This window comes from Lissotriton vulgaris, unplaced genomic scaffold, assembly GCF_964263255.1.
Source record: "Lissotriton vulgaris unplaced genomic scaffold, aLisVul1.2 SCAFFOLD_3764, whole genome shotgun sequence".
Classification (NCBI taxonomy): domain Eukaryota; kingdom Metazoa; phylum Chordata; class Amphibia; order Caudata; family Salamandridae; genus Lissotriton; species Lissotriton vulgaris.
In genome coordinates, this window is record NW_028242426.1 from 31,444 (window position 1) to 175,622 (window position 144,179).

At 46.6% G+C, this 144,179-nt stretch overlaps 1 long non-coding RNA gene and 1 pseudogene across 1 annotated transcript; both read left to right on the top strand.

Annotated features, from left to right (window-relative positions):
- Positions 1–20,002: 20,002 nt before the first annotated feature.
- LOC147668965 (uncharacterized) lies at positions 20,003–87,368 on the top strand. The gene is made up of 4 exons (XR_015303769.1): positions 20,003–20,082; positions 58,033–58,094; positions 76,306–76,362; positions 87,260–87,368. It is a non-coding gene; the product is annotated as an uncharacterized LOC147668965 (long non-coding RNA).
- LOC147668966 (hexokinase-1 pseudogene) lies at positions 37,056–38,557 on the top strand (annotated as a pseudogene).
- Positions 87,369–144,179: the final 56,811 nt, after the last annotated feature.

The window sequence follows — 144,179 nt, forward strand, 5'->3', positions numbered from 1 at the left end:
CGGCCGGATATCGGCTTCCTTTGCCTTGCGCAGAGGTACTAGACAGGGTTGTCCGCTGTCGCCGCTCCTTTTCGCTCTAGCACTCGAGCCGCTCGCTGCCCGGATACGCACCCACCCCGATATCTGTGGGATCAAGTGGTCACCGGGCTTTGAGGATCGAGTCTCATTGTACGCGGACGATATCCTGCTCTATCTTACTTCCCCCTGTCGGTCCTTGATTGTGGCTTTTGACGTGTTGAGCACTTTTGGTGGGTACTCGGGCCTAGTTATTAACTGGTCGAAATCCTACCTCTATGTGCTCAGTGGAGAAACCCCACGTCTTCCTAGGGTTTGCGCTATACAGGTCTCGCAGCAGGGATTTAAGTACCTGGGTATCTATATATCAACGGATGCCCGGGCACGATACACCAACAACTTGCTTCCCCCTCTTGCGCGCCTCAGGCGCGATGTGGAGGGCTGGAAAAGATTGCCGCTGTCCCTGCTGGGCCGAGCGGCATTGTTCAAGATGATGTCCCTGCCGAGATTTTTGTACGCGCTCCAGAACACGCAAGACCCAGTTCCTTCCAAATATTTCAAGGAAATTGAAGGCCTACAGCGGACCCTTTTGTGGGAGGGTAGGCCGCGTATAGCTGTAGTCAAACTGACTATCCCATGGTACGATGGCGGTATTGCTTTGCCTGACATCCGCCGGTACTACTGGGCCTCCCAGTTGGCTGCTCTTAATCACAGCTTTTATGGACCGGCGGAGAGTCCGGGATACACCATGGACCGTTGGCTCTTGAATGATGGGATGTACTACAGAGCGCTGTATTCTAGATCTCTGGATGGAAAGATGACTGGTCCCACCAAGATCGCTGTGCACATTTGGAGGGCCATTACGAAAGCACTGGGGTGGAAGGGTAAACTAACTATGGCCACTCCACTTTATGACTCCGACTTGCTGGGTAGGCTGTGGCACTCGAAGGGGTTTGACCGGTGGGACCTCATTGGTATTTCCAAGGTGGCAGATGTGATGGCCAGAGGGGAAATTAAATCTTTTGAGGCTCTGACTGAATTCCAACTGGGTGCCACGGAGTACTTCAGATATGCACAATTGAGACATGCCCTCACGTCTGCCCTGCCTGTTGGTGAGAAGGTCCCCGAATCATCCCCGCTGGAAGACAGGGTGCCGGACGGCCATATGCCCGATAGTGCCATTTCCCTGACCTATAAAAAGTTGATAAATGTTCGGACGGACTTGTTGTTGAATGTGAGAGATCAGTGGGTGCGTGATGGGATTGAGTTGGATGATGAGGATTGGCAGTGTGCAGTGTCTTCCCCCAAGGAAGTGGCAATTTCGGCTAGGCTGCGCTTAGTCCAACTGAAGATACTCCACCGAGTTTATGTAACTGGCCCCAGACTGATCCACATGGGGCTTTCCGTGGATGGTCTCTGTAGGCGAGGGTGCGGTGCACTGGCCACCTTCATGCATACCATCTGGGAATGTCAGGTCATTGCTTCCTATTGGGAACAGGTGCATGTGGTTATGCGTGAGGTGACTGGTGTGGATTTGACTGCGGATGCTCGACGCTGCTTGTTGAACGTGTGGGGTCCGACTGACTACACTAATGCTCAAACCCGCTGGGCCACGTTAGGGTACATGGTGGCCAAGCGAGACATTGCTCAGAAATGGGGTGCTCCGACGCCCCCCACTGTGGGACTGTGGAAAACTAATATGGACTGGTGCATGCTCCGTGAGAAAACTGTGTACGTAGCTAGGGGTAAGCCCAAGAGGTGGGGGGTTGTCTGGGGTGCGTGGAATGAATACAGAGGTGATATTTGTGTGCCCCCCGACACGGGTCCGTTGGAGGTTCGTCTCTCTCCCTAGCCCTTCCTTCCGCCCAACTTTTTCTTTAAATGAAATCCTGGTTCCTTCCCCAATCCCCCCCCCCCTTTTGTATGCTTCTCCAGCGTAGTTAGTGCAGAGTGCTAATTGGTCCCAGTCGCCCCCTGGAATCGTGCATTGCCGCTCCTATGTTGTACCTTGCCATTTCCTTTTTCCTTTTTCCCCTTTATTTTTTCTTTCTCGTTCTTTCTTGTTGTTATCTTAGGTTTCCTTTTTATAATATAAAATTAAACCTGATTTGCTCCTCGAATTGATTTGTGCGCACCTCTTCTCCGCTTTTTGTATTGCTGCCTAGCCTCAGGGATGTAAGGCTGAATAGCTGTGTGCTTTGAATTTTCAATAAAGGTTTTCCCAAAAAAAAAAAAATGTCCTGGGTTCTTTGCATAGTAACCGGTTGTTCCTCTATCTCAGTATTCAGTATCCGGCTGTGTTTAGTACAGCCGGACGACTGGTTCTGTCTTCCTTTCAGTCCTCTGAATGTGTGCTTTACCCACAGGGGTTGAGACTTAGCCTATGTGGGTTATTTGCTGGCTAGTGGGTAACTCCCTTAGCCTTGGTACGCTCCTATGGAGTCTTCCTCATGGACATCCTTCTGGGGGTCAGGTTGTCCTATTTTTCTGCTGCGATCCTAACGTTCGCATCGCTCTATTGCACTTCGGTTGCAAGTGGCTTGAGTTGTCTGCAGTACCTCTAGGCCTCGGTATGGGTTCCTTACCTTGCAGCATCTGCCTCGCCTGCCTTGACGAGGTCTTTTTTTCAGCGTTGCAGTGATCCTTTTGTCTATGATGGCTGCTCTTCTTTCGACTGCGACTGTCTCTTGGGGCCCTTGTTCAGATCAGTTGAGGCGCAGTTCTTTCACGTCTGACACCTTGTCCTCGTTTTGCGCCAGGGAAGAACAAGCAGCACGCTTATTAGTATTGGCAAAAACTTGGAGTGCACCCTGGTATGCCTGCTATCACTGGGTGTTTGCATTGTTGCTTCTATGGTCAGCCCTTACTGGGCTTGTCTTTGAAGGTAGCAGATTTACCATGTACGTCTCTGCTGTGCTTTGTCTTCTGACGCCCATGTCTTCGTTTTCTTGCCACTTTCCCAACAAGAGTTTTTTCCACATTCTCTGCTGCTTCCACACAGGTATGTTCCTTACTTCTGCTTTGAGTTCATACTGTCACACTCTCAAGGTGAGTGTTTTCTTCAGTATACTCGCTTCTTGGGTCTCTGAACCATTGGGTTGGTCCTGACTGTCTCCACTATCGTGTCGGGCTCATCTGTCTTACGGAGGACCGTTGCTTTTTTCGGGCGAGGGGCTGATGTCGCTTGCGGGCCTGGATATTGTCCTATCCAGTTCTGCTTCCACATAACTGTTGGTCCTTTTCGCGTGCACTAGTCTTTTATGTGTTACGCTTCAGTTTTGAGCGACTTTCTTCTTCTCATATATCTGCTCTGTGCTCTTACTCCTCGATGAGCCCTACTCTTTTTAATCTATACGTAACTCCCCTTGCACAAATAATAAGGAACTGTGGCTTCACTCCAATATCCTACGCTGACGATACCCAAATCGTGGTCTCAATAAATAAAGACGTAGAGAACACAGCAGAACAATTTCAAATCTGCATGGTACAAATCAGCCAATGGATGAGAACAAACTGTCTAAAACTAAACGGGGACAAAAGTGAGGTCATGATAGTAGGAGGGTACACAAAAATATGGTCCCACTCATGGTGGCCAAAAGAACTAGGAGGATGTCCCGAACCATCAGAAAAGGTGAAAAACCTGGGAATTACTCTAGACTCCAATCTTTCCTTCGATGCCCAAGAGAACAAACTGGCATCATCACTGTGGTACATCCTAAAAATGATTAAGAAAATCCTACCCTACCTACCACATGACTCACGCAAGACAGTGGTGACAGCATTAGCCTTGTCCAGACTGGACTACGGGAACGGCCTATATGCTGGAGCGAGGAAGAAAATCCAACGTCTGCAGAATGCGGCAGCCAGGCTGATACTAGGGATACCAAAATTTGAAAGAATCAGCCATAAACTTATAAATCTACACTGGCTACCAATCGAAAAGAGGATACAATTCAAAACATTATGCTTAGCATATAAAGCAATCAATGGAACTGGATCACAATTTCTAAAAACCCATCTAAAACTATACGAGCCAAACAGACCTCTTAGATCCAGCCAAAAGAAAACAATCACGGTCCCAAGATTCAAGAGAGCAAACTGGGGCGGAAGAAGTTTCCTTGTACACACGGCAAGAATCTGGAACCAACTACCGCTAGACATAAAAAACAGTCCATCATTGAAATCATTCAGAAAGGAAGTTAAAACGTGGCTTTTCCCAGCATATCCCTAATCAACATCTTCAAGAGTCAGAGATATATCACAGCGCCAAGACGCCCTTGGGCATTCGCGCGCTCTACAAATGGATAAATCAAATCAAATCAAACACAGCACAATCATGCAGGCAATATCCCTTCATAGGGTGTCCGTGGTCCTTGACCCGGTAGGCTCATACTGTGAGCTCTTTTGTGGGTGTCCAGCGTGTCTGGTGCACCTTTGTGCCGGTTACCTTCTTGCTATTGCGTCTCTCGCATCTAGGCTGCTCACAGTACCCCACAGGACCGTCTTTCCTATACTTCATGTGGTTCCAGCTTCCACACTGTTTGCTTATGTGTCTTCCGTTCTTCCACTAGACTATCGTTCTTGCTGTAGACCTGTTTTGGGAGTGTCTGCTGTTTGCCGTCCGCCCTTTTACAGGTTTTGTCACTGACCGACTATATACTGGTGTATCTTCTATACTAGTACTACTGGTACTTTCTGGCCATGGATTGGCATCCTGACAATGCTGTGCCATGTATTTTGCCTGCTGCAGATTTCAACAGTGCTTCTTTCCACTGACGTGCATACTGACCGGTATGCGCTGACTCTGTCATACCAGTTGCCATCTCTCTGAGTTTTAATTGCAGTCAGCACGCTGGATCTTGCGGATCTAACAGAGCCTAGGTTCAGTTCCACTTCTTTGCAAAGTCATGACCTGTTCTTTTCACACCAACATTTCTAGTATGTTTTCTTTCTCCCACCTGGTATACAACCGAGAGTTTTCATTCTATTCTTGGACGACTTGTGGTGCCTTTGCCTCCCCATGTGTTCCGCTCTTTTCTGAGCTTCATGGTCTGGTGAGGCTGCGCTGGCTTGCGGTCCCCACTGTGTTTCGTCCCTTTTTTGACGGCTACGTTCCCTGGGGAACTTCATAGGGTTCAGTCGCCTCCACTATGGGTATGGCTTTAGTATCTGTTCTAAGTTAAGGAATCTGCGGCTAGAACGAGTTACTTACCTTCAGTAACAATGTATCTGGTAGAGACACAGTCTAGCCGCAGATTCCTTAACGCCTGCCCGTCCTCCCCGTTCTACGAGGACCTTTTCAGGATGGGTTTTCTATACTCGCTTCCCTCCGTGTGGCTTCACCTTTCTATAGGGTGACATTTTCACTTCACTGCTACACAAAATGTTCCTTCTGTTTTCATTGCTGTACTCCGCCCATATTTTCCTGATTTGGCGGTATGCTCATATGTCATGTGTCCTTTCCAACCCTGTGCCTGGATTGTATGGTATAGGATCTATTCATGTTTCCCCCCTCCGCCCCCACCTCCCCTTATCCGTCTCCTTGGGGTCTCTTACCACCTCTGCCACTCATTGGTTCAAGTCTATGGGCTCTGCCACATTCTATTGGTCGCTTATTGGGGTTCCGACGTCTCTTTCTGGTGACGTATTGTGGTGAAATTGTCCTTGTTCCCATGTTCTGGACTTGTTCTCCTTCACCGTTATGCTTAATAGTTGCAGACTTTCTGTCATCTGCCTTGCTGTTTTTTCACATCTTCATCTGCCTCCACAGGTGGTTTGGCCTTCATTCTGTGGGGTTGCTTCTCAGAGCGGTGCTCTGCTCTTTCCTTTAGTTATCTTTCAAAATACTGGGCCTGGCACTGTCCTTTATGGCTCTATTTTACTTCATTTTCGCACACTGTTCCCATATTTGCACAGTTTTTGGTGTTGACTCGCGTTGTGGCGTGGAAAAGTTTCTCCAACGAAAACTAATGTCAGCGCGCCGGGAGGGGCAAATATGGCTCCGCTGACGTCACTTCCATGGACAACGTCAGGGCGGAGCCGTGCAGCTCCACCCCCGGCGCGCAGAGGTGCTGCTGCTGAAAGTTTTCCGGATCCAGTCGGACGCCTGGGGATATTCTAATTTAAGTAATCTGCGGCTAGACTGTGTCTCTACCAGATACATTGTTACCGAAGGTAAGTAACTCGTTCTTATGTGCTGCAGAAATACTTTACATATTGCCTCTAAGTTAAGCCTGACTGCTTTTGTGCCAAGCTAGCAGAAGGTTAAGCACAGGTAAATTTAGTGGTTCACCCTGAAAGAAATTGTGGATGTTGCTTGAGCAGAATCCCCTCCAACGGCTCAACCAACAACATAAATTCTTACCAATGGCATCACATTTTCTCAAACCCTGAGAAAAACTAAATTCATTCTTCTTTGAAGAAACCAAGAACTTTAAGTCTACAAAGAATGACTAAACGAATTAAGGTATTATAGCTTCGACCCCATCTAAAAGATTAATAGCCAGATTCATTATAGTGCCGTTTTGCGAGTCCTTAATAGCTATTATTAAGGAATCGCTATTAAGGACTTGCAAAACGGGATTCATGTAGGAATCGCTAAATAAAATGCGATTCCTACACATTCCTTATTTGCGATTAGCCCATAGGAATGAATGGGGAGATATTCCTTATTTGCGATTAGCAATTTGCTAATCGCAAATAAGGATGCAATTTCAAGGGTGCCAGGGGTGTCCAAAGGACACCCTGTAGCACCCCTGAAATGTGAATTTACACTGATGTTGTGCACACACATGTCAAAAGGACATGTGTGTGTGTAACATGCAACTTAGAAAAATGCGTTTAAATGCATTTTTCTAAGTTTTTCGCTATTTACCACGAGGTTTGACTTCGTGGTAAATAGCGCTCCTAAATTGCGAATTCGCAATTTTTAAATGTTTCATGAATAGCATTTAAGGAATCTCTATTAGAGATTCCTTAAATGCTAATCCTCGCAAATTTGCGAATTCTTTATTAGCGATTTTTGCATTTGGGATGATGAATCCCAAATGCAAAAATTGCACTCGCAAAGGGCCAGATTCTGAGAATCTGGCCCTTTGGGAGCGCAATTAAGCTTGATGAATCTGGCCGTTGGTGAAGGGTGTTGGCTTCTGCATAGAGCAGTCAATAGCTATGTAATCACAAATCCGACCACACTATAAAATCTACTAGAGCAACTCTACTCTTCTTTAAAAGAAAAACCTCCAACCTTGCCTGCTATAAACAGACTTCCGACTAGTGGAACAAGCCCCATTCATCTCCTAAATCGATTATAGAATTTCACCCTCTGGGTAGTTTATTAAATGCACAAACTCAGCTCTCACTACTATCCTACATTATACTGTTGGACTGGTGTTTAGAAGAAGAACATCCTACCCCTACAGTCCTGTTCTGAAGGAAGTACATTGAGCCTAGAATCAACTTCAAACAGACCTGCTTAACGTACTAATCTGTACACTTTATCAGAATATAAATGGTACATTCTAAAAATCCCCAGTTGAAGCAACAACTCCTTCACTTTTTCCCTTTACCTCCTGGTTGGCTCTTCTACTCGTTTCTGTTTTCTCTTCTCTCTTCTGCCTTGCCACACCTCTACACTCCTATAATCCACTATCTCCATCCTTCTACTGCCTAACTATACTTCCTTGCTGTCCTGGCCTCTTCTCTTAGCTATTGCCACCCTTTCCACACCTCCTTTTTTGCCACAACCTTTTTTCGCTGTACCTCTTGTCCACGTCATCCACCAATTTGTCCTGAATGATTCATATTGTATGTTACAGAGACCCTATTCATCTCTTCAGTGTTGTCTAGAAACCCCTCATCACAGCCTGTCTGTTTTCATTCTGTTTCTATAAATTCATATGATTGTAGAGTTATTTAATCGTATTGTCCATTTCCATAGTTCTGTTTCAGAATAAGGCACACTGACATCACCCCACAGAGTGTGCTATAGAAAAATGCAAAAAATAGAAATCTCAAAGCTTGAGCTCTGTAAAATAATTATGATGCTATGTAAGCCAAATGGCCTTTCATCCACTACAGTATAATGATCCGGGAACTGCTCAAGCTGCACGGTAGCAGAGTGTCCAAAACAGTCAAAATGAATGGCCTGAGTATTGTCCAATAATTGTATAATCTGCACAGGTCAGATCTGGGTTGCTGAAATACCTTGAGGAGTAAATGAGATGGCTTTTAGGATTCTTGGCAACAGAGGGGACTTTGCAGGCAGTAACTGTTGTAATACCTTGGCAGCTACAGCTTTGATTCCTGCAATAATGCTTCCTAACGTCCATATGGCTACATTACATAGTTTTCATTTCAGATGCATGCTGTGAGCACCTGTGCTATAAGTGCCATTGGTCCTCATCTACGACAGTATGTAAAGAGATTTCTAATATTGGATATCCGCTCCAGTTAAGTCACTGAAATGGCATTTTATAACTCTGGCTCCCAAAGCAGGTGCTTGGGACATGTAATTCTAAATAAAGTCACATATACTTTTTAGGCTCTGAATATCTTCTGTCTGCAACGATTGAAGTGGGTCATCCATCTGCCCTCTTTTGATTGAGGTGTGGGCTGAGAGTAGCAGCGCCTGGTTCAGCACAAGTTAGTCTCTGTAAGTCTAGATCTTAAATACAACCTAGCAAGGATGTATGTGTCCTTGTAAACTCGCAATGTTATATGAAGTCTCCTCATCCACTTTTCTTGTCTGTTTTGAGCTTTCGTTCTACTTGTTCTTCCATGAATGTACACTGGGTGTCCTGGGATCTCTTTAGCAAGAGTTTAGCAAGTCTAACTTGCTGTTTATACTTTGTTGGTAGCTAATACCATCCAACACCACTGCTTTAGGTAGTTTAACATCCTAAAATGACTACATCTGCAATCAGATTTGACCCAGCTTCCCCAGTTTCTGAGGTTATGAAATATTGAATATGGCTTACGTTAGTTCAACATAGCTGCCAGTTTTCGGAACCCTGCTTCCGAATGTCTGTTTACCATTTACAGAGTTGACTAAATGGTACATCCTGGACCAATATACGTATCTGAATTACATCCATGTAGCCATACTGATTGGTGGATAATCTCGAATCTTAAGATATAGATTCCTCTCTGAGAGCACTTGACTTAGCATGCATAAGTAAGGTAGGCTTCATTTAACAATGATAGTCTGTTTAAAGACAAGACAAAAATAGTGCCTTGTCTCTATTTTTTTTTTATAAACTTTATTTTTCATTTTACATGTTATAGCAACAAAAAAAACACACACTGGCATCAGATCATTGTATGCAGGCAAATCTATGACATCATTAATGGCACATAGGACAACAGTTAGCATCAGGGAGGGAAAGATTCAATGGGGAAAGAAAAAATAATTTGCAAACATAGCATCGTGAGGAAGGAACCTGGCATGACACTGAGTCTCACTGCGGACATTACTGGGGCCGACCCTCTCGCTCCCCGTCGGGCCCAGACCCAATGGCTAGGTCTAACCCACTCTCCTCACTGTCAGTTGTATCCTATGGGGAGGGCTCCCCTTCTGTTAACCCAGAACTACACATAACCCGCCAAGCCATTAGGTTGTCTTGTAGCTTCTCATCCCTTCGAGTGAGGCCTTGCCTCTAGTTAGCAGACATTGCTGATCAGACTTGGAATTGCTGAACTACTTTGCATCATTACTATGGTATTAGGTGAGAAGTGTTGAGTGTATTCCCGCTTTAGAATGACGTGTTGTCACAAAGAATGGGAACTATTGTTCACACAATTTCACATTTTTCTAACCGCCACAGTTAATCTAATTCTAAATACATGTCTCATCCCTTGCCGATTAATAGGGCGTTAATGAGGTGTTTGCTACATGTAACGTTTTTACCACTGGTGTCTAAAATGGTACTATTTTAAGTTGTCTATCATGACTTGCTACAAATTCCTAGTAGTAACACCCATCATACGGTTGGTGGACTACACTGGTAAAAGATGATATTTGTATTTAATATTAGAACGTTTAAATATATTGTTCAGTTTCTATCGCTGATGTAGTCAATTGATGATGAAACCGGTGTTGGCTAGAACAGAACATTATTGCAACTGAGTAAAAGAATACGTGGAATGTGCAGAGTGACTGGTAATTACATTAGTGTTTACTTGTAATCCTGGGTGTATGTGATTTAACAGAGTAAAAAAGAAAAATCCTTGTCTGTGTAGCAACAGTTTTGACAGAGATGTACGTTAAAGTCACCCAAACAAAAAGACTGGACTATAGTCTTCTGTAAGATGAGGATGCCTCTCAAGAAGACATCGAAAAGAGCTGAAAAGAACTGTCTGCAGTGAATTGTGCACTATTGGCATTGTTAAAGAAAATGACAAGGAGTCTGCATGAACTAGAAAATGAAAAATGAACCGCAAGTAAATTGGGTGAGCCAGTATCCAGTTGTTTCAATTTAAACTAGGGCCTACTAAGAGCAAGAGTCCACCCTTGGCCCTCCCCAACTGAGAGCTGAACGCTGGTACAGAAAAGCCACAGTAGCCATCTAGAAAAAAGTTGTCATTAACTCCCCAAGTTTCTTGCAAGCAAATAATATTCAAACATTTTAGAAATGACAACCAACAAGAGTCATCCATTTTGCCCACAATGCCTGCGATATTCCAACTCAAAATGTCAAGGGTAAAAAGATGTCCATTCTTAGTGATCATGTCCCTCAAACTTATAGTCACATGATCTGTGGAAGGGGAAAGATACAGGCAATTGTTAGCATTGAAGTTACTCAAGGGTTCAAAGATGTGACTGCGAGGGTCATTCAAATATTCCTTACTAGGTTAAGGAGCATTGCGATAAGGTGATGAGACAGGGCAGTCGTCAGAAATGTTGGGCTGTAGATGCCTGTAGAAAAAACCGAAAGGAAGAGGTGCTATGCCAGAAAAGGTTTCGCTGCTAAGATGAAAGTTCACTTAAAAGATTACTGACAAAGGGAGCGTTGCTAGAACTAACTACTATACAGTCACCAACCAGCGTTTTAGGACTCTTACCCACCCAGGAGACCCGTCTGACCATATTGATGCAATTAAATAAGAGGCAAACATCACATTTGTCCTTTGAACCAATAGCAACCTTATTCCTCAATCGAGTGTAGTTCTCCTTCATTCCGGCCTTCAATTTTGATACTGTTAAAGGGCTCCTAAAATGACACACTAGCAGCTATTGCCATTTCTTCTTCAACAGTAGTAATCTCTCCTGTAATTACCCCTACTGCAGAGGATAAGAATGTCAAGATATTGAATCCTTTAGAGAACTGCCACTGTTCATTGAGAACAGGTTAAGATTTGCTCTTACTCATGTTGTAATTGATTGGCTGCAACAAAGCCAAAGGGCGTGACCTAGTCTGGTCTCAATCAGGCAGAGATGGGCCTGCTGTTGGCCCGGTCTTCATCTGGGCTTTAGCCCGGGTGCACCCTTCGCTGTGGGACTCCAGCTGGTGCTATTTAGTGCATTTGATGAAGTCCGTCTGTGAAAGAGGCTCTGGTAGGGAGTCCTGGGCCCACCAGCAGTCTCTGTGTCTCCCGCACATAGGCATCCGCAGAAATGTTTCCAGGGGGGGCAACATTTTAACTTCATCACCATCCTCCGACATGATTGACCACAAGTATTAAATACATTTAAAAAAATCTAATAAGAAAAAGTGCCTAAATAAACAAAGAAATCCATAGGGGGAAGAGAAAAATCTTGTGAGGCGCCACATCAGACAACCTGGCAAGTAATAAAACAGAGGGAAAACTAAAAATGACTGGTAAAAAACCAAAACATTCTAAATCAGGTTGATGCGGTTTTAGAGCATGGGTACTCACAAACTTTCTCTCAGGGGCCAAATTTACAGTGTAGTTTGTGGCTGAGGGCCGCACTGGTGGGGGCGGGGTCAGGGAGGGAGGGGGTGGGGCTAGAGCAACAAAAAAACTATGACCATGAGGTTGAACACAGGTCCCTGCAGCGGACGCCTTGATCTGCTGAGCCAACAGACCCGGCATACACACATCTTTCTTTCTCTCTTTCTCTCTCTCTCTCTCTCTCTCTCTCTCTCTCTCTCTCTCTCTCTCTCTCTCTCTCTCTCTCTCTCTCTCTCTCTCTGTCTCCCTCCCTCTCTCTCTGTCTCCCTCCCTCTCTCTCTCTGTCTCCCTCCTTCTCTCTCTGTCTCCCTCCCTCTCTCTCTGTCTCCTTCCCTCTCTCTCTGTCTCCCTCCCTCTCTCTCTCTCTCTCTCTCTCTCCCTCTCTCTCCCTCTCTCTCTGTCTCCCTCCCTCTCCCTCTCTCTGTCTCCCTCTGTCTCACACACACTGTCTATCTCTCTCACCCTCCCTCTCTCTCCCCCTCCCTCTCTCTCTCCCTCTCCCTCTCCCTCTCTCTCTCCCTCTCCCTCTCCCTCTCTCTCTCTCTCCCTCTGTCTCTCTGCCTCTGTCTCTCTCCCTCTCTCTCACTCCATCCCTCCCTCTCTCTCCCTCCCTCTCTATCCCTCCGTCTCTCTCCCTCCATCCTCTCTCTCCCCATCCCTCTCTCCCCATCCCTCTCTCCATCCATCTCTCTGTCTCCCTCACTCTCTCTCCCTCTACCTCCCTCCGTCTCTCTCCCTCCATCTCCCTCTTTCTCCCTCCCTCCCCCTCTCCCTCCCTCCCTCTCTATCCCTCCCTCCCTCTCTATCCCTCCCTCTCTACCCCTCCCTCTCTACCCTTCCCATCCCTCTCTATCCCTCCCTTTCTCTCCCTCCCTCTCTCTCCCTCCTTCTGTCTGTCTCCCTCCCTCTGTCTGTCTCCCTCCCTCTGTCTGTCGCCCTCCCTCTGTCTGTCGCCCTCCCTCTGTCTGTCTCCCTCCCTCTGTCTGTCTGTCGACCTCCCTCTGTCTGTCTGTCTCACCCTCCCTCTGTCTGTCTCACTCCCTCTGTCTCCCTCACTCTGTCTCCCTCCCTCTCTCTGTCTCAGTCTCACTCCCTTTGTCTCACTCCCTTTGTCTCACGCCCTCTATCTGTCTGTGGCCCTCTGTCTGTCTGTGGCCCTCTGTCTGTCTGTCGCCCTCTGTCTGTCTGTCGCCCTCTGTCTGTCTGTCGCCCTCTGTCTGTCTGTCGCCCTCTGTCTCCCTCCCTCTGTCTCCCTGTCTCTCCCTCTGTCTCACTCCCTCTGTCTCCCTCCCTCTGTGTCCCTCCCTCTCTACCCCTCCCTCTGTGTCCCTCCCTCTCTATCCCTCCCTTTCTCTCCCTCCCTCTCTCTCCCTCCTTCTGTCTCTCTCCCTCCCTCTGTCTGTCTGTCTCCCTCCGTCTGTCTCCCTCCCTCTGTCTGTCGACCTCCCTCCCTCTGTCTGTCGACCTCCCTCTGTCTGTCTGTCGCCCTCCCTCTGGCTGTCGCCCTCCCTCTGTCTATCGCCCTCCCTCTGTCTGTCGCCCTCCCTCTGTCTGTCACCCTCCCTCTGTCTGTCACCCTCCCTCTGTCTGTCTCCCTCCCTCTGTCTGTCTCCCTCCCTCTGTCTGTCTCCCTTTCTCCGTCTCCCTCCCTCTGTCTCCCTCCCTCTCTTTGTCTCACACCCTTTGTCTCCCTCCCTCTGTCTCCCTCCCTCGATCTCCCTCCCTCTGTCTCCCTCCCTCTGTCTCCCTCCCTCTGTCACCCTCCCTCTGTCTCCCTCTCTCTGTCTCCCTCTCTCTGTCTCCCTCTCTCTGTCTCCCTCGCTCTGTCTCCCTCGCTCTGTCTCCCTCGCTCTGTCTCCCTCGCTCTGTCTCCCTCGCTCTGTCTCCATCGCTCTGTCTTCCTCGCTCTGTCTTCCTCGCTCTGTCTTCCTCTCTCTGTCTTTCCCTCTCTCTCTGTCTCCCTCCCTCTGTCTGTCTCCCTCCCTCTGCCTGTCTCTCTCCCGGTCTGTCTCCCTCCCTCTATCGCCCCCCTCCCTCTGTCTGTTGCCCTCTGTCTCTCTCCCTCTGTCCCCAGCCCTATCTGTCCCCCGCCCTATCTGTCTCCCTCTCTCTCTGTCTCCCTCTGTCTGTCTCTGTCCCCGTCCCTCAGTCTCCCTCCCTCAGTCTCCCTCCCTCAGTCTCCCTCCCTCAGTCTCCCTCCCTCAGTTTTCGTCCCTCAGTCTCCGTCCCTCTGTCCCCCTCCGTCTCTGTCTCCCTCTCTCTCGGTCTCCCTCTCTCTCGGTCTCTCTCTCTCTCTCGGTCTCCCTCTCTTTCCCTCTCTCTCGGTCTCTCTACCTCTGTCTGTCTCTGTCTGTCTCCCACCCTGTATCTCCCTCTATCTGTCTCCCTGTCTGTCTGTCTCCCTTCCCTATGTCGCCCCCTTCCCTCTCGTGCCCCCTTCCCTCTGTCTGTCTCCTTCTGTCTGTCGCCCTCTGTCTCCCTGCCTCATTGTGCTTATCTATAATAATGTCCCCACTCGCCTCTTTCACTATCTTCTCTCATCAATTATTTCTCACTCTTTCCTCTCCGTTTGTCTCTACTCCCCACTCCGTCTCTTATTTTTCCTTTTGGCTCTGTCTCTCTTTTATCTCTCCTCTGCTCTTACGTCTCCCTTACATTTTTCCACTACAACATTGTCAAAATCGAATTTTCATTTTTTTCCATTTTAAGTCATATTGTTCTTTAAATGTAGTTATTTCAGTCCTTAGTGGTTTTTTCCGTAGTATTTCCACTCTTAGCTGTATTAGCACTCTCCCCATTGCACAAATTCATAACAATGAAACTTTCAATTTCAATCCAGTCTGTCACTTCACAGTTTTTAAACTAAGAATGTTGGCACTAACCACGCTCCCCAAACGACGCCCCCACCCACGCCCCTTAGCTTTGTATCTGATCGTTGTGGCCTGCTGTGAGGGACTAAAGCTCACGGCCCCTGCTAATTGTGCTGCTTGAAAGCATCAGCTGCTCCCCAAGAACTCAACGTCATCTCCTGAGGCCTGGGATGGGGGGAGATGCTCCATGCTGTATCTCCTCTGCCGGCCCATTGTCATACTGCCCATGACAATGGAACGGCTGCCTCTGTGACCTGCTGGGACTCGCACTCGGGCTGTACTGTAGCAGTCTTTCAGGTGTCGCCCCAGCAGGAAAGTCGGCCCAGGTATGTGGGCCCATCCTCTAGAAGCGCCCCCTCTTGCCCCCCCCCTCCCCCCGCGGACGCCCATGCTCCCGCACTGCAGGATTTAGGATGGCACTATGTAGCAAGTTTGAGGACCCGCCGCTCCTGTGAAAGGGGCTCTAATTGATGAAGTCCCGGGAAAAACAGCAGTCGCTGAGTCTCCTACCCTGCAGGATTCCGACTAGCACTTTGTAGTGCATTCAATTAAGTCCCACCTGTGAAAGGAGCTCTGGTAAATAAAGTCTCTGGCCCACCAGCAGTCGCTGTGTCTCCCTTTTTGTCACCTAAAAACAGTATCTGTGGTTTTGTTAATAATAATGCACCCACGCATAATGGTATTCCTGACATAAATGTGTGTAGAATTTTAAGCATAAGCCTTAGACGTAGAGGGAATATGCCCTGAACCTGAGTTTTCGTAGTTGTAATAAAACCTGAATGTTCATAGTTACTATGGATCTTTTCTTATCATCAAGTTTTCTCTCTTTTATAAAGAAAATTGCCTGGACAATATTTTTTATTAGATCTGGAATAAGACTTTTTGATTTTAATAAAATTATATTCATTATATACATATTTGGGCTTTCTGCCAGCCCTCATCATCCTTTTGTCTGTTGTTGTGTCATTCACATATTTTTTCCGTGTACTACAGCATACAGCATAGAGTAGTGCATCAGCCCACTTCAGCAATTTGATAACTTCACTGTGAGTGATAGTAGTCTGCCCTTTCACAAGGATTACATCCACATACAAAGTAGTTCCCTTCAGTACCAGGGGCTACTTTTTAATTTTGGTGAAAACTCAGTAGGTCCCCCAACAATAACATGTCACAACAGCCAGCAAAATGAACGTCTACAAAGCCCAAAAGTCTGGCAGCCATAGCCAGACTCATTGGTTTTGCCAATGCTTGTTTTGGTCAGTATTTAATTAAAATATATATATAACTAGTATGAATACTTAATTACCGGGGCTTTCATCCAGCACTCTTGATCCATTTGTCTACCCACCTTAGCATATAGAATGTGACTGAGGCAGCATTCTATTCTTTCAAAATGTGCATATTTACACATTTGCACATTTACATTCTTTCTTACAACAACCATTCACAAAATATAAATATTGCCTAAGCCTAAAGGGCAGCTGCCATCACCAGATTTATTGCTTATTTAAAATATATATATATATATATGTGTGTGTGTGTGTGTGTATATACATACATATATATACAGGAGGCTTTTGGATGAGTAAATAGGAGTTTTGGAGGGGAGGACTCAACCCATCAGGGGTATAGTGCTATATGAATGCAAATCTTTCTTCCCCTTTTATCTCTCCGCTATCCTTCTCACTCCAAGTAACTGACTAATATCCACCACTGAAATTACTTCATATTTCACCATATTAATTCACCACTAATCCTTTGTAGGCTTCCTGAATAGCGTGCGTCAACATGCGCTATAAAATATAAACCTTTGTCCTCCTCTATCCTTCTGCTATCATTCCAAATCCAATTAACTGACTAAGCTATCCACCACTTAAAATGTACTTGCATGTTTCACTATACTAATTCAACACTAATCCTCTATGGGTCCCGGAGTAGCATGCTACTCGCCGAAAAAGCACGTTGACGCCTCGTCAGGGGTAGTAAGCGCTATATAAATGTAATTACAATACAATACAATATATACATATATATATATATATGTGTGTGTGTATATATATATATATGTATATATACACACACACACTCATACTTGCATTGTCTTTCAGTCAGCCATATGTTGATGTGTTGGTCAGCACAGCAACAACATTAGGTAACCTTATTACACTTAGTAAGTGATAACTTTTGTTTGGGAGCAGGTAGAAATATCCTGTTTGGTGTCTAATTAATTGAAATTTAAAACCCTATTTACTGTTAATGTCTGATTTTAAGTCATAATTCTGAAAATGCAACTTTTAAAAAGTTGGCATTTTCTTGTCCAGGACATTTGGTGCCTGTTTCCTGGTTCACATGACTAGATGTAGTTGGCATTTGGCCTTTGTTTATTCCTCCCAGACAGTATCACAAAGGGGGATGGCATGTTGGCAGGATGGGTCATCCTGACCAGGTGGGAGGGGCGGAGCCGTCACCTATCTCATTTGCACTTCAAAGGGGCTGCCTCAGCACACACACAAAGAACTTCACACAGCTTTTGTGAATCCAGACCCCTGGGACCAGGGCGAGGAGAGAAGAAAACCCAGAACCAGATATGGGGAGGAAGTTAATCCCATTTCAAAGCAGGCACTGGTATAAAATTTGGAGCCTATGCTGGCATCAGTTGAGTTTCTCCTGTGAAATTATGTAGTTTTGAGGTTTGCACACTGGACTTTAAGAAGGTAACTTTTTCAGCTGAATTTACCTGGTCCCTGTATCCAACTTGCACACCACTTCGGTCAGCCTGAACGTATGACTTTGTCCCGGTCTAGTGCGACCAGATACCCTCAGTAAGCACTTTCTTCTTCTTCATGTTATTCATACTTAAACCTTTGAAGTTATATATCTTTTATTCTATCAATTGGATTTTTTTATTTTGTCTCAAATAATTTATTAAATTATACTCTATTTTTCTAAATTGTTTTGGGATTTTTCTTGTGTTGTGGTTTCACTTTATTACTGTTTGTGTTAAGCACAGGTTATGGTAGCGACAAGGATTGTGGCTGTTGCTTGAGAAGAGCTTCACAACCCCTTCCCCCCCAAACAGCAAACCGATTTTCACAACCACTAAACCAATCAGTGTGTGTCTTCAGCCTTGCTGAAGTGTGCTCACAAGTGGTATTGCTCATGCACTTATCTTTAACACATTACGCAAAGCATTATATATATATATATATATATATATATATATATATTCTGCGTAGGGAAGTAAAACAATTACGTTAATTGTGCTCATATAGTTTTAGTCACATTTTTTTAAAGTATTTTAGTAGAATATTTCGGAGTTAACCTCGGCAGCAAATATCTTTGAGGGTGTCTCTGGTTTTCCTCTCGCGCAACAATGTAGCCGTTTCTAAATCTTTTATTTTGTGTTCTTCGCCAAATTATCAACGCATGGGAGTTTATGTATAGGAAACTATAATCGAAACAGACAAAGCATGTCTGAAGTCAACTTTAAAAACGTTGTCTGGGCTTCCCATTAAGGACAAGTGAAACATGTCGGCAGATGTAACGGATAAAAAATTAAACAAAAAATGAGCGTAGGAAATAATGAGGTGGAAAGAAAAAGGCTTTATAATAAGCAGTGCAATCGGAGTGGATATTTTTTGTGGGTGTGCGGATTCCAGATCATTGTTGCTCTGAGTAACGATGGTGGGGTTTGTTATGTTAAAAAGGGTGAAAGGCTGCCAGACAGTGCCAGAGGTCAAAGGATTAGCGTGTGACAATAAGCATTGGGCAGGAAAATGCTAAACTAGGGCTAATTTTTCTTGCTCCCACCTGTGCTTTCTGTCAAATAAAAGCCGTGCGGTGGTGACACAGTGAGAATCACAGAGACAGAGGTTAATGGGTAACACCGGGTCCCTTGTCCAAAGCATCGAAGCGTGCACTGTGTCCCGCAGCCCAGTCGTAGTTGACTAGGCCCACAAGGTACCCAGACCACGGGGGCAAATTTGAGACCGGACCACTTATTTCCTTGTGTTTGAACAGCTTTAAACTATTACTTCAATCCAGCGTGTACAGTGCATGCATATATTTAAAAACCTATTTTACTAGAAGAGACGATTACCATTCTTCCATCAGCCTGATGGCTATTTATTGTATTTTCGAGCGAGAGAACCCTTGCTCCACCTAAAGCATTCATTCTAGGTTTATTTTTTTTATGAGTTTACAACTTTCATAAACGCTAATACTGTGTTTGCTGGCCGTGCAATGTTTTGAATCTGTGATTGGGCTGTTTTTAATTGGGATCATTCACTGATGAAAGGCGGCGCTAAATTTGGAACATTATAAATTCGTTAGAGAAATGTGCTCGCTGTAAATTGCAGGAAATGTGAAGCAGATTTGTACCTGTTTGTTAATTAAAATAAAAGTGTTCTACATTGTGTGGCATCATCTCCAATATCTGGAAAGACAGCGTCTATCTGCTATTGTGACTATGTTTACTGATGTATAGATTTCAAGAGTTTTAAAACTATTATGTTACTATCTTTTGGTAAACTAAAGAAATATATGTTATCAATGCAGAGAAATAGATGTTAAGAGCCTGCAGCAGTTTCTGTGTGGGAATGAATGCCCTTTGCACGTTCCACACTTATTTTTTTAAATAATCTTTGAAATGTTTAAATTTAATAAGAAGTACATTGCATCTCAGTTTACCCTCCATTACCTTTATCATTCCTTTTTTTTAAAATAAAATTGTTATTGTGTTCTTTAAAATGAAGATGAGAACTTTGGATTTGAGACATTTTTTGCAAACAATATCATGGAATTTAACGTGATCTTGAGATATATTCAGTTAGGGAGAAATCTAATTCAAACGTTTCATTCCCTTAATTTGGGAAAAATGCTAATTACTAATGGCTATGCACTGCTGGCCCCAGTATTTAAATATGATACAAAAAAAGAGTGAAAGGCATCATTTCGGTGGATGGTAAGTTTTTCTAGTCTTTGTCACAATGTGCATAATGAGATGAATTAAAAGTTAGGGTGGGCATATGTTCTCGAGGGAAAGTGGAAAATAAAGAAAGTGTCTGTCAATTCTGTTAGTTCACAGTGGTGGCCTGACAGAAAGAAACACATTTTGCGATTCTTAGTTACAGATAAAAAGAAAGGTCAAAGTTCACAGAGCTAGTTTATCGCTAAAGGTTCTCATGGATTTTTGTTTTCCCTCAGGTTTTCTGGGTTCATTGTTTAAATGGCCTCTTCCACTCAGTGATTCTGTTTTGGTTTCCATTAAAAGCCCTCCAGCATGGTAAGTAGCAAAGAAACAAAATATAGGACAAATGCATTGACCCTTTCGGCAAATTAGGAATCATTAGCTGTCCGGAATGCGCTGCATGTTGTTTTGTCGCATGGCTTTCTCTTCATAGGTTCCCAAGACCAACAGACCCCTCCGGCGAGGCCGGATTCCAAGCACGGATTTCAAAATGAGGTGAAATTGTACCGGGATCCCACTTGCAGGATCACCCTCGTTTTTTCTCTGTCCACCTCTGCTCTGTCTTTTCTGCGTAAAAATAAGTCTGCTTTTCTGGGAGTTAATTCTCGGCACGCAAATAGTGCCTTGATTGGACTGGTATGATTTTTGTGGGTTTTGGTTTGGGGCTGGTTTGAGGCACAAGCATGTTTCTCCTGGCTCTACAGTCAGGGGTCCTTTTTCTGTGGGGGGCGGTGGGGCATGGTCGAACTCGGCCACCATCTCCTCTAGATGCTGTTATTATCAATCTCAGTGTAACGTCGATTATCTTTGCCAGAGTGAAATTTGAAACTGTGATGTTTGTCGTCCCACTAATGTACAATGATGTTGCCTGTTCATTTTAACACTTTCTTTGAATATGGGAAGGAAAACACCTACGGCCTTTCGCTCCTCTTTGTGGTATGAAGAGTGTCCATGTTTAGAGGCTGGCTCATGCCTTTACCCCTGGACCATCACGTTGAGCCTATAAAGAATTCCTAGTGCGGGATCAACATGCACTCTGCACATCTCGAGCTGCATTGTGGTGCAACCCCCTTTACAGAACGCAGCAAGGCTTTTGCTTTAGGATGGAGACTTGTGGTTTGATTCAGATGCAGTGTGCTGTGGGACATTGCCATGTTCTCCTAGTGCTGGTTTGTTTTATCACCGCTTGGAATTACCAGACAGCTGTGCTCACATCCAAATCTGCACCATTGCTCTCCGCCACCACACGTTTATGCCTTCCACAGGAGTACAAGCCTCTCTCACAGATAAGTCCTTTGATTGCTCATCGATTTGGTGAAGAACCTGATTTTGCCCTAAAGCGTTCTAAGGACAGTGGAGCCAGGGTCTTCACCTTAGGGTCTTTTGACCCCTGCTAAGCAGTACACACATTAGTTCCGAAAATTCAGTGGCTACACCAGGTGGCTAGCATGTAGACAGCAAAAGTCGCCCCAGTTACTGCAGCAGTAACCCCAGTTCTTTAAAGGTTGGGGTTGTCGATCTGGAAGGCAAGGCACAAGCTAACTGTGCAACCAGTCCTCCTAGTCCCCTCCCACAGTGGCATTAGCCCCCATATTTTGTGACTGAAAAGTGCTCTGTATGGTAATGACTCCTGCCCTGAGTGCCCAACGGTAATGTTGTCTGGTGTAGTGTAGTGTGTGTTAGAGATAGCGGGACACCTCTGATCCCTGACATACTCTTTAGAATAGTGATATAAGTGTTTGGGTGTGGTTAGGAAACTTAATGATGTAGTTAGTTCAGTTAATGGTTACACTATGAAGAATAAAAATGTGTAATACCGAGCTCCATGTGTGGCTTGATCATTTACATGTGCCCGGGCTGAGGAGGACGCTACATCTAGAGCCCTAATGCCGATTATTTTTCTCATAGGCGAACACAGATTATGCGTGTTCAGCGCGTCATAGGCCTAACAGATTATGTTCTTGTTGGACCAGGAGGAACAGGACCTTTTTAACCTGCCTCACTAGAGTGACGCTTATAGGCTCACTCACCTTTGTAAAAGTTCAGCTGCTGTGTGCTTAACTAACCATGGTCTACATCATAGTGCACGAGTAGTGACTGCTTTGGTTGTATGTGTGCCTGGGAAGGGTACATTACAGGGATAGAGTAGTACTGTGTAGTACATGTGTGATTAGTGCATGTGCTGAGTGTACGTATGCCTGTGAGGAATACATGACATGAAAGATGTGGCGCTGTGCAGTGCATGTGCAATGAAAGCATGTGCTGGGTGTTGTGTTCTTGCATGAAGTATAATACATGAAGGATGAAGTGTTGTGCAGCTCGCACATGGTAGTGTGTGTGCTGGTAGTGCTGTGTGTGTAAATAGCACAATAACCACAAACTGAGAGACAGGGAAGTGAGGCTACTCTAGCTTCCCTCAAATACATTTAAACTCACCTAAAGTGATGGTCTGAAGTATGCTGTAAAAGAAAAGCAAAAACCGAGCAAGTGTTCACTTTGTCTTTCAATATACTAGATGTGCTTACAAGAGGGTCAAAGTGGGATATAGAAAATGTTAGGGGAAAATCATTAGATTTTTTAAAAATGCCCTCACTCACTATGTAGTGGCATGCTTCATCATAGGGTCGCTGTCAACACCCAGGTACAGACCAGCACACTGGATGAAGCGCTCATTTTTTTTTGGGGGGGGGGGGGGGTGCGGGAGTGAGGGAGGGTAGAAACAAGAATGAAAGACATGTTTTTCAAGTGAGGGATCCCTAATGCAGAAAGAAATACAGATTAAAACTGTCTAAGAGGGTACCTTATATACTCATTTATTAATGGTCCCCCTTGACGGTATTAAAAATTAAGTGTTGGGTGTATAGGAGGAGTTACCGTTCCTGTACCCCATCTGCTGTAAATAACGCACCCTGGTTGGACATAGAAAACCCTCCGTGCTGAACTGTGCACGCAGACTGAGTGTGTGTGTGTGTGTACACACTCGTGTAGTGAACATGTGTGTACTTGTAACACTACAATGCATGGAGGTACACATGCAGGACAGTAAGTGTGCTGTAAATGTACACTTAGGCAGTGTGCCTGCAATGGTAGATTACATGGAGGACCTAGGATCCAGTTGGGAAGCCCAGGCCTGCCTGGTGAGGACATGAGGAGAAGAATCCCCTCCCAGACAGATTTGTGTATTGCTACATTCCTGTGAGCTACATAGGACACACATTAGAGTGAAAAGGAAGAGACGCCCTTTACACTTGAAAAGACTGCTCTTTTATTCAGTGAGAGATCACAAGGAAGTGGCCTGGACACATCTTAGAAAGAGAGATGGGACTGATAAGGGAATCATAGGCTGGGTGTCTGGGATTAACCTTTTGATGCACATACCACTGAGGTTGACATCCAAGTGTGAACTTTAGTCACTCCAATGAGTGGTGCTGTGGGACAATCAGCTTAAGAGTCTTGTCTGCTGTGACAGACATCTTTCATGAGGTAAGACGAAAGAGAGAAATGTCCACTTCAAAAGGAGCAGAATCTCAACATAAAACTACAAAGACTCAGACCTGAAATACCATTTGGATTCTGGAAAAAGACTATAATAAGGGGAGGTTGAATACCCCCAAATTTGTCATCTGCTAAACTATCAGATGGGCTGTGTGAGAAGGGGAAGCTCTGCCAGATTTCTGCCTGTGACCAGGACTAGGGACAAAGGCCTGCTAGTCTCCCTGCTGGGTGAGAGGACTTCACTCAGGACACCAAGATCACCTGCCCTGGAACCTGAAATACCTTTGTCTGCCTTCTTCCCAAGACCAGTGTGCCTTGGTTAGGGAGAGGAGTGCTTTAGAGGGAGGGCAGTCCAGTGGGGAAACCTGCTCAAAGATTCCCCAAGCAAGGAGTGAGGCTGTGCACCAATCAGGCCGTTTCTTGTGTGCAGTATTGGCTGTGCAACCCTCGTATGCCTGGAGAGGGCTGACTTTTTCCGAGCCGTATCGGAAGCGCTTTGCGGGAAGCACCAGACTGTAACACACCACCGCGGTGTACCTATATGCCAGAGGCAATTATTGGTGATCTGATTTCGGGCCAAGAGCGTGCGACTTGTGACTGCTGAAATCGGGAACCCCGTATACCAGGAGGGACCGCTGTAGTGAGGGCAATCGCATATGGAAGGTCTGCACCCTGATTGTGAGGACCACAACAACCCTGTTTGCCAGTAGGGGCTGCTGGAGCACTTTGGCCGGGGTTCGGGATGTCACCTGGACCAAAGGACTCTACTGTGACCAACAGGTCGAGCCCGCACACTGTGATCTGCTCCTGACCGATTTCCTGAGGATCACCAAGACAACGCAAAGGAAGTTGTACACTTGTTTGAGCTCCGACAGGGAACCAGAGGATCACACCAGCACCCCCTCTGGGAGGGGAAAGAGCAACTTACCTTTGTGTCTTCTGAGCGGGAGCTACTCCGATCCCTAGAACAAACCTACAGCGCTGCTTGACAGAGAGAGACTGCGCCATTGATGCTGCCTCGCCCATCGTGAGCGGCCCGACTTCACCATGGAGGATCCGGACTCGTGAGCACCGGAGGAGAGGGTATTAGCTGCACCGCTGAACACTGCCGTACTGCTGGAGTGGTAAAACTGGTACTGGGCCTTTGGGGCCCCTTGGGGACTTGCTGCCAATGGTGCTGCTGCACCATAGACACTTTTAGGTAATAGCTAAAGAGTCAAAGGGAGAACTCTTGAATCCGGCCGAATCGTTTGCATTCCCAGGATGTGGCCACCAGTGAATGGGGAATAACTCTGTACACGTTACATGAACGGGGCGTCACAGGAATATGCCTGACAACTACTAGAGCCCAGAGCTCAAAGGGGTTGTGTTATTCTGAATGTGATATACTTTTGCATGTGTAGAGTCAGTCAGTCAGTCATAAATTGTTTATTTCAGAAAATATTTTCCATAAAACATGCATCCAACAATAAGTACATACAACATTAAAAACGTCAAACGTTTAAAAATCATAAAACCCAAATAAACATGGCAATCACTTAATAGAATAACAACAACTAAATATTAAAACTCAATCTTTTCTTTACAGCACTCCTATAGACAAATGTGTTCTGTTATTAGCATCTGTAAAACCATTAGTGCAGGTATTGCCTGGAAAAAAATCATACCTTTAAGAAGAGGAATTATACATTTGTGTCGAAGGCCACAATAAAAACCACAGAAAACAAGATAGTGAATGGTGTCTTGTCGTGAAAGGTTGTCACATTGACTAGGGGGGAGATTCTCCATCCGTAACCACACGTTACGAAACACGAGCAGTTGATGTATCATCCCTGAACGAAATCTAGTTAGGAGGTAATGATGAAAGCAGTTATTGACAAAAATTAAATAGGGCTCGACAGGAAAGATTGTTTTGCGCAGTACCAATCCCCTTACCGATCCTTCGTGCAATTGTAAAGCCTCCCTGTCAGATTTTCTATGGCCGAGGAAATTTCCCTTGGTCCACGTTATATCAGATTTTATGTTCGATTCAAAGGCTGTAATCTCCTCAGGCTGCCCAAGAGATTGAAAACCCTTTTGCACATACTTCAGCCAAGCAATATTTTTCCCATAATTCAAAGAGAGACAACCCCTCAAAAATATCCAGTTCAACTCGAGTTTTGGATTAACCCATATCGCCAGCCATTTTAAAAGAGGTCGAAAGCCAATTAGATCTACTGTGTAACCCTTCCCTGCATCCTCATGGAATATGAAAGAGAATATACCACTTGGCAAAGCCAACAAATGTTTAAAAATTTTCAACTACTGGAAGCTGAGAATAATCAACATATCCACACAATTCGCTACCGTATAATACAGCAGACCTACATTTGCATCAAAGTTCTTTAATAGGGTGTGAAAAGCTTTGTTCCCAAGTCTGGCAGCAAAATCAAAAATTGCGCCCACTGTCCTTCGAAAAGAGAGACTGTTTGACAAAAATCAAATTATGCCAGGTTCCCTTCTGATCAAACAAAACCCCAAGATATGTTAACAAGGGGACCCTTTTGTTTTGCACTCCCATTATAGTGTGTCTTCTACTCTCCGTAGTACTTGAGCTAATGACCATAACATGTGACTACCCCAAATTAGTAGAGGGTTCAAGGGAGTCCATACATTTTACAAATGAATCTAAAAGTCGTGAAAGACACAAAGCCCTCCTTACTAGAATGACGTATTATCTGCATACAGGAGAACTGTAATCAGTCTCTTACCCATTCGGGGGTAGATCTAGGGCCTCCTGTAATAAATGTTCCTTGAGACGATGAATATATGATGAAAATAAAAAAGGGGCCAAAATACAGCCCTGTTTGACTCACCGAGGGCAGTGGTGGTGGGTGATTTTAGAAGGGAGGGGGGCGGACGGGACACACAAACACACACACACACACACACATACATACTCCCAACTATGCATTCACACACACACATCCATTCTCAGCACTCATTACCAAATATTCAAACATGCACACACTCACACACTCAACATTTAATGTAAAAAAATCACACTTACCTGCTGCTTTGCCTGGGATGTTCTAAGGGCAGCCAATGTGGCAAGGCAACAGTCCCTATGTGGTCACAGAGTGGGATGGGGTCGGTGAGACTGCTGGCCCCCACCCCACTCTGTGACAAAGTGTCACTGATTGACACTCGACCCTAGGCACTTCAGGGCTTAAAACTGAAGCAGACAGGTTTGAGGCTGTCAGTAACGCTACCCCTCGTCAATGAGGGGGAGGGCCTCAAGGACCTTTTCTGAGCTGAGGAGGTCATCCCCATAGGAGCTGTGACTTCCTCAGCCCTGGAAAATTCCACTCAGGCAGCCAGGTGGAGAAGTGTGGCTCAATTGTTAGAGCGGCAGACCCTGTTGCAGAGGTCTAGCCCGGGACCAGGGTTCAATTCCCCGACTCGGCGGGGCTTGGGCTCAAAATTCCACAGACCTGATATTTCTTGCCTCAGTGCCTATTCCAATCATGGAGTCCCACTCTGCAACTCTGGGCAATAGCTTGCTTAATCTCCATAACGGCCCCCACAACGCTAAGGATGCCTGGCCTCCACCTTGGGGGTGCCCAGGAGTGGACGCCTCACAGGGAAAGCCAGGATGGGTTCCACAGCGGTATTCGTACAAGCGCCTTGAGACCCTTGTAGTGCGCTATACAAGTATCAATTTACATTTTTTTACATTTACAGGAGCCCTCACATTTAGTGCATGTCCAGCTGTCTGACCTGAAAATGAACAGTGTCTGTCAGGCTGACATTTGCTGAGCCTGATAGACACTGTTCTTGAGGGGCAAAAGGTGAGGGGGCGTGGCCCCTTAATCCCAATGGACTGGGCGCGGCTGCCCGAGTGATGGCAAATTATTCTGTACGGTCTCCATACCTAACACAAGTAGACATATTCATATGCTGATTAGCCAGAAAATGAAGAAGCTCATTGTCAAATCCCAAGGAGATCATCAAAGGCCAGAGTTTGCTTCTTTTAACACAGTCAGATGCGGAAGAGGGATCTTTAAATGCTGTATGGATGGATGTATGGATGCTCCCCTGCTTAGCCACTGTAAACTTGATGATAATTAAGTAAAGGTTCAGGGCCTGATCAGTTGTGCTTTCCCCTGTCTGAAGCCATATTGAATATCAAAAATAATCCCATTCTGCTCCGACCACTCCTGCAATCAAGCTGAAATGACGTACGCCACTATTTTGACTGTGGAATCCAATATTGATCTGTAACATTTTGGGTCTGTCTTATCTCCCTTTTTGAAAATCATGATAATCACAGAACAGATCCATGACAAGGGAACCCCGGTTTTGACTACAGCATTCAAGAGCATAGGAAGCAGGGGTGCCCACAGATTAACGTTCAGCTTAAATATATCAATGGGAACCCCATCAGGTCCAGGTGCCTTATTACTGCAAATCCTTGACTTCCTCTGGTTCAAACCAAAGATTAGGATAATACCAGACAGTGGAGGTCTCCTCCCTCACTCTGACAGAGACCATAGGTCCATATATACCTCTAAAATAAGTCACCCACAGGTCTGGAGCTATAAATTCATGGATGGCTGGTGAGTCATTACTGAAAAAAATAAAAAGGATGATTGGCAATTTCCCAGAACGTTTGATAAAAACTTGGTTAAAGATCCGTGCATTCCTTCCTTCCAATGGTTATCTGGTCATACGTGAAGTCAGGGTGCTGGTGGGGTATCACCTCTGAATGATAATTGTTTAGTATTGATAGGTGAACACCGTTCCTTTTCTCGGGCAGGGTCTCCCCCCTGCACCACTACTGTTCCCAATGAGGATTTCCCCTTAATCTTATTCTGTTTTTCCTCAGAACTTTTATATTATTGTTTAGCATATGTCACATCAACGAATTTATACATATCTTCAAAATATTCCTTCAGATAATTTCATTGTTATTATTCATTTATTCAAGAGCTCATTCATGGTGTACAATTACAGTATTCCTCTCGTATTACACCTGTCCCCTTAGTCTCCAAAGCATTTTCTACCTTAGTTGGTCCTTCAACAGGGGGGGTAGTTTCCCTTCTAGATTGAGACGAGGTACACCGGACAGGTTTTCCAGCATGTTTGTAAATCCGCCTACATTCTTTCACTTTAGATGCCACTCTAGGCTTAGAATGAAGGGCCCAAACCAAATCATAAGCCATCAAACAGCCCTAGTCAAACCAACCAGAGGAAGCCCACCTGCCACTATTCCCTGATGAGTGAGCATAACGCTTACTCTAGAATAATTATTAGAAAAACAGCCACCCAGTATTTCTCTTGGAGATCTACGGATAGACAAACCTTAAAATCCACATTATCCATTTGTAACCGACTCAATTAGTAAAAGAGTACAGGCAGATCCTCTTCCAGCTTATGCTTCTCCCTTGAGCAACTAGCAACACATCATTATCCTTTGAAAATGAGTGGTGAATAGAGGGTCCTGCAACATCCCAATATATGGAAACCTTAATCGAATTATGACTAGTCTAAGCTAGTCTAAAAATATTGTACTTTGAAAGGAAAGGGCTGAACTAAGCCAAGAGGAGAACATAATCAATTATAGTATCCACCCCCCTTCCAATGTATGACGGTCCAAAGGAGATATAAAGGTCTTTCCCAAGACAACCCACAGCCAAATAATAAATTAAAATCACACATAACATTATTCAACAGATCTCCCGTGGAGTATGCTTGAAGTATAAGAAGTGCTACTCCACCTTGCTAAGTATCCCACTCACAGTTTTTAACACGCAAGTGCAAGTTGAAATCACCCACAATGACCACTGGAATAAACACACTGAACTCTCCTTTCAGCCGATCTAAACAAGTCTGTTGGCCAACCAACTGTGTTGAGGTCTCTAGTGATGCGTTAGTGTTATGAAAATTCAACAGAAGGACTCTATTAGCATTAGAAAGCAAAAGCTTTAATTTTCTTACCCTCTTGCATCCTCCCTGTCGACTACGCCAGGAGGCACATGCCCGTTCTGCAGTGAGTGGAAATTGAAGTTCAAGTAGGCCCAGTACCTAAGTAATCTAACGGCATCCAGATTTCGCTAGAGGCCAATCATGTTGTGCAGCAATGGCTGCTCAAAACCAATTGGTCCAGCAGCAGGCCCTTCCCCACCCAGAGATGATTTGGCTGACAAACGTGTCACTATTAGGTTGGGAAGGTCATCTGGTAGAGAGGTGAAGATCAGAAGACTCTTTTCTTTAATGGAAAACTGGCTCCAAATCAATCAGTTGGAGTTGTGGGCCATTTGTCTTGTGCTGAAAGCCTTCCTGCCATCCTTCAAGGGGCGGCATCCTTGAATTTCACAGCGGATGAGCTAAGCAGGCGGCACCTGGCAAATTGCATCTACATCATGAGGTGGAGCAAGGCATCTTCCGATTGTCCGGAAAATCCTGGCTCGATTTTTTTCACCTCTGTCAAGAACACTCAGGATCAATGTTTTTATGTGTTGAAGATTCCAGGAGAACGCTCACCAGGAGATGAGTTCCATCTGGAATGGAACATAGGACTCCTGTACACCATCCTGCCTCTCCTTCCCCAAATTCTGAACAAGATCAGCAGAACCCCAGCTCAATCTTTTCACCACAGCTGAGGGCACTCAATGTCAGCACTTATGTGAGTTGGAGCTTCCTGAGCAGCTCTGGTGGGAAGTGCCTTCCATCTAGAATGGAGCTCAGGAATCCTGTATACTTTCAGCTACTGCCGCTACATCCCCAAATTCTGAAGATCAGGAACGACTGGGCCCAAGTCATCCAGCAGACTGGGCCAGGAGAGCGTGGTATCCGGCACTCCTGGGCATAAGCATCTGTTCTCCGATCAAGCTGCCGCTTCGGGAGGATCTTTTGCTAAAGCGGCATGGCAGGGTGTTGCACTTGGGTCTGCAGACTATGCATCTCCATATTCTGAGGTTTAGCAGTAACAGCTGACCTCCTTCGGCCTTCACCCTGAGGTCACTGATGTCATCTTGGCATTAAGGTGTTCCTCTACAATTCATTGAACACCAGTTGTTGGGACAAGTTTGTCGATTGGTATGGCACCTTATAAATCGACCAATTACAGACAAATTTATCCAAAGTTTTCATTTTATTGTCTGTTCTAAGGACTTTCTTTAGGCATGTTAAGGTGTACTGATCGACGCTTTCCACTTTTTTGCTGCTGCTGGATCAGCTTTTGTTATTCCAATCACCAGTTATAATGAGATTTATGAAAGATTTGCAACATTTGTTTCCACCAAAACCTTTAATGATGCCTCAGCAGGACTTAAACTTAGTCTAGAACTTCAAGGGGACAATCATCTTTTTGTAGGGTTCTCTGGAGAAAAGAAGAGCAAGTCAGTGCAAAAACAGACCATCACTTGATGGATTGCTCTCTGTATAAAGATCTGCCCTGTACTGGCAAGGAAGCATCCCTTTGGAAGCTTGCCGGCTCATTCCAACAGGGGCAAAGCTGCTACCACTGCATTAGCATGAGGCGTGCCTTTCCTGGACACTAGTTAGACAGCTACGTGGGCGTTGGTACACATGTTCACGAAACACTACTAAATCAACAGTCTGGTCCATCAAGAGGGACACTTTTCCTGCTTTGTCCTACAGAACATTTTGTTCTGAGCTAGTTCACAGTCCCACCTCCGTGGTGGGTACTGCTGGGGTATCTATTTACAAGGATAGGAATCTGTGGTTTGAAGCTTCATCAAAACAACAAGTTACTTACCTTTTTGTGACAATCTTTCTGGTGCACTCTCTTATCAATCTGCTGCTTCTTCACCACTCCTCTCACCTCCCTCTGTTAGCTGGACTCTTTTCTATTTAAAAAGGTCCCAATCCACTAATTCACATTCTGGTCTTACTTCTGTGGACAGCCTAGAAATAACTGACATCAGCCTATGTGGGCTGCGCTTATATGTGGGTTCGCTCGTCATTTCTGGAGTGGAACAATGTTGGTGTAAAGTCGCACAACACCACCTATCAGTGCGCCTGCGAACAACTCTAGAAGGTTCCGGATTCAGTCTGACGCTTGGGGAATGTTCATAAGGTGAGGAATTTGCAGTTAGAGTATCTACTATATGGATTGTTACAGAAGGTAAATAACTTGTTCATCTGACAGATAAATAAACAAAAGTGAAGCGAGCAATGATATCAATTTCTGCTCTTGCACATTGTTATCTGTGAGTTCTTGAGATTTTAGTTTCTATATCCTCTACAGACTATGCAGCAACAAACTTTCTCTACAAATCAGGGACTTTAGGCCCATTTAATTCCATGTTACAGTCAAGGTGTCCATCTTAATCCTAGCCGCATTCCCAACCAAAATCAACATTGCAAGTGAACATCTGCTCTTATAAAAGAGTTCAATCCCAAGAACAAATGGAGTATTGTCTATTCTTAGCCAGAAAAACTATAGTATAATGCATTGGTCACGGACTGCAGGACCTCCCTACTATTTATTGGACTTGTGATGGGCTCTTTTTTGGAATTTAGAGACAAATGAAATTGAAACACTATCAAACCAGAGGTAAGCACAGAAAAAACATCTTGCTTATACCATTAGCCCCTGGAGCATGCCCTGAAATACATTTCTGTTACTCCAGCTATGATATCAGCTGTTGACACTGGTTCCTTTATATTGGCACCCTCGGCCATTAGAAATTTGCTTAATATCTCCGTCTGCCTCAAATGAAAAAATTACCAGCCCTGAACCTTGAACCAGACTCCCAACACCTATTTCAAGTGTATTCAGAAGATCAAGGGTGCTTGGATGCTAGTTTCACATAAGGCAAGATCATTTACTTCCTTGTATGAATTCTTATCCTGGGCTGTCCATTGACCAGCAGAATGCTGGTGAGTTAGGCACTCAGTAAGTTAGACTTTCTGGAGGGCCCTTGGAATTTCCGTTTCCTGGGTGCTCCCACCCTTGTTGAGCAGACTCATAAGCTGTTATCAAAGAGCAGTAGAGGCTCTTGAGGGTGTAATGAACACTGAATAAAGGGTACAGGCACACCTTGTTAGAAACAGTGCACTCTGTTGTAGTTCCGTTGGCACAGGGGTCATACTGAGAAGGCAGTCTCTGAGAATCTAACGGATTCCCAGATGGGGTCCATACACAACTTTTGAATATGAACTTGATTGGCCAAGGAATGTGGAGAAAGTGGATAATTCACTCAAACCCTATCCAACAACAGGGTCCCTGGGGCTGTGAATATCCCAGCCAATGTAATAGACTATGCAACTATCTCAACCTCCACCTCAGCAGTACAGTTGTCTTTACTGAGTAAGAGAGTCTGCAGGGAAAGACTATTGCAGTCCCCATCTCTGTTTATTTGGAAATATCGTTTGTAAATATTTACTTTGTAAGTAGTTATAATATAGTCTTTAACAATACATCGCTCCTTGCTGGATATAGGTCCTCTTAGTAAAAGTTGATGCCTTCAGCATATTGGAACTAAAGAAATCTACATGTGAAATGTTAGTGGTGGGAAGAAAACTTTAGGCCTCTATTGTAAAAGTTGCCAATAAAAACCCAGGATTCATATAGATGGAGGTCAATGTGACTGGGGTAGTTGTGCTTTGCTCTGCAAATAAAGATGCCTGGAATTACCTTATGTTGGTACTTTCTGCCCTCTGTCAGTCAAACAAAACAATTTAAGAACTCTTCCATACTTTCATAGAAAGGCAAGGACGAAGTATTTGTTCACTGCCCCTACTTGACTTGGTTCACTTATTGAGAATGATTATGGAGTTATTTAGGGGTATAGCACTCACTGGTATAGTTTCCATTTAGGCTTTTATCGTATTCTAGGAAATAGGAAAAATCTTAGTAGAACTCTTAGTCAAACAGATGCAATACCTTTTTAGTGCATTGCACCTTCAGAAATTCAGTGGGTAAATATCTTGACCCAAGAATCTGTAGAATAATGTAGCAGTGCCATGTTTGTTTTTGTCTGCAATTTCTAAATATCATATGATGAGCAATGTTAAAAGTGTCCCACATCAATGTCATCACAGTACGAGAAAACGTGTTTAGTTCAGTATCACCAAAAAAGACATCACCATAAGAGGATCAGCCTCCTTTGCCTCCTACTCATAATAATCCATTGAATCTGTCTCCAACAATTTTATTGTAACTCATTGCCACGGTTGTCTCATTATTGTAAATTGCTCCTCCCTTCTGCTGTCATACATAAAAAATGCTCTCTCTCATATCTTTACTTTTCTAATCTGCATCAGGGCAATCCGTGTACGATCCAAATGTGTTTCAGGACCCAGCACAGAAACATTTGTCCTTCCTTTCTTCTTTGTTTTTGTTTGTGCCATACCGTTGCTTTCCAGCACTGATTCCAGCTTGGTCAGTCATTATATATTTAATATCAAAATTAAGTCAATAGGTCTGGCCTTGGCAGGCTAGTTCAATGGTTAATTATTTTTCTTTTTTTATTGCAAAAATGTTCTACAAAACGAAAACATTTGGCCACCTAAACATGGCCATCATATGTTGGTTTTAACTAATTTCAATTAAAAAAAAACATTCACTGATGTGGCCATTTTACCAGTGATTTCTAACTTTTGACGGGAAAGTTCAGAGTGGGAAAAATGCTAATTTTACTCCCAGAGAAGGTCCCTCGTTGGCCGGATACTTTTTGTTCCTTACCGAGTGGAGATTTCGACCTTCGGACCTAGTCCCTTTTTTGGAGTTAAAATTCTTCCAGCGGGGCAAGGCTGCATGCTGAATTGAAATATTCAGAAGGTGAAGAAGTTCCTGGTTTGCTATTAGAGGTACTGCCTGGAGTTCAAGAAGGACAACTTCCTCAAGACCTCATCCAGCGGCTATCCAACGACGTGGAGCTCTCTTAGGCCACAGCCTGCTTCCTTGCCCCACTGAGGAGTTTTTACTTCCTTCCCATAGACTAAGTCCAAAGGAAAAACTTTTCATCGCGATGAACCAAGTACCTGACTCGCACTCCATCGTTGTCGGACTTCAGCCTTACCATTTTGCCGGTCAAACGCAACCTGATGAACCTGGTTTGGGCTTAATACTTTTTGGTGCTGTTTTGAACCTAAAACTGTAAAAAATCATAAATCTGGTTCAATTTATTGGATTTTTGTTGTTTTGGTGTCATTGCCTTTATTAAAATATTATCCATTTCTCTTTAGTTTGGGATTGTTCTTGTGTTGGAATTTTTCTTTTTTTGTGTTTTCACTTTATTACTGTTAAATACTGTTTTTGTTGTTGTTTAAGAACTGAATAACTACTATACACACTGCCTCTAAGTTAAGCCTTACTGCTTTTGACTGATTCCAGCAACAGCAGATCCAATCCCTGTTCCCCTCTGTGGACTCTACCACTTCCAAATACTTCTTACTCCTCACCTTAACAACATCCTCTTCTGGTGGGAGGGAGGATCTGCTGTTTTGACACATATTGGGAGGCGATTATGACAGATGACAAGGCCATACAGCTAGCAGACTTCCTTTAGAGCATGCTCTCTGGCTCATGCCTCGATCTGAGAAGCAGAAGTCCTAGCCTTGCTGGACAAGGAGGCATAAAGGTGGTGCCTGTGAAGAAGATGACCACAGTGCCTTACAGTCTTTACTTCTTATTTCCCAAGAATGACAGAGGCCTAAGGCGTATCTTGCGTCACTGATCTCTGAACTTATTCATTTGCCAAGACAATTTGAAGATGCTGTCCTTGGTCTGGGTCCAGTTAGCCTTGAACTTGGGAAATTGGTTAGCATGCCTGGACCTTCTGGACTATACTTTCCTCGTCCAATTCTGTCTTTCCACGACTGCCTTTTTGAGGTTCACATGGGGAACCAGCACTATCAGTTAGTAGTCCCACCATTCAGACTGATGACCACCCCATGCGTCTTTACAAAAGTGCTGGCAGTCGTGGCCGCTTCACTGTGACAGTAGTCCTAGGTGCTAAGGACCATCTCTAGCAGAATATTACTTGACTCTAACACCTGGACTTTACAAGCGCGATAACCACCCTGCATCCGTATTGCACTGGGTGCTGCTATTACCACATTATTGTTCACATTTTATCTGCCCTAGTCACATCCATTTTCTTTCTTGCGCCACTTGTAGCTCTTGACTTATGCACCGATTACAGATATGTTGCTTGCCTTGGTCGGCCCAGCACCTGTCACATATAACCATGTCCTTTGGTTTCTTCATGTCTTCTTCTGTGATTATCTCTCCCTGATGGGTTTTGACTTATCGGTTGGGAGTCATGTATGCACTTAGTAACAATTCCCACAGGGTGGACAAAAGGTTCTCTCACTCGATACCTTTCCATGACAGCTAATTCCTTGTTTCTTTTTTCTTTTTTCTTCCTCTTTTCTTTAGCTCCTGCTGACTTTCATCATTGGTATTCTTTCACTGGCACATTCATTCATGTCCTGATGATGATCCCATGATTGTTTAGGGATATAAACTTTGTCGGCCACAGTACCTAGACTCAATTTCTAATTGTTGATATTGTACACTTGACCATTGGTACTTCAGAATTGTGACCATAACCATTGTATTCTAATTTTGCCACACCTGTAATGCTGAGTTTATGAAATAAAAATTGACTACCCTGACTGCCTGCTTTTTCCCACACTATTCTTAGATTTTTTATGCCTAATACATATGTATGAATCATCCATTGGACAACAAATATAGGTTTCATTGTATTCCTATCTATATATGAATAGTTTATTTTCGTGTTTGAGGGACTCCTGTTCCTTTATAAATACATATACCTCTGGTAGCTCTTTACCCATGGGTTTCCCTCGTTGTGTATAAACATGATTATTGTGTGGGGCAGTTTGAGTGCCTTTGATGAGCCCTTAGAATTTTTGGACAACACCTTTTTTGTTCCTCCACAAATTTGTTTATTTCAGCCATTGGTCATGCTTTGGGTCTTGGTGTGCTCAGGAACACGTTGATACACTCAAGGCACACTTGTAATTCTTTGTGGTTAATACTTTTGGCCTGGTAGAGCCTTGTCTTGGGCTCACTGTCCATTTGTTTCGTTTTTCTTACTGTGCAGTGCCAGCCTTTTTTCTTTTTTAATTCATCTGTTGTGATGCTGTTTCTGGAGAAATTAAACATTTATTTCTACTTTCTCTGTTTATCATACTCCAGTGGAACCGTAGTTTGATTCTGTCCTTTTTAATAAGCTTGTTATTTCATGTAGGCCAATCAGTAATCCTACCAATATTTTTCCGTTTCTCTACATCCAATAATGGTGTAAGAGGGACTGCATCCTGTGGTGTTCTCCTCATATAAATAAATGAAGACTCATAGGAATGAAGTAAGCAGGTAAGGTTTAATGAACCTCATCCACAAACAGCCAACATTCAGCTGTCAGATAAGAGAATCAAATGATACCATTCTAAAGAGAACATACTTTAAGGAACATTGCGCAACTATATTCTACATTCTGATTCCATGCTTGTCATGTATTACTTAACAACAATATCACACATCTTCCTCCTTAACAATAAAAATACAGAAAACAAACCAAAAACTAAACAAGTAAAAATACATCAATGTACTAAATGACATAAAAACAATGTATAAGACGTCGCGACAGGCGCCACAGTGGGCTTTTGGGAGATGTGATCCGCTCCAGCCGTTCCCCTCACGGCAAGCGGCAGACAGAGCGCTGATGATGGCCGTTTCCCTCACGGCAGATCGGAGAATGAAGCAGTGGCTCACGGCCGTTCCCCCTCACGGCACAAACAGCTGCGCTTTTTGATCACATTGTACACTGCATCTCCGATTTCCTGGATTATATGGGAATAAAAGGCGCCCGACTTCCGCTTGGATTTACCTTTTCCTTTCCTTGCAAGCAGACAAGTTTAGATGCTGGTATACTTCTCAATTGGACAAAAGGCTTTAAAGCAACAGACTGTGAAGGAGAAGATGTGGTTTATATGCTAAGAGAAGGAATCAAAAGGAGAGAGGAGTTTGACCTGGATGTCGTGGCTGTGGTGAATGACACAGTTGGTACAATGATGACTTGCGCATATGAAGACCCAAACTGTGAAGTTGGCCTTATTGTTGGAACTGGCAGCAACGCTTGCTACATGGAAGAAACGAGAAACATAGAAATGGTGGAGGGAGATCAAGGACGAATGTGTGTTAACATGGAATGGGGAGCATTTGGAGACAATGGATGCTTAGACGACATCAGAACAGTTTATGACAAAGCCGTTGATGAATTGTCACTGAATTCTGGTAAACAGAGGTATGAGAAAATGATCAGTGGAATGTACTTAGGAGAAATCGTCCGCAACATTTTAATTGACTTTACGAAAAGGGGTTTTCTTTTCAGAGGTCAAATTTCGGAAGCGTTGAAAACAAGGAGCATTTTTTAAACCAAATTTCTTTCACAGATTGAAAGTGACCGGTTAGCCTTGCTTCAAGTGCGAGCAATCCTCCAACAGTTGGGTTTGGACAGTACCTGTGATGACAGTATCATTGTAAAGGAGGTCTGCGGTGCGGCTTCGAGGAGAGCAGCTCAGGTTTGTGGGGCTGGAATGGCTGCTGTTGTCGATAAGATTCGTGAAAATCGAGGATTGGAACACCTAGACATCACAGTTGGAGTTGATGGAACATTCTATAAACTTCATCCGCATTTTTCAGGAATAATGCACGAGACTGTGAAAGCACTTGCTCCAAAATGCAACGTGACATTCCTTCTCTCAGAAGATGGCAGTGGGATAGGAGCAGCCCTCATCACAGCTGTTGGGTGTAGACTTTGCGAAGCCGAGCAAAACACCATCTGAAGAACTATTTGTTGTTCCCTTTCTCAACATTTTCTCATTGAGTAATAACATACTGTGCTAAGGTGGTTCAATTGAAAATATGCTGTTGAATTCAAAATTGATAACTAACAGCGTACAGAATTTGAGTACTAAAGATGAAGAATTATATTACTGGCATTTACCATACCCATATACCTTCTGGTTGATTTTCCAGCTAACTGCTGTCCTCTTACTCCCACGCTTGTTCACGGTAGACAACAGTGTAATGCAGATGCCGTACAATGCAATTCTGGCAGTTTCCTGCAAATCATAACTCAGAAGACTTAGGCAGATATTTGCACATCCAAAAGTTTAGCAACTTACACGTGTTCAATCGAGGATGCACCAGTGGTTAAAACACGCTCCATTTGTAGGCCACTCAACTATGTTTATAATATTTAATTATCAGAATACATTATTTACGAGAGTGACAAATAATGAAATGAAAAAAATTTGATATTTGCTGCCTCTCTGATTTTTATGTGATATTTATTTTAAGTGGAGGCATTTTAGTGTTTAAACATGAAATTAAAATAAAGAGAACTAATGCAAGTTTGACAAAGAACCAATCCAGTCAGTGTTTTACCGTAACACCTGTGTTCATATCATAAATTGTTGTGCTGAGCTTCTATTTTTATGCATTTTGCACTACCCAACGTGCAAGCATATAACTTGAAATTTCTCTTGAGTTAATGCATAAACTGCAGATCCCATTGCGTTAAGCAATTACTGTTCACTCCCGACTTGTGTTATGTGCTGAGACTTCTTATTTTTTTTAAACAATTCATCTTCTCATCAAAGCAGTTCTTTGTGAGTACTCGTTCATAAAAAATAGAAACAGACAGAGTTTGATTTTGTCACAGTTCCTATTTGTGCACTGACTACTCTCGCTTGAGTTGTACGTTAATGCTGTTCATACATAGTTTGCAGTAATTTAAGGTCCTCCCTCTCCCGCCAAAATCCTGATAAGTCTTGCATTCTTTCTCATATTTGAATGGAGTTGTTTTGAAACTACGTGCACGATTTGTCTCGGCGATAGGATTTTGTATATTGAACTTCAATAGGTTAGATGTCATTATGCAATATTTTCAAATGTGATTAGACATTATGCGATAACACATTATGTGTGTTATAAATGTCAGCTTTACCATTCAGCCTTTAGAATGCACCCAAGACTGATTTTGTGTTGATGGAAACTGCTTTTTGGACATAGTTAGAAGCGTGCTATTGTCATAAGTGAAATTTGTGAAAATATTAAATTTCCCCTAACTGGTAAAAAAAAACCAAAAAAAAAAACCAATGTATAATCAAACATAAGCTTTCATATACACAGGGAGTCTGCGTATTCTTTGACTTCTTTCTCGAATACTATTAGGAAGTCTGGAAGAACCTGTGGAAGAATATAAATTACTAGACAACTTAGAATGAGAATCAACCTCTCTACAACTGTCATCTGGTAAAGGAATGTTAGAATTTACAACCACAATATGACTTTTATTCCAAATTCTCCCATCTCTAGTTTCAGCAGCATGTATGACGGGACCCCCTCAACAAGGTTAATTGTGGCCAAGGAACAGAGGGGAAAGGAAAAACATCACTGTGGAAGAATTGTTCCTTCAATGGCCATACACTTCAAATATTAGTATACATCCTACTTATTAAAACTTGGCGACAAAGTTATTCTAGACAATTTTTATTTCAACATCTTTTATTTTCATTTTATATGATTTCTTATTATTAGATTTGTAAAAAATTATTTCATCATGAATACATTTTTTTTGGAATATTTTTTCTTAATACATGTAAACAATTATCACAATCTAGTTTCGACAGCATTCTTGAAGATTTTTACAACCAGTCTGACATCAGTATATTTGGACCATGGTCGACAACCAACGGGAGCGTTGATCTTAATAAGATCACCTATTCTCACTTCTTGAAACTGAGCACATTTCTTATCATCAAAATATGTCTTTCTATTCATTTACGTATCCAACTCTCCCTTTCTCCATTCTCCTATGTGATTGTCCTCTAAACCTTTGTTTAACTTCATTCACCCAGGACACAATTTAGAATTGGGAATTCTTCCCTTGAATAGTTCAAAAAGGAGATCCCCCAGTGGTACAATGTAGAGACATGCGATAAGATGTAATTCTGTCTTGTAGCGCATCTTTCCAATTCAAACCATTGACTCTAGCAAGTTGTATGCATTCTTTGAGAGTCTCGTTGACTCTCTCTACTGCTCCATTAGTTTCTGGGTCATAGATTGCAATTTTTTGTGAGAAATACCACATTTATCTAAGAAACATTCAAATACACTCGAACAAAACTGAGTACCATTATCCGAGATAATGCTGTTGGGAAAACTCTCTCTCTTAAAAATTTGATTACAGCTTCTGAAGAAATATCCCTAACAGCCTGAACCTCAATCCACCTTGAATATAGGTCTTAAACAACAATAAGATAGGAGTGTCTCATACACCATGAAGAGGACCAAGAATGTCAATAGCAATTTCATACCAAGGATTATTAGGCATCTTCCTACAAACCATTGGCAACTGTTTGATCTTAAGAATTTTATCCCTGGCACAACATTCTACACACTCTTTAACCATTCTCTCAATCTCTAAATCCATGCAAGGCCACCATAATTGTCATCTCAGCAACTCTCTTGTCTTAACAATTCCTAGATGACCATTATGGGCAAGACTTAGGAGTTTGCCCTAATACTCACAGGAGGTACCAATTTCATACCGCGAGCAAGCATACCGTCCACAACAGAGAGTTCTTCACCAACAAGAGACCAAGACTTATCTAGACGTTTGTTATCCTCCAACAATTCCATAACTCTCTTTATTTCATCATCTTTATCTAATTCAGACTTCCAATCATTCTCACTAATTGCACCATCAGTAATTTCACATACATTAATAACTTCCTCCTCTTCTTGGCATCCCTCATCTTCAAGACACTCGTTAACATCAACTAGTCTTGAAAGGCAATCTGCTGATTTATTGATGGCACCAGGAATATATTCAACATCAAAATTGAATTCTTGTAAAGAAATTATCAATTTCCTAATTCTAGATGAGATGGCATCAAGTCTTTTTTTTCGAACATACCTCCCTTAGAGGCTTATGGTCTGACAACACACTAATCTTTGTTCCCCAAATGAGATTTCTGAATTTCTTCAAAGCCCAAAATATAGCCAATGACTCCTTTTCTATAACTGAGTAGTTGAGTTCAGATCCTCTAAGGCACCTAGAAGCACAAGCAATTAAGGACACGTTTCCATTTTTCTTTTGAAGTAAGATTGCACCTAGGTGCTTATCAATTGCATCTGTAAAAATATATGTGGGATCACCAGGAACAAACACATGAAGAAAGGGAGCTTTTCTTAACTCCTCCTTGATATAGACAAACTCTCTCATGCACTCAGAAGACCATTGAAAGGCTACATTTTTCACAGTAAGTCTTCTCAAACTGAGTTTTATCTGAGTAATCCGGAATTAATTTACTATAAAACTCAACCATGCCTAAAAAGGAGTGAAGTTAATTTTTATTAACTGGTTCAGAGATTTTGGTAATGAAATCTACTAATTCTTTTTTGGGAAATGCACCTAATCCAGTTATGTGATAGCCAAGATAATTCACTTCTTCTACTCCAAACTTACACTTGTCCTTTCTAAGTGACAAACCAGACTCTCTAAGTCGCTCCAAAACCGCACAGACACGTGTATTTTGCTCACGCATGGAATTTCCATATATTAACAAATCATCTTGATAGCACTTGACACCCAAGAGCCCCTTAAGAACCCTCGTCATGATACACTGAAACACAGAGGCAGCGGAAATAAGCCCAAAAGACGTTCTACGAAACTTAAATGTGCCCATGGGAGTCACAAATGCTGTCAACTTTTGTGAGGATTCATCTAGCTCTACCTGGTGATAGGTGGAGGCCAAATCAAGAGTAGTAAAATACTTTGCACCAACTAACGTTCCAACCATTCCATTAATGTTCGACAAGGGAAATTTGTCTACAGTGGCCTCCTAGTTCAATGAGCGCAAGTCAATACAGAGGCGTAATTCAATGGGAGCCAACCACTCTGTGGCCTTCACAGGTTCAATAACTCCCATGTCTACAAGTTTCTCAATTTCTTTTCATACACCAGCTTGTTCATTTAAGGGAATTCTCACTTTCGCAACAACCGGCACAGCACCTTCTCTTAATCTCATAGATGTTTATATCCTTTGAGACAACTAAGACTATCTCTAAAAACATCCGGAAATTGATCTGCAAACATGGAGGATAAATTGTCTACTTCTTGCACTTGGACTTGAGATGAAGCATTAGGATTTAGCCGTACACCAAGTAAACGTTGATGAGGCCACCCTAGAAGTGATTCACCACATTTAGCTACATATATTTTCCCTGTAATCATGGGACCACACAACTCAATTGTAGCAAGAAAATATCCCAACATTTTAATTGGAATGCCTCCATAACCCAAAGGTAAAAGACCACTTTTCACAAGTTTGATTTTGTTATGAAAATGTTGATGAAAAACTTGTTCTCCTATCATTGTCAGATGTGAACATGAATCAAATTTGAAATTGATTTGAACATCATCAATCCCCGCCAAATAAGATGGATGTTCTTCTATTTTCCCATCAATCTGAAACGTGACTGCTTCACCTGTGGTTATGATTGTCTTTTTGTTGTGAAATCACCTTTATTAGCTGTGCTTTTGCAACATTTTGCAAAATGCCCCTTGCTACCACATGTGTTGCATGTCACTCTTAAGGCAGGACAGAATGAAGCATTAGCTAAATGCCCAAAACGATCACACCTAAAACAAACAGGTCTACCTCCTTCAGTAGAGATATTAGCAGAAGTAGGCATATAATTTCTTTTGTCACAGTTCACTGTGTTATCCTTCTTAACTTGACAAACAATTTCCTCAACTTTAGTTTCTACTTTAACTTCAGATGTGGTAAATGTATCCTTCTCACCTTTAAGTTCATCTCCACATTTCATCATATGTTCTACTTGTTTTGCTATAGATAACACTTCTTCTAAAGGAGGTTCGTCCTTTAACCATAGTTTCTTTCTGATATTGTCATGAGCACATTTTAAAACAAACTGATCCCTAATTCTCTCCTCCACTGCTTGCCCAAATTTGCACAATGAATCTTATTTCCTCAGTGCTGATACAAATTCCTCAACTGACTCGTCCTTTCTTTGTTCTCGTAGACCAAGATGGTATCTTTCCATCATGGTACTTAACCTTGAAAGGGAATGACGATCAAGTTGTAGAATACATATTCATTAAGATTTCTTTGTTCAGCAGCACTAAGTTCAGGTAAATGCTCTAAAACGTCTTGTCCTTCACCCCCAAGGCAAAGTAGCAATAAAGAATGTTTACGTTCAGCACTTAAATTAGTACCACATACTCTGGCATAATTTACAAACATTTTCTTCCATTTTTGCCATTTCACATTCGGTTCACCTGGACTTGTTAAAAAGAAAGGAGGTTGAGTTACCTACTGCATTATGACCACAAGGTAATAAATAAAGCCTTCAGTCACCAGTTATTTACTTTTTATTAATGCAAGATGATATAAACTAAATATAATCTCTATAATCTTATTGAAAGGTGAAACTTGAACAGAAGATACTTTCTCTTCCTAAAATATGCACCATGAGATTTTGTCAAAATTGAAATATATAGTAAATATTATTAATTTTTTCTAAAGTACATCATTTTTTTTAAATATATCAAGCTAAATATATACTCTAGAAAACAAGAATATCATCAATAAAACTATTTCTGTCATAACATAGAAAAATTCACCCTTGTAGGTTATACAAGATGTCTACAAATAGAAATGGTCATTAGTTCCAAGCAAACACCGTCATTTTCCTTTTAAATCTTGAAGCAATCACAAACTCTCCTAAAATGAAGGCTCCTACAATATAACTCAGCAAGTCATTGATAGATGCTGTTAGTGTCTCGAAGGCATGAATGCGTCTTTACCCAGCAGGCGAGTAAGATAAACACAGCTTCACTCTTTAACTCAACGCTCCTGAAACTCTCGTATTGTTGCTAAGCAACGCGTTAATTCTTTGAAGACGCGCAAGCACTTTGAAGATAACAATGCGAGAATTCCTCAGACTCACACGTCACTGGAACGCATGAATCCACACATCTTTGAAACGCACACCAGCACGTTAACGTGCGCACCAACTCCCACGTCACTGGAACGCACAAATCTTCACATCAAAGAAATGCAGGCCAATACACTGTTGCGATACAGTCAATCTGAAAGAGACACGTTAGTGATAGATTCCTTACCTTAGAATATCCCCAGGCGTCAGACTGGATCCGGAATTTTTTGCGTAGCAGTACCCTTGCGCGTCGGTAGGCGTCGTCTGCGGCTCCGCGTCCGTCGTCGACGTCGTGGGCGCCGTGATGGCGTCTTCGGAGTACATGGACGCCACCTCCGCGTGCTGACGTCAGTTCTTCTTTTTTCCGCGCCAGCAAGCGCAGATCTGGAAAAAGCAGTAACCCTTAGTCAATTTTTGACTAACTTTTTGGATCATTGTTGATCATTTTTCGAAGTCATACATATAGCCATAGGGATGCCTGGATTCAAGCACTGCGAGGATTGCGACCGCACGATGTCGGTCACGGATCCTCACCACCTGTGCCTAACTTGTCTAGGCGTCGACCACGACGACAAGGCCTGCTCCGACTGCCGGGCCCTCTCTTCGAAAGCCAGGCGACTCGAACTCCGGCAGTCGGCCCCGCGCCGCGAGCGGTCCCGGTCCTATGGGAGGTCGAGGGACAGGTCGCGGGGTCGGAGCCACCACAGCTCCGAGAGTCGGCACCACTCCTCCGGGTCGAAGTCGTCGTCGGGTAAGAAACACAGGAAGTCGGAGAGGCGTCATCGCTCTTCTGACTCCCCCCGACGCTCGCGCGACGAGGCCGGGGGTTCGGGTGACACCACCCACGCGGCCCCGTCGGAGCCGCGGGCGTCGCGTCCAGCCCCACACCCTCCGGTCCCTGGGCGAGACGCGACGCCGGAGGAGATCGAGCGCTTCCTCATGGCCATGAGGTCCCTCTCCTCTGACGGGTTCCGCTGGGCCTTCGGGCCCATCTGGGGCCCCTAGCGGGTTGGGGGCTTTGGCCATCACGCCGTCCGATGCTTCGGCCCCGACGCCGCCGACGCCTTCGGACCCGGCGCCGCAGGGCCCCACGGTCCCGACGCCGCCGGCGCCTTCGAGCCCGGCGCCTTGCAGGGCCCAACGGTCCCGCCGACGCATTCGGGCCCGGCGCTACGGGACCCCACTGGAACGGCTTCGGGATTTGGGTCGTCGCCGGTGGACCTTACGACTCCCCCGGCGTCGGTCCGTCAGGTGTCACCTCCGGCGCCGTCCCCGATGCCTCTTCTGCTCCGGTTCCGACGTCGGAACGGCGCCGCTGGGCGCCGCTTTCGACAGCGCTTGGGAAGTTTTACTTCAATGAACCGGCCCCATTGGTTGACAACCCTGAATTTCAGGAGATGGGTGATGAGGAGTATTGGGAGGGGTCTGAGGACCCTCTGACCCGAGAGTGTCAGCCTCTAGAGGACTGGACAGGTGACCTTGGGGATGCCAGTGGTCTGGACACCTCTCCGGACACTGGTTTTGTCTCGCCTCCTACTGTGGCTTCGGAGGAGGTGGCAACATACGGTGTGGTGTTGATGAGGGCTGCCAATGCCTTGAGCCTTGAGCTCCCCGTCGCGGCCGTGAGGACTAACCTCCTCACTGAGGTACTTAAACCGCAGTCATGCCCCTCGGAGCCTCTGCTGCCGTTTAATGAGGCCTTGACCGACGTTCTTTTGGGCACTTGGTCCAGGCCCGCTACGGGTTCGCCCGTAGATAGGAACGTGGCCAGACGCCACCGCCCAGCCCCGGGCGACCCAGTTTTCCTGTCCACCCAGCCCACCCCAGCGAGCCTGGTCATCCAGGCATCCACTTCCCAGACCGCATTCCCGTCGGCTCCGCCGGACAGGTAATCCAAGAGGTACGAGATGTACGGTAAAAAGGTCTTCTCCTCCCTTAGTCTGGGACTGCGGTCTTCCAACACTGCTTGCCTCTCGGGCCGCTACACCCACTCTCTGTGGGATACGGTTGCGGAAGTGCTGCCAGATTGTCCGTTGGAGGTACGGGCCAAACTCGGCCAAGCCCTTGTGGAGGGCCGGGATGCAGCCAAATATTCTATCCGGTGTGGGCTGGATACCACCGGCTCACTAGGTAGAGCGATGGCAACGACGGTGGCGATTAGACGCCACGCCTGGTTGAGGTCCGCCAACTTTTCGGCTGATGTCCAAAACACATTGATGGACATGCCGTTTGATGGCCGTCGCCTTTTTGGCGACAAGGCAGTCCATGCACTTTAAGGACTCCAGGGCTACGGCCAAGTCCTTGGGCCTCTCGGCCCCGCGCCAGCAAACGGGTGCCTTTTGCTCCTTTCGTGGCCATGGAAGGGGCGCCCCCACACGTGCTGCCAGCCACAGACTACCATCCAGCGCGGTGGCGGCCGTGGAGATCGCTGTGGAGGCGGTCGGTGACAACGCCGAGGCCAGTCCACACCCTCCCCCACAGCTTCCGCCTCTAAACCCTCCTAGTCCGTGCTTCTCGGCCCATGTGATGCCAGTGGTGGGCAGGGTTCGCCATCACCACTCTCACTGGCGCACTGTCACTTCGGACTGGTGGGTGCTGCAGATCGTCCGGAGGGGCTACTCCCTCCCCTTCGAGACGACCCCTCAAGCCATGCCACCGCAACACCACCGCGTATCGGGGGATCATTTGCGGCGTCTGCAGGAGGAAGTTTCGGCCCTCTTGGCCAAGGGGGCCATCGAGCGCGTTCCTGGACCAGAAGTAGGACGTGGTTGCTACTCCCACTACTTTCTGGTGCCCAAGAAGGGCAAACGGGGCCTACGCCCTATCTTGGACCTACGGAACGTCAACGGCTTCCTCCAGAAGGAGAAGTTCAAGATGCTGACTCTGGCTCAGGTCTTAGCTGCCCTGGACCCAGGAGACTGGATGGTACCATTGGACTTGCAGGACGCTTATTTCCACATCCCCATCCTGCCGGCCCACCGGCGTTACCTACGGTTCACGGTAGGCCATGAGCGCTTTCAGTTTACCGTGCTCCCCTTCGGCCTTACCAGCGCCCCACGGGTGTTCACGAAAGTGATGGCGGTGGTTGCAGCTCATCTGCGCAGGTTAGGGGTTTCAGTCTTCCCCTACCTCGACGACTGGTTGTTGAAGGCGGGCTCGCCCCAGACAGTCGTCAGCCACCTCCAGACGACGGCAGACCTCTTGCACCAGCTGGGGTTCTCCATCAATGTGCCGAAGTCACACCTGTGCCCCTCTCAGAAGCTCCTTTTCATCTGAGCGGTTCTCGACTCGGCGCAGTTTCGGGTTTACCCACCCGAACAGCGGGTTCGGGATATACAGGCTCTCATTCCAATCTTTCAGCCTTTATCCCGAGTCTCGGTCAGGTTGACGCTGCGGCTTCTGGGGCTTATGGCTTCCTGCATCTTTCTGGTGCATCACGTCCGTTGGCGGATGCGGGCTCTGCAGTGGGACCTGAAGTTTCAGTTGGCCCAGCATCAGGGCAACCTGTCCGACCATGTCCTGATCTCGGAGGGCACTGCGAGACAGCTGCAGTGGTGGCTCACGGACCGCGATTGGGCAGATCCCTCTCCCTTCCCCAAGCAGAGCACGTAGTTGTGACGGACGCGTCCCTCCAGGGCTGGGGAGGCCACATGGGAGAGGGGGAGATCAGAGGCCTCTGGTCTCCGGCAGAGTCCCGACTCCATATTAACCTTTTGGAGCTACGGGCGATTTGTCTAGCACTGAAGGTATTCCTCCCCTCTGTCCGGGGGAGCGTAGTGCAGGTGTTCACGGACAACACCACCGCCATGTGGTACTGCAACAAACAGGGCGGGGTGGGGCCGTGGACCCTCTGCCAAGAGGCTCTGCGCCTCTGGCAATGGCTGGAACATCTGAAAGAAACAGGTTAGTATTAGATTCCTTACCTTAGAATATCCCCAGGCGTCAGTCTGGATCCGGAAACTTTTGCGTAGCAGTACCCCTGCGCGTCAGTAGGCGTCGTCTGCAGGCGTCCCCTGCGGCTCCGCGTCCGTCGTCGGCGTCGTGCGCCGTGATGACGTCGCTGGAGTATATAGACGCTGCCTCCGCGCGCTGACGTCAGTTCTTCTTTTTTCCGCGCCAGTTAGCGCAGATCCGAAGAGCAGTACTCTGGTCTTTTGACCACGTTTTTTGATCCTTTTTGATCTTTGAACGTTCTACGGGCCGGTAGGATGCCCGGTTTCAAGAACTGTGACAACTGTGACCGGACGATGTCGGTCACGGATCATCACCGACTCTATCTCCGGTGTCTGGGCCCCGACCACGACGTGGACGCCTGCGTCGACTGCCGGGCCTTGACGAATAAAGCTAGGCGGGAGCGGTCCCGCAAGTTGCTCGAGGTCCGGGTGTCAGCCCCGCGTCGAGAGCGGTCCCGGTCCGGCCGGAGGTCAAGGGAGCGATCGAGGGAGCGGTCGCGGAGCCGTCACGGGCGCTCCGGGAGTCGTCACCATTCATCTGGTTCCTCAGGTAGGAAGCACAAGAAGTCGGGGCGTCGTCATCGTACCCCCGACTCCCCCCGACGCTCGCACGACGCGGCCGGGGGTTCGGGTGGCCCCACCCCCGCGGCTCCGCGTGAGTCGCCGACGCGGCCTGCTCCATACCCTGCGGTCCCTGGGCAGGGCGCGTCGCCCGAGGAGATTGAAGCGTTCCTCGTGGCCATGAGGGCTCTTTCTCCTCCGGCGGGTTCCGCGGCGCCTTCGGGCCCTGTGAATCCGTCCAGGGGCCCCACCGGCTCGGGTGACCCTGCCTCGACGCCGTCGGGTGCTCCGGCCCCGGCGCCGCAGGGGCCCTCGGGGTCGACGCTGGCTGGTCAACCGGCCTCTCTGGCGCCGATTCCATCGGGGCAACCCCTGGCGCCGCCCCCACGCGGCGTCGGTTCCCCGGCGCCGGCTCCGGGCGGCGCCGTCCCCAATCCCTCTCCGAATCCGGACGCGGAGTCGGACCGGCGTCGCTCGACGCCGGGCTCGACGCCGATGGGGCCTGCGAACCCCGAGGAGCCGGTCTGCATTGTTGATTCCGAGTATGGTGAGGATGTAGAATACGGAGAGGGTTGGGAGGGGTCTGAGGACCCTCTGACACGCGAGTGTCAGTACGACATGGACTGGACGGGTGACTTGGGTGACGCCAGTGGTCTGGATGACTCCCCCCAACCCTGGCTTTGTCTCGCCTCCTACCGTGGCTACGGAGGAGGGGGCAGCTTATTCTGGGGTGTTGATGAGGGCTGCCAAGGCCTTACACCTTGAGCTCCCCGTCGCGGCCGTGAGGACTAACATCCTCACTGAGGTACTCAAACCGCAGTCATGCCCACAGGAGCCACTGCTGCCGTTCAACGAGGCCTTAACTGACGTTCTTTTGGGCACGTGGTCCAGGCCCGCTTCATGTTCGCCTGTTGATAGGAACGTGGCCAGACGCCACCGTCCGTGTTCGGACGACCCCAAGTTTCTGTCCACCCACCCCACCCCTGAGAGTCTGGTGATCCAGGCCTCAACCTCCCAGACCGCATTCCCGTCGGCCCCGCCCGACAGGGAGTCAAAGAGGTACGACCAGTATGGCAAGAAGGTCTTCTCATCCCTGAGTTTGGGACTGCGGTCTTGCAACACTGCGTGCCTCTTGGGCTGCTACACCCACTCTCTGTGGGATACGGTCGCGGACCTGCTGCCTGAATGCCCGCCGGAGGTACGGGCTAAGCTCGGCAAGGCTATGATTGAAGGCCGAGACGCAGCAAGATATTCCATCAGGTGTGGTCTTGATACGACCGACTCGCTGGGCAGGGCGATGTCAACGACGGTGGCGATTCGTCGCCACGCCTGTCTGAGATCCGCCAACTTCTCGGCTGATGTCCAGAATGCCTTAATGGACATGCCGTTTGATGGCAGTCGCCTGTTTGGCGACAAAGCGGACCACGCGCTGGAGCGCTTCAAGGACTCCAGGGTCACGGCCAAGTCCTTAGGTCTCTCGACCCAGCGCCAGCAAACGGGTTCGTTTCGCTCCTTTCGTGGCCAAGGAAGGGGCGGTCCCACACGTGCTGCCAGCCACTCGCCGCAACAGACTTATCAACGCGGTGGCGGCCGTGGAAACCGCCGTGGTGGCGGTTGGGGACAGCGGCGAGGTCAGGCCACACCTCCCCCCGCAGCATCTGCCACTAAATCCTCCTAGTCCATGCTTTCAGGCCCATGTGACGCCGGTGGGAGGCAGGGTTCGCCATCACCTCTCCCACTGGCGCACAATAACGTTGGACAGGTGGGTGCTGCAGCTCGTCCGAAGGGGCTACTCCCTCCCCTTTGAGACAACTCCTCCAGCCATGCCACCGCAGAACCACCGTGTGTTGGGGGACCACTTGGCACTTCTGAGGGAGGAAGTTACGGCCCTCTTGGCCAAGGGGGCCATTGAGCGCGTTCCTGGGCCAGAAGTAGGACGTGGTTGCTATTCCCACTACTTTCTGGTACACAAGAAGGACAAGGGGGGCCTACGTCCTATCTTGGATCTAAGGAACGTCAACGGCTTCCTCCGGAAGGAGAAGTTCAAGATGTTGACTTTAGCTCAGGTCTTGGCTGCTCTAGACCCGCAAGACTGGATGGTAGCGTTGGACTTGCAGGATGCGTATTTTCACATCCCCGTCCTGCCGGCCCACCGGCGTTACCTGCGGTTCACGGTAGGCCTCGAGCATTTTCAGTTTATCGTGCTCCCCTTCGGCCTTACCAGAGCCCCACGGGTGTTCACCAAGGTGATGGCGGTGGTCGCAGCTCATCTGCGCAGATTGGGGGTCTCAGTCTTCCCCTATCTAGACAACTGGTTGTTGAAGGCGGGCTCGCCCCAGACAGTCGTCCACCACCTTCAGATGACGGCAGACCTCCTGCACGAGCTGGGGTTCTCCATCAATGTGCCGAAATCACACCTGTGTCCCTCTCAAAAGCTCCTTTTCATCGGAGCGGTTCTCGACTCGGCGCAGTTTCGGGTCTATCCTCCGGAACGGCGAGTCCAGGATATACAGGCTTTGATTCCCATCTTTCAGCCGTTATCCCGGGTTTCTGTCAGGTTGACGCTGCGGCTGCTGGGGCTGATGGCTTCCTGCATCCTTCTGGTGCATCACGCCCGGTGGCGGATGCGGGCTCTGTTGTGGGACCTGAAGTTTCAGTGGGCCCAGCATCAGGACAATCTGTCCGACCATGTCTTGATCTCAGAGGGCACTGCAAGACAACTGCAGTGGTGGCTTACGGACCGCGATTGGGTCAGAGGCAGGTCCCTCTCCCTTCCCCAACCGGAGCACGTTGTTGTGACGGACGCGTCCCTCCAGGGCTGGGGAGGCCACCTGGGAGAGGCAGAGATCAGAGGCATCTGGTCTCCGGCGGAGTCCCGGCTCCATATAAACCTGTTGGAGCTCCGGGCGATTCGTTTGCCACTGAAAGCATTCCTCCCCTTTGTCAACGGGAGTGTAGTGCAGGTGTTCACGGACAACACCACCGCCATGTGGTACTGCAACAGCAGGGCGGGGTGGGGTCGTGGACCCTTTGCCAGGAGGCTCTTCGCCTCTGGCAATGGCTGGAACGTCAGGGCGTGACTCTGACGGTTCAACATCTGGCAGGTTCTCTGAACGCCATGGCGGACGAACTCAGCCGTCAGTGCTTGATGGATCACGAATGGCGTCTGAACTCGGACGTGGCGCAAGGCCTCTTTCGGCAATGGGGAGAGCCTTGGTTAGATCTATTCGCCACAGAAGAGAACGCGCAATGTCATCAGTTCTGCGCGTTGGAGTTTCCAAGACGGCACTCGCGCGAGTGGAGTTGCGGTCTGTTATACGCCTTTCCGCCTATACCACTTCTGCCCAGAGTGCTGAAGAAGATCAGGCGCGACCGGGCCCAAGTCATCCTTGTGGCTCCGGACTGGGCTCGAAGGTACTGGTATCCCGAGCTACTCAGCATGTCAGTCGGTCCCCCGATCCGCCTGCCCCTTCAGGAGGACCTTCTGTCGCAGCAGCAGGGGACGGTCCTCCACCCGAACCTGTCCAGCCTCCACCTCCATGCGTGGAGATTGAGCGGCGACAGTTGAGGCCATTTGACTTGCCTCCTGAAGTCTGTGATGTGATTCTGGCAGCCAGGCGTTCCTCCACAAAATCGGTATACGCCTGTCGGTGGAACAAGTTTGTGGCATGGTGCACAGCAAAGGCTGTGGATCCTCTTTCTGCCCCTCTTTCTGAGGTTCTTCTCTTCCTTCTTTCTCTTGCCCAGCAGGGCTCTGCTCTGGGCACTATCAAGGGCTACCTTTCTGCCCTTTCGGCCTTTCTAAGGCTGCCTGATCAACCCTCTTTGTTCAAGTCCCCCATTGTAACTAGATTCTTGAAGGGCATCACACACATGTATCCACCTGTTCCGTTTGTGATGCCTCAGTGGGACTTGAACCTGGTTCTAACCTTCTTGATGTGTGCTCCCTTTGAGCCCCTTCATTCTTGTCCTCTCCGTCTCCTGACTTTAAAGACGGCTTTCCTGGTTGCCATCACCTCTGCCAGGAGAGTGAGTGAGCTCCAGGCTCTTTCTGTCAAACCTCCTTTCCTGTCCATTCATCCTGACAAGGTGGTTTTGAGAACTAGACCTTCTTTCCTGCCCAAAGTTGTCTCTGCTTTTCACATTGGGCAGTCTATCACCCTCCCTTCCTTCTTCCCGCCTCCGCATCCTTCAAAGGATGAAGAGCAGCTCCATCGTCTGGACCCAAAACGTGCGCTTTCATTTTATATGGATCGCACACGCCAGTTCCGGGTGGATGACCAACTGTTTGTTGGCTACGTGGGTGCGAAGAAGGGACGGGCGGTACATAAACGGACCATCTCTCGGTGGGTCGTTCTGTGCATCAAAGCGTGCTACTCTTTGGCTCGGAAGGAGCCTCCTGTTGGGCTGAGGGCCCGTTCCACTCGGGCCACGGTGGCTACTACTGCCCTGGGCCGGGGAGTCCCCTTGCAGGACATTTGCCAGGCGGCTACGTGGGCCTCACTGCACACTTTTGCGAGGCACTACTGCCTGGACAGTCAAGTCCGGAGGGATGGCTTCTTTGGCCGTTCTGTCCTCCAGGACTTTCTGGTGTAGGATTGTATTGGTTCGCAGACCCACCACCGGGGTTGGTATTGCTGGGGTATCTATTCTAAGGTAAGGAATCTAATACTAACCTGTTTCTTTCAGATGAACAAGTTACTTACCTTCGGTAACGATATATCTGTAAGAAACAGTATTTAGTATTAGATTCCTTACCGCCCCACCCATCCTCCCCGTTCTGCGAACTGATACCTAGGGTTAAGGACATCCCTTTCAGGGCCCTAGTTTCAAATGGCACCAGTGTTGGTTCTCCCATGGCTCTGCGTGTTCTGGCGCGGAAAAGCTGTGTGCACGAACTGACGTCAGCGCGCGGAGGCGGCGTCTATATACTCCAGCGACGTCATCACGGCGCACGACGCCGACGACGGACGCGGAGCCGCAGGGGACGCCTGCAGACGACGCCTACGGACGCGCAGGGGTACTGCTACGCAAAAGTTTCCGGATCCAGACTGACGCCTGGGGATATTCTAAGGTAAGGAATCTAATACTAACTACTGTTTCTTACAGATATATCGTTACCGAAGGTAAGTAACTTGTTCATCAGGGCGTGACCCTGGTGGTTCAACACCTGGCAGGTTCTCTGAACGCCAGGGCGGACGAACTCAGCCGCCGGTGCATGATGGATCACGAATGGCGTCTGAACTCGGACGTGGCGCAAGGTCTCTTTCTGCAGTGGGGAAGAGCCTTGGTTAGATCTGTTTGTCACCGAAGAGAACGCGCAGTGTCATCAGTTCTGCGTGTTAGAATTTCCAAGGCGGCACTCGCTCGGAGACGCTTTTCGTCGCGAGTGGAGTTGCGGTCTGTTGTACGCCTTTCCGCCTATACCACTTCTGCCCAGAGTGCTGAAGAAGATCAGGCGTGACCGGGCACAAGTCATCCTTGTGGCTCCGGACTGGGCACGAAGGTACTGGTATCCCGAGCTACTCAGTATGTCAGTCGATCCCCCGGTTTGTCTGCCTCTTCAGGAGGACCTTCTGTCGCAGCAGCAGGAGACGGTCCTCCACCCGAACCTGTCCAGTCTCCACCTCCATGCTTGGAGATTCAGCGGCGACAGTTGAGGCCATTTGACTTGCCTCCTGAAGTCTGTAACATCATTCTGGCAGCCAGGCGTCCCTCCACAAAGTCGGTATATGCCTGCAGGTGGAACAGATTTGTGGCATGGTGCACAGCAAAGGCTGTGGATCCTCTCTCTGCCCCTCTTTCTGAGGTTCTTCTCTTTCTTCTTTCTCTTGCCCAGCAGGGCTCTGCTCTGGGCACTATCAAGGGCTACCTTTCTGCTCTTTCAGCCTTTTTGAGGCTGCCTGATCAACCTTCTTTGTTCAAGTCCCCTCTTATTAACCGATTCTTGAAAGGCATCACGCACACGTTCCCTCCTGTGCTTTGTGATGCCTCAGTGGGACTTGAACTTGGTTCTTACTTTTCTGATGTGCGCTCCCTTTGAGCCACTTCACAACTGTCCTCTTCGCCTTCTTACTTTGAAGACTGCCTTCCTGGTAGCCATCACCTCTGCCAGGAGAGTGAGTGAGCTCCAGGCTCTATCCTGTAAACCTCCTTTCCTTTCGGTCCATCCGGACAAGGTTGTGTTGCGGAAAAGGCCCTCTTTCCTGCCCAAGGTAGTCACAGCCTTCCACATCGGGCAGTCCATCACCTTGCCCACCTTCTTTCTGCCTAGAGAGGAAGAGAGGCTCCACCGTCTGGACCCAAAACGTGCGCTCTCGTTTTATCTAGATCGCACATGCCAGTTCCGGGTGGATGACCAACTCTTTATTGGTTACGTGGGCGCTAAGAAGGGAAAACCGTTGCACAAGCGGACCATTTCGCGGTGGATCATCTTGTGTATTTAGGCGTGTTACTCCTTGGCTAAGAAGGAACCCCCTGTTGGGCTGAGGGCTCATTCCACTCGGGCCACAGCGACTACAACTGCCTTGGGCGGAGGAGTGCCCTTGCAGGACATTTGCCAGGCGGCTACGTGGGCCTCGCTGCACACGTTTGCAAGACACTATTGCCTTGACAGCCAAGTCCGAAGGGATGGCTTCTTTGGCCGTTCCGTCCTCCAGGACTTTCTGGTGTGATTATTGGTTTGCAGACCCACCACCGGGGTTGGTATTGCTGGGGTATCTATTCTAAGGTAAGGAATCTATCACTAACGTGTCTCTTTCAGATGCACAAGTTATTACTTGTGTAACGATATATCTGCAAGAGACATTAGTTAGTGATAGATTCCTTACCGACCCACCCATCCTCCCCGTTCTGCGAACCGATATCTAGGGTTAAGGTCATCCCCTTTCAGGGCCCTAGTTTCAAGGCACCAGTGTTAGTTTATAGCATAGCTCTGCGTTTCGGGCGCGGAAAAGCTGTGTCTAAGAACTGACGTCAGCACGCGGAGGCGGCGTCTAAGTACTCCGACGACGTCATCACGGCGCCCACGACGCCGACGACGGACACGGAGCCGCAGACGACGCCTACCGACGCGCAAGGGTACTGCTACGCAAAAAATTCCGGATCCAGTCTGACGCCTGGGGATATTCTAAGGTAAGGAATCTATCACTAACTAATGTCTCTTACAGATATATCGTTACACAAGTAGTAACTTGTGCATCTTCACCAATCTTCACCAAAGTACTGCAACGCTTGCGCAAATTAAAACTAATGCCACCCTCCGTCCTCCTCACCGCATATCGAGCGAAGGTACTGATCAAAAGTTCACCTCCCTTCGCAAGAAACAGCCGCTGTGAAGTCAACGCTTCCCTTCTGATTTTTAAACAGCCGCTGGAGGAGACGTTTCTTGGGGTTTGACTCTGCTTGTCTTGAGGTCATCTGCCCGAACTTCGCCAAAGAAATGTGGTGTTAACATATAAATAAATGAAGACTCACAGGAATGAAGTAAACGGGTAAGGTTTAATGAACCTCATCCACAAACAGCCAACATCCAACTGTCAGATAAGAGAATCAAATGATACCATTCTAAAGAGAACATTCTTCAAGGAACATTGCGCAACTATATTCTACATTCTGATTCCATGCTTGTCGTGTATTACTTAACAACAATATCACACATCCCTTTGACCCTAATTGGATTCTGAGCTTCTACAATGACAGAACTTGCTAACGAACAGCTCCTCCTGGGCAAGTCCATCTAGAAGAGGATGATTTCCCACTCTTTTGTCCTCTGCATTACGTTGTGCTATGGTCTTGCCAAGAACGAGCCACCTGCAGGCATTAGAGTGAATTCCACCAGCGAGAAAGCTTTCTCCAAGGGAGTTCCATTACTGAACATCTGTTGGGCTGCAGCTTGGGTTTCAGTCCCTCCCCTTTACAGATCACTACTGCCTTTATTGTAAGACTCGTGGGGTTGGTCTTTTTGAAAGTGCTTTGCTGAAAAATATTTTTGTATAATCCTTTCTTCAGACTCCTGAGAGGGAACTGAGGGAGGATTAATTCACAAGAAGAGGAATCTGTAGGTAAAATTATTTATCATAAAAAGGTAACTGATCTTTAACAATTTTTTGGGGAAATACCCTAATATCCAAATATTCCTTACCGCCCGCCCAACCCCTTTATCTGAGGAGTGATCTTATGGATGTCATTCACAAGGTCCCAATTTATTTCTTTTGTGTGAGCTGCTATATTTCAGTCAATTTGTAATGATTCTCTTGGCCACTTAGGACATTACATCAGACACACAAAAGGTGGTAGGTGGAATGCTTACAGTTTGTCTAGCTACTGGTAAATGCCCAGGGTAGCATCCCAACCCATTGTTTTTTTGGCCACCATACCACCTCACATGAAACTCAGCCATATGCAAATCAGCCTTAGCCCTGCTCCAAAAAGAACAGTCCAGTTCGAATTGCCATGCCAGACTTATTGCAAGCCTTCATCCCATCACCTTTTGTGTGTTTGATCTCACGCCCTAAGTGTGCTAGGGAATTCTCAGACCTGGGCCCCTTGCTCACTGTGCCACAGAAACCAAGCTAAAACTGGCTGAAGAGGCCCAATCATGATGAAACGGTCTTGGGTTGCTTGTGTTCCGGTTCAGGGAGGACTTGACTTGGCAGTTCAGGCTGGACTGTTCCTATGGGAGCAGGACCAAGACTGATTTGCATATGTTGGGTCTAATCTGAGGTGGCATAATGGGCAAAAGAACAATGATTTAGAATGCCACCATTCGTGGTTGCTAGTGGTTAGACTTATTGCAAGCATTCCGCCAATCACTTTTTTGTGTACTTGATTGATACCTGAGATAAGTAACTTATTTATTTGACTGGAGTTGAGTCTGTCTTTGAAGCCATGAATTGTGGTTTGTGAACGTGAAACTTTCATGAAATCAATCAACTGTCAACCTGTTCCATAAATGTCTGTATTTCCAGATACTTCTTGAATGGCCTTAGGTTCACAAATTACCTGCATGGCAATCTGCTTCACTCCCTACATTATTTTTTCTCTATAGGGTTATGTGTTTGCTTCTACGCATGCTGCTGTTGGTTCATCTCGGGTGGCACAACAGGCATGTTTCTCTTAGTTTCCTCCCACCGAGTATGATAATTGCATGAGCCTATTACAAGTACTGATGTTACCCATTGTGCTGGTGAAGTTTGTAAAACATATTGTAAGCTATGCCTTTTCTTTGTTTCTATACAGATACTGTGTTTGGCAATGGCAAAGCGTCGGACTACCTCCTGTTAGGAAACATTGTATATACTGTAAGTTTCTAAGCATTGTACTTTTTTTTTACTGCAATACTGTGTTTCGAACTGCACACCTGTTTTTAGTTACCTATATTTATGTTTAAGAATAGCTTTGTCATTGAGTCTGGCATACACAGTTTTAGCAGGTGCAATGAGGGCGCTAGTAAGACGGGCTTAGCTTTGGCGCGGCTTTGGCGCGCATACGGCGCGTCCGCTGCGCCAGCCCGCTGCGCCGTCTGGTCCCTACACACATTTTATAGGTGGGAGGAGGGTGGGAGGCCGGCGCGACTAGAGCGCAGCCCCAGCCCACACCAAAGATGGCGCCCGCCGCCGCCTCAACCGAAAAGTAAAACGGCTGGGCGAGGCTGTCACAGAAGGTATGTAGAGTGGGTAGGGGTGTTAGAGTGCCTGTACTCAATTCCCACTTAGCTTAATGATTAAAAAGCCCCCCAGAATAAAATGCACATCAAAGTTAAAAACACGATCTAAAAACAGAATAAGCAGCACAAGATAGCAGAAGCTCTGAAGAATGCTCGTAAAGTAGCTCGCAGCCCTAGTCCTCCCGCTAGGGAGAGCTCTAACAGGCAGCGAGCAACAGGAAGAGCCCTGCTAAGTAGTCTGGGAGGGCGGGAGGCTGGCGCGACTAGAGCGCAGCCCCAGCCCACACCAAAGATGGCGCCTGCCGCCGCCTCAACCGAAAAGTAAAACGGCTGGGCGAGGCTGTCACAGAAGGTATGTAGAATGGGTAGGGCAACATGGTTAAATGGGCCCTCAGGTCACACAGCATATACAATTGTGTGAGTTTAGCTATTTAACAACTGAGGGCTCGATTCTGATGCGGGTTGGAAAGCTTCCCGACCGAATCGTTTTGGAAATGGTTTCCGACCCACTCGGATCGGGAGAGTCCGACCGACGGAGTACGATGCATCTGGATGCTTCCCGATACGATTTAGTTGGACTCCCATTGACTTCAATGGGGAGCATATGTTCCTAACTGCATCATAATTGGGCCCTCAGTTGGGAAGACATGTTCCCGATACGATTTGGAAGGAGTAAATGCAGTTAGGAGGCCTTCCTAACCGCATCAGAATCAGGCCCTTAGTCTGTGTTCAGGACATCTCAATGTCTATTCTAGTGACATGATTCATGATTAGCTTGATCATTGATTGTTGTAACAAGCATACAGTGTGTTTAGAAAAATTATAATAGTTTGATTTTACATACACTTAGGGGGTCATTAGGATGGAGGATTTTCCGCATCCTCCGGGCCGGCGGACGTCACCGCCGGCCTGGAGGATGCGGAAAATCCTCTGCGGACCCACCAAGAACCACCGCCACATTAGAATGGCTGGTGGGTCCTGGTTTCCGTCCGCAGCTTTTTCTCCGCGGTTGGCTTACAACTGCGGCGGAAAAGCACTAATATGGTGACGGTGTCTCTCAGACACCGTCAGCCAGATTAGGATGTGCATGGAAACATGCTTTTCCGCGGCGGCTTTTCCGCCGTGGAAAAGCATGTGTAACTTCATTGCGGGGGCCCGTTGCGGGCCCCCTAGGTGAAGGGGGGTGGGGGGAGCATAGGTACCCCCCTGCATTTGTATGCAGTAAGCGGCAGGCACCGCGCGGTGCCTGCCACTTTCTACATACAAATGCAATGCGTGCGTTTTTAACATTCCTGCGGGTGCAGCTTGAAGCTCCACCCGCAGCAATGTTAAAAATAGAGGATGTGACCGCAGGATGTGACCGCAACACTTTCGGTCACATCCTAATTGCACAGGAGGGAACTCCGCATGCCATGCGGAGGTTCCCTCCTGCTCTGGGGTCGCGGACGGACGCAAGTCCTTCCGCGATCCTAATGACCCCCTAAATATGTTTGCTATGTATTTAGAGCACACCACCAGTCACAACAGTGTGATTTTACATGTGCTAAATATATTTGACATGTATATAGTAGGGTTGTGCGAAGTTCACCTAATTTGACTTTGCCTAATATGAAATTTTGGGAACATTACACATAATTGTGTGAAATACAAAACTGGCTTTAGTATGTAATGCGTCTTTGCATCTACTGTGGATGTGAGATGTACTTCAGGCAGAAAAAATAGTGCAACAAAAGAAAAGCACCGCAAATAACAGCTGCTCACACCCTTTCACTCGCCTTCTTCCCATTCATGCAAGGGAATTTTTTATGTGAATGGCACATATATACGTGATGTGGTGCAACAGTGTAAATTCAGGAATTTCGCGTCACAAGAGAAATGTGGAAAACCGAAATTATGCTAATTATTCCAGCAGAATAACAATGTCACCCTGGCCTAGTACATAGCACGCATAACAAACTGAATTGCCTTGTGTGGATATATTTATTAGACGGTTGGTAACTGGGACTACATACCGTTACAACCTAGAGAGGGTCAGGCATAAAACAGGACTCACAGTAAGTTCTTGAAGGTCTGCACAGCAGTGCTCCTCTTGCCACCCGACACTTTAGACTCATGAAGCACACACAGGGCAAAGTGCAGTTGCATCGCACTGCTTTGAGTGAATGTCTTTATATCACCTAGTAATGGCCCATTAACCCCTAATACAAAGTGATGCAACAAAAACTTTTGTGCATTTCATAATGTTGGTGATTGTGGCTGTTTATAATTAGCAAGTATCTGCAGCAGACAGGTGTGGAGTAGAGAGTATTCCTGTAAATATATTTAGTTAAAACATCACGAGGGTGGTTATTTAATATTTTCTAAACTTTGTGAATATAGAATTCAAATCTTTTATAAGGAAACAAGCATGATAGAAAAGCCAGACTGCCTACCAAAAAACAAAAATATGCTTATAGAAATATAATACTGCAATAAAAATCATAATTAGCCCAAGTTGCCCCAAAAGATATGTATTACTGGTCAACTGGAATTTACACCATGACACTGAAGAAGAATTTTACGGCCACATGCATCAAAGTTAGCATTTGTGATTTCTTATTTGCGAAAATTAGGGAATCGCAATTAAGAAATCGCAAATTGCTATGCATCAAAAAATCGCATTTTTATTTGCGATTTCTAAAAATTCCTTAATTGCGATTCACAATTTGCGAATCGCAATTAAGGAATCCCTTCCCATTGATTCCTATGGGCCAAGAGGCCCATAGGAATGAATGGGAAGGCATTCACAAATTGCGATTAGCATTTTGCGAATCGCAATTTGTGAATGCATTTCCAAGGGTGCAGAGGGGGGTCCAAAGGACCCCCCCCCCCCTGCACCTCTGAAATGTAACTTTAAGGGCAAGTTCACACACACATTTCCCAAGGACATGTGTGTGTGTGTGTTTAACATTAAACTTTCAAAAATGCATTTTTGTGTATTTTTGAAAGTTTTCGCAAATTAGCATGAAGGTCAACTTCATGCTAATTTACCCCTTCCTATTTGCGAATTCGCAAATTAAAAATGTTCATGCATTGCATTTAAGAAATCTCAAATTGCGATTTCTTAAATGGAATCGCAATTTTAGAAATCGCAACATGGTTGCGATTCCTAAAATTGCGAAAAGCATGATGCATCCCAAATTTGAGAATTGCATTCGCAAACGGCCGAAAATTGCGATTCGCACCGTTGCGAATGCAATTCTCAATGATGCATGTGGGCATTAGTACTTTAATTCACATTTTTTATTTTCTAGCTTAATTTTCATATATATGTTAAGGCTGTTAGTTTCAACATTAAATACATGAGAAACAAATGCATTCAAACCTTATCAAGCTAAGGGACATACATTGCTATTTGAAGCTTTTAAAAATGAAGGAAACCATCAGTGTATCAATCTGCATTTCTTTTGATAATGTATAGTGGGGGGGAAAGCAGCATCTTTCTGCTCTGGATTCAGGAGTTTAAATGGTGCATTCACTGGCTTAGGCAGGTAGCTGAGTTCTCCTACCTCTGGCATGGATATAGCTTGCGACATTGCAGCCCTTGACATTGGTACAGTCATAGTCACACGCTGTCGCGTTGCAGCCACATGCTTTCTGTTCCGTTCCTATGCAAACAGGTGCACACCGTTTAGTTCCTCTCATACCACACACCTCTATTATCTCAGAGAGAACATGTAGCACGTTCTGGACACTGGCAGCTGTATTTCTTCCATTGGTATACCAGTGGAGAGGGGAAGGCGAGGCACTCTTTTTCATAAATCTGAGATTCATCGGTGAGGCGATAAGCGGCCGGTGCTAAATGATTCCTGCCTAAACGCGTGACTTGTGTCATTTCAATGTTCTTGCAAAATTGGCTAAAACACAATTGAAAACAAGGCCTTGCTTAAATTCAACCAAAGTGAAAACATAAATATATCCCTTTAGACAATGGAGATCCAGTGAAAAAATATTAAGCTTTATTAAGCTACCCTGCACCTTTTCTATTCAGAGTAAATATTACTTGGCGAGCTAATATATGGCTGGTGGTCTGACGCCAGCAGTCACAAGAAGCCTGCCAGGGGTTGCAGCTACGACCCCTGGTGACTTCTAAATGGCATCCATGATAAAAAGGCCACTGGTGCATTAGAACGCATGTGCACACTTTGGACTATCTTTTGTTACAAAGAAAAGCAAAACGAATTCCAAGATGGCCGCCCATGCATGTGCCTGGTGACAAAATATCCAGTTTAACCCTTTCCATGCGGCCGCGATTCCCCTGGTGTGCTGTAAACAGCACGAACAGGGGCGGGCCGTGACGAACCCCAGCCGTCATCAGCACACGAGCACCGCAGTGCATGACGGCTGGGGTTCGTCATCAGCATGGAAGGGGTTAATACAAAAACAGTCCTCATTCCTCATGTAAAATTACAGTATTTTTTTGTTGAAAAGTGTAATTCACATACAAGACCCCCTCTATCAATAGTTCTCCAGTGGTGCATGGTGGAGACATTACCACAGAAGTCATCACAAGGGCTGTTGTCTGTTGATAAGAGGAAGGTGCACCAAGGATGAAGTCAGTCATCAAATTAGTCCAGCAGTTTCCTTTATTGTAGAAACATTCTTAAAAATTGGTCATCAGCCAACGCATTTTGTTCCCTTGAGAGAACTTCATCAGGCCTTAAAGTATATTATGAAAAATAATGCCTTTTCACTTAAATGTTCCTTTAGAGAAAGTAGCCTCTCAGACTTAAACCCACAGTACACAATCTCCTGACGAATCAGGTGGGAGTTTATTTCTCCAATCGCAAACGTTGTAAATATATATATATATATATAAAGAGATCTCCCACAGTCAGGGTCAATAGTATCCCGGTTAGTCTCCTTGATCAGGAAGGTCTGTATATCCCTCAGCTCCAAGTTCGAAAAACAAAACAAATTCTAAGATGGCCGCCCATGCATGTGCCTGGTGACAAAATATTCAGTTTAATACAAAAACCGCCATTATTCCTCATGCAAACGTGTGTAGTGTTTTTTTTTCTTTTTCAAATGCCTAATTTACATACAAGACCCCCTCTACTATATCCATAGTTCTCGAGTAGTGCGTGGTGGAGAGGCTGGAGACGTTTCCACAGAAGACATCACAAGGGCTGCTGTCTTCTCTGCTTGGCAGTACAAAATGCACTCTGAGCATTAAGCGGCATTGTGACGTGTGTACTCCGCCCGTCCTCAGCTGGAGTCGGTCCTTGCCAAGTATCCTGGCCCTCTCTAGCACTCCCAAATGCCCACTCGGCTCACGGTGCGTCTTTCCTCGGGCCACCCACGCCGAATCACCACCGTGCTGTTGTGATCCTAGTGTGAGGAGGGAAGGTGCTTGAGACTGACAAAATAACCCCAGCACCACATGTCGGAGCGCTCAAGGCACTTTCAGAATTACATGATGTCTCTGATAAAGAACTGGTTTACGGGTGGAACGTGTGTTATTCGATGCTATTCTTGTTGACACCTTACGTGAACCGTGCCTTATATCAGGTACGCAAGTGCTCATCACGTGTGTGACTGACGCCAGTTCCTCCTACGTGCTTTCAACTGCCAAGCCCTCCACGCAGCACTCCAGGGAGCACAGTGTGTCTCAACAATGGGCCTCTGTCCGCAGCCACGTGGGCGGTGGAAGCATCCGCCGTGTGACAACAACGCAGATTAACGGAAATATCTTCATAGATAACTAAAGTCCCCGAGGGAGGTGAACAGCTGGGCTTTAATGCAATTGCCTCAGGTTCACAAAGTGTAAAACATGGACAACAGAAATGCGCCGTCTATCGATAGACTTGTGTTTACAAAACATTTACTCGAAGGGTTTCTTTTTTAAATATAGAAAATTAGTTTATATCTTAATGTATGATATTAATTTTAAATACTTTTAAATGTATACATTAAAATGGTGAGCAAAAATGTTCTCTGTACTTTGTGCATCCATAGATTTTAAACCATTGTTTCCACGACAACTTTTGGGACCACCATTTTGTTCGTCCAAATCGGTACTTTTTGCCAGAACCCGCTCGCCTAAATAACTGTTAGAAGTATGGGTCGATTAAATAGAAAATTTCGTCATCAAATGTAAATGTTTGCCAGGAAAGCACTCTTGTATCCACAAAACCTAAGCGAAAAGCACCCGTGGCACATTATCAATGCCTGAGACATAGCACAAGCTTTGCAGCATAGTAGTAACAGTCCACTCGGTGACAGAGTGTTTTTTGCCACCTGTCCACGCCACTGAAAGAAGACAAAATCACAGCATCCCATGCCCTGAGACAGCGAGAGGCAGCTTTTTAGCGATGCACCTTGCAGAACAATTGCTGCTCCGGGACTGCGGCAGAGCCTCGACCCGGAAGCAGAATTCTATCCGAGAGGGCCCGAGTGACACTCGAAAAGGATATGCTCATGGATTGCGGTTTGTTTATTTATTTTGTCAAGAGAAAAAAGAGAAGCGAAGTGGAGAGCCGGGCTTCAGGGACAAAACATGCCTTCCCTAAATCCCAGAGCTCCCTTCACAATCCACATTTGAGCTCCCTTGGGGAACAGATGTGATGTCACCCCTGAAAGACGCCCTTCAGGGGACCTAAAATGCCACCTGGGTTACCAGCAGTGCTTTAAATGGGAAGAAATAAGTGCAGGTACTCATTAAAATGCGCTAGAGGTGTAGTGAGTGGGCGGGGCTAAGGGCAGGACATAATGGTACTTAACGACTTTTATAATTGTTGCAGCACACACCAAAACACATGATAAATGTGGTTATATAAACAAAGCAGGTTAACTCATTACACAAAATGAAAGTGAAATGCAATAATATGTTTACGTTTACTTTTCTTGCAATAGTTGCACCTTCTTAATGCCATACTGTTAATTGCTGTTGTTTAGCACAATACTATATATTTTTGAGCAAGTGAGTAGGAAGAAACTGAAAATACCCCCACTTCGAACCAAAGCTCTTATGGCACCAAGCAAATCATCATGACTCTCCCCAGAAGATATCTCTTGTCTCTTCCATCGATCTATCCATTCATCCTTTCATCCAACCATTTACCTGCTGATGTTCACCATTTACCATTTACATTCTGTTGTCTATTCAGTTTTTCATCCATCATTCAGTTGATTTTCACCATTCCGTCTGTCCACCCTTCATATCCAAACCTATCCATCCCTCCTTAAACCTATCCATTAATCTTTTCACTCATCCATCTCTTTATACATCTTTTCACTCACCCATCAATCCTTTCGCTCATCAATCCATCAACACTTTCACTCCATTATACCATCCGCCCTTTCATTCCATCCACCCTTTCACTCAATTCCTCCTTTCACTCATCCATCATCCACCCTTTCATCCATCTCTACCTTTCATTCATCCATCCAATATTTAACGTATCCACCCATCGTCGGCTCTTATATCCAATCATCCACCCTCTTTCACCCATCCATTCAATCATCCATCCATTCATCTGCACATCCACCCTTGCTCACTCATTCACCCATCCACTCACTCACTCACCAACCCTCCCTACTTCGTTATTTATGAACCTTTGTCGCCGAGCAGACATGTACACACAAAGGGTCACCCATTTTCTTTAAAATACCTCCTGAGAGTGTCTTGATTCTTTCTCTCTCATTTTTTTCTTACAAAAAACAGGCTTACAAATGCAGGCAAACAGACAAACATACGCAGACACACAAAAGATTTTGGTATGTTAAAAGCCATGTTATACTCTTCAGTATGGCTTTTTGCCAGGATTCCTGTGTTTACGCAAATGCAGAGGATAGTGTGAATGTGTTGACAGCACAGGGCCACAATGGACCCCAGAGCTGCCAAGGTTTCAGATTGCTATGTGTGACATTTTCATATTTTCATTGTAATTATGAGTGACATTTCAACGATGTGAGTGACACTTTTTCACTAGCAAAATGAGAGAATCATATAAATATTAAAAAATTACACATTTGAGTCGATCTGCTGTTTCAGTTTGCATGTGTGACATTTTCATAGATTCAGTGGATTTACGAGAGTCAGGCAACAACTAGATGTGTAACACTTAGAGGGGCACATTCTTGCGAGCATAACCATTGTATGAAGTCAATGGAAGTAGACAAATATCAGAAATCGCACTCATTTGAGCAACAAGGAAGTCAAACTCGGCAGCAGGTGCTTTTGAAGCTATTATTTAATTTCAATAAAAATGAGCACCCTCCACCCCAACCTCAGTTTCAGGTGCGGCCAAACCACATATAATAAAGGGATCTCTGTGACAAAAACAGCAACTCACTGAGCTATCCACATACAATACAGTACAATACAATATGCCTTTTTGAAGGCGCATTAACCATCTAGGCTACTTATTGGTCAGAGTCCACTTCTCGACAGCGGCAACAATAATCCCATGAGTTATCTCTGACTTAGCAAGTCTAACTGTGCTGATAAAATAAAGGGTGCTGCTTTGTAGTGTCACTGTCAAGCAGGGATGTTAAACCCTTTGCACTACTAATAAATCAGCAAAACTGCTAGTTTAGACAAAACGTAGCGCATATTCAGCACACACAGACAACTCTATTGTGCCCATTTGCAAGGACCTATGCCGTGCTGGAGCCCTAATCATTTTTGTAACAAACAGTTTAAATGTCAGCAGCTGGAGAATATTAAATGATCTCTTTACTGCTGTCTGAACGATCCACCGAGGAGCTGCTGCATGGCACCGCGGGGATCGCTAGCCTGTCTCTTCTTCAGAGAGTCAGACAGCGAGCCCTGCTGCAGTGTCTCTGCCTCTGCCACCTGCTCCCACTATGAGACTCACGATGGGGTGGTGAGTCTGGGCAGAAGTCGGGTTCTACTGGGCACAGCAATAACAGGAAGAGGTGAGCAGGTGATTGATTCTCAAACACCAGCTTCCTCCTTCAACTCCAGGCAGCAGGGGAATTTCATGGGTGCACTGGGGCCCGGCTGGCAGGCAGGAAATGAAACATCCTGCCACAGTATTGGCATATAAGAAGCAGACCGGCCAATGGAGGCATTTGGCGTTAGGAAGGTAGGCGCCTCAATGCAGAAAACAGATTAGCGCTCCAGGTTCCTCTTCGATCGCATTGTCTGGGCATTAACACTCACATCAAGAGAAAGGACGTGTGAGATTCCGCCACCCTTTTGTCTCCTAACATTTATGTTCAAAGTGTTACCCTGCGCTGACTTACTTTTCACTTGTCACTACCTGAAGTGCGGCGCTTTGAAAATCACACGGCACACTAGCAGGTAAAATGAGTCCCGACCCACCTTTTTCAAGCACAGCATGACGGCGAGCACCAGACATTTTCCAAAATAGCCCTGCTGAATAGCTCAGCTGGGGCTCTGATGGGTGGGAGGGGGCTGCAGAAGCGGCGCCTCGGCTGGCTGTCAGTGACATGTCCCACTCAGGCTCACCAGCACAGCCACGAGCCTACCTTTTTATGAGTACCGGTACTCTCCTTTTGAAGAAGAGAAGTGCCGGTACTCAAAGTGATACATTTAGGAAGTGCCGGTACTCAGTACCGGTGAGTACCGGCCCATTTAAAGCACTGGTTACCAGGCATCATTTTTGCTCAATCAAAAACACGAACCGGAGTGGAGAACCGAACTTCCTCCTGGCACAAGCATGCCTCTCCCTGGCATTCACTCACCATGTGCATTGGACTTACACTGGGGAGGCAGATGGTGAATGTTATGCCCCCCTTCTGCTCCCCTCGGGGTACCTGAAATGTCCTTCAGCACCAGGATCATTTTTGGTCAAGCAAAAAAAAAAAAAAACAGAACCGGAGTTCGTACAATTTGCCTCTGCGAGGAGTCATACTCAGTGCCTCGGGAGCTCTCCTCCCATTTTTACATTCCCTGATTGATGATCTAGTTTGTTTGCCCGGAGCTCCCGACCCTGAAAGGACCATTTCTGGGTCGGAGAGAGAGATGGGTGATCTCATTGGTTGAAACACAGGAGCAGGGAAAGTCTGGTTTCCTTTGGCCCTCTGGTAGAGTTGTCGCCGCCCAATGCCAGGTGGTTCACCCCACCTTTTGCATGGTGGTCCAGGGGTTGGCTTTCTAGTCCGAGACCATGGCCTGCTGCTGTCCCGAGTAGGGATCCACTTGCGAGAGGGAGAGGCACATTTGAAGAAGGAAGAGTTTCTTCTTTGCAGTGACTCGTCTTCCATATTCTCATGTGCCCGGAATGTAGAGCTATTCTTCCCGGGTGGCACCATGCTCCCGCAAAGACGTGAAAGACGTGCTTGTTGACACGGAAGGTGTTGTCTCTCAGGCATCATCCATTGCAAAGAGCACCCGGTTACTGCAGAATCCCTCCGCTGCAGCCCACCCGATGTCCCTGATGCGCGTACCTGTTGTTTCACTGATCCTGGGCGCCAGGATAGGATCTTCGGCTCCACAGATGTAGTTCAGTGTTCATGAAGGTCGCTTCCTTCACACTAGATGGATTAAACAAGATTTGTTTGGATCATCCTTTGTAACACAAGTGTTGACATGTATGGAGGGCAGTTGAGAGGTGATTGTAATAGTTTTCATACTTAAGAAATTTACGATAGAATAATATAATAGCCCCATAGACTCTCGTTCTGACTGGACCACAGATGCTTGTTTCCGGTCCAGGGAAGACATGGCTTGGCAGTTCGGGCTGGACTGTTCCCATGAGGCACAGGGTCAGATTGATTTGCATATGGCCATATCTGAACTGGGGTGGCGGAGTGAGCTAAAGAATGATGATGGATTAAACCCAGATCAGTTGACTGGGGGGGAGTGCTTGCAATGTTCAACACTCCTTCCATCATCCCCTTTGGTTTTGCTTTGTTCGCCCTAAGTTGGCAGGGTTTGCCTAGACGTGGGTCCCTTGCTCACTTTGCCACTGGATTCAAGCTAGCCTGGCTGATGACTGCTGATTAGCCAGAAACCGGTCCCAGGATGCTTGTTTCTGGTCCAGGGAAGACATGGCTTGGCAGTTCGGGCTGGCTGGTCCCGTGAGGCACAGGGTCAGACTGATTTGCATATGGCCATTTCTGAACTGGGTTGGCGGAGTGAGCTAAAGAATGATGATGGATTAAACCCAGATCAGTTGACTGGGGGTGAGTGCTTGCAATGTTCAACACTCCGTCCATCATCCCCTTTGGTTTTGCCTTGGGCCACGATTGCGTCATCTGTGTTTCGGCACCAGGAAATGTCTACGGCCGCAGTTAAAAATTCTGGCGTGCAGGTAGGTTGCAGTATTCTGAGTGGGGGCTATGAGCAGGCCCTTAAAAGTTATTGTATTACTGCGTCCAGTTCCTGCAGTAATTCCTCAATATCTTGCCTTTGAATTTCACTAGTGTTCAGTTGCCAAAATGTTAGGATGGGAAACACCGGGAGTGCAGTTTTCAGACAATTTTTGTAATTCTGATACTGCTAGAAAAACACTTTACCGACCAAATCAGGGTTTACTCGGCCCTTAAAATGAGAGCTATAGTGCTATGCTGTAGTTTGGGTGGTTTGTGAAATTGTGTATTTTTTCTGACACTGTAAGCGTGATGTGTAACTCATGAAAACTGCACGTTTTTACATATGGTACCCGACGAGGGTTAACTATGCAAAAATCAGGATCAATGTAGTGCTTTTCATCATGAGAGTTCCATTTTCTCTATCTGTTCAACCGTAAGTATTGTTACATTACAATTACAACAGTTGACTTTCCAGTTTCTGTCAGATGCACAGTGAAAGTGGCTAGCTCAGTGTATGTGCACACATCCAGTTTCGGGATTTTGCTCAAACCAACTCTAATGCAGGAGAAAGCTTTAAAACTGGTTTAAGTTTTGGGACGGAGAAAGGTCTCATGTATGGTTATGGAAAGTGCACCCCTGATTTGAGCATCATAACAAGCTGTATTTTTTGTTACCCACTATTTCAGAACACACAACAATCATACAAGTGTGTTGAAATAATTTCTGTGTCATAGATTGAGAACCAGAGCAGGTCTGGAGGAGTTTGCCACGTGCAGCCTTCGTTCGTAGCATCACTGTTGCCAGCTTGCCATACTGTAGATGACTGATGAAGTTGACAAGGATACTGTATGTAGTGGCAAGATAGGATTTTTTTCCTGTGCTTGCCTTGGAGAGTGGCCTTCTGGTCTCACCCTTTTTACGTTTGTCTGACAGTCCCCCTCAACTGAGTCTTTCTGATGCTGCATCTTCCAGCAAATCTCTCACCTTATGCATACTCCTTCCAGGGTTCACAATAGTCAGGAATGCTTTTTACAATCAGTGACTTCCCAGTGCCTTCAGGTGGTTTCACATGGTTACAGTCCATGCTCCACTTTTGGACATGACATCTCTGGAATATATTAGGTGCCCATCAGCATGCTGGCATCATTTCTGTTTTTCCATGGCTCATCATCATGGTGCTAAGCCCTTTCTCAGTGTTTCAGCGACTAGGTGAAATATCTTCTCAAATAGACTTCAGGACTTGCAGACACAGTCACATAAAGATGTCCCTTTGGATCCCCATGACTACTGTATGTGGTGTCTGGAGTCGGGACACACCACTAGGGCCTGTGACACTCTTGCACCTCCGTACACGCGAATACCTTCAGAGAGTGAGAGGTAAAGTCATATTTGACAAAGGTATGTAAAGATTCCCAAGTGGACTCCCTCTGCTAGAGATATGTCACCTTCCAGGAAATGCTCTCCTAAGAGATATTTCCACAAGAAGCACAAAAGGAGTCATAGAAGGAGATCCTCTTCTTCCTTACTCAAGTGGTTTTGTTCTCAGGACCGTTTGGAGTCTCAATGAAGTTTGCCAACGCTGGACTCTTCTTCAAAGTCAGACAAACCTCCGGCACTCACAGAGTTAAGACTAGAGGTTCCCGGTCCTTTTGTTGACCCTGTTGTAGAACCAAGAAAAGCCCACCTCAAGGAGGAGTGGGGGCTTGGCGGTGCGGGAATTACCCGAGTCTACTCTTACCCTCCTTATTTAATAAAGTGGACCCGGAAACCTTCGTCTGCAGAGAGACCCACCTTTATTTCAATAGCCCGGGCTATGGAACAGAGTCCCAAGCTAGTCAGAGACAAAACCCAGGAGGCTGCTGCTTTACTCCACAGCGAATTAGCCTTATATACATTTTTATTCCACTCTTTTGGCATTCAGTTCCTTGTTCAATCAGGGCGGTGTTTGTAGTTGATGACCTGATCAAGGCAGTGTTTGTAGTTGATGACCTGATCAAGGCTCGGCATTCAAACCATTCTTCAATCAGCTTGATCAAGACTCGGCATTCAGACCATTGTTCAATCAGCTTGATCAAGGCTCGGTCAGTCAGACCATTGTTCAATCAGCTTCATCAAGGCTTGGTCAGTCAGACCATTGTCCAGATGACCTGATCACGTTGTCAAGGATGTTTACCAAGCAGGAAGCAGAAGATGAAAAACAAGCTTGTTTACACAGGGCGTAGGTGTCTCATGGCTTTCTGGCTTTCTGTTGATGAATTGGTTAATTGCAAAGAACAAAGGGCTTGGGTATGTGATAGTCTTTTTTAGCGTCAGCAGTAATGGAGGCTGTAGGCAGGGTTTTGTCACGAGATGGCAAGAAATGGAGGAATGTAAGGAAATTAATATGACCTAGTAAAAACGTATTTTCTTCAGACCCTTCTTTTGCCATTGAGTGGCAAAACATGTTCTTAGGAAATGTCTATCTGCATTAGGTCACCAATTTCTTGTTGAAGCATTATTCTCACGTTGGTGTCACATGTACTGACCGGGGAACTTTTAAGGGCCAGTGTACACATAGCACAAAGCCTAGGCAAGCACTTGATACACAGGCAGCATGAGATGATGACTGCTGTTCCTAAGGCAAATAAAATGAGGATGCCCCATTCCCATCTGGAAAGGAGGCCCCAAATCCAGCCCATGAGGGACAGGCCGTTTTGTTGTTGATGAATCTCAGAAGAAAGTTTATGCAGACGTTGGATAGCTTGATAGACTGATGGAGCGTTATCAGGTATGTAAATGCAGCAGTTGGAGAAGATTAGTTTACATACACCACCACGGTCAGCAAGGATGATGTCAAGTACCATTCGATGTTGTAGTGTCATCAGGCGGTCCGCTTGAAGCTCTGCGCTGATGTTGCCCAATGCCTCTGCTGTTTCATTAATGGTTGCCTCCACCACTCGGGTAAGGTGTTGTATGTTTCGGCTGTTGACCATAGGACCCAAGAATGGCAGGAAACCTTTGAAGAAGTCCCCGGCCTCCTGTCCTGCAGTGTCATCTGCCTCAATTACTCCCCTAGGCATATGATGATGGAGGTGGGGATTGGTCAAGTGATGTGTCCCAACAGCAGTAAAGGTAGGGGGAAGAAGAAAGGTCAAATAACACACACCTGACCAATTTCCTGAAGCCAGGTATAAGCAGACTAATGCAAGCACAAAGGGTATGGGGTAATAGAGGACCTAGTAAAAACATATTTTCTTCACTGTGCAGGCTGATTCTTTCCGGCTAGTAATAATTGCTCTTTTCAGAACAGCCCCACCATTTCTAAACCACTGCCCATTGGAAAAATCAATTCCTCCTGGTTTGGCGATTCTTGTAGCTCCAACCTTTATTTTTCCCACCTTTGCAACTTCTCAGGCTTTGCCCTAGACACCCAAGGCATGGTCAAGCCTGACTATGGTATTCTCTGTGCTCTATGGTTGGGGTATTCCCCACCATTTCCCAAGCCTGGTTTTGGGCCATACATCTGGGATCTTAAGCTTATGCTGCCAGGAAGGGCTACTTTAGACCTATTTCAAGGGAGAGAGTTGGCCACCTACTTAGGAAGAGTCCTTGAGGTGCCCTTGCACAAACAAGATGCTGCTCAGAAGGAGAAGGCTGTGAAGGAGCTAACTTGGGATGAGCTGAAGATGCTGCTGCATCAGGGAAGGACTTGCATCGACCTGCGATGGTGAAACCAAGGGATCCCAAAGTGACACCACGGTGTCAGCAGAACCTATTTCCCTGTGGATAAATGAAACTGTGGAACTCTTGTCCTGTGAGTTCTGTTCCCAAAAAGCCATGCTGGAATAAGGAAAACTGACTGCAGTCTATGGTTCCTCTGAAAGAGAACTAGAAGTGTTGGAGAAGAATCACATTGACTAACAGGGTTGCTCCATGACTCTCCGATATCACCTGGAGTGGGCATCTAGCTACCTTGGCTGGTTGGTTTTGCGTTTGGGTACAAGCTTAAGCGTCTCTACCAGAATGAGCCTTACTGAAGGAAAGTAATATATTCAATAGGGTACATGCAAGGTTACACTTGCATAATAAAACAGTGCGCAAGACTATAGTATTACTATGATCTAAGTACAGGATATGCAATATTTCATTGGACTCCTTTTTCCATCATTTTTTAAAGGTTCATCTTCACATTTGTGGATGTAATTTTGTCTTGAAATTTTTTAAAACTCTGAGCTGTTGTCGATAGACAAATTTGACCATTCCTTAAACATCTTGCATTTAGTATCTATTTGCAGTGGTCTTCTGAAAGGAGCTACTTGCCTTGCTCTTCAGAAGTTTGTGTTTCATTTCAGAGCAACCATCTGTCAAGGTACCACTGGTATGCTTTGCATTAGCACGAGGGAGAAAAGTTTGGCTCCTATTGATAAATCTCTGGACTCTGCCTACCAAGTTTATGCTTTATACCTTAAGTGGAAGACGACGGGGTTGCCATCATCCTTGAGAACTATGGAAGTACACCAAATCTATCGGGCAAAGGGTATGAAGACAGAAAGGCACTGTGTGACCTGACCAATGACAGCTGGAGTAACAGTGGCAAGGACTTTCTTGTCTTAGAGAACGGCCCTGTGCTTTTTTAATGTAGTATGTTGGTTGGCTTGTTACCTCTGTGCAGTTTTGTGAGACAGTGCAGGTGGTGGTCCCTCCAGTATGTGTTAGTTTCCGGACAGCTAAGCAGCTTCTTGGAACTAGAACTGACATATTGTAATCAGTAGCTGGATCCTTAGGTTCTTCTTTACCAAAGTCCTCCATGGTATCCTTCTTGTGGTCTTCTGGAGGACGTCCAGGCTAACTTACTAGACCTGGCTTGATGTTTTCTGTTTATTTGATACAATAGCTGAGTTGGTAATGGAGATTTACAGGCAGGGGCATTTTCCTTTTCACCATTGCCTGTGGGCTCCTCTTGAGGGTTTGCTGTGTAGGAGGCAGATGTTATCAGGTTTTTGTTTAGGGTGTAGGCCATACCGAATATGTTATTCTCTTGTGCAGTTACGTAGCTATCACTCTTTCCCTTATTTTGATGAAGAGACTAATATTTTGAAAAATCTTTAGGGAAGCTTCTTTGTCCTCTATTTTTTGGCCTAAACTTTCATATCACCACTCTTTGTTAACTGGACGACTATGTGGTTTATTTGGGATTGGTATCTCATGTCCTAATTGGCACCCAAGTAGACTGATTCTTCATGTTTTGAAGTAACTAGGACCTGGAGGAGTAATGTTTACTGGTCAACTCGGCCTCTGAAAGATACTAGGCTGTTGTTTGCCTCTTGTGAAGTGTCTGCGACATTCTTGAGCTATCCTCGTTTGACCTTGTTATCACTTCTCCTGGCCTAGGTGGACAGAGACTGTGCCTATGTTATGTTATCCTGATTTATTGAGCGCACAGCTGCCCCAGCCTACAGTCTACTACATAATTCATTTTGCACTGTCTGCATATAAGTTTGTTCTGCCAGCTGCCTACACATCCTCTAGTGACATTCGCTTGCAACAGGTCATGTTGTCTGTGTGGGCTGTCTGCTGGTGCCGTGCTGTATTTCATTGTTTTGGGTGTACGTGCCAGTGTATTGAGGCTTAACTAGGATGCCTCTTTATTTAGTTTCTAATGTTGCATTGGGTTGCTACTTCTGTTATCTCAGCTTCTGCTTTACTTCTAAGAGGTCACCATCATAAGGAGTGTGGTTTTTCATGTTATGCCCACGTGCTTGTTCAGGTCCTGCCACGTGTGATAGTTGTGATCATTTGTTCAATACTGTTGCTATTACTTTGGTTTTTGCCCACCTCTGTTGGCCATTGCTTTGGTATTGATTGAAGAGGTGAGGAAACTGCAGGTAGAAGTTTCCAACTTATTGCCTTTCTTTATGATCTTTTTGGTGGATACTCAATCTGCCTGTAGATTTCTCAACAATCCTCCCACTCAGTTCTGAGGAGTAATTATAAACATTTGTTAATATGATGTTTTTTTAGTCCTGGACTGCTCATTTGTGTTGAATTAGTCAGACTTGTCACCCCGTCTAAGGGCATTTGGGAAAGGAAAGAAAAAATTATGGCTCTGCAAGTTCGTGTCCTGGGGGGCGCAGCAGTAGAGTCTGAGAACTGGTGACACCTGTCAGTGTGTGCACGTTATTGCATATTTTTTATGACCAGTCTGACATCTGGGGGGAGAGTGAAGAGAGGTGGAGGGGAATCTATAGGTAGAGTATCAACCAGAAAGATTGTTACTGAAGGTAAGTAATTTTTTGTGGAAATTATTTGATGTTTATCAGCACAATAGCTAAAATCCTTGCTTGTCAGGTTTAGATACATTCATACCGGGTCTCTTGGGAGCAGTGGCAGCCAATACCCATACCAGGGCTGTGATGCATTTTATTGTGTCTCTGGAACTGAACACGTTAGAACAACCAATTATGGGCCTTTCCGGAAAATTTAGGGTGGATTTGATTGTGATATCTGCATTTTGATTCATGGCTTATTTATCGTTTTGTCTGCTCATGAGAGATATAACATCATATAATTTTCTTTTACAGTTTGTGGTGATTACAGTATGCTTGAAAGCAGGACTTGAGACATCCTATTGGACTTTGGTATGAACTTATTATTTCTTGTTTTATTCATTAAGGCAAACTTAAAATGTTGTAAAAATATATATTTGGCTTTACTTAAATGAATGGGGATTCTGGTTGTTGCATGAGATTGGGTAAGGGGAGTGCCTTCACACTTTCCTTGAACTAAGTGAACAACACTTGTGTCCTCTTTGCCCACAGCCTTAACATGATTGCCCAACTGGTCTCCACTGTTGGCGTATTAAGGGTTGATAGGTCAGGACATTTGGGGCCCGATGTAGGTAATTCCGATTTACCTTCTCTTAAATACCGAATCATACCGATTCGGTATTTAAGAGTAGCTAAATTGGAAGGAGGCCGATGTAGGTAATTTTAATTTAACAATAACCGATTCTGTAAGATTCGGTAAATACAGAATCGGTATTTCCCATTGATTCCTATGGGCCTTGAAGCCCATAGGAATCAATGGGAAATACCGAATCCTGCAAGGGGGAACGGGGTGTCACTTTGACACCCTGTAGCACCCCAATTCCAGGCTTGTGTGCCATGTGGCACACATACATGCCCTAAGGGCATGTCTGTATGTCGCATGGCGCAGGTGTACATGCACAGATGTGCATGTACACCTGAATTCGGTATTTTACCACCCAATAGGATTGGGAGGTAAATACCGACTCCTAAAGGGCCTGTGGCACTCTTTGAAGTGCCAGCTACATCTGGAATTACCGATTCGGTAAATATACATATTCGGTAAAATTCGGGCCCCCTACATCTCAAAAACCAATTACCGGTCGGTAACGGCCGAAATCGGCCGTTACCGACCGGTAATTGGCGACCTACATCTGGCCCTTGATGTCTTAATATTTTACTGTAAACTGATACCATCTAAATCGGGAGACTGAGTTAAATCTCAAATTAAGAAATGAAATAAAATATGCGATTTATTATTTTGCATCTCTAAAGATTTGGAATACCCAATATGTGGCCCACACATACAAATGGAAAAAATATAATATTCTCCACATAATAAGCAACCTCTGCTAAACAGGCAATTATTTTCGTGATTACTTTCAGAATGTTACCTTGCAAAAAAAACAAGATCCGAATTTGAAATCAATACTCCTTCCATAAATTCCTCATCTTGATCCCTTCCTAGTCCTAAAGCTCGATCAATATCACCAGGTGATGCTGTAAAGGCGTCAGCTGCAGGACCAGGAGACATCAACTTTAAGTAATGAACAGGCCTACTAGGGCACCACACAGTGACATGACTTAATACTTTACTCATAGATGCTACGCCTATTTATGCATTTTTTGTAATTTCATAGCGTCGATCCTCTAAAGCTTTATGGGGGTATATGCCCAGCTCAAACTGCAAACCGGAGATATTCAGTACAGGCTTCCATTTGTCATAGCCCTGTTGACTCAGTCCCAAGCATGATGAAACATCTTTATCTCATGCATGCTTACTTATACAAAAGCAATAAGACAATTGGAGCAAAAATTCATAATGCCCACACATAATGATTTGTCCTAGTCAAAACCTTAATCCAAATCTTCGATGAGGAGTCACACTACTAGAGCTCCTCACCACAAGCGACATCAACACAAGAAGCATAAATCAGCATTAATCCTCTCACCACAGTAAACAAAGGAAGCAAGGTTTGCACCAGCCATTGGATTCTTCCTCCTCATAGCTTGGCCTCTGATCTGTTTAATTCCTAGCTTCATCCTTTTGAGGTTACTCTGGCAACATTCCTGAACTTATGGAGGGAGTGATTAACACCAGTGCCATTGGCTCCAGTGACATTGATATGAGGTAGAGGCGGTGGACCGTTTTTGTTCATGTTGCATGAGGCACATGATCTTACAGACTACTTAAAAGAGAATAGTGAGTTACCTTTTAAAGGGGAACAAGGAAAGTCAATTGCCAGATTTGCAGTTCTTTTTAGTCCGCCTCTTCTACCCTCCGGTTTCCAAATGTCTACGCACCTGGGCAAGATGAGGATAATAGTGGTGTAGGAAATCATTACAGTATGAGTTAAGCTAAGCAGTTTGAACCAGTTTTATTTGAGCCTGTTGCACATGATTAGCTCCTGAATGCCTCGCTTCATCAGATTTAATGATGTCTCTGCCTGAGCGTTTACCGGACTATAGAACTTTCCAAGTAATCTGTGTTAAAGAATCTAGGCAGAAATTTTGCAAACATGTAGAGGTAATACCATGAGGCAGTCTTATGGATGTCCTCGTAGAAAATACACTGTTGCAGCACTCCGCATTCTAAAATCGCAATTGTGCTATCTGTTGGACATTTGTTAACTATTTTATATATATTCATATATATATATATATATATATATATATATATATATATATATTACGGGTAAAAAACTAAGGTTAAAGTAATGTTATAGTTAGGTGAAACGTTCATTAACAACAACGTTTTAAACTCTAAAAACTACTGTAATTCACCAGTTATAGTTATCTCAAGAAACTATAACTTGTGTCCTCAGGTAACTATAGCTCCCACCCCTGCCATGCACAGTTCTCTCATCAATCATTTCGCTGCAAATGTCACAGTGATATTATCAATGAAGTCATAGAAGATGTCATGATTTATGTAATATTTGGGGTATTTACCGGTACATGCTGAGGGCGCGAGTTATAGTTACTTTAGGGCACAAGTTGTAGTTACTTGAAATAACTATACCTGTAACTGGTGAATTTTTGTGCTTATTAGAGTTTAGAACATTACATTGTTACTGTAGAAAGCTGCCTCTGTATATACTATACCAAAATGAGATATAGTGTGCACAGAGTCCAGTGGAACCCCAAAGGTAGGCAGAGATAAAAGTAGATAGCACCATACTCTCTACTTGTGGTAGTGTGGGTGAGCAGTAAGGCTTTATCATAGGGTAGTGTTAAGCATTTGTTGTACACACTTAATTAGCAAATCATGTCACACACTCAAAGACTGAACTCAGACCAATTTTGTTTTTATAAAAATATTCTTAAGTTATTTTATTTCTATAACCAAGCCTGGCTTATGTAAGTGAAATAAATGCTTTGCAAAATCTTATGCAGTGTTTACAGTAGAATGCAGGTTCAAATGCAGTTTGATTGAAATACAGGTAAGTCAAAATATCGAAATTATTGTACAGATTACTTTTCAGTTACTTTTTAGATGATTTTTTTAAGCTACTTTTTCCACTCCGTGTGATATGCCTAGATATCACACTGGGACATTTCCTAGAGAAAAGGTAAGTAAAAACAGTTGTAGTTTTTCAGAGTTCAATAAAAATCAACTCTACGCAAATTTTTTCGTAGTCAATGTATTCCTTTAGAGAGAAATTAAGTGATCGATTACCAGGTGAGTACTCGGTCTTTGGGGTTGAGTTTCTGGGATTAGAACAAGGGTTGCCCTATGGTCAAGAATGCACTCACTCTCAAAACATCTTCAGCGGTACTAGGGCGGCCGGGTGCAGAGGGTTGGGGCCCAATGTTATCCAAAGGGGAACAGGCGGCATCCGGTTGGTGGCTGCTTACGAGCAGGCCAAAGGGTTGTGGGCGCAAAGCTCCTGGTGTTAGACTCAAGGCAAAAGGGGATCCGAGTTAGCACCCAAAGTACACCCACAGTAGCGCAGAGACGGCTGGGTGCAGGGTGCTGTTTTTGGCATTGGGTGCCCTATTGGTTTCAATGGGGATTCTCCGGTTTCAACAAAGACTGAAGTCTCGGGGACGAATATCTTCTGGAGGTGACCACCGGTTGGAGCGGTAAGTTGGGATGCCTTGGGATGCTAGGACACCGTCAGTTGAGCCCCCCAAGGCCTTGGGACTTCGGGTGCATGGGTGTCTTTAGGCGTTGGGTTTTCTTACCAGCTCTGGTCTTACCAGCTCCGGTCACGATCGGGGGGATCCTCCAGAAAGAGGCTGCAGGCTTCGCAGGGAGATTCGAGGCAGGTCAGAGATCACCAGATCTCAGGTCATGATCTCCGGGTAGACCTCCTCGTGGTGGTGGGCCACTCGAACTCGGGCCATGGGTGACGGGTGCAGGCGGGAGCCAGAGTCTGTGGTTGAACATATCCGGTGTTCAGGGGAGACAGTCATTTCTGTGGAAGGCAGTGCAGGTCCTTGGGGTTCTTGAGGTTGCTGGCTGCAGGACACACTGGGATTTCGCTTCTGCAGATTGGAGGTGGGGACAGGCTGGTAGGGCTGGGGCCAAGTCAGTGGGCATCCTCCTCTTCTTCGTTTCCGCACGGCTCTTTGTCCTTCTTCTTTTCTTCTTGTTCGGTTCTTGTCTGAGGAGGCAAGGTTCGGGGTGGCCCCTAAATGCTAAATTTATGGGCGTTACAGGTAGGTAAAGGTTGGGAACAATGGGTCCCCTCCTTGGGGTGAGTACACCCCCTATTAAGCCAGCCTCCAGTGGGAGGGGTGAATAGGCCTAACTCTGGTTGGATCTGCAAGATAACGGGCACTAAGAGTTGTGCTTCACCTCGCCTCCCCCTCCTGAGGGGTGGGGTTGGCAAAGGTGGGCACACCTCCCTTCCTCACTTGGTTTTCTTGCCAATTCTCAGTCCCACTGTGGGGGTCAGAACTGATGGGGGCTAGTGGCTGGAAGCAGCAATGCGCCTGGGGAAGCTCACAAAGGCAGCAAGCCTTTGAAGCCTCCCCTTCGTGGACACTGCCCATCCTGAGGAGGAGGCTTGGCACGTCGTCCCAGGATGTGCATTGTTTGGGACCCCTGAGAGCAGCAGGCTCGCGACCTAGGGGTCCAGAAACATGTCTGGTGGTGGCAGCTCAGCTCCCACTGGAAACTAGTGTTAGGTTGTTTTTCAGGGGGAACACCTAATAAGGCCCTCTGTGTGCATTTTCCATTAAATCCCACCCTGGCATCTGTGGGTTTAATGTGCTGAGAAGCTTGATACCAAACATCTCAGTTTTCAGTAAAGCCATTGTGGTACTGTGGAGTTCGTAATGACAAACTCCCAGCACCATATACTCTTAATGGCATTACTGCATTTTCAATTCTAAGAATTGACTTGGACACTGTAGCAGTACAGGGCTCATGCACCTGTACCATCACCACTGATATAGTGCACCCAACTAAAGGGGTGGCTGATCTATGCCAGTGCAGTGGGTTAGAGTCATGGCACACAGGGATGTGTTTAATCCTGGGTTAGGGAGCACTCCGTTCAACGTATTTTTCCTAAATTTTTCAAAATGGTGCTGCGGTTACAGGGTTTGTCAGTCCCTTGGTAAGAAAGGCTTGTTTATGTTGGGTATGCTGGCCCAACGAACCGTGCACTATCCACTTGGTGCTATGCACCTAAACTTATTTCATTTTTTCAACAAATAATAAACCTTATATGTTCTCAGTTACTTGTATTTATTTTGAATTCTTTTATCTCTTTTACTCATGTGTATATTACCACATAGTGTTGCATTTCAACAACTTATATTTTGTTCACAGTCACAATAACAATAACATTACATTTCATGTTATGCTTTACAATGCCATATGTTATACATTTTTTGAAAGTGCCCAATGCATTTCGGCACTACCAAGGTGCCTTCATCAGGGGCGAGCCTGTAAAAAATAAACAAAATAACCATGTAATTGCAAATATTGGTTGCCCATGGGTGTTGTTCTGTGTGTACTTTGAATGTTGTCATACCTGTGTGCGTTGTGCTCAATTCTCAAACCTGTGTGGAAAAATGTACTATTTTAAACCTACTGCCAAGCAATTTCCATACAATTAATCCATGATATATGGATCAAGTCAAGGTTCCAAAGATTAGCTTACCACAAATGTTGTGCGTTCAAAGCTCTCTAAACGACAAACAAGAAACATGTTCAGTGACCTTCTCACTGCTACAAAGCAACTGCGTATATCTCAAACTGCCCCTGTGTATTAATCAGCATACCTGTTTTTCCAGCACTGTGACGTTCTGCAAGACATAATAACAAACCACATATCCAGTATTATAGCTACGAACTAATTGATTGCTAGTTATGTCTCATCATCTTTCGCTTTCCGCTCCCGCATACCTGTTAAATCCGACTGTTCTGCGTTCACTGTAGGAAGTAAACAAACAGATCCACTATCAGTGTCAAAACTAACTATGAAAGGCTAAATCACAACTATGTCTCTAGCGGTATGGCCGAGGTCCGTTCTTACCTAATTTCCAAAACATCCACTCTGTTTCGAAATGACCTGCTATTCTTTCCGAGAAAGTATCAGCCGCTACCGGCGTTACCGCGTCTCCTATCAATTCTCCCGCGAGTCTCCTGAATATATTCAGTGAAATCAATCATAGAGCAGCATTGAGACAAACCATAGGGGTATTAGACATGATGAATTATAATTAATGTTGTAAATTATAATCAAGAAATGCGATTACAATACAACTGCACCTGTTAAGCATTTTTTTGTGAAGTTGAATACATTGATTTACGCATATGTTGTCATACCTTATAACACACAGGGTTTAATGATATTCGTTGACTATGACCAAAAATTCCTGTACTACAATACATAAATCGTGGTGTGAACACATTGACTCGACACTACATATATCAGCCACAAACAGGTTTTGAGCACGAAACGTAGTTTAAGTGAACAGAGTTATAGAACAAGATACCCATTGAAAGATGGCGTCCGTACATCGTTGGTTTGTAGCTTCGTAGTCCGTTGTTTGTGTTAGTAACCCCAGGAGACTCGCGGGAGAATTGATACGAGACGCGGTAACACCGGTAGCGGCTGATACTTTCTCGGAAAGAATAGCAGGTCATTTCGAAACGGAGTGGATGTTTTGGAAATTAGATAAGAACGGACCTCGGCAATACCGCTAGAGACATAGTTGTGATTTAGCCTTTTATAGTTAGTTTTGACACTGATAGTGGATCTGTTTGTTTACTTCCTACAGTGAACGCAGAACAGTCGGATTTAACAGGTATGCGGGAGCAGAAAGCGAAAGATGATGAGACATAACTAGCAGTCAATTAGTTCGTAGCTATAATACTGGATATGTGGTTTGTTATTATGTCTTGCAGAGCATCACAGTGCTGGAAAAACAGGTATGCCGATTAATACACAGGGGCAGTTTGAGATATACGCAGTTGCTTTGTAGCAGTGAGAAGGTCACTGAACATGTTTCTTGTTTGTCGTTTAGGGAGCTTTGAACGCACAATATTTGTGGTAAGCTAATCTTTGGAACCTTGACTTGATCCATATATCATGGATTAATTGTATGGAAATTGCTTGGCAGTAGGTTTAAAATAGTACATTTTTCCACACAGGTTTGAGAATTGAGCACAACGCACACAGGTATGACAACATTCAAAGTACACACAGAACAACACCCATGGGCAACCAATATTTGCAATTACATGGTTATTTTGTTTATTTTTTACAGGCTCGCCCCTGATGAAGGCACCTTGGTAGTGCCGAAATGCATTGGGCACTTTCAAAAAATGTATAACATATGGCATTGTAAAGCATAACATGAAATGTAATGTTATTGTTATTGTGACTGAGAACAAAATATAAGTTGTTGAAATGCAACACTATGTGGTAATATACACATGAGTAAAAGAGATAAAAGAATTCAAAATAAATACAAGTAACTGAGAACATATAAGGTTTATTATTTGTTGAAAAAATGAAATAAGTTTAGGTGCATAGCACCAAGTGGATAGTGCACGGTTCGTTGGGCCAGCATACCCAACATATACAAGCCTTACACAGGGATGTGTGCCATGTCGACTCTTTTACTTTGTTCTGCACCAAAACACACAGCCTGCAAAGGCAGTGGTACCATTTACAAGGGACTGACCTGTGGCCAAAGAGTGGCAATTGGATTTTGTTTGCAATGCAGTTTAGGGAAAGAACATAGGCCCTGGGTACCTGTTTAGCAGGAACCCATGACACACTCAGCCACAGCACATCAGCAGTTCAGCAACAAGTGGGGCAATCATGCACTTTCTTACAGTTACTGAACATTTCACCTAATTATAACGCTACTTTAACCTCTGTTTTATTCAGTGAAATCAAGTTTTTTTTTTATCGTACAGTAATATTTAATTACCATATGTAAACCTAACGCCCCTCAGCACACAGCCTTTGGCTGTGCGCGGCAGGGGTTTGGCTGCAGGACTTGGCCTGTGGCCAGGCCCCGAAACTAACCCCACGCATGGAGCCAACCCCACACTGTGCAGGGCCTTCAGTTCTGTATGGCAGGGGGTTGGGCACAGGGCCTGGCAGCAGCCAACCCCACAATGCGTACAGCCTTCGGCCATGCCCTGTGGGGGGCGGACCACAAGGCCTGTAGTCAAACCCCTGAAAGGCAGCCAACCCTACACGGCGCAGGCAGGGCCATTGCCATGCACGGTGTGGGATTAGGCTCAGGACCTGGTCCTGGGAGCCCCATCCTACAGGGCTTTTATTTTTTTTAAGGGGAGGGGTGCGTGGCGCCCTCCCAGATCCTATTACGGCCTTATTAGGGCCTGAAAATCCGTTCCCTGGAGACACTACTTAAAACAATGGGGATGGGGCTGCCTGGTCCCCATCCCGAGTCCTATTAGGTCCTGAGGACCCCATCCCCCAGGGCTGTTTTTTGTACCATAGAGTAGGGGAGGGGACCGCTTGTTCTTCCTCCTTGAGCCTTGTTAGGCCCTGAGGACCTCAATCCCACAGCCGTTTTTTTTAACTAAAAGAGAGGTGGGCCATATAGCCTTCCTCCTTGAGCCTTGTTAGGATTTGGGATCCCATCCTTCAGGGCCATTTATTTTAATAAAAGGGGAGGAGTGGGCACATGGCTCCCTCCCTGAACCTTGTTAGGCCCTAGGAACCCATCCCCAGGGGCCACTACTAACGGTTAAGAGAAGGGGGTCACATGGTTGCCTTCCCTGAACCATTATCGTCCCCGGTGGCCCTATGCCCCAGGGCTCACACTTCTTATGGTTGGATGCCCTTGTGCCCACCCTTAGGAAGAATCCTTGAGGACAGCCACTGGAGCCCCAATGGCCCCAGCCGGCTCCCCGCAGGCAGCAGGAGCCAGTATTGCTCCCGCCCAGAGGGAGCCACTTCTATTGCTACTTCCTCCATGCGAGAGCAATTTTTTGATCTGTTTCAAACAGATCGAACGTCTGCTCCCAACCCGACAAGCATTTTCACCCCCACACCACCACCACTGGGAGCAGACTTTGTTTTTGCTGCTGTGTGTCGGGAATTTTGAAAATGCTCCCATGGAGCAAGAGTACACACAGATTTCCCTGTCCACGCTGGTAATGGCTGTGAAACCGCTATGTTCCGGGGGTGGACTTCCCACGACATAGCTTGTGAACTGGTCCCGGGGGATGGGGTTCCAGGGCAATGAAAGGCTATGGGAGGTAGGCCATGCAGTACCCCTCCCTTTTAATAAGTTTCCCTGCCCCTGGGGATGGGGTCTCCAAAGTCTTTAGAGGCTTTAGGAGGCGGTCCCCCTCCCCTTAAAAAATATGCCGGCCCCCCAGGGATGGGCCTCGGGCCGCAAGTGGCCCGATGCCCATCGGTTGCTTCCCCCTTCCACTCAAAAAGACATCGGGACCCATAGCATGGGGTTTACGGGGCCAAAATGACTCAGGGAGTGGGGGCCACATACCCCCTACCCCTGAAAAGACCTTGGCCCCAGGAGATGGGGTCCCTGGTGATGAAATTGGCCTGGGGAGGTGGTCGGCGTACCCCCTCCCCTAAATAATATATTGGACCCCGGACCGAAATTTGCCTGAAGAGGGGAGCCATGCACATCCCCCTCCCCCAAAAAGAAACCCCTCATCTCCCCCCAACCCCCTCCCCACCTCTCCCGGGACATGGCCACCCAGTGTTTTTAAAGAACGCAGGAATGCAATGGTGTTATTTTATGTCATTAGTTGGGTCATAAATTATGTCATGGAACATGTCATAAGTGATGCAATATGTGAGGTCATAAGCAGTGCATAGTGGAAGTTCAAGTTATTGTTGGCGCTGCTAACTATAAATGGTGAACTTCTGCGTTTTTCTTTATTTCAGTGTTGTCAGTGGCAAATTCACCTAACTATAACATTACTTTAAACTTTGTTTTTTCAGTGAATTTCTAAGATTTCGTGTTTTAGTGTTTTCAGTGAATTTCCAGGTTTTTTAACTCAAAGTAATACTTAGATGCCATTCGTAAATGTAACCCTGCCACCCCTAGGTTGCAGACAGTCAATAAAACTCTGTGCAGGGCCTTTGGCCTTACACAGTGAGGAATAGCTATAGGGCCTAGCCCCAGGGACCCCCTATCCTAAAGGGACGTTTTAAAAAAAAATTTATTAAAAAGAAAGGGTAGCTGCACCATGCCACTCCAGTTTGGACCCAGACATATGAAATCATTCTTGACCCTTCTCCCCATGGGAACAGTCCAACCCGAACTGTCAGGCCAGGTCCTCCCTGGACCGGCAACAAGCATCATCGGACCTGTTTTGGGGTATCAGCCCTGAACAGCCAGGCTAGTCTGGTGGAGAGTGGGGGTTCCAACATGCCCACTGCTTACACCTACCTACAGGCAAGCCAACCAACCAAGTTCGCTATAAAATACCAAAGCAAATAAAAACGAGCGTAGTGTACTCCTCTGATGGCTTCAGAGTAGGGTGGTAAATGCATAAAACAGCTTCCCTCAATTCGTGACGGAAAAAAATGAAAGAAATGATTTTGCAGAGAGAGAAATAAAGAGACCGTGATATGACTAGACGGGGAGGGGGAAGCTGGAGATTCTTTGAGTCTGTACATGAAGAACTAGATACATTTGATTTGAATACACTTGTTCACATTTGATAAAATCCAACCTAATTGTTTACCTTTCTATGTGTAGTCATATCTTAAAAATTAATAACTTTCATTTGCACATTTTTTTTCAACAGTTCAGCCATATAGCTATATGGGGCAGCATTGTATTGTGGATAGTGTTTTTCGGCTTCTACTCTACTTTGTGGCCTGCTATTCCCTTGGCACCTGATATGTCTGGAGAGGTAGGTCGTTTATTGCAATTATGGAACTAACCTGAAGTGCACCTGTTGATTAATTACTTATGGTCTAATGCGGAATATTGTCAAAATAATTAAAAGTGCCTTTTACATGCATCAATGGAAATAAACGTGTTTTCCGATTTGTGTTCTGCAATTGGGTTTGATGCAACTTCTGATTGTTTTGCTTTACTTTGCTGTCTGAGTTCATGCTGTCTACTTGCTTGATTAAGTTGGTTATCTCCACCACACTTTAGACAGGCTACATTAGGTATTTCCAGCTGGTGCCGTCAACACACTCATCATATAAGCAGTACTGATCATCTAATCAAAATTCCTATCGTAATGCATTTCCCAGTCCGGGAAAACATGTACTGTGCATTACATTCCTCATTATTAACCACGGAATCCTCAAAAGCCAAATTGGCACAAACCCTGATATGGTCGTCAGTATTTTACATTTGCACTTCGGAAACCATTTACCAATCTTGCCTCTAAAATCTCACTGAGCAAAAATATAAAATACATTCCTCCAAGAGGTTACCAGAGGAATTTCCACTTTAAAATGGGCAAACTGAAACTTGGATCGGGCTTAGAGATTTTGTGTCAGTGTTTTGTTTTGTTTTAAAAATTTACCAACCATTTAAAAAATAATAGCCCAAGTCAAGTTCATGGTTTTGTAAGCTTGTGGCAACTGCACTCAATATTGCTGTTTTTTTGTGGGCATACTCTGGTCTTCCGCAATACAATTTATAATATGAAGCAAAATATTTATAGTCCATCAGGACCCACCAAGTCAGGCTCCCCCCCACATTTCCGAACCCAAGAACTTCATCTGCGGAGTACCTTAAGGATCAGCACTGAGCCCGACCCTCTTCAGCATCTACATGATTCCACTTTTCCATGTCATAAGATCCCATGGAATGAACTTTGGGCCAGATGTACAAAGCATTTTACCATTCGCTGTGACCAGTAAAATGCATTTTGCCAAGTACAGAAGGTGACTCAGTAACTTGTTACCGAATCGCATTTTGCTTTTGCGATTCAGTGTTAGGAAGGGGAGCGTTTAGGGCGTTCTATCCTAATACCGAATAGCTCTGGTATGTATGAATGTTTTGCGCCCGGGAATGCAGTCACAAAACATTCACAGTTACCACCAACTTCAAGTTGGTGGTAACCCATTCGCAACTGTGAAGGGGTCCCCAAGGAGCCCCCTTCCTCTTTTTGAATGTGGGCGCCAACAGTTTTTTAAGAGCAGGCAGTGATCCCAAGGTCTACTGCCTACTCTTAAAAAATGAAAAGGTAGCTTTTCATTTTTATTTTTTAAATGCATCCCATTTTCCTTTCAAGAAAATGGGCACCATTACTAAAAAATTACTTTTTTTATAAATCAATCAGAAACTTGGTGGTCTGCTGACCCCAGCACTCCACCATCCCTGTGATTGTAGCCATTCACAATGGATCGCAAATTGCGACCTGCTTCATGACTATTGATGAGGCAGGTCCATTTGTGACCCACTGCGAATCGCTAACAGTGTCGAAAACATTGTTGTTAATCCCATTTTGTGATTCCCTAATAGTGAATCGCTAAAATTCGGTATTAGGAAATTGCAAATACATAATTTCATTTATCTGGCCCATTGCCTCCTACGCAGGCAATACCCAGCTTCGTTCTCTTCCTCAGCGACAACAACTACACCAGCAGGACCAGCTTCACTACTTGCGTGTCAAACTTAGCAAACTGGATGAACCAGAACTGCCTTAAACTCAAAACAAACAAAACAGAGGTCCTGATCTTCAGGAACTGGAGATCTCAATGGGACTCCTCCTGGCGGCCAACAGACCTGGAAGCCACGCCCACCCTGCCGACTACATCAAAAACCTCTGCATCATCTTTTCTACAGACTCATGATCACCAAACAAGTAAACACGGTTACCGCCTCCTGCTTCTTCCTCCTACATATGCTCCACAAAATATTCCAATAGCTCCCCACTGACACCAGACACACGGTCACCAAAGCGCTAATCACCAGCAGACTGGATTACGGCAACACACTCTACGCCGACATTACGAATCAACTCATACAAAGAATCCAGACCACCCTCAATGCCGCCACCAAACTCATCCTCAACATCTCCAGCAGTGCACACATCAAGCCCCACCTCAGAAAGCTACACTGGGTACCAGTCAATAATGGATGCCAATTTAAACTGCTCACCCACGCATACAAAGCTCTCTACAACGTCCGACCTGCCTACCTCAACTTCCACCAACCCATCAGGCAATTGCGCTCAGCCACACTCCACCTCTCCCAAATACCCTGCACCCACAGGAGCATATCAGGGGGACGCTCCTTCTATTTCCCTGCCAGATACTCAAATGAATTATCACACCATGTCAGGACCTCCTCATCCCTACTAGAGTTCCACAAGAAGCTGAAGCCCTGGCTATTTAACGAGGAGCCTGATCGGCATACTCATCTGCTCCAACACCTAGATACCCCTCAGGTGTAAGCACGCTATGCCTCTTTCTCATGGGCATGGGGTTACAGTCATTTAGTCACAAACAATAAGTAGCTACTACTAGGTGAGGCCTACACTTTGAGCTTTTGTGTCTTTCTACTCATTGCATGTTCACTTGCAGACAATCATATGCATGTGTTCTCTTCAATTAAAGCAAGTGCTGAAGATTTTCCCTTTTCTTTTATTGTTACTATTGACTGTGAGGGGGGTCATCCAACTTGAATTAAGACAAACAGCTTTGATCTGGTTGCCCCATATGTACCTATTGAGCACAGAATGCATTGGCCTACATACTGCTATAACTACACAAGTGACTTCAGCATTAGACACTCTGCAATGTTTACAGTTGCTAAGCGCTCCTAGTGTAAAGCCTTTGGAGGGAGGCCCAGAGCTTTCTTTCAGCAAAAAACACCAGTATTTTTGACTAAACATCTTTCTGATGGATACTTACTTGTAACCGCTGATTCCTCACCTTTAGAATATCCCCAATTGCCAGACTGGATGTGAAGATTTTTTAGGATATCTCCTGAGCACCAGTAGGTGAGTTGTGCAGCTCCACATCGAATCCACTCTGCCCTAGAAGTGATGACTGGAAACGCTTACAGGTGCCACTCATGTAGATGGATCATGAGCTAGCTCCTTCTTTTTTCTCATCACTTGAGGGTTTTTTCTCCAGAGTATTTTTACAGTGTGCAAGGTAATAAGTCCCTTCAAAAAACTATAAAAGAGAAGGAGACACTCTATCAGTTGGACCCCAAAAGAGTACTTGGCTTTTACATCGGTCTCACCAAAGCCCATCTGGTGTACAATCAACTCTTTGTGGGGTTCTCTGGGGCACAAAAAGGCAAAGCATTGCAGCAATGCACTTTGACAAGATGGATAGTTTTCTGATATAACATCTGCTAAATGATGGCTATAAATCAGGCTCTAGGAGGGGTGAGGGCCAATTCTTCCAGGTTCAAGGGTGGTATCACTGTGTTAGCACATGGAGTGCGAATTCCTGGATATCTATCAGGCTGCAATGTGAGCATCAGTGCACACATTCACGAAGCACTACTGCCTTGACTGCCAGGACAGATGGGCAGGGCATTTTGGTCATTTGGCCGGGAAGGACCTTTTGGTCTAAATCATTACACAGATCTACCACCGGGGGAAGTACAGCTTTGGTATCTATTGTAAAGGTGAGATATCTGTTGGTATTACATTTTCTTGTAAAACACTCTGAAGATTATTTACCACACTCCCTTCTCCCTGTTATGTGGAATGGACTCTTTTCCATAAAATATAGGTCTCAGATTCGACATCTGCACACTGGTACCTCAGATTGTTTGTGTTCCACATCCAGTTTGGGGTCTGGGGAATATTCTGAATGTGAGGAATCTGCACATAGAGATCCCCAAGAAAGAGCTTTACCAAAGGTAAGTAACTTGTTTTTTTCAGCCATTATGCACCAGTCCATGCTGTGGCGCCAGTCTTCAATTTTTCGGGTGTTGGTGTGACAACCCTATGTTTTTTACATGGGTTCTCTTTGCTGCAATCAGACCCTGATTGTTAAAGGCAATTTTATATCTAGTAACATCATTGGTATCCCAGATATTCAGCAAGTTAGTAGGGGCATCTAGTTCTAGGTGAAACCCCACAGTTGCTCCTAGTTCCACTCATACAAACTTCCAATATGCCTTTATAATTGGGCACCTCCTTAGTGTGTTTGAAGATGCTCTTCATCCTACAACCCCTCAAGCATTGATCACTGGTGGACTTGCCAAACTGTTTTATCTGGGCCCTTGTGTAGTATATATTGTATTAATCAGACACCAATGCTTTGAGTGAATACATGAATGCGTCTTCCCATAAGCTGTAATTGACATTGCCTGCATCCTTTCACATCTTTTGTTCAAGTGCTCCACGTCTATTAGTGTGTTGACCATCAAAGTGACATGTGTAATATCGCCTTCTTTTTCATTCTGACTTTTATCAGTTTGTTCTCCAAAGGTGACTTCTCTGTTACCTCCTGTTTTTCTGTACAAGAGTTAAATGCATTCATAAGCTGCAGGTATTTGAATGTCTTTGAATGGTGTAACGCATCGTCAGTCTGTACCTGCAAAAAATTGGCTTACTACATCTGCCAACGTCAGTATCCCAATGATATTCGACCTATTTAACCACATTAAAGCATTCTGCACTTGTAGTCTTGTACCCAACCAAAGTGGGGCTTTTGGTGCCAGCTTCTCTTTTCAGATCATTTTCTCAGTAAGTTTGATTGAGGTATCGACCACTATTTTTCTAGTGGTGGCATATTACTTACTGGTTGCCTATATGGAGCACCTGTATACTCTTTTCACACCAAATGAAGATCTCTTGAATCTGAAAGCTGGTTCATTTTGATAGTTGAAGACCTCTTAATACTTCTGACGTTGTTGAGTTCTGTGCCACCTTCGAACATACTCTTTTGCAAAGGTGTTAGCGTTGTGCAGTGAGTGCCATTATTTCACAACAACTTTCTCACCAACTCATCCGATTTCTTAACCACATCCATGCTGGTGACGGAACCACTCCGTCACCAGCCTCGGACGTGCTGTGCTGGTGAAGGAGTGATTCCGTCACGGCCCGGCCGCCGCGCCTGCGCTGCAGTGATTTCGCGCCTGCGCGGCGCGTTCTATTGAGCGGGCGAGGCCATGATGGAACCACTCCATCACAAGCACAGCGCGCCCGAGGCTCGTGATGGAGTGGTTCCGTCTCGAGCATGGAGGCGCCGCGCGGCCTCCCCTCCCCCCTAGCGCTGCAGCGGAATTACCTCCGCAGCCAAGGGGTTAAAGAATTAATCTGGAACCGCTATAGTGTGTGTTTTGTAATATATAGAGAAACCTTGCAACCGTAATCATTTTTAAAGGTCTTCCTCTAATAGCGTTAGTAGCAGCTTACTTCAGTGTTGCATGTCAACTCTGGAGCAGTGGGTCCAGGTTATGTAAGTAAAATGTCTGGAAGTCTGTTGAAATCCAGAGCCCCAAATAATTGAAATACGTACATCTAATCATAAGTAACATGGTTAGATCCAGCCCCTTCCCTCATTTGTCTGTCAGCCGGAACAGAAACAATTTTGTCCAGCTAATAATAAATCCTTGTTGGACCTGGCCCTTTTTGCATAAGTATCCACAAACTTTTTGCCTTCTTCCTCCTATTTTTTCTGACCTGTTGTTGTTTTGTTGTTGACTTTAGGCCGCTGGGCACTTTACCACTGCTAATCAGTGCTAAAGTGCTTATGCTCTCTGTCTAAATTGTATTGGTGTTTGGTTAATCCATGATTGACCTATTTGATTTAATAGTAAGTCCTTAGTAAGGTGCATCAGAGATGCCCAGGGCCTGTAAATTAAATACTACTAGTGGGCCTGCTGCACTAATTGTGTCACCCACATGAGTAGCCCTGCAAACAATTCTCAGACCTGCCACTGCTGTGTCTGTGTGGGCAGTTTAAAACTGTCATTTCAAGCTGAAAAGTGCACCCATGTGCCAGGCCCAACCCTTTCCTTTTACTACATGTAAGTCACCTCTATGGTAGGCCCAAGTCCGCCCCATGTGTAGGGTGCAGTGTATTTAAAGGGTAGGACACGTACTGGTGTGTTTTAAATGTCCTTATAGCCAAATACTGCTAATTCTGTTTTTCACTTTTGAAATGACAATCTCTCCTATAGGGTAACATGGTGATTACCTTGAAATATCCCTTTGGGAGCTGATAGAGATTTGAAGTTTGGGGTCTCTGAACTCTTAATTAAAAGTCATCTTTTGGTGAAGTTGGTTTTTAAATTGTGTTTTTAAAATTTGACACTTTTAGAAAGAGGGTATTTTCTTGCGTAACCATTCTGTGGAATACACATCTCGGTTGGATGACGGTTGGAATCTTGTGCAGTCCCTCCAGACAGTCACACAAAGGGGGATGAGGTGTGCCTTGCATATTTTGATGAGCCATCACCAAGCTGATGCATCTTCTTCTAGAGTGGTGGAAGGAGTTGTCACTGACACCTGAATAGGGCTGTGCCTGTCCTCACACAAAGCTGTCCCTTTCCTTCTGTAGTGTGTCTGGAGCCAGGCCGGGAAAAGGCAGGATCATGTGAACTACAAAGACTTTCCTTTGAAGTTTGCCTGTCACTCTGCCTGTTGCTTTGTTGTGCTAGCCTGCTGCTTGCTGCTTCTGTCCTGAGAGTAAATGGACTGGACTTTTTTTTGCTTTCTACATCCTGCTTCCAAGGTTCTCCAAGAGCTTGTGCTTGCTTGCCTCCTTTTAAGAAGTCTCAGAGCCTTCAAAAACTTCACCTAGTAGTGCCTGGGCTCTTCTGCTGAGAGTCTTGACTTGCAAAGTGGTGCCAAATCCAGTTCCTGGGCCCGTGGAGGTGTAACCTGGTAATCTTAAGGGTAAAATCCACGCATCCACTCCCAACGCCTGTTTTCTCGATGCTTTACTCCAAAATATCAACGCATTGCCACTGTCTGCACTGGAGCGTGGTTCACGCTGGAAGCATCGACCATGGCTTTTACCGCAGGACCCAGCTCGCCATTGCAGCACATCAGAAAAAATCGCTGCAGCATGAATCTTGAGCACTGTGCCACTCACGTCTGTAGCAGCTGCTCCGACTCTGACACGGCACCTGCTCAAGGCTGAAGAATTGGCGCAGCGTCTGCATAGACTCAGCATTTCTGGATTTTCCACACATCGTCCCTTGATGCCAACTCCTCATCAACACTGCACTGCAGTAAGGAACAAAGGCCGAGTGTCCAGAAACCGATGCATCCCTTCAAGTAAGGAACCAACGCATCACCTCCCCTGCCAGTAAGGAACTGATGCATGACCTCGCCTGCCTAGCATTAAGGAACTGATGGATCACCTCCCCTGCCAGTAAGGAACAGATGCATCACCTCCCCTGTGTAGTAAGGGGCCGACGCATCGCTTTGCTTTTCCGGCCCCACACCTTCCCTGCACCTTAAATCCTCTTTGATTTTTAATGTATCTTAGGTACTTTGTGCTCAAATGAATGCATCCATTGATTTCTATGGACTAAACTTGCTTAATCTTTAAAAAGTGATATTTTGACTTGTGTATGTTGGATTTTTGTTAATTTGGTCTTGTTTTAATCAGATAAATATTGACAATTTGTATAACTTGTGTGAATTTCTTTGTAGTGTTTCACTGTGTTACTGTGTGTTTGAGTTCAAATGCTTTACACATTGCCTCTGAGATAAACCTGACTGCCCGTGCCAACCTACCAAGGGGGTGAGCAGGTTTTATATTAGTTGTGTGACTCCCTTACCCTGACTAGAGCGAGGGTCCCTACTTGAACAGGGTGCAAACCACTGCCAATTAGAGACCCACATTTCTAACAATCCCATATATCTGCAATATGTGCAAAAAACAGTATTCAGTCGGTGTAATGCATTACATGAATCTGATAAATACAGCAGTATATTTTCAGTTTATAATGATATGGGTTCGCCCCATTCCTAAATCTACTTCCAACCCAAAGGCAGGGCATCTCTATGCCCCCATTGCGCTAGTTGTTCAATTACAAATGCAAATAGCATGGGGGATAGTGAACAACCCTCCCAAGTTCCCCCGTACTATTTGAAAGGTCAGGAACTGTGAGCCAATAACTTTTACTTTTGCAATCGGGTCAGCTTACAGTAATCTAATTCACTATAGTAAGTATGGCCCAAATAATTTTTTATATCGAAAAGAAGATGAAATGCTGTTCTTCAACTGTTCCAGCAAGGAACAGGTTGTTATAAAGTGTATGAATGCTAAGTCCAGTCAAAAGTGTCAGCATAAATCCAGAGTGGTCTTGATGAATCAGTGTATGCATAATTTGCGATGACCTATTTACAAGAATTTCGGCTAATATTTTAGTATCACTTTTCAATAGCGAAAACAGTTGGTAGGAGTAGTATTCTTCCCTCGGTTAACCGTATGGCAATTCACACATACATCAGCAGTATGCCTTTCTACTTACTTTCCATATCTATGTATAGCATAGGTTACACAGTTGGGTCAGCCAATTTTTGTGAAAGTCCTAGTCGGGGTTGGATTGGGATCGAAAACTGGTCCGGGCACCCTAAAAAAAGTGGGCCACATTTGCAGATAGCGTCTTTTCTCAAAGAACTGCTTCAGTGTTTTAAGTGTTATAAAAAGGAGGAGGAGGAGGGGTTCTATAAAAGAGGCATTTTGTTCTTAACTTCACTGAGATCAAAACAAATACAAATGTTGCCAGGGCTCTGTGCATATTAGTTCACATTGATGGACCACACCTTAATATAAGTGAGGCCACTTCTGCTCAGGCCCCCTGCCCCTACTCAATCTGTGTACATCATCGGGCCGGCCTAGTGAGAGACTGGGAATGACAACTCTGACTGGGTATCCTGTCCTCTAGACAGGATACCCAATCCCCCACTGGGCTTTTGGCGGCCTCTGAATGACACAGACACAGCCCAGATCGTCTACCACGCTGGCCAAAAATGCATTCCACAGCTGCAGCTCAAATACTGGCTCGCCCACTGCCCAAGTGCCTGCCATACCAAGTCCTCCCTGGTACCAGTATCCTATTCAGCTCGGGTGTTTTACCTGATTGCCACTGCAACAGCCCAGTTTTAACGTAAGTTTCCTTGTTACGTACTTCCCTCCTCTACCTGCTGCATATGTTCTGAACACAGCTTCAAAAACTAACAATCCTACACAAATTCGACCGCATTATCAATCCCAGAGGTAAGACTCACCTTATAGATTTTGTGAAAATATGTAGGGAAGACATTGACTATTTCTTTATCGCCCATTCCCTAACCCATATATCTTTTTTTTCTCTGCTTTGTGTCTCACAACTCGTTCCTCCGAACAGCCGCACTATCATGCTCCCTGCCACGTGAGAGAGCCTTGTCGGGCCAACTTTTCCTATGTTCTTCACTCCATAGGTGCATTAATCTAGTAAAGTTATTTTTAGATCCTGGTATGTTAATGCCTTCCAGCATACATATTTCTATTTAGGGCCTCCAATCTGTTTTTTTACTCTCTGTCTTTTACCATCTTGATGGATATCAGAAAGCCTTGTAAAACCATCCTTTATGCTTTCCATAGTGTTACAGCCCAAGGCATGGACCCGGGGTTATTTTTAAAGTATTTCACTGCAGCCATCTACAAAGCTGCTACAATTTTTTTAAAATATGAGCTGTCATGTATCCATCCTCCAGTTCCTTATCTTCCTCCATCTAATGTTCACTGCTATCACCAGTGCCAAGTGAGACGATATTCCCAGCACTAAGTAGAAGGTGTGATGGAATTTGATTGTGCCAGTGTGGTCGAAAATAGTCTAGTCTTGAGTATGTGCTCCATATAGAATGAGTAAGCCCTCTTGGTACTGCGAAGGCCCTGGCGTATGACATGGAGACTGATGGTATGTCCATTGATTCTTCAATAATTACATTAGAGTCCCAACCAAGTATCAATGTGCCTAGGAGAACTCTAAAATATGGGCATCCAGAGCCTGAAAAACAATGGACTGAAAACCTGGCTGAGCTGATCACCCCTTAGTTGAATTAATATTCTTAGTACCATTGAACCCCTGATTTTAATGCACACGAAGAATAAACCTTTCTAACTTACGGTATTTTAGATGCCCATGTTCGTTGTGAGGTATTTTTCCTGGGTGCCCAAGTTTCAAGACTCACTGCGCTGCTTTATTGTGGACAGAATGGCACTCTCATCTCGCACTTTGAATAGATACTAGAGCATGGGTACTCACAAACTTTCTCTCGGGGGCCAAATTTACACTGTGGTTTGTGTCCGAGGGCCGCACGAGTGCGGGGTGGGGTCGTGGGGAAGGGGGCGGGGCTAGAGCAACAAAACAAAACTGACCATGAGGTTGATCACTGGTCCCTGCAGCGGACACCTTCGTCCACTGAGCCACCAGACCCGGCATACACACATCTCTCTCGCTCTCTTTCTCTCTCTGTCTCCCTCCCTCTCTAACGCTCCCTTACTCTGTCCCCCTCCCTCTGTCTCCTTTTCCCTCTCTCACTCCCTCACTCTGTCACTCCCTTTCCCTCCCTTCCTTTCTCTCCCTCCCTTTCCCTCTCTCACTCCCTCACTCTGTCTCCTTTTCCCTCTCTCACTCCCTCACTCTGTCTCCCTTTCCCTCCCTCACTCCCTCACTCTGTCACTCCCTTTCTCTCCCTCCTTTCCCTCCATCCCTTACCCTCCCTCCCTTTCCCTCTCACTCCCTCACTCTGTTTCCCTTTCCCTCCCTCGCTCTGTCTCCCTTTCCCTCCCTTACTCCCTCACTCTTTCACTCCATTTCCCTCCCTAACTCTGTCTCCCTTTCCCTCCCTCACTCCCTCACTCTGTCTCCCTTTCCCTCTCTCACTCCCTCACCCGGTCTCCCTTTCCCTCCCTCACTGTCACTCCCTTTCCCTCCCTCCCCCTCCCTTCCTCCCTCCGTTTCCCTCCTACCCTTTCCCTCTCTCACTCCTTCACTCTGTCTCTCTTTCCCTACCTCACTCCCTCTGTCACTCCCTCTCTTTCCCTCCATCCCTTACCCTCCCTCCCTTTCCCTGCATCCATTTCCCTCTCACTCCCTCACTCTGTTTCGCTTTCCCTCCCTCGCTCTGTCTCCCTTTCCCTCCCTTACTCCCTCTCTCTGTCACTCCATTTCCCTCCGTCACTCTGTCTCCCTTTCCCTCCCTTACTCCCTCACTCTGTCTCCCTTTCCCTCCCTCACTCCCTCACCCTTTCCCTCTCACTCCCTCACTCGGTCTCCCTTTCCCTCCCTCACTCCCTCACTCCCTTTCCCTTCCTCCCTCCCTTTCCCTCCTACCCTTTCCCTCTCTCACTCCCTCACCAGATCTCACTTTCCCTCCCTCACTCCCTCACTGTCACTCCCTTTCCCTCCCTCACCCTCCCATTCCCTTCCTCCCTCCCTCCCTTTCCCTACTTCCCTCTCTCACTCCTTCACTCTGTCTCTCTTTCCCTACCTCACTCCCTCACTCTGTCACTCCCTCCCTTTCCCTCCATCCCTTACCCTCCCTCCCTTTCCCTGCATCCATTTCCCTCTCACTCCCTCACTCTGTTTCACTTTCCCTCCCTCGCTCTGTCTCCCTTTCCCTCCCTTACTCCCTCTCTCTGTCACTCCATTTCCCTCCCTCACTCTGTCTCCCTTTCCCTCCCTTACTCCCTCACTCTGTCTCCCTTTCCCTCCCTCACTCCCTCACTCTGTCTCCCTTTCCCTCTCACTCCCTCACCCGGTCTCCCTTTCCCTCCCTCACTCCCTCACTGTCACTCCCTTTCCCTTCCTCCCTCCCATTCCCTCCTACCCTTTCCCTCTCTCACTCCCTCACCAGATCTCCCTTTCCCTCGCTCACTCCCTCACTGTCACTCCCTTTCCCTCCCTCACCCTCCCCTTCCCTTCCTCCCTCCCTCCCTCTCCCTACTTCCCTCTCTTACTCCCTCACCCGGTCTCCCTTTCCTTCCTCACTTTGTCTCCCTTTCTTTCCCTCTCCCTCTGTCATCTCACCCTGCCTCTGTGTCAGCCCGGGCTGAGACAGCTTCGGAGCGCAAACACACACACATAGCTGCACCGAGCGCATTAACAGGTCTTTAAAAGACCATTAGAATGTTAATGAGGCTGTGTTGTTCACCTCTTAGCGCCCCTGCAGCTCCACTCTATGGCAGGAAACGCCCGGCCGGCCCCCGCAGAGCAGCAGAGTCTCTGAGTCGCGCTGCTGTAACTTAGTTTGCAGACACTCTTTAAAAAAAAAATGAAAACACTGGTATGATATGTACAAGGTCCGCGGGCCGCCAGGGAAGGCTTGCCGGGCCGCCACTGGCCCGCGGGCCGTACTATGAGTACCCCTGTACTAGAGCATCACTCCCACATCACTCAGTTCCATGTTCCACACCAAAAGAGAATTAAGGTTGTGCTATCAAAGCATTACATAATAAACATTTTATGCATTGAACTAGGGACTATAACTTGCTCCTCTGTGCAGGTGCAATCATCTTTTGAGTGATCAATATAGTTATTTAGCAGAATTGCTAAAAGACCACAACCAACTTTTAATGACCTCTCGAATTGCTAAATTTTTCTATAACAAAGGAGTAGGGGCAATGTTCAGCCCAAACATTCAAACACTGCTACTAAAGAATCAAAGGTTACATTCTCATATAAATGGGAAAAGTTCATTTTCATTTCTAAGGACTCCATAACAAAAATTCTGAAAACCTGTAGCCTTTCTATCAGATGAACATCCCATATTGTCGTCCCTAGCTAAATCTTTAGTACTGCAAATATCACCACTGTGGCTGCTCGCTTTAGGCAGGTACATTCCTGGAATGTTTGTAAAAAGGCCAGGACAGGTATTTGCTAAAGACGGCTCCTGCCAGTATAATTCAGCTCAATAACTTCAAAACAGTAACAGTTGTAACAAGCATTTACAATGCAATAGGTCTTGCAGCATTAAAGTTTGAGTTACTGGAATTGTAAATGACAATGCTTTGCATTAATTTTTTATTTTTATTTGCAATTGGTATATAAACATTGTTTGTGAATGGTTAGCTGTTGCTTATGCTAAGCAAAGTTGGAAGTAATATAGAGTGCTAGTCTTACTTGTTATAAGCATGCTGATTTAAAGCGCTCTGATACCTGTGGGTAAAGTTTGCGGTATATAAAACTGAAAACTAATAAACAAGCTCTCAATTGACAAGGTCGGGGTATAGTGCCCACCAAGCGCCTCTCTGGTTTAAACAAGCATCAGCATACAAATAGAAGACGCTGACCAGTACGGGGTTGTTTGCTCTCCCCCACGCCCCAGTGACACACTCAGGAGTGACCCCTCAGTAATGACACACCCAGTCGTGATACATCCAGGAGTGATAACCTCAGGAGAGAAACACAGGACTGACAAACTTAAGAGTGACACGCCCAGGAGTGACAAACTCTGGAGTGTAAGTACAGGGGCCCCTGTCCCTGCAGGCTGGACTCATTAAGATGTGACCTAACGGTTAGAGCGTACGACCTCGAAGCTGGGTAACCAGGATCGAGTCGCTGCTGCTCAACCTCTTGTGATTCTGGGCAAATCACTTCATCTCCCAGCGTCATGGATGTGCCCGTCTGGAACAGCTGGTGCTCGTGTAAAGCGCCCCGATACCTCCGGGTCGAGTTCGAGCTATATAAAACTGCAGAAAATCAAGAAATAAGATGCAATGCACTCTGACCAGAAGGATGCAATTTGCGTTGGGAATTTGACAATTCCGGGTTTAACCAAGAATTTACCATCACGACAGGAAGGTGAGGCAGTTACAGTGGCAAGGCAGATTTGTGGCACCACACATTTGGCCTTAAAACACTTTCTGACGTGTAATTAGAAACGCATAAAAACCCATTTCTTACTGCTCAGCGATTTCACAATTAGTTTCCCGGGTAACTGTTATGGCAGCTAATGCCCTTTCGAAGACGGACTTCAGCCAGTCGGCCTCAGAGATCATTTATTAGCCCTTGTTCTCGAGGCAGGTCTCATGCAGTGTTTTAAGCGACTTAGAATTATGGGAAACTCTGCATTAGTTTCCAAAGAAATAGCAATTTTTTAAGGCAGTAGCATGAAGAACCGCTAACGTCAAATGGCAGTGTTTTAGTAAAGTCCGCCTTGCCAAAGGACTCTCTCAATGCTCAGCTGACTTTGTTAACCCTAGTGTTACCATTTCATGAACTTTATTTACCCCGCCAATTTAACTGCAGATTTGTGACATGAAAAATCGTAAAGCCCTTCGGTGTGGATCTCGGTTTGGTGGATAGCAAAAGGAATGTGGTAATAATTAATTTTATACTTCTGGTGTTCTCAATGCCGGGGTTCGATGAAAAACACTCCTAAATTCCGTCTGGTGCTGTCATTTAAGTTGGTATGAGCACACAAGTCCAGGGTTTCAGACAAGTATGCAATGAAAACATCTAGATGTCATTTGCATTACTACACAGCAGGGGGCTGCACCAACTTCAATTCTGAGCAGAAACCAACTCACCTCCTACTTACTCTATAATGTGAGCAATGAACAGAAAAACAGTCTTAAATTAGAGCGCATCCGCCGATTCTATGGGGCTGGTGCACAGTTCACCCATTAGTGCTGAATGTCGATATGACATCAAATGTGCACAAGAGACACGGAGTACACAGAAGAGACAGCCCGGTGTGTGCAGCTGTCCTTCATTCAGCCAGCCTCCAGAGTCAGGGCAGGGCTGTCTGCAGATGCCACTCACTCGGCTGTCCCCGCACCCCTCCCTCCCTCCTCGCCGTGATCTCACAGCTCACGCCATGTGGGAAGAGCCGGTACATCCCAGCCGCCACGCAGATTATTGGATTGTGAGCGCCGAAGGTTTGCGCGAGGCTGGCAGAGGATGCCCTTGAGGGAGGGAGTCCCACGGGCTGGCATCCTGCAAAGCCCGGTACCCTTTACAATCACAGGAAGTTTTCAAAGCTATTGTGAGACTTATTTTTAACAGCGCTAGCAATACTAAACTAACCAATGCTTAAGGGCAGGCAGTGAGAGGCCGGTTCTGCGAAGGAGGCACAACAGGTCCCACGCCGGCTCTGACCAGAAATCCTGGTCAACCCCATGCCACTTCAATAACCTTGAAGCCATATCTAAAACTAGCGTGATCTTGAGAAGGGAATCCCCCCTCTCACAGTTAGATACACGTTAGGGTGTGTAGACACATAGCCTGCACTACACATCCCCTAATTTTAACTACACACACTTTTATCAGTCCTGAAGAAAGCCAGATTACAGATAAGGCACTGGCTGAAACATGTTGACACATTAAAGGACGTAGGAGGTCGTAACCCGCCTCTAACGTCCTACTGCCTTATTTTTAACCGCTGGCGGAGGCCCATTTAATAAAGTGTTCTTACCCTTTGGGTACTGGGACCCCCACCAAGCCGTTTTAAACTCACTTACCTAACACCCTTCACCGCACACACAGTGACATACCTGCTCCGCTGTAGTCAGGCGTCGTAGCACACCCGGGACACGCTAGGTGTCACTGGGTGGGCCCGATGATGAAGCATGCCACCAACTAGGTTGGTGGGTGAGGGCTTTCATAAGACACCTAACAGGTGCCATCTCCTTCTGACAAAACAATACTGAGTCACTATTATGATTATAATATAATATCATACCAACCCCATTCCAGCTAGTCCTTTTTTGATTAATTAAGTGAGAGGCTGTTACCAGGCAGCTCGGTAAAAAGACGGCACGGGTTTTCTAAATGTACGGTAATGGCTTCGCAGAGGAGGTCCGCAAGGTTTGGAAACAAGAGCAAGAAGACACAATTTAAAACAAGCCTCACATCGTGACCCCCGGGATCTTCATTGCGGCGGCCGTGGTGCATGGAGCTCCCTGGATCGCCGGCCATGAAACTGAAAGCGTGGTGGGAGCGCACGAGACGCCGTCGCCGTGAGCGTGCACATCGGCTGCTCCGAGTCTGAATTGCAGACTGACTCACGCACGCAACCAAATCCCGTTTACAATCCTGCGCACGTGAACAGCTCTTGTCTCTCCAATTGACAATGCTGCGCGCGTGGCCAGCTCTGGTCTCCACTCGTTGTCGGCTGACCCGACGGCTATAGTCTTGCGGCGAGAGCGCGCTTCGCGCTTTCGCCTGGGCGAGACCTAAAAATGCCAAGACAGTTCTTTGCTAAGGACAGCTCATGAATGTATAATTCAGCTCAATAACTTCAAAACAGTAACAGTACTCCAATTCATGGGCAAAATAGAAAACGTTGTGAGCATTTAACTGAGAAACACATGGACAGAAACAACCTCCTTGATGCCAATCAGTCCGGCTTCAGGACAGGTTTTAGATTTGAGTGTGTAACACTAATGCTATTTGTTTATGCCTATAAAATCATGTACTGAGGAGAGGCATGCAGCCTAGTGTTTCTTGACCTCACAGTAGCCTTTCATGGCTACTGTAAGGTTAACCATAATATCTTCCATAAATACTCAACAATACTGTCTTATACTAGTTTAGATCCTACGTGTCTGCTCAGGTCTAATATAGGGAAGACTGGAAACCAATCATTCTCTCTCCACATTGGGTCTCATAGGGTTCATTCTGGCCACCCACACTCTACAACATGAATGTGGAGCCTCTAAATGATGAATTAAGACATACAGGTCAGTACGCAGATGACACTTATCTCTATTTAAAGACAATTTCCAAACAAGACACTGAAATGGTAAAAAAAAAGACATGGAGAAGATGTGGGCCCTTATTATGAGTTGGCAGGCGTTTGGTGTGGGGAGAGAGCAGTCTGGAATCTCCAAGTGCAGCCACCTAAATTGTTAAGGTGTAGCTCCAGAATGGGTACTTGCCATGCAGATCTGCCAATACCAGATAAAAATCTGTGTTTTCCTTGATTCTAGGGTCTATTGTCTTATATTTACCTTCACTGAAATTTGTTTGTGCTTTTAGCAGGTTATAAATATAAGTAGGGGGCCGTCACACATCTTGGGGTGTTGGGTGGCGGGCAGAAAGAGTGTATGATGTAAGGGAGGCTGTGGCCTTTCTGGTAAGAGTGTTGTGTGCGTCCTCTACCCCTATGGGAGTAGGTGGGAGCACAGTTGTGATATCATGGTCTAGATGGTATCCTCACACAGAGTTTACTTCTAGGTCTTCTGCATGGGGAGTTGGCCTTTTCCCTACTGTCAGATGCAACACATCCAGCACCATTAAGACCCAAATCCCTTGAAAATCTGCTCAGTCACCAAGCAGCTGGACTAATGATTCCACAAGCCAGGTTCTCTTCTGGGTGATGCAGTCTAACAATTCTTTTTTACCAGAGCTCTCTTTGCTTGAATGTTGTTCTGGTTGTCCCCAACCTGAAACAGCATCAGTAATCTGAGATCTTGGCTCTTGGCTCTGGAGCTCAGGTATTTCTCATCCTCACTGCTGTTACGAGTCCCATCGCTGATCATTGAGAATTCTGGCATACTGACCTAGGTCTATATCCAGAATTTATCCTATTTTTGCAGATCTGGATTCCAAGTATTTACGTCTGAAGCTGTTTTCAAACAGTTCCTGATATTGCATTTTTAGCTCCAGACTGGTCAGGCCAGGTTGTGTGTTCCTCAAGTTCAGGATATTCCCTGAATGGAGAGTCTGAGACAAAGGCACAAAAGAGGGAGAGGCCTTCCCACTCAAATACGTCTGAAAAGTGTCTCTTATTAGCACCCTGGGAGAGATATGTCCCCCTTCTTCCTTTCACATGAGTCTGGCACATGAGTCTGGTATTCTTCTATAGGACCTCAGCAATTTTCGACAAGCTATATCCATATCTGACAAGCTCTCTCCATCCTCATCCTTTTGTACCATCCACCCATGGAATATTAAAAATGGATTCTTGTCGCCTTTAGTAAATCAAAACTGACACTCTCCACCCTAGTTCCACACTAAATCTGTACAGTCCATGTGCACTCCATAACTGTCCTCTGCAGCCTACCCAAAGCCCTTTGCCACAGATCTCCACTGGTAGCTGGCTTTATACTACAAAGTGGGCACCACAGATTGCAGCTCATAATCTATTTTTAACAGAGCTTTCCATAGGTGAGACACCATTAAGGATGTTAACCATGCAGCAGTGGTCCAAATACCAGCCAGAGAGTGAAAAGCTTGGAGTTTTTATCACTTATAAACAATTTTCCTGGTGAATGAATTGCTCAAGTATCATATGATGGAAACTGCTGGGCTCCACCAAAACACCTTACCGACGTCAGTGACTAATGCGTCTTCAGTCTAAGGATTCATAGATAGTGGACACATGCTTTCTACTGTTTATGAACTATCACTATATCTCCCGCATCATTTCCCTTCCCCCACCTCAGCCTCATGTCTCTTTAGAGATGGATCTTTCCCAGTTTTGTTTGGGAACGTTGCCAGCATATGTCTATAATTACTTGACGTGCGAGATCAGGTGCACGCCTTCATAAAAAAGTGTTGAAATTGACCTCTATCTTCTTTGTTGTAAAACCCTTCAGTACTAAATCTGTTGATAGACACTTTTGGTGTGAAATACACTTTTGCTGAGTAAAAACTTAGTCCAATAGGTATGTTTTTTAGTAGAAATGATTTTCGACTCTCAGATAAATAAGAAGAGGTAGCCACCCCATCTTAATCTCCTGCATTACTTACAGTACCATTACTTTTGATAATGCCCTAGAAGGTTACTTCTGTGGCTAGACTAGTATATTAACCATGTCAGCATGATGGTCAGTTCCCAAATGTGAACTTAGGGTAGTAAAGTAAAGGAGGGGGTATAGGAGGCTGGCTTAGCATTGGTGCATACTTATTTAAATGAAGCGCCTTGCACTGATGCAGGCCACCCATATGGTAGTTTTAGTGGTCTGAGACAACCATAAAATGCTCACCAAGTGGTAGCTGTGGAGAGCAGCCTTCAGGCTTATCTTGATGGAGTGTTAAGCAGCTTGTTTTACCAGATCTAAACATGTAGTGTAGGTTTAATGAAAAATAACCACACAGTGTATATAAAAAATAAGTCTATTTATTTCACAACTCTCACTAACACATTGGTATAGCTCCTACCTGGAGATATAGACACAAATACACAAGAATACTTCAATTAAAAATACGTGAGTAAGCACAATACACAGTGGTCTCCAGGGGGAGACCAAACCATATACTAACAAAATTGGATGCGTACTGCGACCAAAGTCGGAACTTGGACCAGGAGAATCAGAGGAGCTGGGGACACAAGTAACTACCCAATGTAAGTACCCAGGAATCCCACAAAGTGGAAACACAGCAGCGTGCTCAATAGTAGACAACGGGAAAGTGACAGTTGCAGGTTTGAAGAGTAAGGACCCTTCCCAGCAGACCCTGAAGAAAACCAGTTGAAGACAGAAGGTTGGAATGTCACCTTACCTGTGGATTCCCCTGGAACCAGGATACCTACACTAGAGAAGCCGGGGTTTAAGTGCGAAGTGACGTTGGAAACCTCTGTAGACCACAATGGAGGACTTCAGAAAAGATGCTGCTGGCGAAGATTGTGCAGGAGTCCAGTGGACTCCAAGGGTGGATTCTTGATGTAAAGTACCTGCAAGCAGAGGGGGCAGAGTCTATGCCAATTGGAGGTGACCAGGAGGCCCGGAAGAGAAATGCCCACTGATGTTGGAAGTGTCAGGAGTGATGACGGTGACCTTGTCACTGCAACTGTGAGAACAGGCGATGCTGAGGAAGACTAGGAGCCATGCAGGAGCTGTACCATGTCGGAAACCGAGAACCAGGAGGTAGGTTTCCGGCTGGAGCACATACAAGCCTTGGCAGCTACAAAAGGCGTAGAAAATGAAGAAGGAGCAATGTTGGTACCAACAAGTTTCAAGGGACTCATCACAAGCAGGAGAGTCAGAGCAGGCCCCGAGCAAGCAGGGGTGTCCACTGGAGCAGAAGACCCTTAGGAGGACCCACAGGCCAAAGGCACAGGAGTTTCACAAGGACCTCGAGCAGCTCACCAAGATGAAAGGCCCTCTGTGCAGAGGATGCAGTGAAGAAACTGTACTTGGCAGGAAGAGATGCTGGAGGCTGAAGCTTTATGTTGCCCAAAGATCTCTGGAGTTCAGATCCAACAAGGCTTGGCAACGGCAAGTCGACACAGTGCACTGTGATCCGGTCCCAGCGGTTCCAACGAGGGATACTGGCCTCAAACTTGCTGAGAGACAGGTCAGGCCTTGAGGGAGTTGCAGAACCATCACCTGCGTTACTGAGCCTTTTGAAGTCTGTGGGACGTCAGGAGCAGCAGGCTGGGCTGCTTCATTGTGGTGCCTGCAGATGCGGGGCTCTGACTCCTTCACTCTAAGGGAGATTACTTCAGGAGTCCTTGATGGGGTACAACCATAACAACACAACTTTTACGACGCAGTACCATCACAACGCAACTATTACAACGCAGGTGCCATTACAACGCATGCCATTACAACGCAGGTGCTATTACAACGCATGCCATTACAACGTAAGTATAGATAAGTATTTAATTTTATTATTATTAATTTAAGATTAATTTCTTTTAATTTTATAAAATACATTTAAATTTTTTAAAAATATTTATATTTTTAATGTAACTTTTTTTGCATTATAAATTATTTTTTAAAAAATAATTATAACCTTTTAAATACATTTAATATATTTTTTAATTATAATTTAATTTATTTAATATATTTTTAATTTTTTAATTACATTTATTTTAGAATAGTAATTTTTACCCCAACACTATTCAACACTTACCCTACTATTCAACCCCCTGGAGTTAGAATAGTAATTTTTACCCCTACACTATCCAACACTTACCCTACTATTACACCCCCCTGGAGTTAGAATAGTAAATTTAACCCCTACACTATCCAACACTTACCCTACTATTACACCCACCTGGAGTTAGAATAGTAATTTTTACCCCTACACTTTCCAACACTTACCCTACTATTACACCTCCCTGGAGTTAGAATAGTAAATTTAACCCCTACACTATCCAACACTTACCCTACTATTACACCCCCCTGGAGTAGAATAGTAATTTTCACCCCTACACTATCCAACACTTACCCTACTATTACACCCCCCCTGGAGTTAGGATAGTAATTTTTACCCCTACACTATCCAACACTTACCCTACTAGTACACCCCCCTGGAGTTAGAATAGTAAATTTAACCCCTACACTATCCAACACTTACCCTACTATTACACCCCCTGGAGATAGAATAGTAATTTTTACCCCTACACTATCCAACACTTACCCTACTATTACACCCCCTGGAGTTAGAATAGTAAATGTAACCCCTAAACTATCCAACACTTACCCTACTATTACACCCCCCTGGAGTTAGAATAGTAATTTTTACCCTTACACTATCCAACATTTACCCTACTATTACACACCCAAGAAGTTAGATTTGTAATTTTTTTTAAATAAATTTAAAATTAATTAAAATTATTTAATAAACAATTTTTGAAATGTATTTAAAAATAAAAAAATATTATTAAAAATAAATACTTACCTATACTTACGTTGTAATGGCATGCGTTGTAATAGCACCTGCGTTTTAATGGCATGCGTTGTAATGCCATGCGTTGTAATGGCACCTGCGTTGTAATAATTGCGTTGTGATGGCATACGTTGTGAATGTATGCGTTGTAACGTCATACATCCCCTGGCAAGCGCCCCCACCCCAGCCCAATAAACAAAGTCCTGTCTGGGAGGTGGTCACACCTCCCTGTGACAAGAAACCTATTGGTTCGAGGCATGTGGGCTGCTGAATTCATATCTGTGCATAGATGGCCGCCTTGTGTTGGGTCCGGATGATTGCACATTGTTGTCCTGGAAGAGTCTTCGAAGTATCACGAGATAGGTGGCTCCTCCCCTGGACTACAGTGCGCATGGGCATCCTCTCCATCCTCAGATTGGTTTTTTCCGCCATTGGGTTCGGATGTACTTTCTCGACTCTAGTTCGGAAACTTTGTATTGACTCTTTCCTAAGGCCAAAAGGCCTTCGAAGCGTCGGTATTGTCTCGTTCGGTGCCTGTTTCTTTTCCAGTTCTTCGAACCGGACGTCGGAAGTTGATTCTCGCCTTCGACACCAAAGGCCCAGACTATGACGACGATGGAACGGAGCCCGTTTAAACGATGCCCCGTCTGTAATTCCAAATACCCCCACATTGATGTGCACCCAGTGTGCAATAAATGTGTGTCCCCTGAGCACGACGAGGCCAGCTGTATGGCCTGCTCGAAGTTCAGCGTCGAATATGAAGAAGAAGAAGATGAAGAGGTTCCCGAAGAACGGTCGGAACCGGCGTCGGAGCATGACTCCAACTTCGAGATGGACGAGCAAGCTGAAGAATACGTCCACGAAGAAGACATTGTCGAGGTAGGGGACGACGAAGGGGCCAACGGAGCCGTCAATGACGACTCCAAGGATGACTTCTAGCTGTACACTTATTACCTCATAAGTGTATCGCCCTAGGCACCAGTATTTGTTTGCTGGAATCTCCAGCGAAGTTTTGCTTCAACAGTTCAATCAGTGCGTTTTTTGAAAAGATTACTTCATGTACTTCTTAAGTTCAAATCCAAAGGTTGCTTTATTCACTTTGTGTTCATTTCAAAATTCAAGACAATCCGTGTTCCAATGCATTTCGGTGTTTAACCACACCTTCATCAGGGAACGTCTACAATTTAAATAAACAAAAATACTTTTTCAGTGCATGTATCAAAACAAACAACATTTCTACGCGCAGTACTGTCTAGTTTTATCTATAGATTAAGTGAACTTCATTCTGTCAAATGTAACCATTATTCGTAAGTGTATCGAATACTCTCTAAGTTTAATGACACTCGGGGTTTGCTACTAAGTTACGCGTTTGTTGTTTGTTACTGTGGGTGCTACCCCTACACCTCCTACGTAAATAATGGTTAACTCTATGGAGGTAATCCCCGCCAATTCTCACCTCGTTCACAAAGTGAAATTAGCTCATTCTGCTCCTGCGGAGTCGTCCTACACCGTTCGAAGTTCGAGTAATCTACTCTCACTACGCGTGGTACGCGCATGCGCTGTATGTAGGTAAAACTTTTTTTCTGTGTTCTAACTTTATTGTTCACTACACTGCTAGATCAATTACCGACTCGTGCGGGCCCATCAATATAACTTTATGCAGTTGTGCTGTGCCTATAACGCAACATTAGGTTCAGATAATGCGATATAACTTAAATGGTACAAGAATTTATCACAAATAACAAGTAAATTCAGTCCTGTCATTCATTCCATTTGGCTTCAGACTGCTGAGGTAATAAATCCAATAGTTTTCTCTTTTTAAGAGGTTTTTCTTGTTCATTGTCCCTTCTTTTTTAGGGACTATTTCCAATACACATGCCCTTAGTTGGTTGATGTTATTATGTTTTTCAACAAGGTGCGTGGCCACTGTTGATTTCGATGATTGTGTCCTTATGTTACTCTTGTGCTCGTTGAGCCGAACTTTAAGCTTTCTTTCCGTGTGGCCTACGTACACGCTGCCACATGGACATTTTAGTAAATACACTATGTTGGTTGTGTCACAAGTAGCGTTCACTCTTAGGGATATTTTATGTCCTTTCATCGGGTGATTGATGCTTGCACCCTTCATAATGTTGTGGCAGTTTCCACAATTTAAACATGGTTCTGTTCCTTTAAAGGTCCTTTGACTAGATTTTTGTGTTGGTGTTGTTAACAGTTCTCCAATGTTTTTACCCCTGGTGTGAGCAAAGAGTGGTTCCTCATCGAATATACCTTTGAAGTCTGTTTCTAGTTTGACAATCTGCCAGTTTTGACTCCAGGGATGAGCCAGGCCCAACCGCAGTAGCGGGGCCTATAACTGACATTACGCTCCCTTCGGCTCAGGTCGAGGCATCGCCGAAAGGCCTTAGCCAAGATCTTTCTACCCGTTCTGTAGCCCCGCGTCCAAGCCAGGCTAAGAACACATCTAAGGAGCCATCGGTCGATTCCTCAAAATCGAAACCGAAACCATCGGAGCAGAAATCGAAACCGAAACTACTTAAGATGGTGATCGGTTCGACGTCGACGTCAAAGGCAATCGACGACCCTTCAATGCCGAAAGTGCCTGTCGCCTCGAAGACTGGAGCGTCGAAGAAGAGCTCGACCAGCAAACACGTCACCTCAACGCCGTCGACGTCGACGCACAAACATGGCGACAAGGCCAAAGGCCTCCAGGAGAAGAAGGCCGCCTCGCCGAAAATCTCAGGACTCAAGCCGCTGCTCAGCAAGCACCTCGAGCCGAAGGCCAAAGCCGACCCGAAGCAGCAGGTCTCGTCGACGCCCAAGGATGGGGATGCTCCACGCCGGGAGCTCGGGTCGACGCCATCAAGCAAGCGTCCTCCTCAAGTGCTAAAGCGGCCTGAATCGACTACCACATCAAGCTCCAAGACCGTCGGACAGACCCCGATTAAGTTCGGTCTTCCGCCAATGGCTCGAGCAAAGCAGCTCGAACTCCATAAAGGCGCTGAACCTGCCAGGACATCGTCGACGCCTTCGAAGCCCGCCACAGAAGGGGTGGTTTTCCACGAACCCTCGTACGACAACCAGTCGAAACTCTTTATCGACGCGGAATCAGGCAGGCTCACTATCCACAAGCGGAAGATCGCGCCTGAACGTCCCTTGGAGAGTTACAAAATTCCTCTCAAATGAAAAAAGGACTCGGCCACCTCACCAGTTCTCTTCGAGCACGTTCAGGACTATTCACAGCAAATGGCATATTCTCCAGCACGGAGTGAGGAGGACATGGGTGACGACTATGGTCAAGCGGCCTACGCTTATAATGCTGACACTGATCAGGATGAACCACAACAGTGGTCTGAGGCTATAGATCAATCTGTGGCCCCTGATGATCCACATGCTGCACCGGACACTCAGTCCTATAACGTCAAACATCGCCAACAGAAGACACGGCGGCGTTTAACGCTTTGATAGAAAGGGCAGCACTCAACCATGACGTGGAGATGCATGCGGAGCCAGTGGACGAAGATTTCTTGTTTGACACTTTCTCCACCTCTGAACGTTCCACTAAGACTTTGCCTATGCTTCAAGGGGTCCTCAAGCATGCTGCAGACATCTTCAAGGAACCCACAAAAGCTAGGGTTATTAACCCACGTATTGAGAAAAAGTACAGGCCTGCTCCAGTGGACCCCACCTACATCAAAGGCCAACTCCCCTTGGACTCACTTGTAGTGGCCAATGCCCGCAAGAGGGCAAATTCACAAACCAGTGGTGACGCTCCGCCTCTGGACAAGGAATCGAAGATTCTAGAGGCGTCAGGGAAATGAGTGGCAGCTCAGGCTGCAAATATTTGGAGGATTTCCAATACACAGGCCCTGTTGGCTAGATACGACAGGGCACACTACGACACACTAGAACAGTTGTTGCAACACCTGCCTGATTTGCACAAGGAGGGAGCAGAGATGATTATACAAGAAGGAAAATTGATTTCTAATGCGTCCATCAAGTGCACACTGGACGCAGCAGACACAGCAGCTAGGGCCATAAACACTAGTGTGATGCTGAGACGTCACGCATGGCTCCGCATCTCTGGTTTCAAGCCCGAGATTCAAACTACTCTGCTGAATCAGCCGGTTAACCCGGACTTCCTTTTTGGTCCCGAGGTAGACACAACACTCGAGAAAATTAAGAAAGACACTGAGACAGCCAAATCCATGGGGGCTCTGCAATCTCAGCAGTTTCGGGGCAGTTCCTTTCGTCGCTCTGGTAATAGGGGAGCCTCTAGAGGACAGGCTTTACAGCAGGCACAGTACACCAAAGGGAGCACGCAATCCACCTACACAAAGAATACCAGAGATGGATACCGTGGGAACAGCGCCAAAGGCAGAGGAAGTGGCAATAACAACGCCATATCCTCCGCTCCCAACAAACAGTGACGCCCTGTCACTGCCCCCCGACCATCTAACACCTGTCGGGGGAAGACTCCAGCAGTTCCTGCCAGTCTGGGAAAGCATTACCACGGACAGGTGGGTGAGACATCTTATCTGTTACGGCTATTGTCTAGAACTAACCTCCACCCCCCCCAACATACCCCCAAGGCACCGTCCTATGTCCGCAGAGCACATGCACTTATTGCAGCAAGAAGTACTCTCCATGCTGCAAAAAGGGGCAATAGAACTCGTGCCTGCAGAAGAGCGAGGTACAAGGGTGTACTCCCTGTACTTCTTAATCCCAAAAAAGGACGGATCCCTGCAGCCCATTCTAGACCTCAGACCCCTCAACCAATACATCCTTTCAGAACACTTTCATATGTTAACCTTACAGCAGGTCCTGCCGTTGCTCAGTCAGGGCGACTTCCTAGCGACACTGGACCTCAAGGATGCATATTTTCACATTCCCATTCACCCAAGTCACAAGAAATATCTCAGGTTCACCATCAACAATCAGCATTACCAATTCAAGGTTCTGCCCTTTGGGGTCACCACTGCCCCCAGTGTGTTCACCAAATGCTTAGCGACCGTGGCTGCGCACCTACGCAGACAACGTGTTCACGTCTATCCCTACCTGGACGACTGGCTCGTTCAGGCCAAGTCGGCCCAGCAGTGTGCCAGCCACATGTCGCGCACAATTCACCTCCTTCACAGTCTGGGGTTCTCACTCCACTACACAAAGTCACACCTGCAGCCAGCCCATGTGCAACAATACCTAGGGGCAACCTTGAACACTCTGACAGCAACAGCGCAGCCGAACTCTGCCTGGGTCGACAGCATGCAGCTGCTCATTCGGAGGATCAGACCTCAACAATCACTCCCAGCGCAGGTGTTCATGCAACTGATCGATATGATGGCATCATGCATATTCATAGTCCCGCACGCGAGACTGCACATGCATCCCCTTCAAGAATGCTTAGCGCGACAGTGGAACCAGGCTCATGGGCATCTCAAAGACCTAGTGTTGGTGACCAGTCGTGCTTACAACTCCCTGCATTGGTGGAATCCACAAAACCTTTGCAGGGGACGACCGTTCCAAGAGCCTGTCCCACAAATAGTGCTAACGACGGACGCATCTCTCCAGGGTTGGGGAGCGCATGTCCTCCACTACACGGTGCTGGGACTATGGTAAACACAACAGCAGAAAATGCACATCAACCTGTTAGAGCTGATGGCAATCTTCCTGGCACTAAAGGCGTTCAAGTTGCACCTATGCAACAAGGTCGTGTTGATCCGGACGGACAACATGACTGCCATGTATTACATCCAGAAACAGGGAGGCACACACTCCCCGCAGCTATCTCACCTACCCCAGAGCATGTGGAAGTGGGCCATTCAGAGGAACATCTTCCTCATGGCGGAGCATCTCCCGAGTGGACAACCAGATGGCGGACCTGCTCAGCAGGCACAGTCATCAGATGCACGAGTGGGAAATCCACCCCTCGGTGCTCCAGCCATACTTCCAGCTGTGGGGTCATCCAGAGATCGACCTCTTCGCCAAAAACGAGAACGCAAAATGCCAAAGCTTCGCCGCCAGGTTCCCACACCCGCAGTCTCAGGGCAATGCGATATGGATGAACTGGTCAGGCAGATTTGCGTATGCTTTTCCCCCAGGCCCACTCATCCCGCTGGTGGCGCGCAAACTGCGACAGCACTCCATGACGCTAATCCTGGTTGCTCCAACGTGGGCACGGCAGGCTTGGTACACCACGTTCCTGGAACTTTCAGTGGTGCCTCACCAACGGCTACGCCTCACTCCCAGCCTCCTCACTCCGAGCCATGGAGACATTCAGCACCCAGATCCTCAACAATTGAGCCTAGCGATCTGGCTCCTGAGGTCATAGAGTTTGGCTATCTCAACTTGTCCCCTGAGTGTATGAACATCATCAGAGAGGCAAGGCGGCCTACGACCAGGGCGTGCTATGCAGCCAAATGGAAACGTTTTGTCATATACTGTTCCAACAATAACATTAATCCGCTAGATGCGTCCACGCAGAATATCATATGTTACTTGCTGCATCTGTATCAATGCAATCTAGTGTATAGTTCCATCAGAATACATTTGGCTGCTATGGCCGCTTATCTTCAGAACAGGCAGCACCTTTCCCTCTTCAGAGTGCCTGCCATCAAGGCCTTTTTTGGAAGGCCTTAAAAGAGTGATTCCTCCCAGACACCCTCCTTCGCCTGTCTAGAATCTAAATATCGTTCTCACCAGGCTCATGGGACCCCCTTTGAGCCTCTCCATTCTTGTGAGATACAGTTCCTTACTTGGAAAGTGGCCTTTCTAATAGCCATCACATCGCTGCGAAGAGTCAGCGAGCTTCAAGCCCTCGCAATTCAAGAGCCCTACCTACAAATTCATGCTAATAGGGTGGTGCTGCGCACCAACCCCAAGTTCATGCCAAAGGTGATCTCGCAGTTCCACATTAATCAAAACATTGAACTGCCTGTTTTCTTTCCAAATCCTGACTCAGTGGCAGACAGAGCACTGCACACCTTAGATGTCAAAAGAGCTCTCCTGTATTACATCGACAGGACAAAAGACTTTCGCAAAACTAAACAACTGTTTGTTGCCTTCTCTCCACAACATAAAGGCAACCCTATTTCCAGGTATAGCCAGGTGGATAGTTAAATGCATTCAAATCTACTATAAAAAAGCTAAACGCACTTTAACAGTTCCCCCAAGAGCGCATTCCACACGCAAGCTAGGGGCATCCATGGCTTTCCTGGGTAACATTCCTCTAGAGGATATATGTAGAGCAGCCACATGGACCACCATACATGCATTTACCAAACACTACTGCGTAGATGTACACTCCAAACAGCAAGCTGCTGTAGGACAGGCTGTTCTCAGAACTCTCTTTCAGACTGCTGCAGCTGGCACGGGCAACCGCCGATAAGGAGGTAACTGCTATTTATTCTATGCACAGATCTGAATTCAGCAGCCCACATGCCTCGAACGGAATATGCTACTTACCAGTATGCATCTGTTCTTGGCATGTAGGGCTACTGACATTCATATCGCCCACCCTCCTCTCCGGTGCCTGTCGCAGCTGTAGCACTCAGAATCATTCTCAGGCATGGTCATCACTTACTGTATTACACTCCATCTCTGCCACAATGGCCAAAAACAATCTGAGGATGGAGAGGATGCCCATGCGCACTGTAGTCCAGGGGAGGAGCCACCTATCTCGTGATACTTCGAAGACTCTTCCAGGACAACAATGTGCAATCATCCGGACCCAACACTAGGCGGCGATCTATGCACAGATATGAATGTCAGCAGCCCTACATGCCAAGAACAGATGCATACTGGTAAGTAGCATATTCCTTCTACCTTCCCCTGCTCAAGCTCAGCTCTGCAGCAGGAGGGAAGAATCGTGTCTGTTGTTGGCAGCCAAACTAGCTTGCAAGCAGAACCTAAAAGGCTGTTCCTGGGAGTACTCTGGGCTCCCCGGAGGAGCCCCCCAGTGCATGGAATTATACCTCCAACACTGGCAACAGTGTTGGGATATAATTCTAAAATGTTTGATACCAAACATGCCCAGGTTTGGCACAGTCACTATATCGCGTAATGACGAATGGCCACCATAACTCTCAAAATGGCTGGCTGCACTTACAAACCCTAGAGAATCGACTCTAGGGTTTCTAGGGGTGTCCCGCTCATGCAGGGGCACTCACACACTTATAACCCAGCACCCTGTCTTCAAGATTGAAAGGCCTGACTTTGGGGTGACTTATAGCTTTTAAGTGCAGAGACCTCAGCTATAAGAAAATTAATATTTATCGTAAGTGGTGCAAGCACCAGCTTACACAAGCTGCAATGGCAGGAAGGTAGTCACAGTCTGGGTGGTCTCTCATGGGTGGCACAATACATGCTGCAGCCCATGGGAGACCCCATGGCGCCTCAGTAGCATATACCAGGGACTTATAGTAGCACACTAGTAGCCAATTGTGGAGGTACAGAAGTACTTACCATGTCAAATTTAGGGAGGAAGCACAGTGACTGGGGTCCTGATTAGTAGGATCTCAGTCAGGCTAGTCAAAAACACACTGACACCAGGCAAAAAGTGAGGGTAACCATCAGGGCCGGACGGGGCATAGGAGGCACCGGGCGTTTCCACAATGGGCCCCCATGGTGGAGGGCGGATATGGGCCCGTGGGGGGCCGTTTTTGTTACCGGGGTCGGCAATATCGGCCCCCTGTAACATTATCGCCTGAAACCAGCCCTAACAAAGAGCTCGGCTGCACTCCTCCCTACTCACCAGGGGGGCCAGCCAAGCAGTTTGCCAGGGCTAGTTTTGGTTCCCACTCCAGCCCTGGTAACCATGCTGGAAGAATCCGACCTTCCTACAAGTGGGAAACATGAAATGTATTAAAAAAACAAAATCTCGTAGTTGTGAGAAAGTGGGAGAAGTTTCCACTTTCTCACAACTACTTTGTTTTTGAAATACATGTCATGTTTCCCACTTGTAGGAAGGTCGGATCCTTCTAGCATGGTAGAAGTATCCAAACCGAACGGTTCCATTCACCCGTTTGTCTTTTGCCTTAAGAAGCTCTCAGTTGCAAGGCAAAGTGAGGCTGATTCTAGGACACGATGTACTAAGAATAATAGTTTTAAAATGTAACATTTTTGTTCTTTGGTTACTTTTTGAAAACGAAACCGGTGTGTAGACGAACATTTATTGGCCAAGTACCAGCCCTTAAAAACATGTGTTTGCCCATTAACAGCTAGTGATGAATACGCCCAGGAGAGCCCAAATCTGACTGCAGCCAGTGATGCTGCATCTTGTTGGCCTTTGCTTTAGATCTGGTGCAAGACGGGTAGCAGTCTGCAGGACCGATGCCCAGAGGACCAGTAAAAAAGATGTGGCGACCAGGGCTCGTTTGGCGTTTCACAGTCCATGTCATGACATGCCGACACTAAACAACTGCAGTGCTATGGCGGCTGAACTGAATAATTGGGTGACCTTGACACCATGACAGATTATCCCCATTAGTCATCATTCCTCTGTTAGGCGGCTCAATTACGCCAGGTGAGGGAAATGTGATGTGACAGGTAACGTGGCTAGATATGGGAACCATTTCTTGCCTTTCCTTGACCTCAGTTAGTGTAATGTGATTTTTAGGTCTCACCTCTGCAGTGCTACAGTAATTTACTATGGTAAATGGAGATTTTTGAATCAACTCCTCTGTCACGCTCAAACTCGCTTTGCATTTTTTTTTAATATGACAGTCTGCTTTAAAGGTTATATATTTTAAAGCATGTATACCCAGCTACCAACAGCCTTTGTACATTGTCTTACCTGAACACGGGTCGCATTGTCTCCTGCGATTATGTTCCGTGAAATAGGAGTACATTTATAAATATACCTATAAATAAATCCTTCACTGTTTGTCATGTGATAGTTTTGAACATTCAATGGACGTGACACAGACTGGGATACATTAATTTATATAAAGTCGCCCTGCATGCTCCCGACTTTAGAGAAACTATTTTAATATTGAATTATAACGTAAATAGATAAGGCCTTGTTTACAGCCGAGTATATGCCAGATATTCGAATAAAGAAACAATACTAATTTACCCACATTGCTATCGACCATTAAAGGGCTACGATTATGCGCCTACGGTCTACAGTCCACTTGTCTGAATATTAAGATGAGAGTTAGAAGCTAGCCACTTGCTCAAAATCTTGAGCCTGCCAGCTTTGGAAAACATTTAATTCCTTCATCCAGTTAAAAATAAGAAGCTTTCACCTTATCACATTTCAAGGAAAAAAGTCCATTATAACATAGAAAAACGCTAATTTCCTTATTTTACAGAGCCGTGGTAACTGCTCAGAAGGAAAGCGAGAGCAGCATAATCCCCATTTGTGGGATTTCCTGTTACAAAACTGTAAATTTAAAGCACTTTTTCTGCGTCACTTGTGCTGTGGTACCACATTACATGGGCTATCTGATTTTATTATCTGCGGTATTTAGCACTAAAACGAAAATTAGAAAATGCCAAGTTTGTTGTAACAAGCTGTGCACCTGCATGCTATCATTATTTATATTTAAGGATCGGAAATTAATATTATTGGTGATGTATCACGATTATGTATTTCTGGCACCTTAAAGAGCGTGCCCCCTCGGCCATGTAAGTGCAGTAGTGGATGTGGTGGCATAGTGCTCTTTTTATACGTCCCAGATGTATGAAAAGCTGAGCTGACCTTGCCCGGATTCAAACATTTGAACTTCAGATCATATAGTGATCTCAGCAGGACGAGGTCAACTTGCTTGAAAAAGGTGTCCCTCTCTTTAGTGCAGCACATGATTGAGACTAAAGGTTTGACGCGCACATGTAACGCTGTGGCATAGAGCCACAGGTAGATGTGGTTATTTTCTTCCGTGCATTAGGGTCTATGGTACACGTAAGTACAATACAGTTAATCAGCGTAACTCCTGCAGCTCGAGATTCAAGGCTGTCATTAACAGAGTGGATCTCCAGACTTTCATTTCATCTGTTTTTGGTGCGACAGAAGGAGTCCAAGTCATGCTCAATCTCTAGGAGCCACCTGAAGTTACCAAATGCAGGCTAAATTGCCCATCAATCATTTAAAAGAAAATAAAACACAACATTTTTTTGCTGCAATTTATATTTTTGGGCTGAAAACAGATGATGATTCACTTTTTGAGATCCCAAATACTATCTTAAATTTTGAAGGGTTTGGTGAAAAGAATCCTTCATTACTCAGAGGGATCCCAAGTTGGTATTGGCTCAGTTGATTGTGTATATGTAGTTATGATCTTGAGTGCCTTAGTGTTAAGTTGCCATTAAGTATAATGGGAGGCAGGAGGACAGCAGACAAACCAGGTGCTGCTGCTGGTCACATTCTAAATTGGAAAAAAATGAAGCCTTTGATTGGGCCAAGAGGACTACAATTGAAGGAGGGTAACTGATCAAGACAAATAAACTCCATCCCCACATCGATTGTACCCCAGCTGGGGTCTGAGATGTCATGGAGCATAACTAATGGACACTGTTCTGGACATGTCATATGTGTCTTTCTTTGAATACATTTAAGGCTACTCTTTGGCTGTTTTAGTCCTAAGGAAGACCCGTTATGATGTTTAGTCAATAATACTTGAATACAGGGTCGAAACATCGATGACTTTACATTATGTCCTATGTCAGCTATCCTTCGAATATGCGAATGAAGATATAAGTATACACTCAACAAAATAATTTTGCTGGGACATTTTGACTCTATGTGGTTCCAAGGTCTCATGTTTGTGTATGTGATCACTGGGAGATTTTTGATTTTCACTATGTATATGTTATTGTGATCTACTGTTCTTATGTATTCCCAAATAGTTCGTTATACACTCCCACCCTGTTGCATGTGATCTGTGTAATAGGACACAGCTCTTCTGAGGCTAGTCTCTATTGCCTCTCCTAATCTTGGGATGAGGAGTGAAGAAGGATTAAAGGGTAACTGACTGGCCTATGTGAAAGGCAGATACTATCTTCGGGATGAAGAGGATGAAGGGTGGGCAGGTATGAGGGTCCTACATTCCGGTGTAAAAAACCAGTAAAGGTAAATGAACTTAGAGGGACTCATTTTCTCCTACCATATGATTGCCTTCAACAAAAGTGTTTTCGGCTAGAGGGCGCACTGCAGTATGGCCGCACTGCCGTGAGGCTCCTGCCGCCCGGAGCCTTCATCCGTGTATTGATCCTTTCGGCCATCGCCAATCCCTGCTCTGACCCTGGATTCTAGCTGGGGGAGCTGCCAACCGCACTCGGTCCAACTCCTGTGGTGATCGGAGCTTGCTGACCGGAGATACGGGGGCTTGAAGTTTCCCCCGCCAGACACTCTGGAGGACGGGTGCTCCATGGTCCGGCGTCCCTGCCTACTCCAGACCGCGGCGTCACACGTGTGGTGGAGGCCCTGTCCCCTCCCCCTCTGGGATTTTTCGCGGCTGGACGCTCTGCCGCAGCGGGCGATTGTGGCTGTTGCCTGTATCCTGTGGAGGCTTGTGTGGAGCACCGGTGCAGGAGCCGCACCGGGCTCCGGAGGTGGAGCGTGACGGGGCCCCGTCTGCAGCTCGATGTGAGTAACGGCCATTGCAGTGGCGGGGTGTTCGCGCCTGCTCGTGCCCCCGGCTGTGGTGCTTCTTCGTCCGCTGAGGAGCTGCCTGCAGCATGCAGCGGTGGGCACAGTGAGGAGTGCAGGTGCTGGAGGAGGCTGCCTGGACATCCATTGGCGCCATTTTCATCACGGCGGTGGCTGGGTGGCGGAGCCGGCCAGTATAGATAGCGCCTTCTGTTGGAGCGCTGCGCCTTTCCTTGTGCATGCTGGCACTATACCCTGCTGACTGGACTGTTGATTGTTGTTTCCTGCTTTAGGCCACATGCTGCGTGGTCCTGGGTGTGCTGATCTACTATCTGGGAGTCATCGCTGGTGCAGGTCTGTGCGCGCCGCCCTTGGTACTGCTCTTGCGTGGCGCTTATCTTCCTGCGCTATGATGTGATATGCTGGACTACTGTCGTGCCCCCCCCGGCCTAATTTCGCATACTGTTGTGGGTGCTCTCCTCTGCTACTACAGGAGCGGCTGTTTTTGGGACTGCCAGAGGGGGCTGATTCCGGAGTAGCGCGACGACATTGTGCGTCTGGCCGACCATTACACGCCGGTCTGGGGCTTGGGTGTGCTGTGTGTTCTGGCTGGTGGGACACACCGTTGGGAGCCCGTGGCTTTGGACCCTGCAGTCCCTTGGCTTCTGTGGGAACGCTGAGTGCGTGTTACCATGGGGAAACCTGACAATAAGCAGCCTAAGCTGTCCTTTGACACTGTGGCAGCCAGGAGGGGTGCTCGTCTAGTACAGGAGGCCGGGAGATCGCGTCCCCCCCCCCACCTGTCGCTGATGCTGCTCCGCAGCCTCCCACCCCAGACTTCCAGCAGATGATGCAGGAAATGAGGCAAGGTTTTGCCACTATTGTGAATAAAGTGGACAAATTATCCTCGCACATGGACGCAGTTGTGCAGAAACTGGATGTGCATGAGGAACGCCTCACCACGGCGGAGCAGCGCATCTCGGATCATGACGATACTGCAGCCACTCATACTACCCAGCTGGCGAGAATGGACAATATCCTGCGGGTAATAGCCGCCAAGAATGAGGAGTTGGAGGCGAGAAGTCGGCGTAATAATGTACGCGTGGTAGGTGTACCGGAGACGACGAATGTGGGAAAAATGGAGACGTATGTGGAGAGACTCCTGGTTGGCGCGATTGGAGCGGAGGCGTTCTCTACGCAATTCATCGTGGAACGGGCGCACCGCTCCCTTGGGCCGCGGCCGGCCACGGGTGCTGCACCGCGCCCTATCATTGCCCGTCTCCTGAACTATCGGGAACGGGACGCTGCTCTCCGGGCGGCTCGCACTAATCGTGCGCTTTCCTTTGAGGGGGTCAACTTCACCATATACCCTGACTTCACGCCGATGGTGCAGGAGCAACGGCGCAAATTCCTGGCGGTTAAGAAAAAACTTCGTGAACTGCAGGTGGACTATGCTTTGCTGTACCCTGCGAAGCTGAGGGTGACCCATCAGGCAAAACAGCATTTTTTCACGAATCCGCAGCAGGCAGAGGACTTTGTAAAGCGCCTCAGGAGGGAGCGGTCTGGGCACGACCGGCAGGATGTAGAGGAACGGGAAGGCCACCGCTCGGCGGGGGAGGAGGAGGACGTTTGAATCCGTTTCTTTCGGCACGGCGGCTGTGGTGCACGCTGTGCACGGACATTTGTATAGCTGCTCTTGTGGCCTAGGCTCTTCCAGCCTTGTACTGTTGGAGGTAGACATGAGGGTAACCGGTTTGGTCCGAGTGGCCGCTATTGAGGGTCACTGAGGGGGCGATGGTTGATGACATTGATGTGCTCCGGGCACCCACCCCCACGCTGCGCCTGGGCCGTGTATACGCCCTGTGGGAAGGAGTACGGCGTAGTGTGCGGGAGTGGTGATGTGCACCTCTGGTGGGCACCCCACCGGGAATGCCCCACTACTTTTGAGTTTCTTTGTGCGACTGACCTGTTGGTTGAATGGATGGATGGATGGAGGGAGGGGGGGGAGGGTAACTGCGGGTCCAGACAGTTTGGGGTTGGTCAGGTGGGTGGGGGGGGGGGGGAAAGCTGCGTTGCCAGCGCGTGTTCCACTTGATACTTGTGATTGTGGCGGTGTTAGCTGCGGCTGTGTGTCTGTCTTGGCGGTGACCTGGGATTGCTGTTCCGCTTCGTCCTCGGCCGTACCGGGCCTGGATTGTTTTCTTGCGTGTGGAGGGGGGACTGATTTGTCCGCTCATTGTGGCCATTGCCGCAAGGGGGGGGGGGTGGACGATGTCGGGCTACTCCTGGGACGCTCATGGTCGTTGCTGGTGGGACACGGTGTGTAGGCCGCGCGTTGTTTTCTGAGCTGACTGCGTGCCTGTTGCACGGTGGTTGTTGTTTGGGGTTGGGAGGGGGGTGTCTGGTTTTGTGGATGGAAGATGGCAGGGGTGAATGTGGTGTGAGGCTGTTAAGAGGGATGGTGTGTGCGATGGTACCGTTCCACTGCTTTGGCACGAGGGAGTGGGATGGTGCACTGCTTACGTATGCCCCGTTGCACATTGATCACGGGTGATGTCGGTTGACGTTCTGGATAGGATATCGATCTTGTCTTGGAATGTGCGTGGGCTTAATGATGCCAGGAAATTTCGGAATGTATTACACTATTTGGATAGACATGCAATACAAATAGCTTTACTGCAGGAAACGCATCTGCGTCGTGTGCCTGCACCTACGTTTGGAGGAAGGTGGGCTGCAGTGAGGAAGTTTGCATCATACTCCTCGTACGCACGTGGGGCTGTTATACTGATCAAGAAATCGCTCTCATTTCAGGAGTTGGGGACACTGGTGGACCCTGAAGGGAGATATGTGTTATTATGGGGGAGGCTTGGGCAAGTCACTGTGCTCTTTGTAAATTGTTATGCACCGAATGTTGATACACCTGCTTTTTTTCTTACACTTTAGGGTCATGTTCTTGCTGTGGAAGCCTCACATATTGTATGGGGGGGTGACTTCAATTTAGCAGTACAGGCTCTGGAGGACAGATCGGAGGGGAGCCCTCAGTACAATATACAAGCCAGGGCTGTCTTGCGGGGCATTGTGGAAGAAGCAGGCCTGATTGATAGTTGGAGGTATGCTCACCCGACGGATAGAGAGGGCACGCACTTTACTGCATAGGCTCGCTCCTGGGCGAGACTGGACTATGTCTTCCTCTCCAGGGGGCTGGTAGCAGGGTTGCGGGAGGTGGTACACCTAGCCAGAACGTACTCTGATCATTGCCCGGTTAAGGTTGTTTTTTCAGTGCCAGGGCTGCACAGACCGGGGCCACCCTGGAGGCTCTTCTCTGCCTTGTTGGATCCCGTTTTTAAGGTGGAACTTGGCGAAGAAGTGGAAGCTTTCTTTCCGAGGAATAAAGGATCTGTAGACAGTGTGGAGGTGATATGGGAGGCATTTAAGGTTACGATTCGGGGTGTCACTATCTCCAAGAGTTGTGGGGTGCTTAGGTCTATTGTTCGAACTCTCGCAGGATTAGAGGCTGACTTAAGACAGCTGGAACGCAGAATGCAGGCTGGTTCTGATCCTGCCCTCTTGCATCAGTTTAGGGGTAAGCTTTCAGAGTACGAGGAGGAGGCTGCCAGGGAGGCGAAGCACAGGGGGAAATACTGGACGGCGAGGAGGTACTGCGAGGGTGAGAGGCCTGGGAAGGTACTTGCCGTACTCCCAAGGCATCAGAGGTATAGTTCGGATGTGTTGGAACTGGTCTTGCCGGATGGCACGCGTTGTAGAGACACGAAGGAGATCCAGGAGACATTTATACACCACTACGTACAATTGTACACTACACAGCAATCGGGAGATGTGAGGTATGGGGGATTCCTTGATGATCTGGCGCTCTGCTGGCTATCGGACGATCACAGGGCGTTCCTAGGTAGGCCCCTTGAGGAGGAGGAGATTAGAGGCGCCATCATGTCTCTGAACAACGGGAAGGCTACAGGGCTGGATGGCCTCCCCGCCGAATTTTATAAATGTTATGTAGATATTATGGCTCCAGTTCTCCGGGAGGTCTTTGAAGAGTCCCTTGAGGTGGGGAAATTACTGGGGTCTATGAGGGAAGTTGCTATCACTTCATTACTCAAACCAGGTAAGGACCCCCTGGACGTGGGTTCCTATAGGCCTCTTTCATTGCTTAACTGTGATGTCAAGATACTGGCGAAAGTGTTGGCGGCGCGGCTCTCGGAGCTCATGCCTGTTATTGTCTTGCCCGATCAGTCCGGGTTCGTACCTGGCCGGGCGACGTCTCATAATCTTCGAACACTGTTTTCCCTAATCCCGACTATAGCTCCGGAGCTCCCGGTAGCCGCCGTTTTCTTGGACGCTACGAAAGCGTTTGATTCAGTGGAGTGGGGTTGCCTGATAGATGTTTTGTGCAGAATGGGGTTTCCTCGGATCTTTATCTCGTGGGTCAAATTGCTGTACACTGACCCGGTGGCGAGGGTGGTCGTGAATGGTGTGCTTTCCCCCCAATTTCCTATCACAAGGGGAACCAGGCAGGGATGTCCCCTCTCTCCCCTCCTGTTTGCCATTGCCATAGAACCTCTTGCTTGTCGGATTCGCCAACTGCACCAACAGAGTGCATTTAATTGTTTTCAGCGCCAAGTGGGGATCTCTTTGTATGCGGATGATGTTACGCTCTATGTGAAAGATCCGCAGGCGAATCTTAACGCGCTTTTGCGGGAGCTTGTTGCCTTTGGAGGTGTCTCTGGAGTACATATCAATTGGCAGAAATCCCAATTTTTCCCGCTCACTGCAGCGGTTCATCGCTTTCCGTTGGACTACCCTCTGGAGTGGTGTGATTCGGAGCTGCGATATCTTGGTATTGTGGTCTCTCTGAGCAAAGAGGAGACTATTAGGCTTAACTATGGCGTCGCTATCACTAAACTGGCGGATAACGTTACGAGATGGATGTCTTTGCCGTTGTCCATGGCGGGCAGAGCGTCCCTGATAAAAATGGTGATCTTACCCCGCTTCCTGTATCTATTTCAGAACATTCCATGTCACCCTGGGGCGTATTTTTTTAAACGTCTCCGCTCGGAGCTGATTCGTCTGTTCTGGGGGGGGTAAACAACCGAGATTGGCGTGGGCTACCTTAACGTTGCCCTATGTCGATGGAGGTTTTGATGTTCCTGATTTTGAACTTTATTATTTGAGCGCTCAAACACACTATGCATACCACTGGATGCGTCCCACGCCGTTTATGCCAAAGATTGCGGCTGAACAATGGGTCGCTCATCCTCTCCCATTGGAAGGCATGGTGATGGGCTATGTTGGAGATGTGGATACGCACCAGACAACGGTAACATGCACAGTGGATGCTTGGAAACGTGTTGCGAAGCTACTGGGTCTTTCATTCCTCTACTCACCTGCACTGCCCCTAGCATATCATCCTGCCCTGTCCGTGTTGCAGGAGACAGGGTTCCAGCGTATGTGCAGGCGTCTTGGGACGCTTACGTGGGGGAGCCTTTTTCGCGAGGGCACCTTTCGTACCCGTGAACAGTTTTTTGGGGGTGTGGTGTGTTCTCCTTTGGAGATGTTTTATTATGTCCGCTTGCGACAAGGCCTGCGGACCTTACTGCCTGAGTTCCCTAAGAAGCCGGACGTGGCCTTACCGCTCCACGTTCTGTTAGTCTCCGATGGGCGTCATTTGGTTTCTAAATTGTATGGCGCCATCAGACGGCAACGAGTTACGCCGGCTAGTCGGGTACGGGAACAATGGAACGCTGAGCTTGGGATTACCATATCTGACGAACAATGGGCATACTGTTGTGGTGTGACTGCCAATATCTCCTCTAGTTGCCGTTTGAAAATCATACACTACAAATTCATACAAAGGTTCTATTACACTCCAGCCAGGAAACTTAAATTTCGGTTGTCGGAGGACGATAGATGTGCCCGTTGCCGGGCAGCGGGTGCCGATTTCCTGCACCTGGCATGGGAGTGTGAGGCCGTTTCAGAGTACTGGGTGCAGGTCCATGACGCCCTTCAGGCCATGACTGAGGATGGGGTATTGTTCGACCCCGTGGTCCTACTATTGGGATATACTAAGGAGGTGCCAGCACTTCATCGTAGATTTGTGGACGTGGCCTTATTGTTGGCCAAACGACGAGTGGCCTGCTGTTGGGGGCGGGGCAGAGTGCCAAGGTTCAAGGACTGGATGGGTGATATCATTTATTGTCAGGACCAGTACAACGTATATGCGGAACTGATGCCCGTGCGCTGTAGGCCTAGGGACTTTTGGAGCCCGTTGCAGGTGTACCTCCTTACTAGGGCGGTGCAGGAATCTAAGAGTGAGGATCGGGTTGGGGTTGGTTAGAGATACGGGGTTTGCTGGACTACACTTACACCTACCGGACACCATGTTCCGCAGTGAATGGAGATGTTTCTCTATTCTATTGCTATGCTGATTGTGTAAGTTACACTGTACTGTCCCTGTGGGCAGTATGGTGGGCCAATGACTGCTCTTTTGAGGTGGTGGTGGGGGTCACTCATCCGAACGAATGTTGAGTGGTGGTTCAGCGTCCACTGTGTTGCTGCTTTTATCCTTTATTAACGAGTATGAGCTACGGGTCTGTACTCCTGCAGTCACTAACTGTTCTGTGCAGATGCATTACACGCAGATCGCTTGCAGATGTTGTTACACTGTATTATGCCTGGACATGGCGCCTGGACCTTTCAAGTCTATTGCTGCACTGCACTATCTCTGAATATTTCTATGCTTTGTGAATGTGCCACTGCTATCTCCTGCTTGTCTTCCAATAAAGGTTTAAAAAAAAAAAAAAAAAAAGTGTTTTCAGAGAGAGAAGCTGCACTCAACTACTTTGCATCAGGTTGGAATGCCATTAAGAAAAGTCAATACATGACTCAAATCCCTCTGAAGAATAGTGAACGGAGGTGGGGGAAAACAAGAATACAAATCGTTTTGAAAATATTCTATAGAGGCAAACTAAATATGGCTGGCTGGTCCAGTAAAGACATGAAGGCGGACAAGGTCGAAAAATAGCCCATAAGTGTAGCTAATAGCCCATAAGTGTAGCTATTGCCCTGCTATACAAGATACAAAGCAACAGCAGCTTGCTGGAATGGCAGGATTTTAAAGGATCAGGCCTTCCTATTCGCACTACCAAACACATCTGTTCCAGTGACCCTCATAAATGTTTTTTTGCAGTTCAAGTTCAAGGATTTATATAGCGCACTACTCACCCAGAGGGTCTCAAGGCGCTTGGGGAGGGGGTTCATAATTTATCGAATAGCCAGGTTTTGAGTTCTTTTCTGAAGGAGATGTGGTTCTGTGTGAGGCGGAGGTGAGTGGGGAGTGAGTTCCAAGTTTTGGCCGCCAAGTAGGAGAATGATCTACCTCCCATGGTGGATCTTTGGATACGCGGAACTGCGGCGAGGCCTTGATTGGAGGATCTTAGTTGGCGGGAGGGTGTGTAGAAGGATAGTAGAGTGTTGAGGCATTCGGGCCCTAGTTCGTAGAGGGCCTTGTGCGCGTGGGTGAGGAGACGGAATGTTATTCTCTTGTTGACGGGAAGCCAGTGGAGGTCTTTCAGGTGTCTGGTAATGTGATCTTGGCGAGGGATGTCCAAAATGAGTCTCGCCGATGCGTTTTGGATGCGTTGGAGTTTTTTCTGTAATTTGGCTGTGATTCCGGCGTAGAGGGTGTTTCCGTAGTCTAGTCGACTTGTGACCAGTGCGTGGGTGACGGTCTTTCTTGTCTCGGTGGGGATCCAATGGAAGACTTTTTTGAGCATACGAAGTACGTTGAAGCAGGAGGATGAGACGGCGTTGACTTGTCTGGTCATCGAGAGGGAGGAGTCTAGGATGAAGCCTAGGTTACGCGCGTGGTCTGTGGGTATGGGTGCTGAACCCAGATCCGAAGGCCACCATGAGTCGTCCCAGGCAGAGGGGGATGATCCTAGGATGAGCACTTGCGTTTTGTCGGAGTTAAGTTTTAGGCGGCTGTTTTTCATCCATACGGCTACTTCTTTCATGCCTTCGTGAAGGTTGGTTTTGGCGGTTTTGGGGTCTTTGGTGAGGGAAAGGATCAGCTGGGTGTCGTCAGCGTAGGAGATGATGTTAAGGTTGTGTTGACGCGCGATGGAAGCGAGTGGACTCATGTAAACGTTGAAGAGGGTGGGACTGAGTGATGATCCTTGTGGTACCCCGCAGATGACTTCGGTGGCCTCTGATTTGAATGGGGGAAGTCGGACTCTCTGAGTTCTCCCGGCAAGGAACGAGATGATCCAGTCCAAGGCTTTTCCTTTTATGCCGATGTTGCTGAGGCGTTGTATGAGGGTGCTGTGGCAGACAGTGTCGAAGGCGGCGGAGAGGTCGAGTAGAATGAGGGCCACTGTTTCTCCGCTGTCCAGTAGTGTTCGGATGTCGTCTGTTGCTGCGATGAGGGCGGTTTCGGTGCTGTGTTTGGCTCGAAGGCCGGACTGTGAGGGATCGAGGGAGTTGTTGGATTCGAGGAAGGCGGCGAGTTGGCTATTGACGGCTTTCTCGATGACTTTGGCCGGGAATGGGAGGAGGGATATGGGGCGGTAGTTTTTAAGTTCAGAGGGGTCTGCTGTGGGCTTCTTCAGGAGGGCGCTGACTTCGGCATGTTTCCAGCTTTCTGGGAAGGTAGCAGAGTTGAAGGAGCAGTTGATGACATCACGGAGATGGGGTGCGATGATGGAGTCTGCTTTGTTGAAGATGTGGTGAGGACATGGGTCGGTTGGCGAGCCAGAGTGGATGGAATTCATTAGGCGGATGGTGTCTTCAGTGGTGATTGGGTTCCAGGCGCTGAGGTTGTTAGAGGGCGGTTTGGGTTCTGAGGGGGGTGGAGAGGATTGTTTGTCGGAACTGTTTTCGAAGCTGTTATGTATGTCGGCAATTTTGTTGTAGAAGAAGGAAGATAACGAATCACAGAGGTCTTGGGAGGGAGTGATGTCGTTTGAGGCTGCGGTGGGGTTGGTGAATTCTTTGATGATGTTGAATAATTCCTTGCTGTTGTGGGCGTTGTTGTCGAGTTGGTTCTTGAATGCTGATTTCTTGGTGGATCGAATCAGCTGATGGTGTTTGCGGGTGGCTGCCTTGAAGGTGGTCATGTTGTCGGTGGTTGGGTTTTTTCTCCATGTTTTCTCGAGAGTGCGGCATAGCTTCTTGGATTTCTTAAGGTCATCATTGAACCAGGGGGCCTTTTTGCTGTCTTGTGTGGTGTGATGGTTTTTCAAGGGTGCTAATTCGTCAGTGCTGTGAGTGATCCATTGTTTGAATTTGATGGCAGCTTGGTTTGGGTCCGATGAGAGGGCGGGTGGGTTTTGGTTGAGCGATGAGAGGAGTTGGTCGGTGGTGATTTTGTTCCATTTTCTTCGGGGAATAGCTTGTGGGGGGTTGTGGGATGAGGTGGTATTGTAGCTGAAGTGAACACAACTGTGGTCCGTCCAATGGAGAGCTGTGGTGCGATCGAAGGAGATGTGTTTGCTGGAGGTGAAGATTGGGTCGAGCGTGTGTCCGGCTACATCGGTGGGGGTGTCGACAAGTTGTTTGAGGCCGAGATTGGCCAGGTTGTCAAGGAGGGTGGTGGTGTTGCTGTCGTTTTTCTTTTCCAGGTGGAAGTTGATGTCTCCTAGTAGAATGTAGTTCTCGGAGGCGAGGGCATGTGGACTGATGAAGTCAGTGATGTCTTCGCTGAATTGTTTACGGGTTCCTGGAGGCCTGTAGATGAGGGTGCCTCTGAGTGTGGTCCTGGGGTCGGTGTGGATCTGGAAATGGAGGTGTTCGGCGGTTGTGAGGTTATCTTCGGAGCTGGTCGTGATTTTGATGGTGTTCTTATGGACGATGGCGATGCCTCCTCCTGTTTGGTTGGTGCGGTCTTTTCGGATGATCATGTAATTGTCCGGGATGGCTATGGCGATGCCGGGTGTTGATGATGCGTTCATCCATGTTTCAGTAAAGAAGGCGACGTCCGGTGATGTAGTGTCGAGTAGATCCCAGAGTTCGGTGGCGTGTCTGTGGACCGAGCGGGTGTTCAGCAGTATGCACTTCAGGTGGTTAGAGTCGGGGCTGTGTTTGGGGTTAGTGGATGTGGTATGGGTCTTGATGCTGGTAAATTTGCAGGAGTGGCAGGCGAAGGGACCGTGAGTACGTCCCGGGGCAGCTTCGTAGCATTGAGGTGTGCGTCCGGGGTTAAGGGCTAGGAGGGTGGCGGCGTCAAACGTTATGCGGGAGGAGTGCGGTTTGGGGGGCCAGGGGGTCTGGCGCTGGGCGCGGTCCAACCGCGGACGGGCGCAGACGGGCTTACCTTTGGCGCACCTTCGGCGCGCAAGGGGCGCGTTCGCTGCGCGTAGGTGTATCTGACATAAGTGGATAGTGGGGGGGGCGGAGCGTGGGAGGGGCAGCTGGGAGGCGGGAGCGGGGAGGAGACACGGGCCAAGAGTGAAGACAGAATCAAAATGGTAGTAGAGAAAGCGAAACTGGGGCACAATGTCAGGAAACAATAATGAGGCTTAAATGAAATTACAGCAATGCAGCGCAACTGGGCTCTGCTATAATTATAATAAAACGATACAGGCTTAATTTAAATCACCGCAATGCAGCGCAACTGGGCTATAATATAATTATAAGAAAAACGATACCAAGCGCTATGTAAGCGTTGAAGCGCTCTCGAGTTGCAGGCGATGTCACAGGCAATGCAATTCAGCAGAGGAAGAAGGGAGGTGAGGCAGAGGAGCGAGCGTGGGGGAGCGACCGCTACGGAGCAAGTCCAGCTGGTCGCAGCCTTGTGTTGGTAGGAGCGCGCTTACTCTACCAGTGGGTGGGAGGGGCAGCTGGGAGGCAGGAGCGGGGAGGAGACATGGGCCAAGAGTGAAGACAGAATCAAAATGGTAGTAGAGAAAGCGAAACTGGGGCACAATATCAGGAAACAATAATGAGGCTTAAATGAAATTACAGCAATGCAGCGCAACTGGGCTCTGCTATAATTATAATAAAACGATACAGGCTTAATTTAAATCACTGCAATGCAGCGCAACTGGGCTATAATATAATTATAAGAAAAATGATACCAAGCGCTATGTAAGCGTTGAAGCGCTCTCGAGTTACAGGTGATGTCACAGGCAATGCAATTCAGCAGAGGAAGAAGGGAGGTGAGGCAGAGGAGCGAGCGTGGGGGAGCGACCGCTACGGAGCAAGTCCAGGCACCTAAGATGATGTCTGCAACTTCCATGGGAAGGCAGAATGCAACACTCAATCTCTATGCATGCATTTGCAGCTTTTGAAAATTGGGATCAAGAAGCTGATCATCCCACTAGGAGATCAGGTCCACCCTGTGTCGTAGAGGAAGAGGTGGTCAGATGCTGTGTGATTCATTTCTTCCTTGCCTACTCTATGGCAACCAGTTTTGTGCAGTCCTCCAGCAGGACCTTTGACCGAAAGCGGACAGATCAGCTGAACCAGAAGGACCTTTGACATCTTTGACAGATCAGTTGAACCAAAAGGCATCCCCAAGAATCCATTCCGAGAAAAATGAATTGCACAAAATTGTGTATGCTTCCTGCTTTGGGCCATGATGTAGAGATTCACACAGGGATACCTAACCTGCAGAACATCTCTTACAACAGGTGTAGTCCCGACTCTGGCCCTCCAATGAGCAGCACCTGAGAGCATATGTTCCACTCACATGTTGAACTTTAGAGGCGAGTTGCTGCCAAGAAAATTCCTTGTTGTGGTGCAAACTGCCTCAGGTGACTCACCTCCCAAATCCGGATCCACAAACCCACTCGGCTATTTCTGTTAGTATCTCTGCTATATCTGTTAGTATAATGGACAGGTTGTTGTGTTGTCAGACATAATCTGAATGACATTCCTTTTGGCAGCACTGGTTCTGATGGCCACTGTGTTCCCTTTGCAGAGTGTTTACTGCCTAGCAATATTATCCCTTAGTCCTCAGAATTTCTGACAACTAATTTGCTGGAAGGTTCTAGGTAGGAACTGAAGGGGTAGGGCTAAACAAAATTCAGCTGTGCCAGTTTGACATCCTATGACACAGATGGCCTCCTACTATGAAAAGTTATCAGCCAGTGACATGAAATGTTTAATGTTATAAAAAAATATGAAGAAACACCACAGTATCAAACAGAGCTAGTGTTAACAAATACATGTAAAGTCTGTTAATTGATTGTAAATCTGAGCCATAGTTAAGCTTGGTGCACTATTGTGATTTCAGTCTGAAAGAGACACGTTAATGATAGATTCCTTACCTTAGAATTACCTCCAGGTGTCAGACTGGATCCAGAAAGGTGGCGTTGTGCGGCTCCAGGTCCGTCTTAGGCGTTGTGATCGCCGGAATGGCGTCACAGCAGCTTCTTAGATGCCCCCCTCACTCGCTGACGTCAGTTCTTTTTCCGCACCAGCAAGAGCAGATCTGGAGAGAGTGGTATCCCCAGTCAATTTTTGGCTGAGTTTTTGGGGACTTTTGTCTCTGTCATTTTTGCATCTTTGACTCCTGGTGTTGTAGGGATGCCCGGTTTCAAGTCTTGTGAGGTTTGTCCCCGCATGATATCGATGACTGACCCGCACCGTGAGTGTCTCTACTGCCTAGGGCGCGACCACGACCTCACGTCGCGCCCCGACTGCCTGGCCATGGCTCCAAAAACTTTGCGGGAGCCATAAGCCGTCTCTTTGTCCCATCCGGACCCGCCGGCGCGCCTTCGGGCCCACAGGTCCGACATGGGGTCCTCGCCCTTCTTTATCGATGGCTCCGGCCCGACATCGTCCACAACTCCGGCCTCGGGCCGCGAGACCCCCATGGATCCATGCATGGATCCCAGCCGATGTTGGTTGACCTTGTACAACCAATATCGACGTCTATGGCAACACCGCCGGCGTCGTCTGGCTCCCTGGCCGATGTCATGCCCAGTTTCAGCCCCGACATGGAGACGATGCCGAACCGGTGTGGATCGACACCAATGGGGAATTTTTATCCCTTTCTCCATCCTCCTCCTTCTTTTCCACCTGCCCAGCAGGTTATGGAGGATGGGGAGGACTGGGAGGGGTCTGAAGACCCCCTCACAGCCCAATGCGAGTTAGACCCGGACTGGGCAGAGGATTTGGAGAACGCTGGTGATCTGGATTTCTCCCCAGAACCTGGTGCACTGTCTCCTTCTACCGTGGCTACAGAGGAGGGTGGTTCTTATTCAGTGGTGTTGCGTAGGGCAGCAGAGGCTCTCCACCTCGGGCTCCCTACAGTGGCCGTCAGGACTAACCACCTGACAGAAGTGCTTCAGCCGGAGGCTTCCTCTGCGGAGCCGCTGCTGCCCTTGAATGATGCACTTTCAGACGTTCTTTTGGACACCTGGTCCAGGCCCAAAACAGGGGCTCCTGTGGATAGTAACGTGGCCCGATGCCATCGCCCGGCCCCAGGCGACCCCATTTTCCTCTCCCAACACCGTACCCCTGAGGGCTTGGTTGCCAAGCCTCTGCATCTCCGAGCGCATTCCCTTCTGCACCTCCGGATAGGGAATCCAAGAAACTGGAGCAGTTTGAGAAGAAGAGTGTCTCTTTCGCTAGTTCAGGGTTGCGGTCTGTGAACACTGCATGCCTCTTGGGCGGTTAGTCCCACTCTGTGTGGAATACTGTGGCGCAGGTGCTACCTCAGTGTCCGGAGGAGGCCCGGACGGTCTCTCCCAAGCTATTGCATCAGGTGAAAGATGCAGCCAAATTCACGATTCGTTGTGGCTTTGACTCCTCCAACTCGCTGGGGCGAGCTATTTTCACGACAGTGGCGCTATGCCGTCATGCCTAGCTGAAGACGGTTGACTTTTCAGGGGATGTCCAGAACACTCTGATGGACATGCCTTTTGATGGCACTCACCTTTTTGGTGACAAGGCAGATAGTGCGTTGTAGCGTTTTAAGGACTCACGGGCTACGTCCTTGGGCATTTCGGCCACGCGCACTTCTTCGACTTCTGCTTTTCACTCCTTTCGTGGCCAAGGAAGGGGCACCCAAACACGTTCATTTGAGAGCCACAGGCTTGCGCAGCAATAGTCTCAGCGCAGCCGCAGACATGGGACCCGCCAAGGTGGGTCACGGGGACAGCGGGTGGGTCAGTCCACCACCTCCCTTGCCACCACTGCCTCCAAACCTTCCTAGTCCGATGTTTCTAGCCCAACACACCCCAGTGGGCGGCAGGATTTGTCATCCCCTCCCCCACTGGCGCACCATCACTTCGGACAGGTGGGTTTTACAGATAGTCCGAAGGGGCTACTCCCTCCCCTTCGTGACTACCCCTCCAGCCATGCCACCTCAGTTCCACCGCATGTCGGGGGATCACTTGGCACTTCTCCAGCAGGAAGTTGCTGCCCTCTTGGCCAAGGGGGAAATCAAGCGCGTTCGGACGCCAGAAGTAGGTTGTGGTTGTTACTCCCACTACTTCCTGGTTCCAAAGAAGGACAAGGGCCTGCGTCCTATCTTAGACCTTCAGGACGTCATTCGCTTCCTCCAGAAGGAGAAGTTGAAGATGCTCACACTTTCTCAGGTCTTTTCTGCCCTAGACACGCAAGACTGGATGGTAGCGTTAGACTTGCAGGACGCTTACTTTCATACCCCCGTCCTGCCGGCCCACCGGCGTTACCTGCAGTTCACGGTAGGCCATGAACACTTTCAGTTCACCGGGCTCCCGTTTGGCTTTACCAGCACCCTTCGGGTGTTCATGAAAGTGAAGGCGGTGGTCGCAGCTCATCTGCGCAGATCAGGGGTTCCAGTCTTCCCCTATCTCGACAAATGGTTTTTGAAGGCGGCTCGCCCCAGGCAGTCGTCTCCCACCTCCAGACTACAGGTGACCTCCTGCATTTGCTGGGGTTCTCCTTCAACGTGCCGAAGTCACACCTGATCCCCTCTCAGAAGCTCCTCTTCATCGGAGCAGTTCTGGACACGGCACAGTTTTTGGTTTATCCTTCTAAGCAGCGAGTCTGGGACATTCGGGCTATGATTCCGATGTTTCTGCCCATGTCCTGGGTTTCGGTCAGGATGAATTTGAGGCAGCTAGGCCTCATGGCCTCCTGCATCCTGCTGATCAATCATACCAGATGGCAAATGCAGGCTCTGCAGTGGAATTTGAAGTTCCAGTGAGCACAGCACCAGGGGCACCTGTCCGACTACATCCATATCTCGGAGGCACTGCAGGACAATTGCAGTGGTGTCTCACGAACCAGCATTGGGTCAGCAGCAGATCCCTCTCCCTTCCTCAACTGGAGCACACAGTGGTGACGGATGCGTCCCTCCTGGGACGGGGCAGCCACATGGGAGAGGCGGAGATCAGAGGCCTCTGGTCGCCGGCGGAGTCCAGGCTCCATATCAACCTTCTGGAGCCCCGGGCGATCCTACTTGCACTGAAGGCATTCCTTTCCTGTCTCAAGCAGAGAGTAGTGCAAGTGTTCACAGACAACACCACCGCCATGTGGTATTGCAACAAGCAAGGCAGGGTGGGGTCATGGACCCTTTCTCAGGAGGCTCTGCGCCTCTGGACATGGCTGGAACACCAGGTCATTTTTCTGGTGGTTCAACACTTGGTGGGTTCTTTGAACGCCGGGTGGATGAACTGAGCCGCAGGTGCATGATGGATCACGAATGGCGTCCTCACTCGGAAGTGCCGCATTGTCTCTTTCAACAGTGGGGAGAGCCTTGGTTAGGTCTATTCGCCACCAAAGAGAACGCGCAATGTCAGCACAGGGCTCGAAAAATCATAAAAAATGCACAAGACCTGCAAGTCTAGTAACCTACAAAATCTCAACGACCTAAGTGAAATGCACTTGACCTCTGACTCTGAAAGCAGAGCAAATGTGACAAGTTAACAAGATTTAAAAGCATTTTTATTGCTCATTTACTTTGTGAGCAATAAAGATGCCTTTAAATCTTGCTCTCTTGTCACATTTCCTCTGCTTTCAGAGGCAGAGGTCAAATGTCAGTTTGTCTTCCTACTCGCCAGAAAGGGCGAGTAGGACCTAAAAATTGCTCGTCCTGAAATAATCTAACTCGCAAATGCGAGCGGTCGAGTGAATTTTTCGAGCCCAGCAACAGTTCTGCGCGTTGGAATTTCCGAGGCAGCACTCACTCGGTGATTCTTTTCGTCGCGAGTGGAGTTGTGGTCTATTTTATGCCTTTCCGCCTCTACCACTTGTGCCCAGAGTGCTGGAGAAGATCAAGCGCGACCGGGCCTGAGTCATTCTAGTGGCTCCGGACAGGGCTCGAAGAGTTCGGTATCCCGAGCTACTCAGTATGAGCGTGTATCTCCCGATCCGACTGCCTCTTCGGGAGGATCTTCTGTTGCAGCAGCAGGGGACGGTCCTCCACCCGAACCTGTCCAGTCTCCACCTCCTTGTGTGGAGATTGAGTGGCGACAGTTGATTCCATTTGACCTGCCTCCTGAAGTCTGTGATGTCATTCTGGCAGCCAGGTGTCCATCCACTAAATCGGTATATGCCTGCGGGTGGCCCACATTTGTGGCATGGGGGAGGTAGGCTACGTATTTATTGCATCTCTGAAAAGAGATACCGCAGGCATTCCTTCAGAGAGCCATATTCTACAGGAAAGTGGCATAAAAAGCAGAAATCCCATAAAATAGGAAAGTAAAATGCCAGAAGAACTGCATGGAGCATAGAGGTCAGTTTAGCAAGAGACAGACCCCTAAATTGTCGGTATTCCCTCTTCTGGAGCTTGCTTGAAAGAGAGGAGGGACGATGGAGGGTTCACCCATGCAAATGCTGTAGCTAAAGCCATGCATGCCTCTTTTCTCCAGAATTATGATGTTAGACTTGTCATCGTGGATGGAAATGTGAGACTGTTGACAATCTTTTCAAATCTAGACGTTGGCGTCGGAGGGCAAAGTTGTGTGACTTTGTACGTATCTGCAAACGTTTGTACATCTGTTAAAGTTCATACTGCACATCATGGTTAATTTAACAAACATATGCAACATTATAAAAATATTAAAAAGTACAGAGATAAAGACAAAAAATCCAGGCGACAAAAATAAAATACATTCACATTTTATTTTATTGTAAATCATGTCACAGTAGCAGAGCTACCAAAATATTCTTTTCCAGTGGATGCTTCTAATCACCTATTCCTCACCTTTTGAATTCTCCAGGTGCCAGACTAAATCAGATAATTTTTATAGCAATAGCTCCTGTATGCTGACTGGACTTCGTGGTGTCCTTGACCTGCCTATGTAAGTGACAGCACAGAGCTGTTTATAAGAGCCCAGCACAATTATGTGAGTTCTTTTTTTCTGCTTTCTTCTAAGTCGATCCAAAGCTCCGTTGTCACCTTTGCTGGCTTCCACTGACTCCATCCATATTTACAGTCTAAGCCATGCTGCAACTGCAGGATGCTGATGTCAGTAACAGATCCACACTGTGTCTTCCTGTAGTGTGTAGGGTCTGGTTACAACTTGCAGTTATGCAGCAAAATGCTCTCGGATGCGCCTGAAGGTGACCAAAGACGAGAGGCTATAAGTTACTGAACTCAAAAAGCGAGGTAGTTCGAATTCAAACAACGGGCCACTTCTCATCTAGGTCCCTGTCTAGTGACAAGACGCACCACAGACTCCAGGTGCACTTTCTCTGTTTGCACCTTGGTGCACCTTCCAAAAGGTACGCCAGGTGCAAACAGGGACAGTGTGCGCTTGCTCTGTCCTCAAGGCAGCGTATTAAAGTGAAATATACGGAGCAGCTACTTCAAAGCCGCTCTGTGTTTTACAGTGCCAATAGAATACCGCCTGCTCTTTGAAGATGTCAAAGAAATCCTCTTGCAGGCGGGTGCAGTGAGTGACTGTACCCGCCTGTAGGTTGAAGTGTGGGGGTCCAGGGGACCCCCTTTCTCGCCTCCAGAGGGCTGCCTTTAGAAGGCAGACTTTCAGTGTGCTTCCAGAGGGCATGTTTGCCTTTGAGCCCTCGTCCCTAATATGGCGTAGATGCAAACTGATTCCTTCATGTACATGGGGCCACATCCCCTTGCAAATGAGGAAACACCCTCTCATGATAGCACTGGAGCCACATGTGCACCAGCACTATCATTATTACAGAAGGGGTCGCACAAGCCTCTGCAGCCCCTTCCGTAATACTTTTGTGCCTCGGGGGCAAACAAAGTGGGCTCACCCCAGGGCACAGTGTTTAATACAGACCATGATCTCACTCTGATATCTATTTCAAATCCGGGACAGTTATTTGGCCCTCCCTTCCTCGCCCCAGCAGGCCTATGTCTCGCTGTGAATTTCAAAGGGTGCATCCTTCAGCTTTGGATAACTCCCAGTCTCTCCCTAGCTACCAGTATTATCGAAAGCTGGAACCCTTGTTCGGATCAGATTGTAGCCCTGTTCAAGTGTTTCAGAATTTTCTGCACATCGAAGACTATGCTGAAGAGGCAGATAATTTACTGCCACATATTACAGTGATGCGGCCTATGCTTAGGTCTACAGAATGATAGTGGTTTAGATACCTCCTCTGAGATACAGTTGGACTCTCCAAAAGGGCCTGCAGTCAGGAGAATGTCTGTTTTTAAGTAGTAGTTCTCAAAGCAGCAGAAGTGTTGGACCTACAGTTACCTCATATAGAAACCAAGGTAAACTTACTGACTGAAATCTATCAGTCTTCCTGTCTTATAATGGGATCCCTGATGGCTCTTGATGGAGACCTTGATCTAAGCTGTGTTTAACTTCCCCAGGAAGTCACCTAGTGGCTAGACATCCTTGGCCTGCCCCTGTAGAGCTGACCTTTTCCACTCAATACCTAACACCCAAGATCTTTGTGGTCCGGTCTTCCACCAGTAAAGTTTCTCCTAGTGCATTTCCCTTCTGTGCCACCTGACAGAAAGTTGTTGAGCTTTAAAGCATTCAGCAAAACAGTCTTTTCCTCTACCATTTTGACATTAAGATCCCTTAAAGCGGTCTGCCTTCTAGGGCACTACACACAGCATATAGGATGGGCACCAGTGTTATGATCACAATGCGATTTACATGATTTTCTGTGGACGTACAGGCATCCTTGATGAGCATGCTATTTAATGGATCCAGGCATTTCAGACAGAAAGCTAATTCTACATTGGAGCACTTAATATACAGCCATGCTTCTTCCCACTCGGTGGCCTTGCTACCATATACTTATCAATTTCAGCAACAGTACAGAAAAGTCAGAGGATACTCTCAGGTTCTCATCCTTGACAACACTGGCTTCTTGTGACACAATAGAACTTGGTGGTTGTAGACGTCAAGGACACCACCAGGGGCAGCTGTTGTCTGCTTCCTTTTTCCCTGTCACTGCTTCAGCCAAGCTGCTTTGATTTCCCCTCCCATGTTCATGTGCAACCAGCCTTGCTTTAACATCCATTCCCTCTCCTATCCCTACCATTTTTGTACAGATTTCATCAGATCATGCTTCTGTTTGTGTGCAGGAAGGGGTGTTATTCCTATCCAAAGGGACCATAGAGAGAGCAATGGAAATAAAGGGCAGGGGGTCCTACTCTCATTACTTCCTAGTGCCCAAAATAGATGAAGACTTGGGCCAATACTGGACCATTGACTTTTGAACAACTTCTTTCTGAAAGACTAGCTCAATATGTTGGCTTTATCCCAGGTTCTTTCTGCCTGTAATCCAGGGCACTCAATAGTGTCCTTGGACGTGCAGGATGTGTACTTTCATGTGACTGTCCTGAAGTCCCATAGATGCTTCCTGCAGTGTATGGTTGGATCAGATCATTTTCAAATAACTATTTTATCCTTTAGCCTCAGTTGTGCTCCATCAGCTGTTATTGAAGGTGATGGCGTAGTCAAGGCCCGTCTTTGTCAATCGGGTATACATATTTTCCTCCACCTTGATGACTGGCTACTGAAGTTAGACTTGCCACAGTTGTTCTTTGGTTGCCTACAGACCGTTGTCACCCCTTTGATACCCTTGAGATTTTCTGTGAACAAACCAAAATCTCACCTCCAGCCTACGCAGAGGATTCTCTTCACAGGGGCCATCTTGGGAACACAGTGAAGTTCATGGCCAAGCCACCACTGTAGCATGTCTAGGACATTCAGATTATGATCCCAATGTTTCTAACTCCAGTGCTCCGGCATACAAGTTATGAGGCTTCTTCACCTCCTCCATACTTCTGGTCCCACCGTGCCCATAGGCACATGCGGGCCTTGCAGTGGAACCTTCATTCAGTGCCAGGATACCCTCCCGGTGATAATGCGCTCTTCAAATCTGCATAACATCTGTAGTGGACTTAGCCCTGTGGTGATCTTTCAAATGACATCTTCATTTAAGAGGGGACAGTCTGGTATCTTCAGTTTTGGCTGTCCGATACCAATCTGAAGTGCAAAAAAACTGTTCTCCCACCTCTACCCATATTTCACAGTTGTGACAGATGAATTTTTTCTGAGTTGGGTCAGTCACCTGGAGGAGTGGAGATGAGGGATTTTTGGTTCCCAATGGAGGCTGTGTTGATGCATTGTGCCAATGAGTTGCTTTAATCACTATATTCCCATCCATCAAGGGCGTGTTGGGCTTAACAGACAATACGGCCATCATGTGGTACTGCAATAAAAGGGGCAGTGAGTGGTCATGGATCCTATGCCAGGAGACACAGTGAATGGCAGATTATGGGTGCCATATTCATCGGCAGCAGGCTCAAGACATCTTCGCTCAGTGGGGAGTAACTTGGTTGGATTTTTTCGCCACCACCAAGAACGTGGTGTTTCAGGATGATTGCTTACTGGAGCTTCTGCCAAGATGTTCCCAGGGAAAACGCATTCACTCTGTAGTGGGACATAGGACTCCTGTATGCCTTCCCACCTTTGTCTCTTCTGCCTCGAGTTCTGAAGAGGATCAGGACAGAGTGGGCTCAGATCATCTCACAGCTCTGGTTTGGTCCAGGACTGACGGACCCTAATCTGTTGACCCTGAATATTTGCATCATGAAAACAACAGCCTTTTCACAAGGATCACCTATATCAGTAGATTGCAGGGTCCTGCACCTGAATCTTCACAACATATACTTCCATGCTGGAAATTGAGTGGCACCAACTGAGCGGATTTGATCTACCTGCTGAAGTAGAGGATGTTATTTTTTTAGGCTTAGCACCCTTCTACCGCATCTGTTTATTCTGATCATTGGGTGAGGTTTTTCACCTAGTGCGGAAAATGCCTAGTTGACACTCTACAGGCCAAACTGTTGAATGCTTTATTTGTTCTTTCACTGGCACAGCAAGGCATTGCAGTCAGCAGTGTTAAAGGTTAACTGTTGCTGACTTGTTACACTTGCCTGATCAACGGTCTTATTCAAGTCAACAGTTGTGATGTGTTCTTTGTAGGGCCGCACATACATGTTTTGCCCTGCACCCTTCATTATGTTTCAATTGGACCTTAATTTGGTGCTAACGTTCTTAATGTGCATACCCTTCAAGCTCATGCATAGTTCTCTACTCACTGCATCAGTGAGCTGCAGGCGCTGTCAGTGCAACGTCCGTACACCACCTCCCCCCCGAATGATTGGTGCTGCAAACTTGCAATTTCCTTTTTCTGATATTGGTGTTGTCCTTTCATTTGGGACAGTCCATCACTCTCCCTGCATTTTTGCTCCTTCTTGCCCCTTTAGAGAGGAGGATAGCATTCAATGACTGAACTTTAAAGTTCTTAGCTTAAGATTGAGTTCACGAAAGAGCTCCAGTTGGATGGGGAGCTTTTTAAAGGCTTTCCCAGGGCTAAAATGGGGAAACGGTCCAAAGCGAACCTTGCCCATGTGGATCCTCCTATGCATAAAGTCATGCTGTGCCCTGGCCAGAAATGAGCCGTCTGAGAGCCTTCAGGCCAATTCCACCAGAGCCAAGACCACCCCTGCTGTGTTGGCGAGAGGTGTTCTGTGTTGGACACTCACCAGGCATGGGCGTTCCTACACACCTTCACCTGGCATTACTGTCTAGACAGTCAAGTCTGCAGGTATGGCCATTTCACCTGCATTGTCCTGCAGGACATCTTGATTTATGTAGACTCCTCAGGACCTCCACCGATCGGGGAGTACTGCTTTGGTATCTATTCAGAAGGTTAGAAGCACTCATCAGAAGAGAACGTTTATTACCTTGGGCAATGCTCTCTCTCGTGGATACTCTCTCTAATTGCAGATTCCCAACTACCCCCCCTAGTCTGTGGAGTAGACTTTTAGGCTTGAAAAAAAGTCCCAAGTTGGATTTCGTACACTGTATTTCTTCCAGTTTGTCACGCAGGATCCATCTCTAAGGGTGCTGAAGAGGTCAAGGTAAATTGGTGTAATTGCACTTGGATTGCGCCTATACCCTTCTCCTCATTGTCGCCACTGGAAGCGAAAGAAGGTGGATACGGAGTCCAGTGCTATGGAACGTTCTGGATACAGTCTGGTGCGTGGAACATTCAAAAGATGAGGAATCCTCAGTAAGACATTACTGAGGCTAAGTAACTTGTTCTTCTAGTTGTATCACAAAGTCTGGTGCGTGGGACATTCAAAAGATGAGGAATCCTCAGTAAGACATTACTGAAGCTAAGTAACTTGTTCTTCTAGTTGTATCACAAAGAGAGTTTCCTTTGGATTGCATTT